This window comes from Protopterus annectens, chromosome 1.part1, assembly GCF_019279795.1.
Source record: "Protopterus annectens isolate FY-2018-M chromosome 1.part1, PAN1.0, whole genome shotgun sequence".
NCBI lineage: Eukaryota > Metazoa > Chordata > Ceratodontiformes > Protopteridae > Protopterus > Protopterus annectens.
In genome coordinates this window covers 1,238,318,570-1,238,462,748 of record NC_056726.1, presented here as the reverse complement: position 1 = coordinate 1,238,462,748, position 144,179 = coordinate 1,238,318,570, and the positions used below count along the sequence as shown (strand labels likewise).

Below are 144,179 nucleotides of genomic sequence, written 5' to 3'. Positions count from 1 at the left end.
GTTGTTCATAGGAACAGGGAATGCTATGGCAATAAAGACCTGCAAACAGTCTAACAGCAACAAATATTGTGCATCTGACAATTAAACATATGGGTGTAGAGGTCAATACTAGGCTGTATGCCCTAGGGAATGACAGCTTAGCCAGAGTGTGCTTGGCATCTGCATCCCCAGTACAGTAGGCTACTGTGCCACTGTAAAGTAGGTCACATAAGGCAACGTGTGAGGCTAGTGTGCTGTGCCTCTGTCAAGCAGGGACACAGTGGAGATCCCAAGGGTTTGAATGTGCTAAGCCACATCCATGTTGTTGGTGTGTGCTGGAAGAGGGTTGCTGAGGACCTCCAACAGTAAGTGGGCGTCAATAACAGACTGAGGGGAGCCCTATCTGCATTGTCTGGACAATTTCACTGTCAACACTGTGTTGTGATGATTATGTGGGATTGAAGTGTCGTGCCGGTACTGTTTAGAGATGTCCTCCCTCTGTGGGCTACAGCTCTGCAATGTATTAGCTCACTCTGTCTGTTGGACAGCTCATATATGGCTTGTGTACACCTGACAGGTGTCCTGTTGTGGAGCAGTCATGGGTATATGTGGGATAGCATGATCAATGCAAACCTTACACATGCTCATAGAATGCAATTGTCAAGGATTATGCAGAGTGGCCAGTATAGTCCCCCAGCATGGGTCCTTTGAAGTCTTCCAACCCAGTCTTCACAAGTGTAGAGTCTGCTTGTGCTAAATACAGTTTGTTTGCAGTGACAACCTTGCCTGGGGTGGGGATGGGATATGGATGTCCAGGGAAAGGTGGGTATGGTCAGATATCAACAATGGTGGTCTACCTCTGGTGTGGAACAGTGAGTACCCATGTTGCAGATGGACAGGTGCAATATGTATTCTCCCATGTGGCTGTGGTGAGTGGTTCTGCCATAGCACATGGACCCACAAATTGGAGTGGCTGTAGGGTAATGTTGTAGAGGCCTGAGTAGTTCCCACACACAATATGCCTGTACCTGATGTTAACAACTGGAATGGTGTATGTGAACACCTGCATATCCTGGCACTGTTCCCAGGGAAGCAAAGTGTGTGTCCTGGATGTGGGAGTGGTGTTCTGGACTGGTTGTGTTGTGTGTTACAGGTCCTGTGGTCACGAAGCATGGTCTAGAACATAACCTGCCAGTGCGATGTGCATACCTGACCCTGAAGTAGGTGGCTGCAAATGCATATATATATGCTATCCCCCACCTGACAGGTAGTACTAGATGTACATACCTCTGTAGAAATAAAGATGTCAGCACCCTATAAATACTGCAGGTGCAGAACAGATGCCCAGTAATTCGGATAGCGCGCTCTGCTAATGCGTCTCCCTCAAGTGTCATAATATAGGTAGGTAGTAATTTGAACCATGCAAATGCTCAGTGAGTGTGTGTGTGTGTGTGTGTGTGTGTGTGTGTGTGTGTGTGTGTGGGTGAGCGGGGTTGTTGTGTGTGCAAGTCTGTGTGAGGGAAATGTGCCTTTTGGCAACTGGGAAAACACTCTACAGGATGCACATTCCCCTTTCTAAGCACTGATGATGTCAGCACCCTATAAGTACAGCAGGAGAAGGGAAACCTCCAAGTAATGTGAATAGCGCACTCCGCTAATGCGTCCTTCTCGAGTGTCATAACATAGTTAAGTAGGGGTTTGAATCCTGCAAATGCCCAGTGTGTGTGGAGGGGGGGGTTAGTGTGTGTGCAAGTCTGTGTGAGGGAAATGTGCTTTTTGGCAACTGGGAAAACACTCTACAGGATGCACATTCCCCTTTCTAAGCACTGATGATGTTAGCACCCTATAAGTACAGCAGGAGAAGGGAAACCTCCCAGTAATGCGAATAGCGCACTCTGCTAATGCAAACATAGTTAGGTAGGGGTTTGAATCCTGCAAATGGCAAGTGTGTGGATAAGGGGAGTGTGTGTGCTGGCAAGTCTGTATGAAAGATATGTGCATTTTGGCAATTAGGAGAACACACTACATGATGAACGTTACCCTTTCCAAACACTGATGATGTCAGCACCCTATAAGTACAGCTGGAGAAGGGAAACCCCCCAGTAATCCGAATAGCACACTCTGCTAATGCGTCTCTCTCAAGTGTCATAACATAGTTAGGTAGGGGTTTGAAACCTGCAAGTGTGTGTGTTTGGATGAGGGGAGTTTGTGTGTGTGCAATTCTGTATGAAAGACATGTGCTTTTTAGCAATCAGGAGAACACACTACATGATGCACATTACCCTTTCCAAACACTGATGATGTCAGCACCCTATAAGTACAGCCGGAGAAGAGGAACCTCCTAGTAATCCGAATAGTGCGCTTCGCTAATGCATCTCTCTCACGTGTCGTGACATAGTTAGGTAGGGGTATGAATCCTGCAAATGGCAAGTGTGTGTGTGTGGGGGTAGTAGGGTGTGTGTAATTGCGAGGGAACAGTTCCTTTTGGCAACTACTACAATATACCAGATGCTTCATATTCCTCCAGAAACACAGGTGATGTCACCACACTATCAGTACAGCCAAACAGGGCTAATTACCAGTAATGCCAATAGTGCGCTCCACTAGTGGGTCTATTACCACTGTCAGAGCACAGATAGGTATGTTTTGGAAACCCACAACTGCCACTTGTGGTTGTGTCACACAATATGACCATGTGTGGGTTGTTGTTCATAACAATGCATGACATTGCTTAAACCAGCAATGGCAATGCACACATGATGTATGTGTGTGACACATACACATATATACCTGTGACCTTCAGTAGTTACCATGTCTGACACATGCCTCAAGTGGATAAATGGTATTCGCAATGCATAACATTATGACTGTGTCTTACTGTGCAGGGGCCGCATGCGGTATGTGTATATACAGTGTGAGTTGTATATGGTATAATCCCAACAGCAGGGGATACACATCTGGTCTGGGCCATATAGTCTACATGTAGTCGATGAACAGGTGCTGCATGTTCCCACCTGTTGTGGGAGTGGTAACATGTTGTTCCACTGCAATTCAGTGACTACATGCTGGGAACCTTTCAGCTAGTGTGTTGTAGCTACAGTAATGCTCACACACAATGTTTGGCTGGATGCAGTCCAGCCATATGAAGACATTTCTAGAGACTGTCATATTGCCAGTGTTGTTAGGGAGGACAGGTGGGTTTCCTGTGTATGGGAGGGTTGTGTGTGCCAGGCTATGAACCAGAAGGCAGTCCAACACACTGTTACCTGCTCATGGATAGGCCCTGATGCTTTGTGCTGTGCCAACAACCTGGAGGTGTGTGTATCTGTGGTGCCTTGAGATACCACCCCACTGTCCATGTGTGTTACATGTGTAGGGGACAACAGGCATGGTATGAGGTATAACCTGGCAGTGATGAGTTGCACCTGTGAGCCATGAGTCAGGAATCTGGTACTGCACAGATATTGCAGTTTACCGTGCTGAGGACAGTGTCCAGTGCATTCATCTTGCAGTGTACACTGCTGGTGTTGTATAGCATTACTGTTAGTGTCCTATCCCGTGTGATACCCGCGGAGGTGGCTATGTAATCCATGTCCTGCAGCAAAAGGCACTATGTGTGTATCAAGGGGCTTCGCCAATATACAATAGCCCATGGGTGTCACGTGCAAGCTGCCCCTTGCAAATCATTGTGGCTTCCCTAGCATGTAAGCACACATTGACAGCCATTAGATACCCTATGAATGACATTGGAGATTGAGCAGAATGTAGACATAGAAGACCCTTCCTGCATATTGTGGTAGCATACCTGGTGAGGGTATGATGGCAACCAAGGTCAGGCTCATACTGGCCCGTGCCACATGCTGAGAGGGCCCTTCTATGTTCCCTATCATGTAGTCCTGGGAGGTATGTCTCAGGTCATCCATAGTGGCATGGACAATGACTGAGTCATATGTGTCCATGCCTCTGACTGACCTGTATACATGTGTTTTGTGGTGGACCATAGTGCCCCACGGGCATATCACTGTGACCTTCACCATGTACAGCCTGTTGAGTGGGACCCCACTGCAGCAGCCAAGAGAGGTACCTGACACATCTGTAGCAGGTGTGTTGTGTAGTCCTACAGGCTGTGAGTGTGTGGCACACGGGATGTGTGCCATGTGTGGCATGTGCTCTGTTCTGACTTGACATATGCCTGTGTGCCAGCTGCGGAGGTGTGTGATGCTCAGGCAGGATGCTATTCTGAGTCTCCAAGTATGCCCCAGTGTGTTCGGATTGCTGTCAGTGCGGGTCTATGTCAGACTGGTATTGTAGTCACTGTAGTATGTCATGCCACCTGACAGGGTATGGCAGTACTGGGTTCAGAGTGCTCAGTCCCCAGATTGGCTATGTGGTGGCATCTCACACATGTGTTGTACGTTCCTGGCCAGGGGAGAGGGTTGACCGCATACATGTGGCAGCTGTGACACTGCCACATGACTCATATAAACCACAACTGGACCATAGAGGTGATTCACAGGTTACCTTTGCACATGCTACCATAGTAGTGTGATTGCCATGGTGATTACCAACACATAGGGCCAATGGGGAACAACATACTGGAGGTGAGTATGTGTGGGTGTACTGCTACTGATTTCATAGCACTGGCATATATGACTGCACACGTGGGTAAATGCCAGGTAAGTCATATGCAATGTGTCACAGGCAATGTACATGCGAACAGGACAGACAGTGACGTTCTGTCAGGTGGAAAGTTGACATACGTATAGTACGCTATGCAGATGTCACTAGGAATCCACAGAAGCTCTGTAACTCTGCATTGCAGGTGGAATCAGTGTTCCAGGGCACCACAAGCAAACATGCATGCAAACAAAGCTACAGTAAGCAGGGCTGGAAGTAGTCCATTGTACAACAAAGAAGGGGTAACACTTCCAGTGGGTAACAGTGCAAATATGCAGGCACTATCAACATGTACCCAGGAATGCACAGCTCAGATGTCCATGGTAGAACTGATATTATGTCATATTTAATTGTAATTTTTATTAAATTGGTACTGCACACATATCAACATGTGCAAACATCCACATTGCATAGTCATTGTGGGCAACATGCCACCATTACTGTACATGTCCATCATTGCGTATCACTACTTGCATTAGCTTCTCCCCTGTGCTACCTATGTATGTGGCTATCTGTTGACATCCTTACCACCGGTATGCAATAATGTGCAGCTGTTACACTATGGTACTTACTATGGGTGTAGATAACAATTCAGGACAGTCATACAGTTACTGCATCAGGCATGCTGGGATATACACACAGTCATATCAGCACACTGTACTGTTACCAACATGATACTAGTAATACACTTCTATGTAGTCACCCTGTGCATCAGCAACGTGTTTACCTGTTCCTGCACTGATGTTGGAGATTGCAGGAGGTGGCACAGTTTCATCATATGCACAGGGTGTGAATTAGGTATGCCTGAGTCTGCCACTGATACCACCAATTGACATGTATGTGTATGTGTGTTGGTGAGGGACAACAGTACAGGGTGGGGCACTGTTGGTGCAGTATGTGCATGTATGTGGTAGCCCTAGGTGTTGACATTTCGCATATGTGTATGCACGCACACAGTTCCACCTCATGGCTGCCATATACTGGAGTTTGTGGACAGCCACAGACTGCACCTGGCAGGTCATACAGATCAGTGTCTGTGGGCATGGACACGGTAGCTGTGCCTGGCAGGGGTGCTACGGACCGTATCCGGTACTAAGCCAGACTGGGTACTGTCATCAAAAGTGGGAGTGTGTTGACTGGACACAGGTCCCTGTTGGGACTGTCCAGAGCCATGTGCACGTGGTCTCTTGGGGCGGTCTGATGACAGCACAGACCCAGCATTGCTGGGGCTGCTGCTGGCACTATGGGGGCATCTGTGGGCCTGTTGTCATCCGCACCGACTGCCAGCTGCTGCTGTTGCTGGCATACGGCCACATCGATGCCGCAACCGTCCACCATTGCCCTGGCTCATGGACATGTGGTTGTGGAACTGCTGTAATATGTCCCCACAATGTCTGTCTATGACATCGGTGAAATTATGGATAGCATCCGCGATGTCACGCATACTGTCAGTCATGGATGTGCGACATGCTCTCAGCTCCCTCAGACCCTGTCTGGTGTACCTTTCCATACGTGACTGTGCCTGCATGACAGCCCGAAACATAGCTGAGGTTGACAGACCTCTTTGGGCATGTCTGCCAGAGGCAGTACGCCCACGGATGCTCCCACGAGAACCTATGGGCAACTGTCTGTGTGGTACCATCTCAGGACCCTGCCCATGGCTGCTGTGTGGGGAAGCATGTGCCACAGATACCACATTACCCTGGTCAATGCCCACTGTATCCTGCCCATCACCTAGGGACAATGGTGACATAGGATGTACTGGCAGGATGACTGTGCGCGATGATGGGGTTGACAGCTGTGTACTGTCAATTGGCTGACCAATGACGGACCCTGACACACCTTCCTGTGCCATTACACAGATATCATCATTATCAGTACCTGTGGCACCAGATTCAGGTTCCCTGCTGCAGGACACCAGAGCAGCACCAGAACTTGTGGGAAGAAGACAGGAAACACAGTTTACAATGTCTACACAATGTTACCAGTGATGCACTAATGCACACATGCACACGTGGACACATGCACACATGCACACATGGACACAGGCACACATGCACACGTGGACACAGGCAGACATGCACACGTGCATACATGGACACATGCACACATGGACACAGGCACACGTGGACACAGGCACACATGCACACATGGACACATGCACACATGCACACCCCACAGTAAACACACAGAGCACTACTGAGTTACACTATTATTACTAGCACTATCAGGACTATTATAGGTATTGTTAAAACACACTCACCAGCATGGATGGGCTGCCTTGCTGTAACACCGGAGGGACCTGCAGAGATGAGAGGATTAATGTCAGTGGGCACAACTGTGCCATTGATACTGCATATGATACAGTGCAGTAGTACACCAGTTGCCTTTCACATGTCAGCTGCTGATATTGGCAATATCACACCTGCACAATTACATACTATGTTGACAGCTACATACCAAGGACACACCATACACATGCATAAACTAACAGTGTACAGAACAGTCAAGTGTACATATGGCATATTACCTGCACGCTCCATGTCGTATTGCTGTGTCGATCCAGCCTCCATCATAATGCAGGTGTGTTGCTATTGATGTTCCTGGGCTGGAGCCACAACACTTAGGAGTAGCCCCTCCAGTCTGGTGAGGGGGGATGTGTGGCCACCCCACCTCCTGTGGCGACCTGTTGCCTGTGGATATCCGACGCACGCTGATGGACATTTCTGATTAAATCACTGCAGTGATGTCGTACCTGCTCATATGTCCTATTATGTGTGCCAATGTCATTTACCCTACGGACAAGGTCTTGCCACAGTGCAGCCCTCTCCTGCTTATTCTGGCTGGTGCGGGAAAACAGTATGTCATAATCCCGCACCAGGCTCTGGTGTATCTCTTCATCTTCTGCAGCAGAGTAGGCAGGGTTTCGCTGATGCGCCATGTCCCTGAAAGAGAACACAAACAGGATATTAGCAAACTATGTCAGCAATATATGGCACACATACTATACATGATACTCAACTGTACTGATATACTACTACTCCCATATGTAGCACGTGTGTGCCACTTGGTGGATACATATGTACATGGCCAGATATCAGTGCTCAGCCAACACCTGTGCAACAATACCTGCCACATTCCATACAACATAGTACCAAGCCCCATCGGTCAGCACACTGAGACAGGTCCAATGCACAACCTCACTCTGGGGGTTCATACCAAGGTACTGTATGTGGAACGCCATCCACTAGTGTGATCTGGACACAAATTAATCGGCCTGGATATACATATCCCACCACCACCACCAGCACAGTAGACTACTCTGATATATATGTGTATACACAGATTTTCACTTGTTAGGACTGCCATGGTATCCATGCAGCCCACTGGGCCAGTGGAAGCCACAACCCACAATGCTGACCCCTTTGCGAATGCTTCCCACGGACATCCCAAAGAATGCATGGAACATGCACACACATTTCTAACCCAGACCCTATGCACAAAGGTTAAGCATCCTGTCTGGTGGACCCCAGCCAAAGGCAAATTGTATAACGATAGAAGGAGGCTACTGCAGGACAGAGCAGATTCACATAAAGGGAAGGCATCTGTGGTCAGCACTGGTAATAAGCTACGGTCTCTCATAACAACATCCACGGCCAACTCTGAGAGGGAAATGGCCACGGACACTATAGATAACCACAAGGCCTTCTTCAGTTATGTTAGACATATGGACCAAAAGCATCAGATATGCTCTAAGTTACTACACACCTACTTAACATTCACTGAACCCACAGATATTGGCAACATTCTGGCAGACAGGCTCAGTGCAAATATCCCCCTTCCCTCTCCCCCACACTTAGAAATACTTATCACAGCTGAATGTAACCTCCCTATCATCTCAGATGTCCAGGTGAGGGCCGCCCTCAGCAAAGCAGAACACACAGCATCAATGTGACCTGCTGGTATCCCTGGATGTGTGCTATGTGAACTCCAAGAGGAGATACAACCGCATATAAGACTGATATTTAACTTTGGCCGTACTACGGGATATGTACCTGGACACTGGCATACAGCAACAGTGGTCCCACTCTACTAAGGAGGCACCTCTACTGACCCTGGGAACTACCGCCCCATAAGCTTAACCAGCCTGGTCTGCAAAGCTATGGAATGATTCATTATGGGATGCATATACAGCGATATTGGGTACCTGCAGACAATTGATCCCACCCAGTTTGCCTTTGTGATGGGCTGATCCTGCCTTTTGAACCTGGTTTACCTTTTCAAAACAGTCACTACAGCCATTGATGAGGGCAAAGCAGTCCATACAGCCTACCTGGACTTGCCTAAGGCCTTCAACACAGGCATCATAGACAAGCTCATCAGCGTACATGTTACTACATATGTCACATGATGGGCTGCACACTGGTTGAACTACAGAATCCATAATATCAATATTGTGGGAGCCATGTCAGACTCAAAGCCAGTCACATGTGGTATCCCACAGGGCTCTGTCCTAGGACCCCTCTTGTTTGGCATTTACTTCTCAGATGTGAAAGCAAACATGTGCGGGTTGTGGATGACAAAGTTCCCAGATGACTGCGAACTAAGCGCCATAGTCTTTATACCAGCTGACACACACATCCTACAGACAGGCCTCACTGAAACGGACAACTGGTGCCAGAATCATGGCCTAACACTGAATGACATGTAATGTATAGTCATCCCCTTTGGGTGAAACTACGTGCACACAACTTATCACATAGACATACCTATAGATACGGACCAATGACACATATGGAGGGTTCACAGTATGGAGACTATTAACTTGTTACTTTACATTACCTGTGTTTGTCGCAGCTGGTTGCGTTACTGTTACTATAGCTTCCTGCTGCTGCTAGCCCAGCTTGATACTGACACTGATGACAGCTTCAACTTAGTGTGTCTTACGTGTGTTTTTGTTTGTGTTCTTATTTTCTTTTTTTTTTTTTTTCTTTCTCTCTCTCTCTCTGCCTCCAGATGGTGCAATAAAGTATTGCATGTGTGGAGTGGGAGTACAGGGTGCTTTTAGGTATCTGCATAGGTCCATGTGATGGCCTCTGCACCTATTGTAAGCCAGCATTTGCTAATTGCATGCAGCCAGTTGTGTACTGATTGCAGTTCTCACTGTGATTTCAGGACAGTGCTATAAAAGGGTATGTGAGATAGGCATTGCCCTTTCAGATTGTAAGGGCGGGACCTTGCTGGTATGCTGTGGACACTGTTCTGTGAGTGTAAAGGTTAGTATCTCTCTCATGATTCAGGCTGTGTTGTAGATTCACATTTCTCCATTCATCTCTCCTGTTTCCTGTACTAAGTGTGTATGTACACTGACACCTATATATATATATATATATATATATATATATATATATATATAAATATATATATATATATATATATATATATATATATATATATATATATATACATTTATATATGTATAATAACTGACATTATTACCTACTAGCTACCAACTAGCATGGCTGTTTCTGTTCACACACTACTATTATAGAAATCCACTAGATTTGACAGTAAATATACATGACATGCTTTGTGTACTACACATCCTATATTCCCTTTACATTCATTCCTACTATTACATGATATATTTATTGTAGCACAATGTTCTTGTATAACAGTCATGGCTTAGTGGTAAGTCATGCAGACTACTGTTTCCAAGGTCCTGGGTTCTGGACTGACAGTGGGATTTTATTTTGCTTTTGAACTGACTACAGGACCTGTCAATCAGAGTGACTAAGGCACTTTTAAGCAGTTGTAACCAGGTTAGCGCTGGTTTGCGCAGAGCTCCCGCATGCGCACTGGCATTCAGCTCCGACACACCGCTACAACCGCTTAACAGTGCTTACTCTGGCGCACCCGCTATTTTCTTTGAAAGAAATGAAAATGGGGAGACAGGAAAGTGGTGAAAAAGGGGTCACAAAGAGGGTAAGACAGTAGGGAAACAAGCTTGAGTTTTGCAGGAGGAATGTAGGTAAGGCCCATAGCTGCCCATTTCTTCATCAGCAGCAGCTGTGCATATGTTTGTAATTTGGTGTGGCATTTGAAACCTTCCATCCCTGAGAGAGGTGTCAGGACAACAATAATACTTGTTGTACAGCCAATTGTAATTGATAGTTTCCATGTCCAGCAGACATGTGTGCGGAATGGGCTGCTATGTATGGGGCATAATTTTTTTGTGGGTACAGAGTGCCCTTTTTTTATTTATTTATTTTTTCAGGTGAGAGTGGTATGTCAGGTAAAGGAAGTCGGTATAGCTGGGGAGGTAGGTTGGGTAGGTCAACAGACAAGACAAACAAGACGCATACAGTGGCGGTGTATGACACATATAGGGGGGGGTTACACAATTGACAGGGACGGATGTTTGGATATCCAGAGCCCATGAGCCCACAGACAGCAACAGTGGAACTGATATCCCCACCCATGGGCAGTTGCCACTGTTCCTTCACTGCCCAGGATGGGGCTGTGCTGGGGTCTGTGTAGGCCAGGCAACAGGCATGCCCGTAAGTTGTGCCACCTGTGCCTCAAGCTGGCGTAGGGGCCCAAGAACAGAGCCCCGGATCTCCCTACGCACCACAGTCCGGACGCTATGGAGGGTGAGTGGTGGTTCTCCTCCAGCCACACTTGCAGAGGGGGGACAGGCCCCATCCCCTGCAGCGCTTCCACCCACAGGTGGCACAGGGCCACTGGAGGGTCCAGACTGGGCACTAGCGCCAGGTGCACTCGCCAGCTGAGGTGGGAGAGGTGGGTCCGCTGGAACCCGCCTTCCCTGTCGTCCTATGTTTTGCATTATGTCATGACAGTTTGGGTTAGTAACATACAATACCATTCGCAATTAGTTGTAACAGCATGCATTAGTATTCCCATTAACTAAACACCCAGATATTCACACCATTGAACAGCGAGCATAACACATGCATAATTTGAACAGCAATACACAGTCCAACAACATGCAGGGTTGATTGATGGCAACAGGCCATCAGGTTTGGATGTATGAACAGGGCAGATGCATCAACGTACATGCAAATATGTATGACCCAACGGGACAAATGTCCAGGGGTGTTAATTGTGATTGCACATACCAATTTCACGTGGAATGGATTATATGTGGTTATAGGGTAGGGTGAAGAAAATATAATTAACACCTTCAAATACCAATACATATGCTGTACATTTCTAATAGCTGCAGATATATACACACTACTGTTCTACCTACAGTTTCCTATGTGATAACTACTTCAAGTTGGTGATAGGACTGTTACTGCTACATCAATATACATTTTATTGTTATTCATACACGTTCATATCTGGTTTTGTTCAGCTACATCATCCTGCTACATTTGCTTTATATAGCTATAGACAACTGTGGATGTTTGGTATTTCAGACAATAATACTATCTGCATATTGCAGAGTGAGAGCAACATATCCAGATTTTGGGATACACATTCCAGTTGCAGCAACATTCTGAACACATTTCGCACTTTGGTTCTGCTTGTCACATTCATTTCATTCTGTACTGACTGCAGTATACTTTATTCAGGGGTTATTACTACTTTATTGGTGGATTCATAACTCTTTCTCACACTCTCTCACTTGTTTTAATTTTACTATTCAGGATGGTACTTACTTCTAGGCTTTATTGACATGTTTTACCTGTAGTTATTACAATCCTTTCCAGCAGTCTCACTTCTGTCATGTTTCAGTATTTCAACAGGGATATATTTCACACATGTGCTTTGCTCATCTTCTGCAGCTGTACTTTACAGCCTGCTGCAGGTTGTGTACTATTATATTACAGGTGGGGCATCTTTATTTCAGACTTTATTTCAGACATTTTCATTTTTCTGTTTGGATTACAGACTGCAACACACTTTTGTAATCAAGCAATACTTGTAAACACTCTTACACTGTTACTTGCACATTTTATTACTTAGTGACTACACTGCACTCTTTTGCTAACTGTCATACTTTTATATTTCTTTACAGTTACTGGGAGAGGATTACTGACCTGCCTGGTGGTGCAACCGCACCAGCCTATCGCCATAGGCTCTGCGGTTCGCAGAATGGACACCTGCAGCTGTAATATAAATGAAGTAATATTGGAATACACATCTCCATAATATCAGCTAGTTTAATTTCTTACATACATAATTAAATGTAACTTACTCAGTAGTGGGGCGTTGGGCATTTGCCGGGCCTCCTGGATCCAAAGGTTCAATTGGTCCTGCTTACGTCTCTTCTGGTCTGCATGGTGGTGATGGACCTGCTCACCAGTCCTTGGAATCCCTGTGGCACTGGTGAGATCATGAGCCAACCGGTCCCACGCCTCAGCCCTATATGCTCCCCACAGGACCTGGCCCTGCATGAGTTGGGCCTCATGACTGTGGACTAGGAGCCAGACCATATATCTGGACTCCTCAACACCCCACCTCTGTGCTCGAAAGCAACTACCCTCACCTACTTCTGACATTCTGGCTGCAAGTTAGTTCTACAATCGTTTATGCTGTGTATTCCCGCCTATGGGGCTTATATTTGCCGTTTTTCCTGCACTTATCTGTGATTGGCCATTTTGGAATTGTATCAGCTTCACAAAACCTGCTTTGTCATCCTCCACTTTCTATTCATTCCTATATATTTGCTATTACTGCATTTCTAAGTACAGCTGTCATGGCTTAGTGGTTCAGTACCTTGACTATGATGCATGGTACCCTGGGTTCGAACCTGGCCACTGCTTTTTATATTTTATGACTGTCTAGAGAGGCTAGGGGGTGTGTCTGTGTAAAGGCAGTTTTGTTACAGCTTGTTCAACGTTGCCCGTCAGTTAGCTTGTTGGCGCGGTTCACAGCTCTGCGCAAACGGGTTACGCTGGTTTACGCTTCATTTGGCTGTCAGCACGCATATTACGCTCAGCTCAGCTAGGGTCACACAGTTTCAGAATGTTAAACCACTACTCACCTTCGGGCACTCATTTTACATCTGTTGAACCACTGCTCACCTACGGGCAGATGCACTCACCTTGTTAAACTGTAGCTCAGCTATAGGCACATCTGGCATTTTTTATTCTTTTGTTATCACATATTTTTTCAAAATAAATGGCCTATTTCATTACATTTTACATAAAATATAATTTTATATGTGTACATATGTGTACATACATGCGAGAGATGCAACTATACGGCCAAACTGGAGGCTGAGCTCTCTCAACATAGGACTGGCAAGACCAGACAGGAGGAGAAGGTAACCACACACAATACATACCCAGTCACACATGGTACTATCACAACTTCAAATCATACACATACTCACACAAAGACATACTCGGAGGCTCTGATCAAAAATTTACCAAAACAGCAGAGGCCACCAAAGCAGACACCCAAACAACTACCACCTCACGACCCAACACATGCAACACATAGACCACACAGTCAGAGTGTCAAACAGTCACAGCCCTTAAGGCCAAACAAAATGCCAGACACACTTGTCATTGGTGATTCCATAGTCAGACACACTGACGTCCCGCCACCAGACTGAGTAAGGAGAAGGTCACAGTAAGCTGCCTGTCGGCGCTAGAATCCGCCATATAACGCAAGCACTCAGGTCTCTCAACAGCAGGTACAACGACTCAGTCATTGTCCACACTGGTGTCAACGACCTGAGATGTACCTCCTGACTACATGAAAGGGACATCGAGGAGCTCTCTGATTATGTAGCCCAGGCAGGTATGACCCTGACCTTGAGCAGTATCCTACCTTCACCTAGAATGATGCCACAATACAGTGATAAGATGATCAGCTTTAATAATTGGCTTAAATTCTGGTGTCATTCAAAGGATCCAATGTCTGTCTGCCTGGAATGACATGCTGGACAAGCCACGCTGTCGCAAGGGACGGCTTGCACCTGTCACCCTGGGCTCGGATATTGGCAAAGGCTCTTGCCACCCTCATAGTGCCTTTTTAGGCAAGGCTCAAATTCTAAACCTACCACCCTAGAACACCAAAAGGAAAAACTAAGGGTAATGCTACTCAATGCCAGAAGTCTCAATCTCAAGATGCACGACTCGAGGCCCTTCTCAATATGGAGAACATCGATGTCTGTGCTGTGACAGAAACCTGGTTCAAGGCTCCTGAGAGCACCCCAGCACTAACAGGTTTCACCTCATGTCATGCCCGCCCCAAAATCGGACAACACCAAGAAAGGAGGGGGGGTGTCCATATTCATAAAGGACACCCACACCTCAAGGTTGGTGGCAACGCACGATGCATCGGAGACCATCCAGGTGCAATTAACCATAGGCAAGACTGCTCTGCAATTTGTAGCATGTTACAGGCCACCCTCTCAAACTCAGGAACCTCACATGGCCTTCCTGAAAACATTGGAGGATAAATGTATCTCCAAACACCATCATACTAGGTGACTTCAACTACCCTAATATAGACTGGGAACACTACTCAAGCCTGAACACTCTAACCCAAAGATTCCTGGCGTTCATAAACTCAAATGCCATGGAACAACTAGTCACCATCCCCACAAGAGGAGAAAACATACTTGATCTCATCATCACGAACATGGGATCAAAATGCTCAACACCGAAGTATACCCCTCACTGGTGAGATCAGATCATAAACTAATCTCGCTGGAGGTCCTCATCCCGCCCCCCCCTTAAACAAAAAAGACCACAGTGAAAAACTTCTCAAAAGCTGATTTCACACTTCTAAAAACTAGTGTGGTCTCCTTTAAGGCCCCTGAGCCAGTGGTAAACATTACTCAAACCGCTGAATCACTTACAAATGCCTTCTACCAGCACCTACAGGACTGCATGGATCAGGCAATCCCAAACAAAACTAAGACTCTCTGTACCAAAGGCAAGCATCCAGTCTGGTGGACCCCAGCCATAAACAAGCTCTACAACAAAAGGAGGAAGCTACTACAAGATAGAGCAAAATCCTTGAAAGGTAAGACACCTTTGATCATTATAAGTAAAAAACTAAGAGCTCTCATAAAATCATCCAAGGCAAATTTTGAGAGAAAAATCGCCAAGGACTCTAAAGACAATCATAAGGCCTTCTTTAGCTATGTTAGAAACCTAGGAGGAAACTCCCAGATATGCTCAGAATTAGTTCAAAATGATGTGAAAATTACTGAACCTACACACATTGCCAACATACTGGCTGACAGGTTCAGTGCAAACTTCCCCCCCCTCCCCCCCAAAAGGAGAGATATCTATTCCAGAGGATTGTAGGCCCCCAAACACCTCCGACGCCCATGTGCGCACTGCCCTCACTAAGGCAAAAACACAGCATCCATGGGACGGATGGTGTCCCGGCTGTGTGCTTCATGAACTCAATGAGGAATTAAACCCACAGTTAGGACAGCTGTTTAATCTTAGCCTCACCTCAGGATACGTACCCAAGGAGTGGCGCACGGCGACTGTGGTCCCACTTCATAAGGGTGGTGCCTCCACAGACCCTGGAAATTACCGCCCCATTAGCTTGACAAGCCTTATCTGCAAAGCCATGGAGAGGATCATAATGGAACTCATAAATAAATACATAGGGAACTTGCAGACTTTGGATCCAACCCAGTTTGGCTTTGTCAAAGGCAGATCCTGCCTCTTAAACTTCGTTGACTTTTTCGAGACAGTCACCAAGGCCATTGATGAGGGAAAGGCAGTCCATACAGCCTACCTCGACCTGGCAAAGGCCTTGACACAATACCCCACTCAGGTATCATCGAAAAACTCATCAGCTTGAATGTAAACCCATACATCACAAGATGGGTTGCAAACTGGCTAAGTGACAGAACCCACAGGGTCAGAGTTGCTGGAGCCATGTCAGACTCAAAGCCTGTCACAAGTGGTGTCCCACAGGGCTCAGTCCTGGGTCCACTCTTGTTCGGCATCTACTTTTCTGAAGTACAAGCAAACACAGGAGGTTATGGCTGACAAAGTTTGCAGATGACTGCAAACTGCGCCATAGTGAAAACACATCTGACACAGATATCCTCCAGAAGGGCCTCACAGAAATGGATAACTGGTGCCAGAGCCATGGCCTGAAGTTAAACGCCAAAAATGCATAGTCATACCTTCGGGAAAAACAAGGTTACCCCTAGCTACCATATAGGTGGCAATCCACTGAGCACAGAAAAGTCATCAGGGATCTGGGGACCCAAGTTGACAGTAGCCTTTCGTTTGACACTCATGTTGCTAAAGTAGTTAGGAAAACCTTCTATATCACCCACCTGATCATGAAGGGATTCACATCTAGATCAAGGGAGGTCATCGTCCCCCTGTACTCATCACTCATTAGACCTATGATTGAGTACAATGCCCCATTCGGAATGTATCTGACCAGACACCTGCTGCAGCTTGAAAGGCCCCAAAAGTTCCTCACCAAAAGGATAAAGGGTCTCAAAAATATGTCTTATGCTGCCCGACTGAAAGAACTCCAGCTCTATTCAGTCTCATACTGCTTGCTCAGAGGTGACCTGTGCCTGACATATAAGGCCATGTCAAACCCAGATTTGATGCTTCACCTCAAAAAATCTAGATCCCTCAGAACCACAAGGGCGGGAGACTTAAACCTTGACACGGTTATAAATAGAACGTGCTGGAGGACAGATTCATCACCCAGAGACTCCCTATGCTGTGGAACAAAATCCCGGTACATGTGAGGCAGAGCACCTCGCTGGCCTTGTTCAAGAGGAATCTTGACCAATGGATGGGAGATCGCAGATATACCCCAGGGATTACTTCAGTGTCACTGCTTTACAGAGGCACAGAAAAATGATAGGCATAGTTTTTATTCAAACTAAAGGGGTGGCGAAAGCCACATAACTATGGGCTAGGCTTATAAATGCCCTTGGGCAGATAGCCTAGTATGAACCTATGAACATATATGTCCGGGACTTGTTTCGTGCTTATTTCACTAAAAATAAAAATTGATGTTGTGGGGGCTCGAACCATGACTGCCTACTCTTCAGCCGACATCTTTACCGCTACACTATTGCTTTTTGGCTTACTTTGCCTAGTTAGTTCTTATATGCTTTTCCACTTACTGCTAACTGTGGCTGAGCTTCGGGCACACCCGAGCAAACGAGCGCACTCACGGGCAAACATCTTTACAGTTAAAAAAATATAACATGTTCATTTATATAATTTTATGTTCATAGTCTGTGGGGGCATGTGTTGTGTTGTGTTTATTCACATTTCCATGTACTCTGTCGTGGGTGTTTACCTTGGGCACTTTTACTCTTCTGGGGGCGTGTCCGCTTGCAGGGCTCGGCCTACAGACACACCCCCTGCTGTCTTCCATGGACCGTGTTAGCCTTAGGTGTGATTCAGCATGCCCTCATGCATATGCATGACATGCTGACGTCACACCGTTTAACTGCAGCCTCCGTGTAAGCCTTGTATCTCTTACACGGAGGCTTCGTGAATCCTGCCCAATATGTCAAACATAGATTATGTTGCCAAAATGATGGACATTTTGGATGACACCACCACCTATCTTAGAGTTGAATGAGGTGAATATTTCTTATCACAGAATTGATTTGTTTTTACTAGATGCACTATACCAGGGAGCAATTGATGTGGATGAGTACAACTATTTGAAAGTTGATCATCCTGTTACCCCGGTTGTGTTTGGAATTCCAAAGACACATAAAGATTTGAACAATCTACCGTTTAGAGCTATAGTTTCATCAAAGGGTTCAAAAACTGAACCATTGGCTGCTTATGTTGATAGGAAAATACAGCAGGTTGTAAAAAGGGCTCATCATATATTAAAAGATTCCTGGCATCACTTGTAAAGGTTAAACATTTTCCAGAATATGGACACTGATTGGTCCTTTTTAACTATTGATGTTATAAATCTGTTCACAGTAATACCCCACGACGAAGGTATAGATTATTTTATTGAAAGTTTGGTTAGAAGGAAATGTTTGAGTTATGACAATGTGAATTTTGTTGTGTCTTGTATGGAAATTGTACTCAAGAATATTTATTTGACTTTTGAAGGTGAGATTTTCCATCAGATTTCAGGTGTGGCTATGGGGGCAAATTGTGCCCCCAGTTTTGCAAATTTATTTTTACTTGAATGGGAGGAACAGTTTCTCTTGAATTCTATATATAAGGACAAAATATTATTATACAATCGGTTCCTTGATTATGTACTGATTTTGTGAAGGGGAATGAACACGAAGCAAAGAATTTTGTTGATTATTTGAATACAACAACTACGTTTTTTAGATTTACCAGTAAGTGGAGTGATAAGCAAATTGATTTTTTGGATATAACTCTTGTAAAGGGTGTAGATGGTATAACAAGTAAAATATATCGGAAAGAAACACACAGTAATTCACTATTGCATTATAGTAGTTGTCACCCTTTGCAACAACGTAGGGGTATTGTAAAGGGGCAAATGGTAAGGTTGTCTAGAATTATAAATGACAACAAAATCTTGGAAGAAGAATTATATATTCTGATTGGGATGTTTTTGGAAAGAGGCTATCCCCTGAAATTGTTGATTAAAACACGCAAAGAAGTTCTAAATAAAAGAAATACTAAATTTCTTCCTATTTTAAGGGTTAAGAATACCAATATTGTTATAACATCCAAACAACAAGATGAGGTTAATTCTAGGGCTTTAGTATTAACTTACAACAGTCAAATAAAAGAAATAGAGGAAGTTGTTCGTACAGCATGGAATTTTTGTTTCAGTGGGGAACTTATAAATCTATTGGGGGCTTGCCCTAGATTAGTTTATTCAAGGGGAAGGAATATAAAATAATTTTTGGACCAGCATAACATCATAAATAGTGTCTCCAAGATGAGTAGATGTGGCACTTGCAAGATGTGCAGGTATATCAATGAGGACCCTTATGTTACTATACATGGGTATAATAGAACTATTTCCTGTCCTGGAAGAGTTAACTGTAACACAACAAAGGTGGTCTATTTGGCAAAGTGTACCAACTGTAGTGCCTACTATGTAGGGAAGACCATTAGGAGACTAAAAGACAGGATAGCTGAACATCTTAGGGCTATTAAGGGTCATGACATACACAATGCCTTATATGTACACAATATGAAGTGTATTAACTTTAGGAGATTTGTATTTTTTGTTATAGATAGGGTGTTGTTCAGTGAAAGAGGGGGTTGATGAAAAAACTGCAGGTGGAACGTTTGGAATACAAATGGCAGATTTTGTTAAAAGTCTTTATATCACCTGGTTTAAATGAACACATCTCCCTAAAACCTATATTAAAACAAAGGGCAAATGTTATATAGAAGGGGAAAAAACTGTTTACTGTTGGCATACAACTTTTTGTAAAAAGCAATGTTTTGAAAAATGCAATGTTTTAAAGTGTTGTTTTAAGAATGTTGTTATATGTTATGCATACACATATATATATTTCATTAGGAAAAATGTTATAGAAATGTATATGTTTTACAAGACAGTTTTTATAAGTGCATAAGCTGTATTGAATAGCCTGATGTATGTTTCTTTAAGAACAAGGCAATTATGGCGTTGGCCAATTAGAGCATTGTTTTAACATTATGTATAAAAGTAAGGGAACAATTTGATTCCATTCACTCTGATGATGCCATGTGTTGATGGTGAAAGCGTGTGTGGATTAAAACATTTCGGAATACTTGGGTGGTCATTGTGTTTTTACTTTCACTACTCCAGGTGTAAATTGGTTATTTCCCATCCATTGATCCAAATTACATTTGAAGAAGTTGAGGAAAAGGATCTGCTTCATATGAATAGGAAGCCTGTTCCAAAGAAGGGACAATCTTTGAGACACATATCTGTCTCTCCAGCATTTTTTTTGAGTCATTGACTAAGTTTAGATCCCTAGATCAGGTGACCCTTGTGCTGTTTGATTTGCAGATATGTAGCAGCTCCATCAGGGCTAGATATGTGACTCCTTTTAGGTTAGGCACAGGTCACCCTTTAATAGTCTGTAGGAGACAGAATTCATTGAAAAGTTCATGTAGGTAGTATTTTCAAGGCCACGCTTAATTGTATCTGCAGGAATTTTTACCCTACATATCCCATATGCCTGCAAATGAGGATGATGCATTTCAACAAGCTCCTGAATGTTGACTCAGTCCACACGGTAATGGTCCACAGTTTCAGTGTTACAAAAGGGATGAAATGCTATGCATGGATTATGATGATGTCAGTATCCGCTATGAAAGAGAGAGTAGGGCAGTGCATGTGTAACATATGCCAGCATAGCTAGCTGGAGTTTTGTAAAGAATTGTGTCATTTGAATATCAAACTGATTTTTACAGATGCTTGTATTAAAAATGTATTTGTAAAGCTGCTTGTGTTAAACATTTATCAACAGTAGGTCCTGCTGGACAGAAAATAAATATATACATGTCAGACTGTACTGTTGTAACTGCTGAAATGTATATATTTTAATAGATACTGGAAGGGAAGGGATTAAGCTCAGCCCAGCTAACCTTAAGAAAAATAATGTGGAATTAAATGAAGTGGTGTAGGCTATAAAGATTCTATCTTACAGGTCCTAATGCAGCCAGAGATGCAATGTCTGTGAAAAGCCTTTCTTCAGGAAGGGTTTAAATGGTGGAATTGTTTTATAGCTTTCAGATGTTCTATTAAGTCTTAGCAAAGTTCTGTGTGTATATTGTGACTCATCTGTGCCAGATCCTGCCTCAAGTTTCTAGTTAGAGGGTAGTGTGGGAACCACAGATTAAGGTGACCAGATGTGATGCCATCCTGTAGCCAGCACTGAAATTGTATTTAGATACTAGTGAGAAATGTGATAGCAGCACTCAGCACTTTATTAGACCTGACAAGAGACATTCATCTAACTTCATCTTGCCTTGCTCTAGTAAGTAAGTAGGGGAAAGTAATTCTTCAGTCAGTTAGGAAACCATAGTGAGATGAGTTCATTTTTGTTTTTCTGTGTCTGTCTGAGTCTTCCCATTGGTGGTGTTTTTTTATATTTCCTGTTGCTGAAACTCTGGCATTTATTGTAAATAGATATTCAGTATTTTCATGTTTTCTATTTTATTATTAAATATATCTATACCTATCATTGTAGCCAGTCTTTTAGAAAATATTTAACTTTTAGAGTACTTGCATTTATTTAGTGACACTGTGACTGCACACTCCTGAAAATCTTGCTGCTTGGTTGAACATTAATATTTGTATAAGTATTAATTTTACTGAGAGTAACTTGAAACCCTGGTAAGAGCCTTAAAGTAGATGGCTGGTGGTAGTGAATCTACCTTATAGCCTGGGTGCAGGTGGCAAAGTGAGTAAGCTGTGCCAGCCTTTCCCAGGAGTGTGTGTGAAAATCAAATCTCAAAGAGAGTATGTGTGTCAGCTACTTTGAACAGGGACATAGAGCACTAATTTCACAGAGAGGGTGGTGGAGGACGTGGCTTGGAACACCTAGCTAAGAACTTAACAATATAGATGTATCAGTAGGGAGTCTTATTTAGGGCCTAGTGAGAAAGTCCAGCCCCAAGACTGCAGTGTGCGTTCCCTGTGTGCTCTTATGGTAAACTGTACTTGGTGCACAGAGCTGCATTTGAAAATACTGTGTGTGTCTTTATTTTTCTCCATGAACGTTCCATTCAGGGGTCAGTGGTGAGGACTGAGGCTCCTTGATCACTGGCCTAGAGGAGGGACATCACATATTGGTTTGCAGAGGTGTGGATATTAATTTAAGTTCTGTAGCTTGTAAGCAGTTGTCACTAAAGGTATGTGTACTCTCAGCAGCCTCAAGATAAACATAAAAAGTTTCATTTTTCACAACAGTTTTATTTATTTTTTTAGATTAATTTAGTCAGGGAAAGTAGGCAAATATGTCAGCAGAGGATTATGGCAAGCTGACATTGAACAAGTTTGCTAAGGTGTGCAAATCCAAAGGACTGAGGCATGCCAACCTGAGTAAAGAGAGGAAATGATTTCAGCCTTAGTTGCAGCTGTAGCACAGACTAGCAACCAGGAAGATGGCCACTCTGGGGATGGGTATATGCACCCCTCAGAAAAAAGACAGTTTACCTTTTCCTCAGGGCTTAAACACCCATCTGGAGTTAAAGAGACTTGAAGTGGAGGCAAAACACATGGAATTAGAATTAGTAGACTGTGGTATTTGGAGGCCAAAGAAAATGAGAAGCTGCATCAACATGAGAGGGACATGCTGACTCTTCAATAGGAACACAGAGGAAATGGGGAAGGGAATAACCAAACCCCAGAAGCAACAAAGGTCAGTAAATTTCTTCCACAGTATAAATAAGGTGATAATTTTGATAGTTTTGTTCATATATTTGAAAGAGTACGTAGACGATATGATGCTGACCAAGGACTCTGGGTATGGTTCCTGACCACCCTTACACCATGGCAAAGTTGTAACTGCCGTTTCTAAATTCTCTTATAATGATTGTTTAAATTATGACAAGGTTAAACAATTATTTATTGGAATATTATAAGTTAACACCTGAAGCTTACAGAAAAAAAGTTTTGTGAGCATAGACTTAAGGCAGATGAAGTGTATGCAATTATATTGCTGAGCTAAGCACTTATTTTCATAGGTGGGTGAGTGGGTGTCAGGTCACCACTTTTGAAAGGCTGGCAGACCTTTTGGTGTGGAAACAAGCCCTTAACACTTTGCCTGAGGACATGAGAATCTGGATGGCAGACCAAGAGTGTAACTCTGCAGATGAGCTGGGGAGAAAAATGGATCTCTACTCATCAAGCAGGGCACCACTGCACAAGAAGGGGATACCTAGTGTTGCACATGGATATAAGGTAACCCATGGGGGGCAGCATAAACCACTCAAAGAGTCCACCAGTAACAGGGCAAGCCATTAGTTCAGGTACATAGCCAGGATCAAGGTTTAGATGTTTTAAATGTAACCAGCGGGGCCATGTAGCATACAAATGTCCACTGAAACAAGGTGGAGAACAAAAGTTGGGGGAGCCAGCAAGGTGGGATAACTGTATGCCAGTGGTAAGTTGTTTGGAGACAACGGGGGTACCAGACTATCACCGGAGTTTGTTTCCTATCTTATTGGATGGAAAAGAGGCCACTACTAAGAGAGACACGGCCTCTGACATAATCATTGTGAAGCCTGCTGTGGTTAAAGAGAAGCAGTACTTGCTTGGGCAGTCCACTCCCATCAGACCTTTAAGAGGGACCCCATTCAAAATACCTTTGGCAGGGTTCAACTTGACTGGGAGAGTGGAAAAGGAAGCAAGCAATTAGGTGTGTTTGATGCTATCCATGCAGATGTCTTGATAGGGAATGATTTTGATAATGCAGTACCTTGTGTGCATGCAGTTACATGAAGTCAGGCTTGGAGATAGGCATGTGGGTCTGGTAGCCTGGGGAGACCCGGACAGACTCCATACCAGAACCCAGGGCTAGTGATTTGGCTATTTGGGGGGGGGTGCTACCCTGTAGCAGTGTGCCTGAAGGTCAGCCACAGTGGCTGACAGGTACTGATGTTCCCTTGGATAGGGTGACTGCAAGGCAGAGGTGATGGTAGTACCCAGGCTAACAGTGAGGCGTTGTCAGAAGATACCAGATGTTCTATGGAAGGGGAGCTGTGAAGGGTCACAAAGGTAGAGTTGAGACAGGCACAGCTCTCAAACCCTACATTATGAGTCTTGAGGGAGGTAGCTAAGGAGGCATTGGATTCTCAAGGAAAAGAGGACTCTATATACTGGAACAAAGGTTTACTGTATAGATAGTGGACCCCTGAGTGAGGACTAGAGGGTGAGGTAATACAGCAATTGGTAGTGCCCAGAGCTTACCATTGAGCACTTTTACCCATAGTTCATGACACTCCTTTTGCAGGTCATATGGGCATAAAGCATACAACAAACGTATTATGCAGAACTTTAATTAGCCTGGGATTGCAAGGGATGTAACAGGGTACTGCGGAACCTGTAAGCAATGTCAAAAAGTAGGCAAGGCAGGGAACAAGGTCAAAGCTCCTCTAATGTCTTTGTCTGTGATTCAGGAGCTATGGATATTGTGGGGCATCTGAGTATCCCAAGTTCCATATGGAAGAAGTAAATCATAGTGGTAGTAAATTATGCTACTAGACACCCTGAGGCGATGGCTCTGTCCTTCATCAAGGCAGAGAACGTGGCAAATGCTTTGTTAGATATTTTCAGCAGGGTAGGTTTCCTGAGAAAAATATGGACTAACAGAGGTGCCAATTTTATGTCAGACCAGTTGGCTTGTCTGTGGGAGCGTTGTGGGGTGAAGAAGCTAAAGACTACCCCTTACCACCCCCAGACTAATGGTCTTATGTAGAGGTTAAGCTCTACACTGAAGACCATGCTAAGGGCATTTGCAGATCAGTACAAGAGTGAGTAGGACAAATATTTGCACCATCTGCTATTTGCATACAGAGAGGTACCCCAGGAATCCACAGATTTTTCAACATTTGAGTTGATATATGGGCATAGGGTGAGAGGGCCCCTTGGATTTGACTCATGATGAGTGGGAGTCCCACAAGGAGTCTGTTGTGGCATGTTCTAAACCTCAGGACAAGGTATAGGGAGCTCATGGGCTTGGCCTAGGAGCACCGGGCAGGAGCCCAACAGCAGAAAAAGGTCTCATATGATAGCAATGATTGAGCCTGAGATTATGGCGTGGGACACCAGGTTACAGTGCTCATTCCTGTCAGACACAAGCTGCAGGCAGTTTGGAAAGGACCATTCAAAGTGGTAAAAAAGGTCAGTGAAGTTAACTACATGGTACATCTGCTAAGCCGGAGGCAGGGGCACAGACTGCACTATGTTAACATGATGAAGCCTTACCATGATAAGGAGGCCCTTGTGCTGAGTATTTGCAGTGGCTGGCAGGAGTCGGAGCGGGATCTGGTGACTGATCTTCTCAGTGAGGCTCAAACTGACACCTCAGTTGAAGGGGTCAGCAATGACAATTCATCTGCATTAGCATTACTGACACCTCAGTTGAAGGGGTCAGCAATGACAATGCAGATGGGCTCTCATGTCAGGGTATGGGTTAATGTGTTCCCAGACATGCTCATTCCTCTCAAGCAAAGTTTCTCCAGGATCACTTGAGAAACTATTTTGAGTCTTCAAAGGGAGAAGAGATGTGATGATGTGAGATAGTGTCAGCTGTGCCAGACAGAGTAGGGCAGTGCATGTGTAACATATGCCAGCATAGCTTAGCTGGAGTTTTGTAAAGAATTATATTTCATTTGAATATCAAACTGATTTGTATGGATGCTTGTGTTAAAAATGTATTCATAAAGCTGCTTGTGTTAAAAATGTATCAACAGTGGGTCATGAAGGACAGAAAAGAAATATGCATGTATGTCAGGCTGTAATACTGTAACTGCTGAAATGTATATATTTTAACAGAGAATACTATAAGGGAAGGGATTATGCTCTGCCCAGCTAACCTTAAGGAAAATAGCCTGAAATTAAACAACTTGGTTTAGGCCATACAGATTCTATCTTACAGGCTCTAATGCAGCCAGAGATGCAATGTCTATGAAAAGCCTTTCTACAGGAAGGGTGGAAGTGGTGGAATTGTTTTATAGCTTCCAGCTGTAGTATTAAGCCTTAGCAAAGTTCTATTTGTGTATGTGACACATCTGTGCCAGACCCTGGCTGAATTTCTAGTAAGTTGTTAGTGTGGGAATCAAAGATTCAGGTGACCAGATGTGATGTCATCCTGTCACCAGCACTGAAATTGTATTTATATACTAGTGAGATATGTGATAGTAGCACTCAGCACTTTATTAGACCTGACAAGAGACACTCATGTATCTTCATCTTGCCTTACTCTAGCAAGTAGGGAACGGCAATTCTTCAGTCAGTTAGGAAAACAGTGAGATTACTTACATTTTGCATTTCTGTATCTGTCTGAGTCTTTCCATCAGTGTTGTTTCTTTATATTTCCTGTGGCTGAAACTCTGGTGTTTATTGTAAATAGATAGTCTATATTTTCATGTTTTCTATTTTATTATTTATTATTAAATATATCTATACCTATCATTGCAGCTGGTCTTTTAGAAAATATTTAACCTTTGAGAGTACATGCATTTATTGAGTGGCACTGTGACTGCACACTCCTGAAAGTCTTGCTGTTTGGTTGAACATTACCATCTGTAGAAGTATTAATTTTACTGAGAGTAACTGGATACCCTGGTAGGTGCCTTAAAGTAGCTGGCTAGTTGTAGTGAATCTACCTTATAGTCTGGGTGGAGGTGGCAAAGTGAGTAAACCTTTCCCAGGTGTGTGTGTGTGTGTCTCAGCTACTTTGAACAGGGACATACAGCACTGATTTCACAGAAACAGTGGTGGAGGACTTGGCTTGGAACACCTGGCTAAGGACTTAGCTCTATAACTGTGTCAGTGAGGAGTCTTATTTGGGGCCTGGAAAGAAAGTCCAACCCTAGGACTGGAGTGTGCATGCCCTGTGTGCTCTTAAGGGCAACTGTACTTGGTGTAAAGAGATGCATCTGAAAATACTGTGCACGTCTATTATTTTTCTCGGTGAACATTCCCCACTGGTGTCAGTGGTAAGGAGTGATGCTCCTTGATCACTGGCTCTAAAGAGGGACATCACATGGAGATATGACGCAGTGTCTTCAATGTTGATGACATGCAACACTGTTACTACCAGTTGCACATACAGGTTTGTTAGTGCTGTGGTTACCCCATACATCATTCCATGTTTCACCTCCTGTAACAATAGGACATTACTGCAGTCAATAGCTCTACTGCTAGCATGACTAATAGCAAAATATATATTTCTCTGAATCATTCCACCATATTGTTTACATTCAATTGCATCCATGGAGTCATTTATTTTAACAATGTTTCTAGTCACCATGTCATTATACCACCATTAGCATACTATGTGGGGCATGGGATTTATCAGCCTTCCCTTCTCATTCTCAGTGTGCCTCGGAATCACACACAACTACATGTGGCCACTCAGAATGCAAATTGTGTACCTCGACATAGAAAGTGTTTCTAAATCCCAAGGGATTTCCCAGTCGTATGCCAAAGTTATCTGGCTCTCGGTACACTTCCTCCATCTGGTGCCCTCAATATTGATGAGCATAAAAAATAAAGTACTTTCAAGCAGGAGGACCAAGATAAAAAACACACTCCTTCTGTTATGAAATGGTAGCAAGCTGCTTGCTACACATTAACAATTAAGCTTGTTATACTTACTACACACAAGTACTTCTGTTCAGTGTTCTAGCTGAGACTACAAATACAGTATTGGCATTAATTTCAGAAAGCCAGTACTGCATTACCACACCTTTTGTATCCTCCATTCATGCCAACTAACCTGTCTGCCTAAGCCAGCTGCCAACTTCGTCCTGCCTAATGCACCCTTAATGTTCATTGGGGATAGACTGTTCCCACTCATACACCACTGCAATTTTTCTCTCCTCTGGTGTTTGTTAGCAATAGGTAGAAAAGTAATTACAGGAAAGGATTCTGAATTCAGTAAAATTAATGAGACCAGACACAATAAACTTTAAATACAAGTGAGAAAATGTGCTCATTGAAACAGACACATTACAACAGTGTCTATTAGTTTTAAGTTAAAGTTATAGGGATATACAGCTTAGTTAACCAGTATGCAAAAATGGTTGAGATATATTTATAAAGATAATTATATTTTTCATTAAATATATCTGTGACTGGAAGTTGATTATACAACAATGGAAAATACTTACCCTGGGATTCAGAAACTTGCTACACATATAAATGTCTACTCCAGGTAGGTCAAGTTACACAATGGTGAGAAAATGCAATTCATAGACAGCTATGGCTGCAATGAGAAAGACTTAATTACTGGCTCATTAGTCTGTCTCTGAATCACCAATGTTTAACACTGGGCTTTGGCTTGGTTCCTGTGCTATTCCATATCCTATTTGGATAAAGGGAAGCTTCTTTGTTCACCAGTGGGAGTGGGGAGCACTGAGCAGCCTATTTGTCCCTAGAGCAGTGGTTCCAGCCAGAAACTTGTAGTCTATTGGCCATTTTGGGTCAATTCCTAGCTCTTTTCAACCCCCTGCTATAAAGCCCGCTTTAGCGCGCTTTTGCGTGACTTCGCGCATAGTTGCCCATAGAGCACCATCGGGCAGCGCCGGTTAAACAAGTTTAAACTATTTCTGGCTCCGTAAAGTCTGCTCTTCAATTTTTCCCTTAGAACTTCTCTACTTGCTATCTAAACAGTCTATTCTCTATCTCAAAAGCTCAGCACTTGCTCCTAAAGCATTTTTATATAGGTAAAGTACTTATATACTAAACAAAGTACTACATTAGCCTAGAATCCCCTCGAGTACCCATTTCCCTATAGGTCCCTTCTGACTCAGTTACACAGCAAACTTTTTTACTTTTTCTAGCATGTCGAAGGGTCAGTTGCTAGCGTCCTCTCCTGTTCAGCTGGTGAATCTGGGCATCTTGAGGCAATGTTACAATTGCCTCATGTACACAGACAACCCACTCCTTACCCCACAAAACACAAATACATGTGAGATGCAACTATATAGCCAAATTGGAGGCTGAGCTCTCTCAACTCAGGACTGGCAAGACCAGACAGGAGGAGAAGGAAACCACGCACACCACAAACCCAATTTCACATAGAACTATCACAACTGCAAAACAAACACATAAACACACAAAGACATACTCGGAGGCACTGATCAAAAATCTACCAAAACTACAGAGGCCTCCAAAGCAGACACCCAAGCAACTGCCACCTCAAGACATAAGACATGCAACACATAGTTCTCAAAGTCAGTGTGCTAAACAGTCACAGCCCTTAAGGCCAAACACAATGCCAGACACACTTGTTATAGGTGACTCCATAGTCAGACACACTGACGTCCCACTCACCAGACTGAACAAGGAAAAGATCACAGTAAGCTGCTGTCAGGCGCTAGAATCCGCCACATAACACAAGCACTCAGGTCACTCCACAGCAAGTACAAGTATGACTCAGTCATTGTCCATGCCGGTGTGAACGACCTGAGGCGTACCTCCCTGGACTACATGAAAACAGACATAGAGGAGCTCTCAGATTATGTAGCCCAGGCTGGTATGACCCTGAGCAGTATCCTACCCTCACCAAGAATGATGCCACAATACAGAGACAAAATGATCAGCTTTAATAATTGGCTTAATTACTGGTGTCATTCTAAGGGGATCCAATGTCTGTCTGCCTGGGATGACATGCTTGACAAGCCACGCTGCTTCGCAAGGGACGGCTTGCACCTGTCACCCCTGGGCTTCCGGATATTGGCAAAGGCTCTTGCCACCCCCATAGTGCCTTTTTAGGCAAGGCTCAAATGATAAACCTACCGCCCTAGAAAACAAAAATGGAGAAAAACTAAGGGTAATACTGCTCAATGCCAGAAGTCTAAACCTCAAGATGCATGCCCTCCTCAGTATGGAGAACATCGATGTCTGTGCTGTGACTGAAACCTGGTTCAAGGCTCCTGAGAGCACCCCAGCACTATCAGGTTATACCTCATATCATGCGTTCCGCCCCAAAATCCTGACCGAACCACAAAAGGAGGGAGTATCCATATTCATAAAGGATACCCACACCTCCAGGTTAGTGGCAACGCACGAAGCATCGGAGACCATCCAGGTGCAATTAACCATAGGTAAAACTGCCCTACAGTTTGTAGCATGCTACAGACCACCTTCTCAAACTCAGGAAACCCACACAGCCTTCCTGAAGACACTGGAGAGTATGAATGTCTCTCCAAACACCATCATATTGGGTGACTTCAACTACCCAAACATAGACTGGGAACATTACTCAAGCCCCAACACCCTAGCCCAAAGGTTCCTGGAGTTCATAAACTCAAATGCTATGGAACAACTAGTCACCATTCCCACAAGAGGAGAAAATATACTAGACCTGATCATCACAAACATGGGGTCAAAATGCTCCACACCACAAGTATATCCCTCATTGGTGAGATCAGACCATAAATTAATCTCATTGGAGATCCACATCCCGCCCCACCCCCAGCAAAAAAGACCACAGTGAAGAACTTCTCAAAAGAAAACTTCACACTTCTTAAGACTGGAGTGGTATCCTTCAAGGCCCCCGAGCCAATGGAAACCACAACCCACGCTGCTGAAACCCTTACAAATGCCTTCTACGAGCACCTCCAGGAATGTATGGATCAAGCAATCCCTAATAAAATCAAGACCCTTTCCACCAAAGGCAGGCGCCGGTCTGGTGGACCCCAGCCATAAACAAACTCTACAACAAGAGGAGAAAGCTACTACATGACAGAGCAAAATCCCTAAAAGGGAAGGCATCTCTGATCAATACTAGCAAAAAAACTACGATCACTCATAAAATCATCCAAGGCCAACTTTGAGAGAAAAATCGCTAATGACACAAAAGACAATCATAAGGCCTTCTTTAGCTATGTTAGAAACCTGGGTGGAAACTCCCAGATATGCTCAGAATTAGTCCAAAATGATAAAAAATCACTGAATCCACAGACATTGCCAACATACTGGCAGACAGGTTCAGTGCAAATTTCTCCCCTCCCCCCCCCAAAAGGAGAAAAATCTATCCCCCCAGAGTCTAGCCTCCCCAACATCTCAGATGCCCAGGTGGGAGCTGCTCTCTCTAAAGCAAAAACACAGCATCAATGGGACCGGACGGTGTCCCCGGCTGTGTGCTACACGAACTCAATGAGGAACTAAACCCACACATAAGGCTGCTGTTTAATCTTAGCCTTACTACAGGATACGTACCCAAAGAATGGCGTACGGCAACTGTGGTCCCACTCCACAAAGGCGGTGCTTCTACGGACCCTGGAAATTACCACCCCATAAGCTTGACGAGCCTTGTCTGCAAAGCTATGGAGAGGATCATAATGGAACTCAAAGTCATTGGGGACCTACAGACACTGGATCCTACCCAATTTGGCTTTGTCAAGGGCAGATCCTGCCTCTTGAACTTGGTCGACTTTTTAGAAACAGTCACTAAGGCCATTGATGAGGGTAAGGCAGTTCACACAGCCTACCTTGACCTAGCAAAAGCGTTCGACACAATACCCCACTCGGGCATCATAGAAAAGCTCACCAGCTTAGATGTAAACCCATATGTCACAAGATGGGTTGCAAACTGGCTCAAGGACAGAACACACAGGGTTAGAGTTGCTGGTGCCATGTCAGACTCTAAGCCGGTCACAAGTGGTGTCCCACAGGGCTCAGTCCTGGGCCCCCTCTTGTTCGGCATTTATTTTTCTGAAGTGCAGGCAAACATAGGGGGATTGTGGCTGACAAAATTTGCAGATGACTGCAAACTGGGCACCATAATTGACACTCCATCAGACACAGACATCCTCCAGAGAGGTCTCATAGAAATGGATAACTGGTGCCAGAGCCATGGCCTTAAGCTAAATGCCAAAAATGTATAGTCATACCCTTTGGGAAAAACAAGGTAACCCCTAATTACCACATAGGTGGTAATCCATTAAACACAGAAGAAGTTATCAGGGACCTGGGGACCCAAGTTGACAGTAACCTCTCTTTGACACTCACACTGCCAAAGTGGTTAGGAAGACCTTCTACATTGCCCACCAGATCATGAAGGGATTCACATCCAGATCAGGAGAGGTCATTGTACCCCTGTACTCTTCACTTATCAGACCAATGATTGAGTACAACGCCCCATTCGAATGTACCTTACCCGACACCTGCAGCAGTTGGAAAGACCCCAAAAGTTCCTCACCAAAAGGATAAAGGGGCTCAAACATATGTCATACGATGCCCGACTGAAGAAACTCCAGCTCTATTCAGTCGCATACCGTCTGCTCAGAGGTGATCTGTGCCTGACATACAAGGCCATGTCCAACCCGAATTAATGGACATGCTCCACCTCAAAAATCCAAATCCACCAGAGCCACGAGCAAGAGACTTAAACCTCAACACGGATATAAATAGGACGTGCTGGAGGGACAGATTCATCACCCAGAGACTCCCTACACTATGGAACAGAATCCCAGTCCATGTGAGGCAGAGCCCTCACTGACTCAGTTCAAGAGAAATCTTGACGAGTGGATGGGAGATCGAGGTTTACCCCGGGAATCATCTCTGTGTCACTGCTGGACAGAGGCACAGCAAACTAATGGGTATAGTATTCTCATCCTAAGGGGTGGTGAAAGCCACACACACTCTGGCTAGGCTTATAAATGCCCTAGGGCAGATAGCCTAGTATGAACCTATGAGTGATGTCAGATCTGACAGTGGTAGAGTTTTCCCTGGTAGCCCATGCACTGCATTGGCAAAAGTACCTCCTACACACACACGCACACACACACACGCACCAATCAACCACCCTGCCACAATCGATCACACTCATGGAAACACTCACCCATTTACCCACACGCACTCAATTCATCTGGATATATTCATGCCCCTACAGACATGCATACACATGTCCACACACATACACACACTAACTCACCTCCTCACCCCCATATCTTTGCTGAACTTAGCAGTACCTTACCTGCACTGTCACTGCTTCCATGGGAATGAATGTATGTCCATCATCTTTTGACAGCATTCACTTTTTCCTTCAGCAGTGGAAAATAATGCAGCCAAATCATTTAGCAGCATAAATTGGGAGCTGCATGTATTTCCAGGGAGAAGCACATGGCTAATTAGTTTTAGTCATTTCCCCGAATTGCTGTATTAGCATATGGCTTGACCAGCAGGACTGCACTCTGTCGGACACTTCAATAGTATTAATTCAAAAGGCTTACTGTTATGAGGGGAACCACTCATGTTAAGGCTCATCACTCCCAGTAAGCCTTTCTGAACCTCAAACATAATTTTAATAAAAAAATAGCACAATGGCTACCTGTTTTTTGTAAATAAATAACTGTGTAAAGCAAAACTGTTTCATGCAACTATATGGGCTATTTTTTTATTTCTCTCTTGTATAATACAATCTGTTCTTACCAGGTGGAATATTTTGTATGCTAAGTCTCACATGTATTCTTTCAGGCTCTAACATATACTTGCCTACTGCACACAAATAGTTAACAATTGCTAACTAGTTCTAGGAAGCCAATGCCAGGACTCTTGGAAGAGTGCACAAGTTTCCAGAATGTACTCCTCCTGACTCCATTAATTGTAACAACCCCTCCCTACCCCACAGGTGTGGGTAGGTTTTAAAAAATGTAGTCAAGCAAGCTGAAAAAAATTAATTTAACAAAATGTATAACCACCATATGATACACCATTTTAAATTTAAATACTAACCTATTTCAAAGCACAAAATAAACCATTTTTAAGACGTCTGCATCCTAGTGTATATGCCTGGCTATGCCAATGACCAGCAACATAGACATTTAACAATACACCAAGCTGTTCTCTTTTTTGAGGGGGGGGGGTTGGGACGCAAGCCTCAAGGCAGGGATACAGGGATGTGGATCCATGGAGTATACCATTTAGATATTTTGAAATAGTATGGCAAATGCATTTATAAACAAATAAAATGACCAGAAGACCAAAGTGGTTACCATTTGCATATTTAATATATATTTAAAATTTTTTTTAACATCAGACATTTTTCTCATGATGCAGTACAGTATCACCACAGACTAACACCACGTCTTTCATCCATATCATTAAGTCACAGATATGAAACACCTTGCAATATTCAAGACTGCAGAAGCTCAAGGCAAAAGACATTTAGAGGCAAAGCATAGCATAACATACATTCCATTTTGCATTGTAAGCTCTATATAAAATATTTTCAACTTTGAAAACACAAACATTACTGCCTGAAAAAAAAAAAAAGTCTCCAACTTTAATGGCTGATTTGTATCAGTACAACTGACTGACGCTGCATTTATTAAGACATTTAATGACAAATACATTGCAATTTTAATATTCTTGTTACATACATTTATTAACAGTATCTTACTTCTTTAAATTCCTGAATATCCTAAAATGATTCAACTGTTCTGCAGATCTGACAATTATTAAATGGCATTTAGCTAAGCAGCAAATGAAGGTAAAGCTACATTTAAATATGTTACGGAAATGTATACAAATGCAGATATTCAGATTACGATATATTTTTTTGCTCCTTAGGCTGTAAAACTGTACTTTGAATCATCAGCTGCATTACAAAGTTATATTTGCAAATTTCCTCTTCCAAAAGCATCATACATCATGGGATACCATCAATATTTTAGAAATATTAATATCAGACCTATTGTCAACAAAACACATAATTTGCATTAAAATGTTTGAACACTGCACCAACAGAATTCTTTAAACAATTACTTCCTTAAAACTGTATTTATTTCTTAGGTTTAAACATTGCTGGTTAATGTTTATTTACTCACAGATTCCATTGCTGGTAACTGAACAAATCCCACATGCCCATGGCCAGTTTTTAGGGGAGACCTGAAGTGGTATTATTCTGACAGGAAGAAATCTGGCTGAACTTTACCTGGATTTTTTTTTTTTATAAGTGCTGCAGGATCTTAGATATGAAACGTAGATGGGATCACACTTTGGAGTAATATCCAAAGGGCAGCACTGCCTTTGCTAAACTGTAGGGTGAATACTGGAAAATGAATTCAAACACCTAGTGAGGGAATAAAATCATAGGTTCATCCACAGCCTTCCAATCAAGCATCAAATCTGGGAGTGGCATCTGTTGAGTCACTGACTCTGACTACAGTGATGCATGAACAATGTTCTAACACTGCACCTAGAAAGGAATGTGAGTAAACATTGTGCAAAAAAAGAGAGGCACAATTTAATACTTAAAATTGCAGGTGTAATACCAAGACGAGATGCAGGAAGTGTGCAAGCTTAAAATAAGTGTTTAGTTTATCAAAAAAAAGCATTAAATTCAAGCTAAAAAACACTGCAAAATACTTGAAAATGACAAAACATACAAAATTCATTCACAATGCAATTCGTTCCACGAACTATTACCTATAATTAATCTTTAACTACCAAAAACATAATTTGCTATAAAACCTAGACACTAATTACAAGCACGCATAAACAAGTAATGTGAGGCTAATACAATCCAAGGGGGGGGGAACCAGTTGTAAGACAGACTAGAAGCGGCACAGATCCTGCTATTAAAAGGGTAAGGACATATAATAGAAATTAAGATATATCCATGCAAAACAATAAAAGTAATTCAACAACTGCTAAAAAACACATTTTTGTTCTTATAAACTATGGAAATCTAAACAAAAGTCATTTCAAAGTACTGTTTTGAATAACATGAAATTTACATGGCTTGTTAGGGTTATACAATACAGCTTTGAAACTCGACTATTTCCCAGTGTGTGTTACTCACAGCCATACACATACACATTGCGTATGGACTCTTATACCACAAATGAAATGGGGAAGGTAGTTCTTATGAAATTAATACTCTCAAAGCATTTGGCAAACTGTTTAGCAACTCATCTACATTATACATTTCAATAGAAAAGTTCAAAACTGCATCTACTTTTGAAAAACAATTAACTGCAGTAATCCCACATCCTTTCTAACTGTTCAGTGCAAATGCACAGTGTATTTTAAGTAGAGTTTCCTCGTAAACATACCATCAATGATACAGATTATTGAAACTACCATACCTTCATATGGTGTTTGACAAGTCAGCAAAAAAGAGTTCCTCCCACTGACTCCTTATACAACTGCGTACACACACACACACACACACACACACACACACACACACACACACACACACACACACACACAGACACACACAAAGTATTGCTCATCTAATCTATTTCATTTAACTGTGCAATTTCCCATACTATACTAATGACAACTCTGAAGTTGCAACCTCATAGTAAGTTAGGAGGTGCTAATAGGAACCAGTTTTCATAAAAGATGTTTTGTGGATCAATGCTCGCTGAAAGATGAATCACCTAGACAAAAGAATAAAGCTCTCCATTATCTTCACAAAGGGGTAAAATGCTCACAATATGCAGGTAGAAAGTTATTTTGATACCAAATGCAGTAGTTTCAGGATTATGTAAGCAATAATGTCCCAAATAGTGGAATTACAGGGAAATTATGGATTGACCAGGGATACTGTAAGACCTAGTCTTACTGAATTATTTGGCAATTCAAGTAAAAAAGCTGAAGAGATGGCAACAAACTCACTTCATACACAGTGCTGGCCTTTGGTCATCTTGTGCTCTAGACAAAAGGGCTCCACAGCACCCTCCCACACCACCTGTTGCCCCCACCCTGGTCTACCTACACCATCCAGATTACTTTTTCTAGGTTTTTCTCACAGCTGGCCCTACGTTATAATTTTTTTCCCTGTATTTACTCAACACATAAAAAAACAAAACAAAACAAAAAAAACACTTCTTTACTGCAAAAATGTAAATAAATGTTGGAAAAGTTCCCTTGCTACAGCGGCACCCTACGCAGTAACCTGGTTGGCCTATGCCTATGACCAGCTCCAGTTATGTTCATACCATTCTCATTCAGCAGTTAAAACAACCTAGATGTAATGCAAGTGAGGCAGCAGTCACAGAAAGGTAAAAAAGTAAGGCCCCAGGAAAACTAAATCAGCAAGCACAGAAGCGCCAAAGAAGGCCCGATTCCTGGAATCATGGCATAAACAATAATACTTGGTAAAGATGTGAAACAAATTACCAAAAAGCAGAGGCACAAATGTGTACACTTGAAACAGGCACTGTAAGCCTCCACACAACTAGTGCAGTAGCCTTTGACAGCAATATAGTGGATTATGACTGGGTTGCCTATCATAACTTGCCTATTATGTGTCTGACACAAAGATGCCAAGAAATTTGTTCTCGAGGTGAATCTTGGCATCCATGTCAAGAACATGTAATCTAACGTTATGATCGGTGACACAATCATAATTCTTTAATGTGTATGGAGCCTTATCTGCTCCATATCCTACTAATTACAATGAGCACTGTCAAGAAGTACTGTGACACAGTCCGTTATGTTTACACTAACCTTTCATACCTCTCAAAATTTGTAGATTTTTGCAGGAAATCCAGGCTATTGCTTCATATTTTTGGTCTGATCCTCATAAAATCGGTAGTTTTCAGACAAACCATTGAAGAGTGGAGTCACTAAATAATGGCATACATTTGAGTTTTAGAGTTTGCATCCTTCAGAAAATGGATGCTAACACACACTTTATTCTAGCAACTAAGTTTGCCTGAGGAGGTTGTGGACACGTTATCAGTATGGATAGCAGGCAGAAACAAATCTTTTGTTTGGTCACTTATCTGTTGGACAGTACTGGCAGATTTTACTTCATGGCACTCGACCTGAACTTAACTTTAGCAGGGGATGCTTAATAGTCGTTAAGGATGGGTCACCACCACCACTCTCTGGTAGTTAACTGCTTTGTCTTTTTCCAAATACCGGATCATAATCACCACGCTCCATGCACTACAGCCTAGTTAGGCACCTAATGGTTAAAAAAAAAAATCCAGTTCATAATCTAACTGGAATGGATTTGCTCAGCCACAGAAGAATCTCCCTATCTGAATACAGGGGGAACTTCATCTGCCTTCTCGTTCTTATATACCCTCTCTAGCAGAAACAAAGCTAACTGTGTTTTTCTATCTACAAAGTAGATGGGAAATATAAATGGGCTAGCTTAAGGACAAGTTCAGTACCACTTTCATGGCAAAATTAGGAACACAATTCTACAAACCAGACATTTTGAAAGGTGGACAGGGGGCACTGGAAAATTACCAGCGTAGCATTTGTACTATTTCCATGATCTCCACAATTGCCCCACAAATTTCGTGTGTGTGTGTGTGTGTGTGTGTGTATGTATATACAAGCACCGTCTCTTCTCCAACAGTGCCACTGTAAATCACAAATAAATAAATATAAATAAACTACAGGTATAAACTGACTTTGAACATGCTCACTGTAGCAGCTATAACAGTTTTCTTATGTACTGGAAACTGCAGCTTCCTCAAAGTGCAACTAAAGTACAAAAATAACCCCTTTCTTAATGGCTTATGAGCTGATGGTGGTCATCCTAACTGCAACCTCAGAGACTGTTTTATTGCAAACAGTACCTCCCTCCTCTGTTTTCCCATGGTGGCAAGAAAAAAGTACAGAACACAGTTATTTATTTAATGTTTGTTGACCAGGAAAGACCGACTGGGCACATGCCCTTTTTCAGTGGAGGCCTGGGGGGAAAGCCCCAAACAGAATGATGACTGGTAAAGATAAATTATACAATACATAAGCTCATATAGTAGTGAAACATACAAGGATTTTAAAAGTCATGCTCTGATGACTGGGATCCTAATTGCCATAGCAAACACAGATGTAAAAGTTACAGGCAGCGCACAGTAGCGACTCTTTCAACACTAATGCAATGGGCATGTACTTAGGCTGGCACACAGAAGTTTTCTGCACCAAGTAAACTTTTGTTGCAGACTGTCTTGTTCATAGTGCAACATACAATATTCATACTGGCTTTTTTGTTTGCTTCTCAAGTGAGTGGATCATACATGACAGCAGCACTCAACTTTTTAATATGATCTGCAGAGTATAGAAACATGTTTGGGCTACTCCTACAAGAACACAATGAGCATATAAATAGTCAGGTTTAGCAATCTTTTGACAGCATTCATCAGGCCACTAAAAAGGACATTTGGTGTTATGTATTATATGCCTACTTGATATTTTGTTCTCTTGTAAGGAAAACCTACACGTGACAACATTGCTTTTCTATTTATTTAATTTCATATATATAGTGCTGCATCATGTTGTGGTCTCTCCTACATGAGTTCCACACCACTTAAAACAGGCCACTGGAATAGACTCTGCTAGTTGATGGCTCTGAAGAATCCTGCAGATGATCAATACAAATCCACTCAAGCTTTAGCTTTGGTACAAGAGAGAGGTTCTATTAATTTAGAAGAAAAAATAAATCAAATGTACACAGAGGTAATTAAAGTAAATGAAACATCAAAGGAGTATATCAACTCAAATAAAAAAGTCTTGAAAAATAGAAGAAGCTTTAATTAGTTATTAAGATGAACTGATAAAACTGCAAAAAACAGACACTGAAATGAAAAAAATAGGCTGGATGAGTATGAGACTTCTCATGAAGAGCTATTTCAAAAAATGGGAGCATTAAAAGAGCATGGAGACAAAACGTTAAATGTTATTCTGTACCAGAGAAACTGAAAGGAGCAGACTATATTAACTTTATGAAAGTACAAATAAGCAACTGGACTGGTATTCCACAGCAGAATATGTTAACTGAAAGGGCACAGAGTGCATGCTCCAAACCTGGTCAAGAGAAAGCAGCCAAAACGTGCATTAGTAAAGATGCAATCATACCAGCAGAAAGAGGTGATCTTGACAAAACTGTGGTAGAATGGAAAATGATTAAAAATTGGAGACACGGGATTACTCACTGCACACCAGACAGAAGAGAAGCACATTTATCCCAGTAATCAGGGAATGTCAAGAGGGAAGTATGCAATTTAAGTATTCAGCTGTCTTCAGAATGATTTTCCTGGAGGATCACAGACATTTTTGGGTGTAGAAAAGGCTAAGAAGGAATTAAAGTTTATCAAACAAAAAAGTGAGCCATCAAACAGATAGGGAATCTGCTTCTCATTCTTCTGACAATAAAGTTCATAGACAGATTTTGCCAGTGAAGCCTTTTCCAAAGCTCCAAAGGAAAATGCTTGGCAGACAGAATACAGCACTGGAATTGACCAGAAGAATCATTAGTACCTTGGCACCAGAGACTGGTGTTGGGAGATGGAGGTGAACAAGAAAAATTAGTGAATAAATGTGAGATTATAAAGTATCAATCACATTTATAAAATACGTCTTTGCAAGAAAAATTGTCTGAGAAAGACTGGACTTGTGTTGACTTTGTTAAACATACACCCCAAGTTAAGTCACTAATTTTTGCAAGGACCATAACATAGAAAAAATAGCTGTAAGTAAAACAATTTACTGCACTTTTTCTTAGGGTTAAAAGTTAAATGTTTTCTGAAAGCATACACATTATTTTTTTACATCAGGAATGGTAACAGAGATAAGAAAAGAAAAGACAGCAATCAGTGTAAGTGCATGCACATTAACAGTGGTAACCTTAACTTTATCTTAGGTAATGCCTGTGGGTGCAGCTGTTGATTTGAGGCAATGATTTCTATCTGGACGGCTACAATTCAGTTTCTGAAGCTGTACATATTCTTGTCCGTTTGTTCTAAGTTAATACAGGCTGAAAAAGTTTTGAAAATGTATTTAATTTTTTGTTTGAGGGTTTTCATAATGGCTATGCTACCCATATTATCTTGGAAAGCAACTGACCATACAGGTACAAACAAAAAGGAAAAAGTATTGCATTATAATAAACAATGTAGACTGCAAATAGCAATGCTGCAGGAATTACATATGGGAAGAAAATACTGAATTTGACAAAAAAATGGATTTCAAGATAGGTATTCAGCAGACTATCAGAGACAAAGGAAAAGGGGGAGTTATTATACTAATCACTAAAGGGGCTCCAACAGTAATAGAAAAAAATAACAATGGTAGATTTGTAGTAGCAGGGGGACTACTGGCAGGAGAGGATGATTATACTGGCATGTATTTATATTACACCACAAAATGTTATTAAGGAGATTAAGAAAATTTTGAGAGAAATAATCAGCTTTCAGCAGGGAACATTACTAATAGGTGGGGACTGGAAATGAATTTGCAATAGTAAGGATGTATCAGGGGAACCTCAAAGAGAAAATATGTCAAAAGAAGGTCGATTTCTGAAGAAATGTATGAAAATATTTGGTAAGGAAGATGTGAATTCAGTAGTAGGAACTTGGATAGAATTTACATATTACTCCCCAAGGTGCAATAAGTTGGCTAGACTAGATAGAAATGATATTTCACAAGAACATGTACATTTAAATGAAAGCTTCGACATACAAATATTTCAGACCATGCACTGATAAAACTAAGATAGAAATGCAGGGTAAATAAGTAAAATGAAACATTGGCTTTCCACCTACCTGTTAAAAAGACACAGGTAGTGGCAAGTACTTGAGAGTTATTAGGGAAGACAGAAACATTTTCAGAAGCTATAATTTGTGTGAGGGATACAATGAAAATGGAGTTTTAAAAATAGGGTAGAAATAAAACAGAAAGAGATGTGGTTAAAAAGTAATAGGAATTACTTAGAGGGGTTGACAAAGGTTAAAGTACTGCAAACTAAAAGGAATCTTCCAGAACAAGAACAGACTCAAATGTGGACCACTAAAGAGACAATAAGGAACTATCTGTATAACATGCATGACTTTAGAAAAAGATTGCTGTTGAGCAATTACTTTGATAACTTCAGCGCACAAAAACTTTTAGCACAATGAATTAGGCAACAGAAAGTAGAAAGGGCCGTCTCTAAAAGAAGAAAACAATCATAGCTCCTGTACAGGTATTTGATATATTTTGAATATTTTATGAAAATTAGTATAAAGCATACAAATGTGGAAATCAAGAAAGAGCACAAATGGAAATGTTTATAGAAAACTTAATTCTGTCAGGGCTAAAGGTAGATGAGGCCCAACACCTTACAGTTAAGAGAGGAGAAGACAAGATAAAAACAGTGATGTATAATCAATCTTCAGGAAAGTCTTCAGGAACAGATGGTATTCCTGTAGAAGTATGGAAGTGATAAAGATCTGGAATTTCAAGCTATAACAATGAAGATAAAATAAAGGCTTTAGTTGTAAATGATGTACCTACACACAAATTGGTTCAGCAATACCCATATTTATGGGGACATGATAAGATGACATATTTTGGAGTAAGGATTAAAAATACTTCTGTTACTACAGCAAAGGATGCATGGGAAAAGACAAAAACAAAAGCGGATACAAAAACTGATAAACTGGAAGCTCTTGTTTATGGATGTGGACAGAATGATTCAAGCAGTAAAATGTTTTTTAGCCCCTTTAGTTTTATATATGGGTCAGGCATATTTTTATCAACCAGATGAAGAATTGTGGATAATAATGAATAAAGAGAGTTGAAGGAAATTATCTGGGAGGGGAAGAGAGCAAGCGTTAAGTGGGATAGGTTGATCTTTTTCAGTACAACATGGAGATTTAGGATTATCTGATTTGAAGGGATGTTTTAAAGCTACATAGTTAAGGCTCTTATAAATAACACAAGCAGAAGGCTATACTTGGAAATGGAAAGGGCTGATGGTGAGACAGGGTGGAAGTTCAAGAAATAAAGAAAGTCAGATTTTGGATGCAGATCCTTAAGGAGAATAATAGCAAACATACAGAATATTACACTCCTGAAGTAGCAGAAAGTATTCTAAGAACAAAGCCAACACAAGAATGGAGAAAGATTTCACCAATATGAATAAATGTAAGTAGGGGGTAGAAAAAATAGAGAAGAGGAGGCTGGAATTTACTGAAGAAAACTGGCAAAGGAACCAATATATTGGGAACAAATAACTAGTGAAGGGAAGGTAATAGAGTGGGATGAGGCCAAGAAAATGTTTGCACAGCAGGCTAGAGACTGTCTTCTCTAACAGGGATTTGACATCAGAGTTTGGGCAGAGAGAAAGGGACATGGAAATCCTAAGTAAAAGACCTGCTCTGGTAAAGTTTTTAGTTGAATCCAGAACAGAAGCTGCTGTTAAAAAAGGATAATTAGTACAACATATAAAATACTGCAGGATGACTATAAGAATCAAATACAGGAAGTTGCAAAAGATTTGGAAGACAGAATGAAAAAACATTTTACACAGGAACAATGGGAAGACATATGTATAGCTCCCAAGTATGCAACAAAGTCCAGAAGGTTTAGGATCTTTGCTTGGAAATGTTTGCATAGACATTTTTATAAACCATACTTCAAAGATTTTTCCTCATGTAGATTGCAAATGTTGAGGTGTGATGGGGAACAAAGAGGTAACTGGGAACACATGTTTTGGGAGTATTTTAAAAAAAATTCCTATGGGGTATTTTGTCAAAAATATTGGGTGAGCAAATTACTTTAACTAAGGATATTATTCTTTTGAGGGGCACAGGATCTGAATTGCCTAAACACACTACGGCCTTATTATATTTAAATTCTCCTGGCTGCCAAAAAAGCCATTACTAGAAAATGGAAATCAAAGTCTTAGCCAACTGTACAAACATATAAAAGAAATGGAAGCAGGAGCTTATAAAAATGGCAGGTAAATACTATGCATCAATAAATGGAAGTTGCGGAAACAATACATGCAGTATAATACTCAGTAGAAGGAGTGAGGATTAAGGGAAGGCAGGCATTCAGTGACTTATGTAATGCTGAACTAATGAAAGTTAAAAAAAAGAAAGAAAAAAGTTATGTGATATACAACGTATGTAAATGGAAAAATATTAATATGGTTTGTTTTCTTTTCCTGTCAGTGTCTGTCCATTTAGGTCTTAAATGATTACTTAATAAAGTTGTTTAAAAATGGAAATAGGATGAATGTTAATATTTTTGAAACAAGGAATAAATAACTAACAGCTGCTATAAGAAGAACAGTACACGTAGCCTGTGGATTTTGTATGGTATGTAAAAACAACGTGGCAAAAAATTCTTACAATTCTGGAAGGCAAAGGGAAAACCTGCAGAAGAAGATTACATGTACAACAGTAAGAATATAATATATGTGGTAAACATACAAAATGCACTACGTTTTATGTAGGAAAAGGTTTTAATTTTTTTATTTAGAAAAGTTACCACTTGGTGGGATAAACGGAGATATAGACATGATTTTAGAATGTAAGGAAATTCAATTTTGATTAAGATTAAAGGCTTACTGGTTTGACAGCGCATGCACACCCTAATGTATAGCTGACAGATTACACTTGTTAATTTACCAAAATGATTAAATGATTATTACTGACAAAGAAAAAAATATACTGTGCTACTTCATTGGTCCACTCAAGGAAGCAAATTAAGACAATGATCATGAAAACACAAAGGAAAGGGTTAAACTTGCAGAACAACGCAAGGCTGTAAAAGGTATCCACCACCATAAGGCAAGTCACTGGATGGGATTTATTTTCAAAATATGCACAGTGAGGACAGAAGCATGATTTAGGTTTTAGCACAGTTGCTGTTTCACTTATGTCTCACTGTTGTATAGGATATATATATATTTGGATTAACAGACTCCTAAGGCCTGTAGTACATGACTTACTGTGATCTTTACAGATTTAAAAAAAAAAAAAACTTCTCATTTTTTAATAGAGTTAAATAAATTTCATAGAATATAAATTTTGCTGTCTTTAAATTTTTACATATGAATTATGCTGATTTGCCACAATGCTCTAGTTGAGCCAGAAGTTTCTCTTACATTCAGACATGAAGTCCTGCCTTCCCCACGGCATGCGGTCATCAGCTTCTGGGGGTAGGAGTGCAATGGGATTTTATTATGCATGTCCAAGCCTCCACGTGACATGTTTAAATGTGTATGTATATGTGTGTGATTCCTAGTCTACAATGGGGATTCTGTTATAGACAGTGTGACCCAAAACACAGGCCCCCACCCACTCTAGAGGGAAGGCTGAGCCACTTCAGTCCTTTCCATTCCTCTCTTTCCCAACACCAGTGTCTGTTTGAGTTGATAACTGAACACCTGCCACCTGACTTATAGATAGGGCTTTATCCCTCTATTTACACATGGAACCGACTACTATTGATCTATTTATAAACCAGCTAATTCCAACATACAGTCATCCTAGTGCTCTTTATAAATAAAAATTAAGCCTTTTCAATCCACCAAAAATATGGATTTTACTGGCTGCGTTTCTTCTTGCTGCTGATGTAATATATTTATCTGAAATAATTTCCATAAAACTGGACAAAATATCACCACAAATTTCAAATTAAAAAACTTTTACAGTACTAAAATATTAAATAAGTAATTACAGAACAGGAAAACTACTCCCGCATATCCCACTAATCTGATCCTTTATCCTACCCCAGGTTAAGGGCTAGCTCTGATTACATGACAAATCACTGTTTGTCCCTTCTCTGAGGTGCAGTGACCACAGAGTAATAATAATTTCATACAGGGAGTATAGCATCACTATAATTTCTTATCACTTACCACAATAAGCCTTTCAGGGGGTCCAGCTATGTTTAAGAATGTATTTGATACAATATATTAATCAAGTGTGGCTCCATGGAATATGCTTCACGATGAAAGTGAACCCAGGGTACATACATAAATATACAGTACAATAAATATTATTTCTTAAAGATCTTGGTATTTCTTTATAGTGTACTGCATGCACTCCATTTTTGTTCTTTTCTAATTCTTTCTAATTTCATCTGCCCTGAATGCCTCCCACTTCGTTTTATGTAAGGTGTGACTCTATGTAGTATGCAGGACCAGCAAAGATGAAAAAATGGTAAGCGGGGGTAATTAGTCTTGAAAAATGCTAATTTTATGTTCAATAATTGTTTTACTATATTGTTAATGAAAAAAGTACAAGCTAAGACCGGTGAATATATTACCCATTTTGCTTCTTTAAAAAGATATAAGGCATGGTATACTCTGATTTTGCTTGTTTACCATAAACACTGATGCTTAAACTACCTAATCACTGATGACTCAATGGCACAAAAATCTTAATTTAAAAAAAGTTTTCATTAGGATCAATGAATTAAAATTACAGCTGCCAAACATACTCATCTTGGCTCCATAATCACAAGTGGTAAAAGCCTTTTTCTTTTTATGCAAACTCTTACCAAGACATATCATGCTTTTGCCAGCTACATTTAATTTGCAATAAAAAGTAAACATCCAAATTTCAATGCAATGCTGTTTTAAAACAATCACTATTAATTAACATACACTTTACAGTAAGACCATAATATAAATACCTACAATTTGTTCCTTACAATGTGTGCTTTTGCAGATGTATATATTTTTACAGATTTTTCTGTCATGGGCAAAAGTCAAAATTTAGGAAAAAATGCTAACATCTCAAATTCTTAAAGTAGAAAGTAGTCACAAAGTAATTGTCCTGAGAAGAAATTACTACAAATGACACTGGCCGTGCTGCCCATTGTTTACGAACAGCCAACATCACAGATCCTGTAACACAAAGCACTACACTACATACATGTGGACTAATACAAAGTAATTCATACCCACTTACCTTTAAACAGACTTAAAGGGTACTGCAGCCTATCCTGGTGCAGTCAGAGGTCAAAGCAACAGACATATCCAAAAAGAAGACTAAAGACTATATATGTATAATCCATGTGCCAAACCTGAAACTTGACCAAAGAAGAGACAGTCAAACTCCATGGTACACTATTTCAAAAATACTGACTAATAACAAAGTTCAAAATATCAGAAAATGATTGCCAAAAAATATCGACCAATCCAATGGCTGATCATTTTTGCACATCCCCTAATACTTAAATATACTATATCAGAGAATGCACAACAGTGGGAAAGGGCAACTTCGGACATGAACACAGGAAAGCTAGTAACACAATGTTTGATCAAACGTAATTTGATATAAAAAGACTAATTGCTTTTCTATCAATGGAACAGATGACAAAAACTGTACCCACTACATCTGTTGCCTCATAGAGAAGACATAAGAGGTAAGAAATGGATCCATTATAAAGATGGGATGTCCCATTCAGGAAAAGGTTTCACTGCAGCAAAATGATGACTCGGAAACTAGATTGAAAAAATGTGATGATTTCTTGGCTTTTGTGGAATGCTCTAACGGCCCTTTTCATACAGTGTGTTTCTGTTTAATGTTGAATCCATCTTAATTATTTCATGGGATTAAATGTCCCACTAATGGTTTGCATTGTGGGTTACACAAAGGTCTCTCATCCTTGAAAGAAGCACTCAATGTGCAAGGTTTGGCCTTAATTTAATAACATTGCTGTATGAACTATTGAAATACATTTCAAATTTAGAGGATTGTGTGAAGATGGAGACACAGTAATCCTATAAATCTATCTACACTACTAATACCTGTTGCCTCAGCCACTTACTATCTTTTTCAGAACACTGTAACAAGTACATTTTCTAGCATTCACAATCACCATGCTAACCAGGGACTTACTGAGTAATCATGCAGGAAATGATTATGAATGAAAAATAAAACCATCAGGAAAAGGGTCTCTGTGTGGCATGCACTGGTGTGACACATCTAGATGGCATCTCCATTAAACAAATGTGCATTTAAATCTACAGCCATGGGTAAGTTTCTTTTCAGCCTGCTGCAGGCAAAGAGAAATGTTATGGAGACTCCCCACCCTGAAACAAACTAATAAAAATAATAAGGCTTCTACAATGACAGGAGGACATCCAATGGCTTGCAAGGCAATCCTGCCGTAAGAATCTATGTTGACACTGAGCACATTTAAATTTCACCTTTGAAAAGCTCTTAATGGCAGACAAGATCAGATTTTCCTTAAAATGCTTGATAGGCTGAATTGAACTGAAAAACTCAATTTCTTTGTCAACCTGGCATTCTCAAAATTAAACTATATTTCAGAATCTCGGAACCAGTGCATTAGATTTTTCTGGCTCAGTATTTTAATAATTTAATGGCAAAATGTTCCTGTATTCTTTGAATTTTCTTGTGTATCACATTTTTGTGTATCACATTTTAGGTGCAAAGATGGTACCTTTCTTTATAGAAACTCTTCCACTGGCATAATTGCAACTTTAGTTATATAGGTACTAGCACAGTATTTGAACATTACACATTTCCTAAAAGCTTCTTCAAAACAGACCGTTCTCAGGAGAATTTTTCTACCTAAATGACAACAAATATGGGTCTTTTGAAGAACAGAGTAACTGTGCATTACATACTTGATTTTTGTAATTCAGAAATGTCAGCTGCATGAAAGTACGGAAAGTTATGAAACTCTAACTTCAAATAATCCGCAAGCTTAACACAAGAGGTCTTGATGAAGGATACTCCAGTACATGGAGTGTAGATGTTAGCCTAACTTACATTTTATGTTGAGTGATCCACTTTGAATTCCTTCAATCATGATATATTTAAAGAGCAGTCTTACTATATGCATCATCTTAGAACTTAAATGATGTCTATTTCATGCAAACGTCCTGCAGTTAATACACACACACACACATACACAATCCCCTCAATGAAGTTCATGTCAAGAAAATAAGTTATGCTTCCTTATAAAATGTGACATAAGCTCATCACATCTGAATTATTTCTCCTCTTATGAAGGATATAATGTTTTTTAAGACAATGCTTTGATTTAAAACTCTTTCCACACATGGAACATTTATATGACTTTACTTCAGAATGAATCTTTTGATGGCTGATGAGGTCTAATTGAGTGACAAAACAGTTTCCGCACACTGTGCATTTAAATGACATGTCTTGTACGTGTACTTTTTGGTGATGGAGGAGTTCATCTTGTGTTATAAAACTTTCTTCACATTCAATGCACTTAAAAGCTTTTTTCAGTCTGTGAATACTCTGATGACAGAATAGATGTTCTTCTAACACAAAACTTTCTCCACAGTCACTGCATTTATAAGGCTTCTCAAATGTATGTTTGCTTTCTATTATCGGAGTGCCTGGCTGGAAGGGAAACTGATCTGGCTGCAAAAACATTGCACCAGTTTCAAGAAATATAAAAGGGTTCTCAAATGTGTGACCATTTTCCGTGTACATACTAGGATGACAGGACAGCTGACCTTCACCCAAGAAACTTTCTCCATTCACAGAAGGCATGAAAGGGTTTCCAAATGTGTGACTGTTTTCTGCCAGGGTACTCTGATATGACAGTTGATCCTGTAACATAAAGTTTTCACCACTTGCAGAAGATCGAAAAGATTTCTCAAACATTTGACTCATTCCTGCATGGCTGCCCTGATGATATGGTCGTGTAAAAGCCTTCTTTTGTTTAGGACCACCTAATTGCTTTGTATGACTCATCTGATGTCTACTAAGATAAGCCAGAGCTTTGAAAATTCTACCACAGTCAGGACATTTATATGCATTTGCTCCAGAATGAAGACGTTTGTGCTTCAAAAGTTCAGCTTTAGAGAAAAAACAGTTTGTGCAGTCAGTGCACTTGTATGGCAAGTGTCGTGTATGTATTTTCTGATGAGCTGACAGTTTATCCTTCCTTCCAAATCTTTTACCACACTGGCATGCAAAAGGTTTTTCCCCTGTGTGAAGCATCTGATGGCGAGAAAGCTTATCCTTTCTTCCAAAACGTTTCCCACACTCCAAACACAGAAAAGGTTTCTCCCCTGTGTGAATTCTTTGGTGGATGAAAAGTCTGTCTTTCCTTCTGAAATTCTTTCCACAGTCAGGACATTTGAATGGCCTCCCCAATGAACGTTTTTTCTGATTCTGTGGAGGAGGAGTTTCCTTTTTTTCAGGAATTGCATTACACTCAGCACATTTAAATGGATTGCTTCCTTTATGAGCCATTAAAAGGCTTGAGATATTTTCCTGCCTTGAAATGCTTTTCCCACAATCACTACACGTAAAAAATATTTCATTGGTATGAATCCGCTGATGTAATACAAGCTTATGCTTGTTTCCAAACCCTTCTCCACAGTCAGAACATTTAAAAGACTGTGCCTTTTTGTGGTGAATCTTCCGATGTAATGCAAGCTGATGATTCCATGTAAAAATCATCCCACATTCTGAGCATTTAAAAGCGTTATACTTCCTCTGAGCGGTTACAGAGTGTTTAACCTTCATTGTAAATGCTTAACGCAGCAGTAGACTAAAACACAAACAATTTTGGGTAGGATTGTGTGATCAGGAGCTCTTCTACCTGGAATTTTCAATTTTTTTTTTCATGAACTGATTCCCAATTAACATGTGCCGAACTGAGAATTTTTTGCAAATGCAAAGCCTTTAGTTTGGTCAAGTTCTGCTGGTAGGAACCGGGTTGCTACTGATGAATCGCATTCAGTTTGAAAGCTACAAGAACAAGAAAAAAAAATATTATGCCTCTGATTTCCAATGAAAAGACAAGCAGAAATCTAAAATAAATTACAACCACAAATTTTTTATCATTCAATAAAATTACTCTTAGAATAGTAAATATTGAAGAATGTTCCAACATAACAAGGTTGCATTAAATCTAGCTGGAAATATAGCCAAATACTGCAGAACATCATACAAATATCTTTCACAATGTAAGTAATAAACTTACTGTCTTGAGCTTTGCCTGCTGCATTATGGCATTGGCTGTTACAATGTAACTCTTCTTTAAGCTAAGTGTATGCATTATTTGTGTATTTTCTTTGGTAATATGGGGTACTTCATGCAAATCTACATTTACTTCCACTTACGAAACGTCTGCACCAGGGGATAAGTGTATTTCACTGCTTTATTGGTCAGCGAGGGTGAAGAAGCAGTGTGGGCACACGTGAAGTCTGACCAGAGTTCGATCTACCTCCATATGGAGGCTTGCAGGTGGCATGGCTACAGTAGCATAGACAATGCACAACTGCCAACAAACACATAGGTGGCAGATTATAGATTACAGATGTGTGCCTTAGAGAAACCCAAAAAGCATCACTATGCGTCTAGCATCAGCTGGAATTAGGTTAGTCAGTATAATGTCTGTGTGCACATCTTTAGCCATAATTCAGATTCTTGTACATAATTCATACAATTTGGATTTCTGTTTATTACTGCAGTCTGAAAATAAAGTTCACGGAAGTTGCAGCACTATACTTTAAGTCATGATGTTTTATTTTATATATACCCATCTATATAGATATAAATAAAATAAAATGCGTGTGTGTGTGTATGTTGGCATAATGGTTAAGGTCTTCACCTCACATGTACAAGGTACAAGGTTTGATCTTGTCCTCCAGCCAACGCCTCTATGGACCATAGGAGATTACTAGGCTATTGACCTAGAGGTCACTGTAAGCCTAGCCGTTTCAACCCAATGTAATATGGTAAAAGTGCTAGTAAATACCCAAGATTGCATTTAGTGATAACTGCCCATGTCCATGAGGGCTGTAGGTGCTATCCCCGTTAACAATTTACAGTACCCCATCCACTCCTCCAGGTTCCTCTTCAACAGTGTGATAGAGGTGCTCTGTTTCACATGAATTGGTAGCCTGTTCCAAAGATGTGGCAGTCGATGGGAGATAAATAGCACTTACTGGAGGGACGGGTTTAAGTCACAGGCCATTATTTAAGTCCTTGGAACGGGTTCTGGATCTTGGGTTGCTCTGTAAGCCAGATATAAGTCTCCTCAATGAAATCTATATGATATGGACTATAGTGGCAGGGACTTTAGTTGGCTTGTGTAAGACACATGCTGGAGGCCCTTGCTCTTCTTTGTTAGAAACCTTGGAGGTCTCTCTAATTGCTGTAGATGCGTATTACTGTACATACTGAATGGAGTGTTATACTCAACTATGGACCAGATAAGTGCCGAGTATAGGGGGGTTATAACCTCTTTTGCTCTCAAGGTGATGCCTTTACTAAGCAAGTGAGCTATGTGGAAAGTTTTTCTTATAACAACAGACACATGGTGGTCGAACTTACTGTTGTGGTCAGCCTGTGATCCCAGGTCACTTACCACTTCATGGGTACTTAGGGTACTGTTGTTGATAGTCTGAAGGGACAGTTTGTGCCGAGGGGAATGATTATACATTTCTTTGCATTCAGTTTGAGACTGACTAATACACCAGTCATTGGTCTGTGTGAGAACCTCCTGGAGTATATTGACATCATTTGGATATTCTCTTGCTCCTAGTTTGCGGTCATCTACCAACTTGGAGATCCACAACCCTTTAGTTTTGACCTGAGCATCTGAGAAGTATACACCAAACAGTAGGGGCCCAGCACTGGCCCCTGTGGCCCCCCACTGGTAACAGGTCAGCTGGTTGATGTGGAATCACCCACTTTGATAGTGTATGTCTGGTTTGTGAGCCAGTTGGCAACCCATCTTACAATGAAGGAGTTTATATTCAGTTTGCTAAGTTTATCGGTAATGCCTGAATATGTGATTGTGTCAAAGGCCTTTGCCAAGTCGAGGTAGGCTATGTGCACAGATTTTCCCTCATCAATGGCCTTGGTCACACTTTCAAAAAAAATCCACCACATTTAACAGGCAGGATCTGCCCTTCGTGAAGCCAAAAGTACAGTTGTGTACACTTACCATAAATGTAGATGTTAGAGTGTATTCACTGTTGCAGTCATTACATTTGGGTAATCTGCTGGCAGGTTGCCCTCAGTCGGCCTGAATTCCAAAGGCTTGGGTCCTGCGTCGGTTGCTGTCTCCTCTTCCATGATGTCAGGTCGTCAGGGGTATAAAACATGTAGCCGACGCCATTTTCTTTTGTTTTTCTTGCCCCAGTAAATATTACATATATATATATATATATATATATATATATATAAATACACACACACACACACACACACACACACACACACACACACACACGCATCAATATAAACTTTACCTTCATCTACAAGCAAATACACCACATAGGTTGTAGAAGATAGAGAAGGAAAGATAAATTCCAGAATGAAAAGGGGATGGCGGGAGGGTAACCTGGACTGCAACAGTGAATATACTCGAACATCTACATTTATGGTAAGTGTACACAACTGTACTATGATCTTCGTGTTTCACTGTTGCAGTCATTACATTTGGGTAGAATCCCAAAGCTATGGTTGAGAGGCTGGAGCTAAACAGCATTAGGTGCGGCTATAAGGCCCTGCAGAAGTGCAGTGGCAAAGCCTGCCCTGGACTTAGAGTAGAGAGACAAATGATAATGCTTTGTAAAGGTGTGAACAGAACTCCAAGTAGCAACCTCTAGAATGTCTTTGGTTGGTACTCCTCTGAGAAAGGCTGCTGAAGTAGCTGCAGCTCTGGTGGAATGAGACCTAATGCCCTTGGACACAGGTTTACCATGGTGTAAGTAGCAGAAACGGATGCAGTGGCTTATCCACTTTGAAGTTGTCTGCTTTGAAATAGCCTTGCCTTCTGATCCTGCAGCATATATCACTAGTAATTGCTCAGTTTTTCTTAGAGCTTTAGTCCTGCTCAAGTAGAATCTTAGCTGTCTGTGTATGTCCAAGGAATGCAGAATTCTCTCCCCCTTGTCCTGCGGATTTGGATAAAGGGTTGGCAGATGAACTGTTTGGTTAAGAGCCACACTGGAAACCACCTTAGGCATAAATGTAGGATTTGTCCACAGAGACACCCTGTCTGGGTAAAATATGATAAAAGGCTCTACAGCCACGAGGGCCTGTAGCTCTGAAACTCTTCTTGCTGAAGTAATTACTAGTAGCAGAGCTGTTTTCCATGATAAGAACTTTATATCAGCGGTAGCAGCTGGTTCAAATGGAGGCAAGGTCAGCTTTTCCAATACATAATTGAGGTCCCATGCAGGTAATGGTGATCTTCTAGGAGGCCTTAAATTTTTGGCTCCTCTAAGATACTGCTTTAGTAAAGGACGAGAAAAGATTGGTGGCTCTGTATTGTAATGAGCCGAAATGGCAGAGGCATGGATTTTAATTGAGAAAAAAGATAGGCCTTTGTCAAGCATCTCAGTTAAGTATTGTAATATCTGAGGAATATTTAGTTCTGCTGTATCACTTCCTTGTGCTTGATTCCAAGCACAGACTCCCTTCCATTTATCAGCATAAGATTTTCTAGTACTAGGCCTTCTGGCTTCCAAAATGACATCCATCACAGCTTTACTGAGAGGAGTTGTTTGTATAACTACATGATCAGCCATGCCGCCAGGTTCACTGTCTGGAGTTGATTGTGCAGGATCCGATTGTTTTGCTGGGACAGTAGTTGAGGTCTCTGAGGTAAGGTCCAAGCTGGGTATTGAGACAAGTTCCTTAGGACTGGGTACCAGTATTGGTGGGGCCAGTCCGGGGCAATTAGTATCATCTTTTGTTTCTATTGTCTGACTTTTAGGAGGGCCCTGGGAAGAAGATGCAGAGGAGGAAAGGCGTAAACTGATAGGTTTTTCCAACTGAAGGATAGGGCGCCCACTTTCCATGCTTGTCTGTGATAAGTCCTTGTACAGAATCTTTTCAATTGATAATTTTTGAAGAGAGGCAAATAGATCTATGTCTGGGCTCCCCCATTTCTCTGTTATCATGCTGAAGACTTGTGGATTTAGTTTCCACTCGTGAGGGTCTGTAAGGTTTCTGCTTAAATCATCTGTCAGAGTATTTTGCTTTCCTGGCAGAAATTGAGCTTGAAGATGTATTTGGTAGGTCAAAGCCATGTCCCACAGTGCCATGGCTAATCTGCAAAGGGGGTATGAGTGTGTGACCCCTTGCTTGTTTGTATACCACATGACCGTGGTGTTGTCCGTTTTTATCGGTAGTTGTCCTGGATTAAGCAAGTCCTTGAAGGCTGTTAGGGCATTTTGAACAGCTACCATCTCTTTGTAGATGCATTTGTTTTGGGGTCCATATGCCCTGAATGCATCTTCGTGCCATGTGGGCCTCCCAGGCATAATCTGATGCGTCTGTTAAGTTTGGCTGGCAGGGGGTAGAGTGAAGGCTTGCCCCATGTTTTGGTGACATGCCTTTGCCCACCATAGAAATTCTTGATGTAGGCAGGGTTTGAGAGGAATCAGTTTCCAGACTGTGAGAATGTTGACTCCATAAACTTTTTAGGTACCATTGAAGTTTCCTCATATGCAGTCTTGCATATGGAATCAGTAGGATGCAGGATGCCATGAAGCCCAAAGCCTGCAGAATTTGTCTTGCAGATAACTGGGTTTTTGTTGCCATCAGTTTGAAGTAAGTAGTCAGTTGCCTTTGCTTGTCTGACATGAGGTAAGCCATCTGGGCAGTTGTATTCAAGCTTGCACCCATGAATGTTATCTTTTGAGAGGGTACCAGTTGTGATTTCTTTTTATTTATTGTGTACCCTAGGCATTGTTAGAAGCCTTTTCACAAACACCAGGTGTTGAAGAAGAATGTCCTTGCTCTCTGCTTGAATGAGACAGTCATCCAAGTAAGGGTATATTTGTATACTTTTTTGTCTGCAAAATGCAATTACTGGTGCCAGGCACTTTGTGAAGACCCTGGGCACAGTAGATAAGCCAAAGGGCAGTGCAGAGAATTGGTAATGCATTAAGCCAGCCTTGAATCTGAGGTATCATCTGCATGATTGTCTTGGACATGCAGGTATGCCTCTTTTAGGTCTAACGTCACCAGCCAAGCATTCTTGCCCAGCATGGGCAAAAGCTGCTGCAAAGTCAGCATTTTGAATTTTGGAAAGTCCAGGTATGTGTTCAAAATTGATAAATCCAGTATTGACCGCCAGGTCTTGTCCTTTCTGGGTACCAAGAACAGTCTTGAGTAAAAACCCTGTCCTTTTTCCTGTTCTGGTACTGGTTGAATGGCCCCCATATCCATGAGGGACGTAACCTGTTTGTGCCTCTGCCCATTGGTTTTTGGGCAGATCTGGCCAACCGTTTGCCATTGGCAGAATGTGGAAATGGAATCTGTATCCCTGTGATACTATGTTTAGTACCCACTTGTCCTGGGTTATTTAACTGCTAATTTTGAGCAAAAAGTGCTAATTTTCTCCCAAGGGTGCTGCCAAAAGATAGTCATTGGGACTGTTTTCTGTAGGTTTGCGCTTTATCTACTCCTGATTTGGAGGTAGATGCGCCCCGTTGATTTGACCTGTATGAATCTTGCGCCTAGTATCTGGATTTGCCCCTTTGAGCTCTATCTGATACAGGAAAGGACCGATTTTTTGTAGGCCAGTGTCTACTGAATCTTGGTGGCTGTAAAGGGGCATCTAGCAATTTAGCTTTAACATGATCAGGCAAATTTTGTTCCTTCAGCCAGGCATGCCTCCTAATCACAGATCCAGTAACTGCGGCCCTGCAGGAGGCCTCTGAGGAGTCAAAACCACATTGCAAAGTATGCTTTCCAACCTGATCAGCTGCATGCAATAATTCCTGCAATTCTTTATTTTCTGCACATTCAGAAATCAACATCATTTTCTGTTTCAGCAATCCCATAACATGTTGTTGATACTTAAGCATATGAAACTGACAGTTTAAAGCTCTAATTGCCAAGGTTGCAGAATATAAACCTTTTTTCCCCCAATCTGTCCAGTGCCCTTGAATCTCTGTCAGAGGGGGTAGGATTTTTTGCTGTTGAGGCCTTAACACCCTTTGGACCCTGTGAAATAGTTTCAGGATCAGCAGCAGGGTTTCTAAATAAAAATTTATGTGAGTCAGGGACCCTGTAATATCGGTCAGGCTTACTGGGAGCCGGAGGTAAGGAATCAGGGGCCAAGCTGGACTCTGAAAACACATCATCCACAATGTCTAAAACAGGGGGAATGACCAAAGGCCTGTGCTGAGGGAGAAGGAAATCCCTGAGCCTCCTTTTGTGATTCTGAGAAGTCTTTACTCTCCCAGTGAAAATGCTCCCTCAAAGTATGCAAGGTTTCCCCAAATTAATAACCCTCAGGAGAAGAAGCAGATGGTATAGACTCTCTGCATCAGAATCCTCATAGAGAGGTATAGATAATTCCTGATCAGAAGAGGAATCAGAAGAAATAGAAACCTGAACTGAACGATTCATAATCAGTGTCTTGCCTAGGCCTCTTATCTGGAGGGGGATAGGTACCCCTGATCAAGGTAATAAGGTCTTCAGCCATTTTGATCATCTGTTTTTTAGGCATAGAGGCCTGTGCATGTGGCTCATGCATCGTTTTTTTAGTTTTAGAAGTTGCTTTTGTCTTTGGTTTTGCAGCTGTTGTTGGTTTGATATACAAATGTTGATGTCTGAATACACCCTCAGAAGCCAGTGCCTGCTCAGCGGCTCCGGACTCACCCGAGGGAGATACATTCGTCAGTCCAATACCTTGAGCATCTTGTGGCATGCCGGACTCCACATGGGTGTCGGTAGAGGCCTGCGACTGGCTTAGGAGAAGCTTCGTCGTCGGTTTTGGAACTTGACTACCTTTCTCTGTCTTTTCTTTGCGTTTTTTATGTACTCCAGTACTCGGATTGCTATCCGACGACATTTCTGGGTAGTTAAATCTGTTTCGAAAATACTTTGAGGCAAAAATATACAGACGCTTAATAGTGCGTTGGTTAAATCTAGCACAAAACCGACAGCCAGGCACGTTGTGATCAGGGCCTACGCAAGGAATACAGTATAAATGGAAATCCTTATGAGGTATTTGCTTCCCACAAGTAATACAATTATTAACGTTTTCTGACATCAGTATGGAGCAAGAAAAAATTTTCCCCAACAGGGTACTTAGCTTTAGTGAAGACTTTGGTTCTGAAACTCAAACATTTCAGTAGTCGGCCAACCGGCACTTGCGAAATGCTTCTGCTTCGGGCACCGCGCTGCAAGAAAGACTGAAGAAAATGGCGTCAGCTGCATGTTTTGTATCCCTGACATCATGGAAGAGGAGACAGCAACCGACGCAGGACCCAAGACTTTGGAATTCAGGCCGACTGAGGGCAACCTGCCAGCAGATTACTCAAATATATTGACTGCAACAGTGAAACACGAAGAACATCTGGGTAGGATCCAGGGTTTGGAGGTCACCCATATAATTTTTTATAAGGTCCACAATGATAGGTTCCATGGCCTGAAAGATGAGGCTGGTCAGACTTATGGGTCTGTAATCCCTGGGTCTGTTGCTAGGCCATGTTTGTGGAGGGGAATAACTGTAGCTGTTCTCCATTCTGCAGGAACAAAGCCTGTGGTTAGGCTATGATTGACAAGGGTACTTAGTGGTGATGCTAGTTCATGTTTTAGCCTATTTAGAAGACATACTGGGATGTCATCTGGTCCTCTACAGGTCGTGTTCTTTGCCTTGGATGGGGCTTTGAGGACCTACTCTTCAGATAAACAAGGTAAGGAGAAATTTGGGGGGAGCGCTTGTTGTAAATTAGGAGAGGATAAAGGAGTGAAATTTTCACCAACCCTATCCACTAGCAGGTTCGCTATCTCTGTCAGGTCAGTGTGTGTGATACCATTGGCCACCAGTCCTGCACATGCTTGGGCCCTACCCTTTAGGTTGTGTTTGTAGCTGTAAAAGGCCTTATTGTTATCCTTGGCAGTACTTGCTAGGTTTCTCTCAAAGGAGCTCTTGGAGGATTTAACAAGTTGTCTTATTTGCCTGTTAAGGCTGAGGAGGGTAAATTTCCATTGTCGGGTCCTTCTCTTTGTTTTCTTGAACAGCAACTTTTTGCATTTGTTGCAGAGTTTGTTAATGCTGGAATTCCACTATGGCAGCTTGATTTTACTTGGGGCTCTGGCTTTGATTCTACCTGGTACAGCTGAGTTTATACACTTAAGCTTTAGTGTAAGCTTCAGCGTAGTTACCACTTTCAGCTTGGGGTGGGACTTGGAATGCATTTATACCTTCACCTTGGAGGGTATAGTTTGCCTTGGTGAAGCTTTTTATAGTCTGATTTTACCCTTTGAGAGTTCTGGATTAGGTTTAGTGTTAGTTCAAAGGTGAATGATATGTGGTCAGTTTTAACTAATAAGGGTCCAACAGTTGCAGCAGAGTACGTGTTTGGCATGTTGGTGTGGACCAGATCTAGAATGTTTGTTCCTCTTGACGGGGTATAGAGAGTTTGCTCCAGGGCATATGAATTCACAAAGTCAAGGAACTTTTGTGCTAGAGAGTTTGGGCTACAGTAGTTTTCCAATTTGATGGTGGTATAGTTGAAATCCCCCATAACCAGTGTGTTCAGTAAAATTTGGATCGTCATCAGTTTGGTTAAGTAGGCTTCATGGGTGTTGTGACCCATGGAAGGTAATCTAACTGGCTAGGACTTGAATGGGGGTCTTACCCACAATAACCTGGACCTGGAGTAACCCCATGGAGTTGTCCAGTCTAACTAGATGTGAGTGGGAATTTCTCTCTAATACAAACTGAAATACCGCCTCCTTTAGTTTTCAAGTGTTCATTTTGTGGTCTAAAGGTGTGGAAGGCATTGTAGCCTTGCAGTGCTGAGGTACTCTCTGAGGCCTTAAACCAGATTTCTGTGACTGCACAGATATCTACATCTTCTAGTGAGAGAAGTGCTTCCAGGGAGTGCAGTTTTTGGTTTATGCTCCTAGCATTTAGCAGCATGACCTTTACTTGGTTCTGATTGGTTACTTTAATGTCAGTATTGTTGTTTTTGAGACATTGCCTAAAAAAGGCACTATGGGGGAGGCAAAAGCCTTTGCCAGCAAATGAAAGCCTAGGGGTGCCAAGTGCAAACAGTCTCTGGCAAAGCAGCGAGGTTTGTCGACCATGGCTTCCCAGGCAGACAGGAACTCAATCCCCTTGGAATGACACCAAAAACTAAGCCAATTATTGAAATTAGTCATTTTTTGTTTATACTGTGGCATCACTCTAGGTGAGGGTAGTATGCTCATCAAGGCTAGGGACATAGCTGCCCGGGACACATACTCAGAGAACTCGATCATGTCTCTCTTCATATAGTCCAGTGAGGTATGTCTCAGGTCATTCACACCAACATGAACTATGACAGAGTCATAACGGTACTTGATGCTGAGAGACCTGAGTGCATGTGTGATTTGGTAAATCCTGGCACCAGACAGGCAGCTGGCCATGACTTTCTCCTTGCCAAACATGGCATTTGCCTGTTCTCCCTGTGTCTCTGTGGGGTTCCTCCCGCCTCCCAAAAACATGCTATGTTTCCATTGCAAATTTACCCAATAATGGAGTTAATGGGCAGCAGAAGCGCAGACTCTGCATTGTGGCAGGGCCAGCTAGTCAATATGGTTCAAGGTAATTGGGTTGTGTTGACTAATGTTGCCAAGTGGGCAAAGGTATTTCCTGGTGATAAGTGGGTTGAGGCCCTAGATTACTTTGACCTATAAAACAAAGAATGTGGCAAGAAAGGAGGATCCATAGCAATCCAGTACTGTAAAACTTTTAGCATTTAATAAGTATAAAAAAAGACAAAATATCGAAAAAAAAAAAACTTCACTTCTCCAGTCTCCACAGTCAGTAAAAACAGTAAGCGCTTTTGTCTTGGTAATGTACAATAGAAGTCTTGTACATTACCAAGATGAAACAGCTTACCGTTTTTACTGACTGTGGACACTGTAGACTGGAGAAGTGAAGTTTGTTTTTTCAACATTTTGTGATTTTTTTTTTATGTCAGACAAGTGAACTGTATACAGTGGGTGACACTGAGGTTTTTGTCAAAACTTTTATACTGCCACGGTGGTGCAGCGGTAGCGTTTTTGCCTCACAGCAAGACTTTCTCCCCTTCAATTCTCGGTTAGCGTGCAGAAAGTGCCTTCTGTGTAGAGTCTGCATGGCCTCCCTGTGGTTGGGTGGGCCTTCAAAAGACATGCGTAAATGGGCGTGCCTCCGTTGAAGGTTGAACGTGGAGCTGGCAACTCGGCGTTCGTAAAAATCTACTGCCAATCATTAGCAGACCGGAGTTCCGCTGTGGCGACCCCTAACCGGGAAAAAGCCAAAAGACAAACAACATTAAATGTCAAAACTTTTACTGTAATGGAATGCTGTGGATCCTCCTTTCTTCCCACCTTCTTTGTTTCAGAAGTCAGTGAACTGGGATTTTTCTGTGTTACTTACTTTGACCTAGGTTAGTGACCCCATGCTAACAGTGGGATGGATGTATGTGCTCCTATTCGTCAATGTAGGTCTGCCATAAAGCTCAGCAGCCCACGGTCAATAAGTTACTGGCCAGTGGGTGTCCAGCTGTCCAGCTTGAGTAACCTGGGATGGCTCTGTTGAGCAAAAGCTAGAAGTAGAACCAATCAGCTTGCCAAACATGAAAGAATTGCTATACTAAATGTAGGTTCACTAACAGGATGGAGCTTGGAAGTGGATGACATGATGGTAAAGAGGAGGTCGGACAACCTTTGTACCTAGGAGATAAGATGGAAGGGCAGTGCAGCAAAGCCACTTGGCTTGGGATCTACAGTCTACTACTCAGGAGGAGGACGGACTAGAAATGGTAAGTGAATTGTGGTGAGGGAGAGGCTTTGGAAGACAGTGAAGGATATCATCAGAATTAGTGACAGACCACGGCAAACAGACTCTGGTGTAATGACTAGGCAGTATTCATAATCTCAGCCTAAGCCCCACAGTAGGATTGTAATAGTGAGGAAAAGTTTGTATTCAGACAGCAGCTGCAGGATCTGGTGTTGATAATGGCCGATATGAATGCACTTATTGGGACAGACACGACACGATATGAGGACTGCCTGGGTCCACGTGGATGGGCAACAAGAATAAATGAGGAGATGCCATTCTATACTTACTTCTGACAAATGGCTTGATGGTGACCAACACAAGGTTTACCAAGAGAGACCATCACAAGTTCACATACAACATGCCAACATGCAACACGGGTAGAGTTCTTCCTAGTAAGGAAAGGCCACTGGGGTAGAATCAGCAAATGCAAAGCCATCTCCAGTGAGACAGTCCACCCACAACATAAACCACTATCATGATCTTCTTCTTCTTCTTTCGGCTTTATCCCGGTTAGGGGTCGCCACAGCGGATCACCTGTCCGCACATTGAATGGCAGTGGAGTTTTACGGTGTCGAGTTGCCAGCCCGGCGCCCAACCTTCCACAGAAGGCACACTCACACGCACACCTAGGGCCAATTTAGAGTGTCCAATCCACCTGCAGCATGTCTTTGGGATGTGGGAGGAAACCGGAGCACCCGGAGGAAACCCACGCGACCACAGGGAGGACATGCAGACTCCGCACAGAAGGCACCCCAGCCGAGGATCGAACCGGAGAACCTCTTGCTGTGAGGCGGCAATGCTAACCACTGCACCACCGTGGCCGCCCAAACCACTATCATGATATACATGTATATATTACGATGGCACAAAAAGCTGCAAGCAGTGGTTACAGAATGCTCTAAAGTCAACAAAAACCAGGATAAAGACCTGGACGTTAACTGGATAGAAAGTGCAACAGTTCAAGGAATTACATAGAGCTCAAGCACCAGAAGAAGAAAGGGAAATAGGTGGAGTTGAAGAAGAATACCAGCGCCTCAAAACATAATGTTTGAGGACTACAGAACAGATATGTGGCTGAGGCAGCTATGGAAATAAGGTATATAAAGAAAGCTGGTTGTGGAAGGCAGAAGTCCAAGAAGTCATCAAAAGAAAGGAGGAGTGCTAGAAAAAGTGCTAGAGGCTAAGAGAACAGTTGCAATAGCACAAAACAAGAATCAGAGGCATTCTACCAGCTTCTGGAAAGTGACTCAACAGATGGCACAAAGAAACTAAATCAGGGTGCAAAGCAAAGACAAAGTTAAAGAAGACAGATGGTTAGACACCCTCATAAGGGATGCCAGCAAAATCTGCTCACCAATCCACAGAACATCAAAGATGGGATTCATAGCATTTATAGCAGCTTCTGAATGAAGAAAACCCTACTGAAGCTGTACTGCCCTGGACACAGCCTACAATGAAAGAAGAGGGGGAGCCCACCACAGAAGTAAGAACATCACTAAGGAAAATGAAGTGAGGGAAAGCAGCAGGCTCAGAAGAGGTCACAGTAGATATGATAGAGATGTTTTGTCAGATAGGAGAGAAACGACTCCTGAGGGTACTCATAGCAGTGTGGAGAGAAAGGTGTATCCTAGACGACTGGAGAACAATCATACTAATGCCAGTGATAAAGAACAAAGGGGACATTCACAACTGTGGACTGTACAGAGGTACCAAACTCCTGTTACACTGCATGAAAGTTCTGCAGAGGGCAACTGATAAGTGAATACGCAGAGCAGTAGAAAGCAAGATGGGAGATGAGCAGTTTTGATTCAGATCAGGATGCAGCACAAATGACCCAATGTTTGTAGTAAGACAGTTGACAAGAAGTTACAGATAAGGAAATATTTCAACTAGGATTCCTAGACTTGGAGAAATTATATGACAATGTCCCAAGAAAGCTGATTTAGGCAATCCAGTACTAGTTCAAAGTCCTAGAAACATTGGCAGAATTAGTGCAGGGAGTGGGTATGCATCTGAGCCCAATGCTGTACATGCTGGTGATGGACTACATTAGCAAACAGGTAGAAGGGGAGAGATCAACAAAGTTGCAGTATGCAGACAATGTAGCATAACAGGCAGACTCTGGACAAGAACTTCAACAAAGATATAAGAAAGGAATGGAAAACAGAGACACATCGGATGAAAATAACTACAGATAGGACAGTTGTAATGGCAGCAAATGGGGGAAATCAGAAGAAGTTCAGAATTGAGACAGAAGGGAAAACAGTGGAACAGTTTAACAGCTTCAGGCACCTGGGAGGGGTGGTTGGGGAGAAGGGAAATCTGAATGAGTAGGTTAAAGATGGACTCAGAGGAGCTGCAGGCAACTGACACAGAGTGCCAGGGGCAGTGCAAGAGAAAAGAATGCCAAATAAATTGAAAAATAAGGATGTACAAAACGGTGCAACTAGTACTACTGCATGGTACAGAAACCTCAACAGTAAAAGCAGAGCAACTGAGGAAACTAGAGGTGATGGAAATTAAGTGCCTGAGATGGGTGGTAAGATACACACTGTGAGACAGGCAAAGACATAAAGGACAAAAGAAAATAAGTCAAAGTAGCTCCAATTGTAGAAAAGGTCAAAGAGCACATATTACAGTGGTTCAGGCACATGTGCAGAAAAGATTAAGACAATCTGGTGAAGAAGATATGGGGTATACAGGAAAAAGGCATGGGACATACAGGAAGAAGGCAAGAGGAAACAAGGGTGTCCAAATAAGAGGTGGATCAATCATGTGAGAGAAAACCTGTGATAACCAGGCATAAGTGTCGAAGAAGATTGGAAAGTGGCACTGGATAGAGAGATAGTGACAGTTTACACGGCACCTTGACCCCATGTAGAAAATGGGGGGAAAAAAGGGGGATTGAAAATGATGATCATAAAAAGCTAATTTGGGCAGTAGTTGGTCAAAATGCATTCTTTTTTAATGAATTTTGTTCAAATTTAAAGTGACTGAATGAAATGCAGATCAAAGAGAGTGAATGGAACTGCGAAGTACTTCTGCTAGATTGCTGAATACTGGTGATAAGAGGCATTTTCCCTTTTTTTCTAGTATTGTGCAGTTGTTGGTAGATTCAATCTGGTGTTGGTGTGGTGGGACAGTTCCTCATGTGGGGGTGCATAGGGGAAAACATTTATGATCTTCAAAGTGCCTTACATCGATAATTCCATTCTTCAATATGTTTTACAAGGCAGAATAGAATTTAAAGTAAATGCACTTTAATCAATTACCATAAAGTCATATCCATATTATTCACACCCCACTGACCATGCAAAGGCTGTGTGTGTACTCCTAATCCCCACACTCTTAGGTTCATAGGCATTTTCTATGCTATTCATCCATGAGGAACTTTAAGAGCAAAAAGACAAAAACAACCACAAGGTCAAAATAAAAAAAAAACTAATCCACACAGAAAAGAAAAATCACCCTTGGAGAGAACTACATATTTAATAAAACAGTTTAGCACTTTAATCCCACTCAAATGGAGACTTCTTCAGAACACATACAGACTGACCTGATGTACATTTAAAAAAATCCAGTAATCATATGACCACATGGTCCAATGATATAAAAATGTTAGTTGATCAGTCATACAAACTTTCAAATGAATTTCAAAACATTGAAATTCTGATCATCGGGACCAGAACATCGAATTTTGAAACAAACTGGACCCCAGCCATAAACAAACTATACAACAGAAGGAGGAAGCTACTACATGATAGAGCAAAATCCCAAAAAGGGAAGGCATCTCTGATCAGTATTAGCAAAAAACTACGGGCACTCATAAAATCGTCTAAGGCCAGCTTCGAGAGAAAAATTGCACAGGACACTAAGGATAATCACAAGGCTTTCTTTAGTTATGTTAGGAACCTGGGTGGGAATTCCCAGATATGCTCAGAATTAGTCCAAAATGACAAAAAATACACTGAGCCCACAGACATTGCCAACATCCTAGCTGACAGGTTCAGTGCAAACTTCTCCCCCCCCCACCAAAAGGGCAAATATCTATCCCAACCGGGTGCTGCCCCTGACATCTTAGATGCTCAGGTAAGAGCCGCCTCTCCAAAGCAAAAACACAGCATCAATGGGACCAGACGGTGTCCCGGCTGCCCTACATGAACTCCAAGAAGAGCTAAACCCAAACATAAAACTACTGTTCAATCTTAGCCTTACTACAGGATATATACCCAAAGAGTGGCGTACAGCAACAGTGATCCCTCTCCACAAAGGTGGTGCCTCAACAGATCCTGGAAACTATCGCCCCATAAGCCTGACTAGCTTGGTCTGCAAAGCTATGGAAAGGATCATCATGGACCTCATAAATAAAGATATTGGGGACCTACAGACACTGGATCCTACCCAGTTTGGCTTTGTTAAGGGCAGATCCTGCCTCTTAAACCTGGTTGATTTCTTTGAAACAGTCACCAAGGCCATTGACGAGAGGAAGGTGGTCCACACAGCCTACCTGGACCTCGCAAAAGCCTTCGATACAATACCCCACTCGGCATTATAGATAAGCTCACCAGCTTAAATATAAACCCCTATGTCACTAGATGGGTTGCAAACTGGCTCAAGGACAGAACCCACATGGTTAGAATTGCTGGAGCCATGTCAGACTCCAAACCAGTTACAAGTGGCGTCCCACAAGGCTCAGTCCTGGGACCTCTCTTGTTTGGTATATATTTCTCGGCGGTACAGGCCAACACGGAAGGACTGTGGCTGACCAAGTTCGCAGATGACTGCAAACTGGGTGCCATAATCAACTCTCCAGCTGACACAAGCATCCTCCAAACAGGCCTCATAGAAACAGACAACTGGTGCCAGAGCCATGGCCTCAAGCTAAACTCCAAAAAGTGTATAGTCATCCCCTTTGGCAAAAACAAAGTGCCCACAAATTACCACATAGGTGGTAATCCATTACGTACAGAAGAAGTCATTAGGGGACCTGGGAACCCAAGTTGATGGCAATCTCTCATTTGACAACCACGTGACCAAAGTGGTTAGGAAAAACATTTTATATAGCCCACCTAATCATGAAGGGATTCACATCTAGATCAGGGGAGGTCATTGTGCCTCTTTACTCATCCCTCATCAGGCCCATAATTGAGTACAATGCCCCTTTTGGGATGTACCTTACCAGACACCTGCAGCAACTGGAAAGACCCCAAAAGTACCTCACCAAGAGGATCAAAGGGCTCAAACAGATGCCATATGCTGCCCGGTTAAAGAAACTCCAGCTCTACTCAGTGGCATACTGCCTGCTCAGAGGCGATCTGTGCCTGACGTATAAAGCCATGTCCAACCCGGAATTAATGGACATGCTGCACCTGAGAAAATCCAAATCCCATCGAGCCACGCTCGAGACTTGAACCTCAGCACTGAAATAAATAGGACATGCTGGAGGGACAGATTCATAACCCAGAGGCTCCCTTCACTCTGGAATAAAATCCCAGTCCAGGTTAGGCAGAGTCCCAAATTGACTCTCTTCAAGAGGAATCTTGATGAGTGGATGGGAGATCGTAGGTTTACCCCGCTATCACTTCTGTGTCACTGTTAGACAGAGGCACAGTATACTAACCTCAAAATAAGGCATAGCAAAATTAATTTAAAATGGGTGGTGAAAGCCAAACATACTCTGGCTAGGCTTATAAATGCCCTAGGGCAGATAGCCTAGTACGAACCTATGAACCTATGAAATGTTACAAGTGTAACCAAAAAGAAAAAAAAAAAAAAAAGAAAAAAAGAAAAATACATTTTAACAATTGTATGCAGGGGGGCTTCACCCACCTGCACCCCCCACACCTCCCTACTTTAATATTCCAACTCCAAGACTGCACTACAGTGGAGTAAAGGGAACTCTCCCATTTAGCGCTATATGAAGAAGCGCTAAACGGGAGATTTTCCATACCCTATCTGTAGTGCCATCACACAGATGGCACACAGACACACACAGTATGCAGGGCCCTGCAAAAACACACACATTCTCCCACCTACGCTTACCTTTTTCTTCCCCTTCAAACCTTCAATGTTTTAAAACTCGATGTTCTGGTCTCGATGATCTGAACTTCGATGTTTTAAACATTTGATGGTTTGAAGGGGAACTACATATATAATATATTATATGTGGGAACCAATGGTTTAGTTCCCTTTGTTGTCCCAAAACAATGCATGTAGGCTGTTTCATTTAGACATAGATAAAAGTTTACACCCAGTGATAATTGCCACCAAAGTTCTTTTTCTCTAGTAACTCTCCCCAGGGTCTACCTCTGGGTTTTTTGTCTATCCCTTTGATAATAAAAAACAAAAATGTGGGAAACTTTTGTAGATGTTTGTAAAGAGCATTTGTGTTCTTAAACCTCTCAATCTCATACAAATTCATTCTTTGGCCTTCCTCTTGGCTTTACCTACATAAACTGACAGGCACACTTGAAATTTGTGTAGATATACAACTCCTCTTTACAACTGAAACAATCTCTAGCTTCAGCAATACAGTGTTCATAGGTTAATACTAGGCTATCTGCCCTAGGGCATTTATAAGCCTAGCCAGAGTGTGTTTGACTTTCGCCACCCTTTTAGATTGACTGTGCCTCTGCATAGTAGGTCAAAGAAGGTAGCCCTTTTAAGGTTAGTTTACTGTACCTCTGTCAAGCAGGGACACAGAAGAGATCCCAGGGGTAAACTTACGATCTCCCATCCACTTGTCAAGATTTCTCTTGAAGAGGGTCAGTGAGGGGCTCTGCCTAACATGGATTGGGATTTTGTTCCAGAGTGAGGGGAGCCTATGGGATATAAATCTGTCCCTCCAGCATGTCCTATTTATTTCTGTGCTGAGGTTCAAGTCCCTGGAGCATGTAGCTCTAAAGGATTTGGATTTCCTGAGGTGAAGCATGTCCATTAATTCTGGGTTGGACATGGCTTTATACGTCATACACAGATCACCTCTGAGTAGGCAGTACGCAACTGAGTAGAGCTGGAGTTTCTTTAGCCGAACTGCATAGGGCATCTGTTTGAGCCCTTTGATCCTCTTGGTGAGGTACTTTTGGGGTCTTTCCAGTTGCTGCAGGTGTCGGGTAAGGTACATCCCAAATGGGGCACTGTATTCAATTATGGGCCTGATAAGTGATGAGTAGAGGGGCACAATGACCTCTCTTGATCTAGATGTGAACCCTTTCGTGATAAGGTGGGCTATATAGAAGGTCTTTCTAACCACTTTGGCAACGTGATTGTCAAAGGAGAGATTGCTATCTACTTGGGTCCCCAAGTCCCTAATTACTTCTTCTGTACTTAATGGATTACCACCTATGTGGTAGTTTGTGGGCACTTTGTTTTTCCCCAAAGGGGATGACTATGCACTTTTTGGCATTTAGCTTTAGGCCATGGCTCTGGCACCAGTTATCCGTCTCTGTGAGACCCTTTTGGAGGATGCTTGTGTCAGCCGGAGAGTTGATTATGGCACCCAGTTTGCAGTCATCTGCAAACTTGGTCAGCCATAGTCCACCCGTGTTAGCTGTACCTTGGAGAAATATATACCGAACAAGAGAGGTCCCAGGACTGTGCCTTGTGGGACGCCACTTGTAACTGGTTTAGAGTCTGACATGGCACCTGCTATTCTGACCATGTGGGTTCTATCCCTGAGCCAGTTTGCAACCCATCTTGTGACATAGGGGTTGATATTTAAGCTGGTGAGCTTATTTATGATGCCCGAGTAGGGTATTGTGTCAAAGGCTTTTGCGAGGTCCAGGTAGGTTGTGTGGACTACCTTCCCTTCATCTATGGCTTTGGTAACTGTTTCAAAGAAGTTGACCAGGTTCAAGAGGCAAGATCTGCCCTTAACAAAGCCGAATTTTGAATAATTATTTTTAATGCAATCAGCATATATGGATACTGACTGCAATTATCACACTTAGAGGTGTTCTTCTTGACAGCTGAAACTTTATATTTGCTTTTGCTAGCATCCATATTATTTTTTTAAGGCTTTTGCCTCTTTTGTAAACTGTGGAGAGTCTGGTCCTCAGCATTAACTTAATTTGAAAATTGAGAAAAATAGCCCAATTTTTCTCAATTTATCTAATGAACACACTGTCCAAGCAGTGAATAGTAATCATAGCATTTCTAAAGTCCCTATCTTTTGTCATATTATTTTCTACCTTATTGTGACAGTGTTAATTAAGGGGATAGATTCCAGCCCTCCTCTTACCAATGATTTCATCAAGAATAGGTTGGACAAATGTTGATGGGTAACCTCTGTTGGCAAAGATCACCATCAGCCTGTTACATTTATTACTATTATATTACATTATAAAGGTATGAAAGTCAGGCACCATTCTAGCAAGTGGATCCAACTGGCCTCGATTTTTTTCATCTGCTGTGGCAACCTTTAAAATAAAAGGAAATTAAAAATACCTCAGCTTCCTAAAAATATTGGTTACAAATTTCATCTGAATAAGATCATTCTTCATTTCCATGTCAAGATAAGTGATAGATTCACTCATGTAATGGAGAATTGATCTAAGAAAAATTAGTTGTCGAACTGATATATTTCAAAAATTCATCTATCCTCCCAGCTGACTGAATCTAATAAAAATGAGTTGTTGAACTAATATTATTTCAAAACTTCATCAATCCTCCCAGCTGAATCGCTTCATAAAATAAATACATCACCCAAATATCTAGTGTATAGTGATCAGGAGGCCATAAAGGAGCTGTAAAACAAAAACTTGTTTTCCCATTGTGCCTTGATCACACTGGCAAACATGGGCGCATGAGCAGCCCCTATGGCAACACAGGCCCTTTGCCAAAAACACTTGCCTTCAATTTAAATAAAATTATTTGATAGCATCATTCCCATTACGTCTGGCATAGTACTGACTTCATAACTACTGTAGTTACCAGAAACACTTAAGAATTCATGGAACCACTCCAATTCTAACTATGGGGAATAACAGTAAATAAATCTCTGATATCAACTGCAGTAAAAATTAAGAAATTATTATATTCTACATCATGCCATTTGGTCAGGAAATCCAACAAATCCTTACTCAAGTAGTCAGGTAATTGACTTGACAAAATATTTAAGTCTAGGTGTCTGAAAATCTGGTTAATGGATGGGTTTTAGATTTGCCAGTGTTTACTACTTTGCTATATCCAGGACTGCTTGTAAGCTTCTGAGCCCTCCCCCAAGCCTTTCTGTGTCGGAGGGAAGTCTAGCTTATCAGTGGGAGTGATAAGCACAAGGTAGCCTATCTTCCACAAGATCCAGGTGCAGATTCTTAGTTTTAGCACTTGATTTTGCTTATTTGTGATCAGCACTTGTTCAGAACTTATTGTTAAATAAGCTACAAATTACTACAGCACTCAGTCTTCCTCTTTACCTAGAGGAAAACAGTTTTTGTACTTACTTTCCTCACTTGCTTAGAGGAAAAACAGCTCTTATACTCACTTTCCTTACTTATCTAGAGGAAAGCAGTTTTTTATTTAGGCATGTCCAAGGGTCAGCTCCCAGTGTTCTCTCCTGTCTATCTGATGAATCTGGGAATCTTGGGGCAATGTAGCAATTGCCTCATGTACACAGACAACCCTCTCCTCCTACCACCCAACACCACAACCTGTGAGAGATGCACTTATCTAGTCAAACTGGAGGTAAAGCTCTCTCCAACCAAGACTGAACTTGACAGTCAAGAGGAGAAGGTAAACACTTGCACTGCACCACACCACACTCATCACATAGTCCCACTAAACCTACACCACCAAAATCCACACATAGAAACACAAAAACATTCGCAGAGGCTCTCAGTAATAATATGCTCAAGCAACAGAGACCTCCAAAGCAGAAATGCAAGCAACCTCCACCCCCAACACAACCCATATGACACATAGTCCACAGATGTGCCACTCAACCACAGCCCATAAGGCAAAACAACGTACCCAACACACTAGTCATAGGTGACTCTACAGTCAGGCACACTGATGTCCCACTCACCAGGCTAATCAAGAAGAAGGTTACTGTCAGCTTTCTGTCGGGTGCCAGGATCCACCACATAACCCACACATTCAGGTCACTCCACAACAAGTACAAATATGACTCTGTCATTGTCAATGTTGGTGTGAATGACCTGAGATGCACCTTCCTGGACTACATGAAAAGAGACATGGAAGAACTCTCCAATCTTGTAGCCCAGGCAGGTATGACCCTAGCCCTGAGTAGCATCCTGACATCGCCCAGAATGATACCACAGTACAAGGACAAAATGATTGACTTCAACAATTGGCTAAGCTTCTGGTGTCATTCTAAGGGGATCCAGTATCTGTCTGCCTGGGGTGACATGGTCGTCAGACCACGATGCTTTGCCAGAGATGGCCTGCACCTGTCACCCCTGGGATTCCGAATACTGGCCAAGGCTCTTGCTGCCCCTATAGTGTCTTTTCTAAGCAAGATTCAAATGACAAATTCACCACCGTAACAGGAACAGGCAAGCAAAAACTGAGGGTAATGTTACTCAATGCTAAACGTCTAAATCTCAAAATGCACTCCCTCGAGGCACTCCTTAAAATGGAGAACATTGATATCTGTGCAGTGACTGAGACCTGGTTCAAAGCTCCAGAGAGCACCCTTTATTACCAGGCTATAACTCATACCACACTTTTCGGCCACCTAACCTGGACCGGAACACCAAAGGTGGAGGTGTGTCCATATTCATTAAGGATATCCACACCTCCAGGCTAGTTGCTCAGCATAATGCATGCGAGGTTATTCAAGTGCAACTAACTCTGGGCAAAACTGCAATCCAAATTGTAGCCTGCTACAGATCCCCCACCATGCCTCAGGATCCCCACTCCCCTTTTCTTGATATACTGGAAAATATTAGGGTTCGACCAAACACCCTAATAATGGGCAATTTCAACTACCCCACTATTAACTGAGAAAACTATTCATGTACCAAATCCTTCTCTCTAGACCATCTGGAATTCATAAATTCCAATGCTCTGGATCAACTTATCCACACCCCCGACCACGGGCAACAATATCCTAGCTCTAGTCATTACCAGCATGAGTGACCCGGTGTTCCACACCTGAAGTTAACTCTTCGTTGGTCAGCTCTGACCATAAGCTAATCACCCTAGATATCCACATCCCGCCCCCACCCCCCATTACGAAAATCACGGTAAAAAATTTCTCCAAAGCCAACTTCATGCTTCTTAAGACAGAAGTGCTGAACTTCACGACATCCATGCAGATGGGCAATACAGTTACGACTGCTAAATCCTACACAGATGCACTCTATAAGCACTTAGACGAGTGCATGGATCGTGCTATCCCAAACAGAATCAAGATGCGATCCTCCATAAAAAGGAAGTCAATCTGGTGGTCCCCTGCCATAAACAAACTCTACAACAGAAGGAAGAAACTGTTGCAAAAAAGAGAGTAAAATCCCATGAGTGGAGGAGTTCCCTGGTCAGCCTCAGTAAGAAGCTGAGATCCCTTATAAGATCTTCTAAAGCTAGCTACGAAAACAAAATTGCCACTGATTCTAGGGACGACCACAAAGCATTCTATAGCTATGTCAATAATTTCAATGGCAACACTCAGATCTGCTTACAACACAATGGCATGAAAATTACAGAACCAACTGAAATTGCCAACGTCCTGGCAGATAGGTTCAGTGCTAACTTTACCCCCCTCTCAACCCCTAAAGGGCCCATAACTATACAGGAAGAATGTCCCTGTAATCACAACTAAGCAGGTAAAAGCTGCACTCTCTAAAGGCAAAAACACAGCATCCATAGAACCGGACAACATCCCAGGCTGCGTTTTACAGGAACTTCAGAATGAATGGCTCCCCACCTAAGCACCACGTTTAATCACAGTCTCACATCAGGCTTTGTGCCTACTGAATGGCGTACAGCAACAATTATCCCACTCCACAAAGGGGGAGCCACCACTGATCCTGGGAACTATTGCCCTATTAGCCTGACGAGCCTGGTCTGTAAGGCCATGGAACATATCATCATGGAACTCAAAACAAAAACATTGGTAAAATCCAAACTCTGGACCCCGCCCAATTCGGGTTTGTGAAAGGCAGATCATGCCTCCTGAACCTGATCGACTTCTTTGAGGCAGTCACCAAAGCTGTACAGGAGTGTATAAATCCTTACATCACAAGTTGGGTTGCCAATTGGCTCACTGACAGAACCCACAATGTAAAAGTTGCAGACTCCAAATCTGACTTCAAACCAGTGACAAGTAGAGTACCACAGGGTTCAGTCCTGGGACCTCTCCTGTTTGGTATCTAATTCTCTGAAGTACAGGCCAACACATAAGGCCTTTGGCTAATGAAGTTCGCAGATGACTGCAAACTAGGAGCCATAGTTGAGTCCCCAAATGATGTGGACATCCTACAGAAGGGCCTCACTGAGACAGATGCCTGGTATCAGAGCCATGGCCTCAAGCTCAATGCTAAAAAGTGCATCATCATCCCCTTTGGTAAAAACTCTGTACCCATGAACTACCACATAGGCGGCAGTCTACTTAACGCCGAATGTGTGATAAGAGACCTGGGGACCCAGGTGGACAGTAGTCTCTCCTTTGATAATCACATCGCCACAGTAGTCAGGAAATCCTTCTACATGGCACACCTCATCACAAAAGGGTTCTCTTCCCCTCTACTCGACACTCATTAGACCCATTATAGAGTACAGTGCCCCTTTTGGAATGTACCTCACAAAACATCTGCAGTAGCTGGAAAGGCCACAGAAGTACCTCAACAAAGAGGATTATGGGCCTCAAACAGATGCCCTACACTGATGGTCTCAAAAAACTCCAGCTTTACTCCATAGCATATCGCCTACTCTGAGGTGATCTCTGCCTAACATATAAAGCTATGTCAAACCCAGAGCTGTTGGACATGCTACACCTAAAGAAATCCCAATCCCTCTGAGCTACATGCTCTAGGGACCTAAACCTTGTCACCACAATAAACAGGACATGCTGGAGGGATAGATTCCTGGCCCAGAGACTTCCCCATACTCTGGAACAAGCTACCAATCTATGTCAAGCAAAGTTCCTCATTATAACTCTTCAAGAAAAACCTTGATATGTGGATGGGAAATAGGAAATACACCCCGGGATCACTTCTGTGGCTCTGCTCGACAGGGGCACAGGAAAAAACTTTCTTGGGTGGCGTAAGCCAGGGAACCTTGATGGCTAGGCTTACTTAGGCCCATGGGTCGATAGCCTAGTACCTACCTATGAACCTACAATCAGTCGTAATGGAGGACTGAACAAATTCTTATGTATTTTTGAGACGCCGAAGATGGTGGAGACCAAAGCTTTGTTCACCTTTAAAAATCTGTACACTTATTCAGATATTTGTCCCTGCATAAGCATGTCCTGTAAATAAACATGTATTCTATAATAAGCTACATCAATCTAATTTTTTAAAACTTTCCCACAAGAGTATTCATAAAGCAAACAAAACATTTTGTTGACATAACAGTTTTGTTCAGAGAAACAATACCTCCAGCTTATCAGGTTTCACAAGTAACAAACCATATTTCTGACAAATGCCTTTCAACAAATCCCTTTCACTATCAGTCATACCATAAGTTAGTAAATGCTTGACTTAACAAATTTTTGATATCCAGTTCACACATGCAGACAACTGTATGGTAGGGCTTAGTGTATGAGTGCAGTTGAATAGACTACTACTTCTTTAAGTAGAATCAAAGTCTGAGGTTGAGACTTTGGAATTGATCATTTTATAATTCAGTTTCCTAGAAAATAAGTCAATGATGATCTCCTTGCAGGTGTGAAGGTGAAACCTTTAACATTGTGGACACACGTGTTCAACAGAGCTAAATCTCATTTGCAACTCAAGTACAACATGTTGGAGGGATAGATATGTATCACAGAGAATACCACTTCTTTGGAAACATCTTTCTCACTACATAAAGTAAAAGTATTGTAGTGGGTCCCCCCTCCCCTTGGCTGGGGCATTTTAAGAATAGTACCGCAAATTGGCATATTCTTGCCTAATAGAAGAATTTTAGTTTTTCTTGCCTAATGGAAAAGTTACTATAATTGTACATTTTGAAATCATCATGTACATTAATCATAACAAAAGAAAAGCCACATTCTTCATCAACGGTGAAAGAAAGACAGTTAATCAACAATTGTAGTGCCCCCCCCCAGCTGGGGCATTTTAAGAATAGTACTGGAAATTCATCAGACCTCCATACTGCTCTGGGTTGTTGTTCCTCCTGTTTTTTTATCTGCTCCGAGTGTCTTAAGTAAGGGGGGGGGTCCAAAGGGGCCACATAGTTTCTACTATCCATATTATCCTCTGAAACCACCGATTTTTTGCCACATTCACCAATTTCAGGATCACAGCTAGGATAAACTGATGATTGGGTTACTATTGAAAGATTTTACAGGGTTAGGATAAGCTTTCCTATGACAGTATTCTAAACATTCTCTCTCAAACCTTTTCTCTTTATGGGTTTTAATCTTATCACATGACAATATTGTGATAGTTAGTCACATAACTATTAAACAATACATCATTACTGAAATTTCCATGACTAACCTGTCCATGGTGCATTGTTTGTACTTCATAAGCAGCTCCAGAAGCTTGCATTTTGAGTGGGACAAAAGCACACTATACTGTTTTATTAACAACGATTTTTGCTCAGTATTTGTATCTCCAAGGGTGTTTTTCTTTGAGGATCTTTAGAAGTCGAGCCATACATTCTCATGAAGTTTTTAGCCCTTATAATTTTAAGCATGAATAATGCAGATACTAGCAGGACATTTACATACTGCATACACCCATGAGGGGCAAGGGTGCTAAACCACTGGTGAATTTGCAGCTACCCATTCATTCATCCACACCAAGTTTAAATAGTGTAAAAGAAATACTTTTACTTTATGTAGTGAGAAAGAGGCTTCCAAAGAAGCGGTATTCTCTGCGATACATATCTAGCCCTCCAACATGTTGTACTTTAGTTGCAAAAGAGATTTAGCTCCATTGAACACATATTTATGCCCCCCAATGGATTTCTGAATGTGCAGCAGGTCTGACAGGACAAGATCTGTTGAGGCTCTTTATACAAGGCAGAGATTTACCCTCGATAGCCTATACGACACCAAGAAGAGGGACAAGGCTTTAAGTCGGTCTGCACAGTTTTATGATTTATGCCCTTGATTTTCTGATGCATTGTGGGCATTCAAGTTGCGTCAGATATCTGGACAGGTACATACTGGAAAAGGCATTATACTCGAGGATCAACATGATGAGTGTGGAATACAGTGGAATGATATCATAATAACTAAAAACCACCACAAAAAAACTGGAGCAAGGTACCAAACCAACTTTTTTTAAGCTTATCGCAACTTTTAAATATACACACTTTTTGTCAGGAGACTTCAGAAAACTGCAGCATAAAATCACCTCAAAATTTATACAAGAATTTTCCAATCAAGAACACAATCAATTATGTAATAAATTAATTAATAAACACAGTTAAAGATTTAAAAGCTTAAGTATCAAAACACAATTTTCAATAGACAATATAAATTAATAAAAAACATATACAAAAACAATATGTACAGAAAACTTTGAAAAAGTTTTAACAGTAGATAATTATATTACTTAACAACTTTTAACCTTCTGATCTGCGGTGGTGGTGCTACGGTAGCGTTGTCGCGTCACAGTAAGACGTTGTCCTGTTCGATTCTCAGCTAGAGTGTCTTCTGTGTGGAGACATGCATGGATGGGCGCACCTTCGTTGAAGGTTGTGCGTCAGGGCTGGCAACTCGGCATGTAAAAATCTACTGCCAATCATTAGCGGACCGGAGTTCCGCTGTGGCGACCCCTAACCAGGAAAAGCCGAAAGACACAACAGCAACTTTTAACCTTCTGTCCTTGAGAAAGCATTTTATAATGACAGTTTCATTAAGGCCAGGATATTCATTTGCCTTCAAAGCTATTTTCCACAGTTTCCCTTTTTTCTACATTGTTCTTGTAATCACCGTCTGTCCTATCTTCAGTGACATATTCTAAAACAATGAACATGAACTTTTTATAGTTTATACAAATGAGAATATGCTTGTATAGTGCATTATTCAAGTCTTTGGACTTGACTGCATATTGATGTTCTTTAATTATTTTATTAAACGTTATGGAGGTCATTCCTGTATAGAATGCCTCACACCCTGTACAAAGACTAATATAAACAACTCCCTTAGTAACACAAGTATATTTGTCTGTGGCAACAACATCATCCCTGGACCAAGATGCCACAGACTTGGTAATATGCTGTGTAATGAAAAAGCACTTACTTAAAATAATGGCTACATGGCGATCAAAGGAAAGCTCATTGTCTATATAGGTTCCTAGGTGCCTGACTCCTACAACAATTTTCAAGTTTGTTGTCAATGTGATGCTTACAAGGGACATCATGCTTGCTGATTATACTATTTTACATTTCTGGACATTCAGCTTTATCATGTTTTGGCATTAGTTATTGGTTTGAGAAAGGCTCTCTTGTTGGACCTTGATGTCCTCTGTGGAGTTCATAATGGCACCAAGTTTACAGTCATAAAGTTGGTTAGTCACAAACCCTTAACAGTAGTATATTCCAAAAAGGAGTGGCCTAAGGACTGAAACATGGGGTATGTCGCCAGTGACAGATCTTTTGGGGGAGGAAGAGCTACCCACCATAATTGCCTGAATTCATTTGTGAGCCAGTTTCTATCTAACAAGTTACACAGGGATTAACATTTAGCTGGGAAAAGTTTATGTATGATACATCAGAGTGTGATGGTGTTGAATGCCTTTGCATGGTCTAGATATGCAGTGGGTAATGATTTGCCCTCATTCATTGCTTCAGTAACCTTTCAAAGATGTCAGCCAGATCAAGAAGGCAGGATTTGTCCTTAACAAATCCAAATTGGCTTGGATCAAAAGTCTGTATGTTATTCTGTCCAGATTTATTCATTCCATAATGATCCTTTCCACATCCTTACATATATGGCTGGTCAGACTTATGGGTCTATAATTTCCCAGGTCCAGTGTCATTCCACCTTTGTGCAAAGAGATGATAGTTGCTGTCCTCCATTCATCTGGTACAAAGCCTGTTTGGAGGCTGACACTGAGTAGACTGTGGAGCAGATCTGTCAGGTTTTGTATCAGGCTTGCCATGAAGCAGACTGGTAAGTTATCTGCTCCACAGCAGCATTGTTTTTGACTGTGGATAGTGCCTTGAGGAATTTCTGTAAGAGATACGAGGGAGGGAATAGATGCAAGTACGAGATAAGGGAAGGTAGAGTGGGACGGGGGTGTAGTTAGCGTAAACTTTATGTACTAGAACACTGGCTATGCCCTCTGGGTTCAGGTATGTGAATTTATTTATTCTTACTCTCGTCTAACCGTCTAACCCCAGACTCTATCACTGCTGCCTAATGGGTATCCTGGAAATGACCCCATACTGGGAGGTTCCTTCAACTCCTTGAGAAGAGGATCTCTCTGTGATTTACGGTCAGGCCTGCCAAGTTAGGGATCCCAAGGGAAGTTACAAGTGTTGAACTGGGTGCCATCAGTCTCACAGATATGGTCACATTCCCTAACCGGGGGGACTGCTAGTACATTGACATGAAGCCATCATAACTACCCACTCAGTCTGAACTACCTCACTGGGATTGGCGGCAACAGTTCTATAGTAATAATATACCAGACGACACAAGTTGTTTTTATTCAAAATTAGACACCTTAATAGTTTCAAATAAAGAAAGAATATTTGGAAGACAATATTAAAAGGTCTCTTTGGTGGAATAGACAGCTATTGAGATCACTGAAAATTAAAATAATCTTGCTGTATGGAGTTGAGGAATTGTCCATGAGAAAGTAAAAAGTTAAGATATAATAATTCTATGAAGTTTAGGAAGGAGGTGAGGACAGCTAATATGATGTATGAGTTTGCATTGCTTACCATTATAATTTCGTATTATCCTTTACAAGCAAGCAAGGGTGTATAAAATGTCGCCCTTTACAGGAAGTGAACACATAACATACACAAAGGATATCTTAGACCTATGTGCGAGTTTTCTTGTCGTTTCTGAATCCTTTATAGTAAGCTCATTATCAGCACCCAATTTAGATTTAAAGATGGATGGGACACCACTAAATCAATCATTAATGTATTTTACAGGGTCGTAAAATTAACGATCATTCTGCACCTAGACCAGATATGTTAAATGGGTATTTTATTTAAAAAAGTGAAGGACCTTATTTATCCTGTAGTAGTTTTTCTATAACAGACATTGCAAGAGGTCCTTGTCCCAGACATCAGGCACCTTACAGCCATTACTGCTATGCACAAGGGAGGGGATGCAAAAGTGGAATAAAAGTATCACTGGGAAATGCTTTGAGCAGGTGCTGGTTAAATGTATGCAAACATCTCAAATGTCACTTAAATGAAGATATTAGTCATAAGTAGTTACTAGGGTTGTAGTCCAGGGCACCTTTGAGAAGCCTAGCCCAAATTCCCAGTTGCCGCCCACGTACTGTATGGTTAAGTGACTTGCTCGAGGCCACACAGTAGGCAAATGATGAGTGAGGGAATCAAAGCTGTACCCCAGGAAACAGCGCTCACGCCTTAACCCTCTGCTGCAACTGCCAGACTATCAGTGTGGTTTTATACAGGCATGGCCTTGTGTTAACACTGTAGTAACCTTAAACTCAAATCTGGTGCAGCACTGCATGGAAAAATCCCAGTGCACACTGCATTTCTGGATCTTGTGAAAGAATCTGATTCAGTCCCAAATAGGCAGTTAATAGATGCCTAGGAAACATATGGTGGAAAACAGATTGATTATGTGTTAGACAGTCTGCAGTTTTTATTAAAGCTTTGACTCGTAGCTCTTTGAGGGGACAAGGCAGTCCCTTAGTAATGAGTGCTGGGCATTTTCTTTTTCCATGTTCTCACACTAATGATGCCTATGAACCTTCTGTGATGCATGTCAAAATTTTCAGATGATACAAAGGTTGCTATTATGGTAACATTTCAGGATGACCAGAAAATCATCTAAGGATATTTGCATGATTTATTTTACTGGGCATCTCAAAATCAAGTCATCTTCAGTAGTAAGAAATAGAGTTATTCAAATAACCATTAACAATAAAGCAATCTATATGCCTTAAATAAATAATGAGATTTGCGTTGCTGTACAGTTGTATTAACAATAAAGCAATCTATATGCCTTAAATAAATAATGAGATTTGCGTGTGCTCTTCCTTCAAGGACCTAGGAATAATTATTTCTAATCAGTGAACTGTGTATTAGCATTAACTTGTTTGAACTCTCTCTTCTAGGAATAAAGACATTTTCCTTCCTTTATATAAATACTCGATAAGACCGATGACTGTATATGGACCTGGATTTTGCATTTACAGAAATAAAGACAAAAAGATTGAAATGAGTCCAGAGGTATTTTACAAAACAGATCTGCCCTTTATGTAGACTTACTTATGAGGTTTAAATAAAACAATTAGATTTGCAAAGTGTTAGTTACAGTTTCTTGAGGGGAGACTTGATTTGGGCCATCAATTGCTTAAACAATGTAGCAATTCAGGCAACGTTAGTGTTAACTGTTTGACCAATTTTTATTTAATTTGTAACAGCAACTTGTTGATAGACAGTGACTATAGGGCTGATCTACTAGATTCTAGAATTAACTGCTCTTGTGTATTAGGCAGTCAGACAGTTTGAATAGTTTCCAACACAAGATAGATTCATGGCTTGGTACTAAAGACTTTAGTATATTGAATATGTGAAGCAGGGTTTCAAATCACCTCTCAGGAGCAGTAATGTAGCTAGAGTGGGCGAAGGGGGCAGCTCCCCCAGGCACAAAGTCTTGGGGGCATGACTGGTAGAAGCCAAATCATTCCTCGATGCATTACTGACATTTGAATGCCAATATTTGCATTCAGAACTGAAGTGCTTTAGCGTTCTGCATGTACCAGGCACTGAAGCAGAAACTGAAGCAGCTGCTTGCTATAAATGTACCAAGCAATTTGTCACATTTCAACAAGAGCTAAGAATTTTATTTATTTAATTTTTCTTGCCACTCAAATCTTCAGAAGAGCTTCTTATTTCTTGTTCATCAAGTCAAAGGAAGAGCTTTTTTTCTTCTTCAACTTTTCAACTTGGGGGTGTTTCACATCAGAGCCCAGAATAAATAGTTACACCTCTGTTCAGGAGATTCTTATCCTCAGTCTAACATTCTAACAACATAAACTGAGATGTTCTGCAAGGCTCCTAGTCTTCACCAGAGGTTTCCCAGGAAATGTTTCCCTAAACCCTCACAGCTAAGACAGGAGAGATAGCCATCAGACACCTCATTCTATTCCCTTAGTGGCTTAAGTCCATTCCCAGACTGCTGATGCTGGCAGTATAGACAGATGCTCTCCTTCTGTGCCAGTGAGCTCCTTACTTTACATTTCTGAATACCAAATGTTACACTATATGAAAAGTAAAAGAAATATAGTTAAAAAAGAAGGAGGCCAAGTAGTTTCATATTTTAAGAATTATGTAGCTACACTTTCAAGGAAATATATCTTTTTTGTAATGTAATTTGCCTGAGAACTGGAAATTGGAGATCAGAAATGAGATATATCGATGACTGTACATGAATATCTAAGAAGCCTAAAAATGAACAGTTTCCTAAGTTTCTGCATGCTGCAGCAGAAGAAATTCAGGAAGTTCATTAAACATCTGAGCTTCAACAAGGTGAAAAGATATACCCCTAGCAGGATGAGAACATATACCCCTAGCAGGCCTCTCTGCTCTAAAGACAAATTCTAGGCTCAGCAATCTAAATTCTAGAACTCATCAGGGGATGTACTCTACTCGAATTATAGCTCCAAAATGGAATATCATACCCCACCCACTTAGGGGAACAGACAATAAGTTTACGTTTTAAGAGAAACTTCTATGTTCATCTGCTAAATGCTATACTATGTCAATATTCTAACTAAACTGGCTGCCAAACTACTCTCATAGTTACCCTTTCTGCTTATATATTCCTCTCCCTGTCTTACTACAACTCTTGACTACTCTACTGATTATGCCTTCCACTCTTATGTAACTTTCAAATTCATTTCCTCCACAAATGCATCTACCTTCATCTCATCTACCTTCCTAATGACCAAAGCATTACTACTTTGAAACTTAGGAGATTGCTACCATTTTGGAAACTTAAACATTAAACTGCTTTTGACATTTAGTGACTTAATTGCACTGTAGTGTTTTTAACTCATTGTAAGATGTTTACTATGTAAGATTTGTTTATTTTGTATGTCTGCATGTAAATGCAAAATATTTTACCAGATACATCTTTTGCTTAAGTATCACACTAGTTCAGCCATGTTGTACTGCATAAATGTTTTAAGTTTATGGAGATTTTCTTCTGGCCTCTGCTGAAAAGGGGTCTTGTATGGCCCAGTCGAACAATCCCAGCAAACAAATGCAATAAATAAAATATTGCAGTGAAGAAACAAAAGTATTGGTTACTATTAGCAGTGAAAAAAAAATGTGTCTAATATTAATCATCCATCCATCATGAGGGCACGAGGTCTAGTGAAAATATAAAGGCTAAGTTTGGTGAGCAACCCAATTAATTCCTTGGATGCTAAATTGTGAATGGTGTTAAAATACTTAGACGATGGGAAGACTGCTGCAGAAAGCAGATTTTATATTGTCTGGCATTACAGTGCAGAAGATTAAAATTTATGAATCACATGCAGTCTTCATCCTGTATGCCTGGGTTCGATTTCTTCAGTCTCCATTTGCCTACTGTTGCAAGTCACGTAACTAATCAGTGCTCCTTTGTTGTACCTGGAAAGAGACAGATGTTCCTGTGGTTTTAACAACTTAACATATATATAAAATATGATTTAAGAAAACAGTAAATAAAGTCACTGATGTATTCAGAATGAATACAATTATTTTTGTCTTCTTTGAAAAAGCTCAAAGAAGAATCAGAACTGTGTATAGTGGCAGATGAAACTGAAAATAAGAAAATGAATAAAAACATATCAAAAATGCCACACGTTTAATCAGATATGGCATGAAAAATTAAGTTTGAAAATGTGAAATGAATATGTGACCAAAAAGAATTTATGTATTGTAAGAAACCTATGAAATTGATTTGTTTCTGGACTCACAAAATCGGAAAGATTAATATTGTGTAAGAATATGACAGAGAAAATTTAAAACAAGATTAGTCACAACTCCGGACAGAGAAGCTCAAGACTAATTATCAAAATATCAAGCTTACATAAAAAAAATGGTGACTTGTAAATATAAACCTCACATCTTCAAAAAATAAAATCTGAGGGCATGTAAGTATAGTGAATGTTGAAACTTGCCAGTGTCAAAACATTTTGTAATGGAACTTGCGTCACTTGCACCTCGACATGGGTGGCTGCTCCCCTCACCTCAACTTCTTATATTACCATAACTTCAAGATCTCTGGACTTTAGAAGTAGGGGGGAGTACTCAGAGGCACCACAAAATTTGTCTTGTTTATATTCCTCCTGCCACATTTACAGTCCCGCTATTCCAAGGATCACAATTAGGTCCTTAAAATTTCAACAACACCAGGCTTCATCATAATCTGACAGATCCTGCAGTGTCACTGGAAGAGTATGCTCCAAGGAAAGTTCCAGCAGAACAGAGGAGAAGAAATGAAAGGCAGTTGTGCAGAATGGAGAAAAAAGAGCAATTAAGAATACAGCCTACTGAATGGGTGAACAGTACAGTTACTGTCATGAAGCCTATCAAAATTTGAATGTGTCTACCTCCACATGATGTTAATAAAGATATAAAGGCAAAATTATCCACTTCATACAACTGAAAGTGGATCTGCTATGACAAAGCAAAGCACTCATCTATTCATTATGTTGACTAGAGATTTTGGCAAATTAAGTCTGAAGATTTGCACTCTGTGTGCATTTATGCAGATTTCTTCAAACTTCCATTTGGTATTTCATTCAGAAATGAAGTGCTTCACAGAACTGCTAAGTGGGTGACCAAGGAATCTGAACGTGCTGTTACTGACATGGGGTGTAATCAAAGAAAAGAATTGCAGAAAACTGATTCAGTTACTGAACAGGCTGAGACAGTTCATTATTCAACCTAAACAACATTGGGTGCAAAATCAAAGCTAATGTATGCAAATCGTGTTTTGACTTCAGTGGGCTTAAAATCACATAAGAGAATGAGATGCGATGGAGATACCTCCGCCTTCTTATGGGGTTCACAACAGAAATATTCAGGACAAACGTTTATGATTAAAATTAAGGAATTCATCAAAAGATGAAGGAAATAAGGGAAGAATTCAACTGAATTCAGTAAGAAATGGCCAGAAGCAGTTATGCAGAAATACGCTTCCAAAAGGATCAACTATGTATGCTCACTATCTAAAAGCTTGCATCATACTCACTCACTCACAAAGCTCATAAATTACAGTTCGATTGCACACATTTTTATCTGCCCAATTGATCATTATCAGACACACACACACACACACACACACACACACACACACACACACACACACACACACACACACACACACAAACATACACGCACACACACAAACATACACGCCACATAAACATGTTTTGTAACAGGAAAAATGGGTCAGCTGTTCTCCTTGGTTTCTTGCTTTTTCAGTTATTTTGCATTTTTTGTTTACTTGGCTTGGTCTTACCTGCTGGCGCTACCTATCTACATACATTTTTTTTGTAAGAGGGCAAACCCCCAGAATTGCCCAAACACCCACTAAACTTTGTTATTCTCAAACCCTTAATCAGTTAGAAATCAGTAACAAGCAACTTAACACTGCTCTCTGTCCCAAGATGTACTAACCTCGTACCACCCAGTCAAAACCACAGCTAGATGGAGTGAAGGAAGTAACTACCTTTGGGGCAAGCTATTGGGGGTGTGAACAGCACTGTAGAGAAGTGTTGATTGATCCCTACAAATCAGTGGTGCAATCGCGATTGTTCAGAATGCAAACTGACTGCTCCTCAAGCAGTAGCAGTAATCACTCGAGAAGTAATAATATTAATGGCATCAGCTTGAATGATATTAGTCTGCCTGCATGTGTGCTTGGAACTTTGCTGTGGTACAACCGCTGTACTAAAGCCCAATATGGAAGGAGAGGCCATGTGAAACATCCAATATCCACGTTTATTTAGAGTACAAAGAGCTATGGGCACTGAATGTAAACTTCCAATGGAAAGGGAATGTGCTCCTCTATAATAGATTTGTGGATGACATTATGATTCTATGGGCTGGAAGTGAGGAAGAAGTCCAAAATGTTGTGGATTTTTTTAACACAGACTACTTCATTTCTAAAATTCAATGTTAAGATGTCCAGAAAAGATATTGAATTTCTGGATGTCAAGATCCTATATGCTTGTGGCGGCTGGAGGGAGATTATGGCACCCAGTTGCAGCAGTCATCTGAAATCAGCCACAGTCAGTCTCCCCGTGTTGGCCTGTACCTCGAGAAATATATACCGAACAAGAGAGGTCCCATTGGATCCTATTGAAGGGATAAATACTATGCTGTATCAGAAACCTATGTGGAGGAACCATATGGTGCATTTTTCCAGTATGCACCCGAGGCATATTTTCCACAATGTGATTGACAACCAAGTCACTCGAGTGTCCAGGCTTTGTACTCAGGATGATACCTTTCTCATGGAAAGCAATAAACTGTTACAAGGTTTCAAGGATCATGGTTATAGACCAGCCAGAGAAGGAATAACAATAGATCGTGCAAGAGATCTGAGAATGAATATGGGTAGACCCTACTATTCTCAACAGTATATTAATGGATTGACAAGTGAAGTGATGAAAGACGATAGAATACGTCCTAATGTAGGGGAGGGGACCATGAGGGTCAGCCTTACTTACAGTAGTGATAATTCTACAATATGTGGAATAATCAAAAAATACTGGCCTGTGTTAACATTAGACAATAGACTGAAATAAATAGCAGGGACTACACCTCATTTTAGTTTTAAGAACAAGAAAAATCTAAAGAGGTTGCTTTGCAATAAAAGCTGCAAAGCCAAAAGGAATGAACATACATGTTCTGGCACACAGAAATGTGGCAGTTGTAAAGCCTGTACTGTTATCAATACCAGTAATGTTTTACACATGCAGTTACAGGAAGGACATACCAGATTTTTGGAAATGCCAACTGTAATAGTAGGAATGTGGTATATGTTGCTACCTGTACTTTTTTCTCATGGTTCTATGTGGGCAAAACGAATAGGATGCTAAAAGAAAGAATCTTTAAAGCACCAATCTGATATACGCATTAAGGTTGTTATGTATGCGCTGTATGCTCATATTCGAGATAATGCCACCCATACATTTAGACTTATGGTCCTTGAAATGGTTCGTCCAACTACAAGAGAAGGGGATGCAACAAATCAAATGGAAATGGAAGAATCAAAATGGATAATGGACTTGAGGGCTGATCGTTTCCCAGGGCTTAATGGTGTTGTTCCACTTAAACCGTTCCTGAAGGAACAAAGATTGACTTTTTGCCATTAAGGAAGCTCATTATATATATTTTTTATTTTTTTACTTCCTATCCGTCTTTTTGTTACAGATGTCAAGCTTTGTAATATTCCTTCTGTACACTTTCTATAGAATAGGTGTTTATGCATGCTTTCATTTCTTTCAGAGATGTGAACATGACATCTTTTAAGTTTGGATTCATAATGTATTCTGCTATTAATGTGTGTGTTTTGTGTCTATTTTGTTCATAGTATGAATTCTGAGTGTTCATCAGACTTTTATGCAATGACAATAGTTATTTGTTTGTTGTATATCAGGCTGTGACTGTTGCTTCTTCAATATTATGGTTGTGAACCTGATATGTTAACATTACGAGTTCTGAGTTTTAACAGATTTACACGCTGTGTAATAGCTATGACAGCAGTGTTTTATTTATTTACTATAAGTTTTAGCATGCTATGCTGACTGTCTAACAAAATGCAGTTTTGTTCTAAGCTTGGATCCAAGTTATTTTAAAACATGTTTTTGTTACAAGTACACTATGCAAATGGGGAGTAAGTGTTGCTATGTTTCATTGCCTCATTTTTTAATCAGGCTGTGACTGTTGCTTCTTTAATATTATGGTTCTGAACCTGCCATGCTAACAGTATGAGCTCTGAGTTTTTAACAGATTCAAAAGCTGTGTAATGGTTATTACAGCAGTGTTTTATTTACTTATTATAAGTTTTAATATGCTATGCTGATTGTATTTAAGCTTGGATCCAAGTTATTTTAAAACATGTTTTTCTTACAAGTACACTATGCAAATGGGGACTAAGTGTTGCTACGTTTCATTGCCTCATTTTTTAATTGCTTAATTGCCTTTTAACTATATTGGTTAGCTGGTTCTTAGACAGTTGTGTGTAGGAATTGTTTTCAGGATCTGACGAAGGCACATGCCGAAAGCACTAATCCTGTTAGTGTTTTAGTTGTATTAAAGTTCCAGTTTTATGTCTATGGTGTTACGCTCCTTTTTTGTTTTCTTCTAATTTGTGTACTGGAGCGTTCCCTGGTGGTGCTACTGGATTTTGGTACTGTACACTTTTTTTTTCTTGGTCACCAGCTCTAAAGGACATTTTTTGCTGCTCAGATCTGGCTGAGGGAGATGCCAACTGTGGGTCTGCCCAAGGTGCCAAATGCAAAGAGGTGAGCAACAAAATTCAAATGCTGACTTGAGCCACAATACTCAAGCAAATGAAGCCTGAGTAAACGAGAGTATCTCACAGACAAGGTAATTTGCTGTTCACACTGCAGATAATTGTTGGGAAAAAACTGAGACATATTTTCAAAATGAGTATGGCTCAAAGTAACCATACAACAGACACTGCCAAATATTCTTCTAGAAATGCTGTCATAGTTAAAGAATCATCTACACAAACATCTAAAGACATGCCCCATGAATTTCTGGAAATGGTTTGCAAGATTGTCAAGAACTGTCTGGATAGTCACCAGAAGACATATTCCTGAGTGCAACAGCTACTGAGATTTCAAATGTTTGTCTCCAAGATTATTATGAACTGTAAGACAGAAACACAGACAATCCATAAACTGAAATAAAATATATGAAACACTGTACTGACATCTGGACTGAAATGCATAGTATGTATTTCATTACGTTTCGGTAAGTAATAATAAATACTAATAGAAATAATGCTACAGAAATTTAAAGAAATAACTTTTATGCTAGAAAAACAGAAGGGGAGGGAGGGTATGACCAATAATGAACTATACACAGGAAAGCCAGGAAGTTGTTGGAGGCTATAGTACTGGTTTTAGAAAAACTAAAAGGGGAGCCGAAGGATCTTACAAATTCTAGACCAATATCAGTATTCAGTACAAATATGAAGGCATTTGTTGGGATACTAATGACTAGACTGGAGAGGTGGCCAGTGGAGGGGATATTGGCAACACAGCCTGAAATTGTGAAGGGGAAAGTTGCTGGTGGTTTTGTAGGGAGGTTGAAGGCAGGGTGGCAAGAACAGCGCAGCATGACACACAAGTTTTAATACAGTGAGCTTGGGATTGTGGGATTGTTGAGCAGGGTGAATTTGTACAAGAATCATGCACTCTGTGAAGCTCTGAAAATAAGGATCATAGTCAATAGAAGAACCTAAAGAATAATTAAACTGGAATAGGGGAAAGTTCAAGGATATGTACTATCACCTAGTGCATTTTTGTCATGGACATTTTGGGCCAGATAGTTGGGGAAGTGGTGGGGAGACCAGTTTAATGTTTTTGCAGATGACTGTATGCTAATAATGGTATGTGTAGCACAAGTTGCTGATTGCTCGACTAAAGTTTGACACATAATTGGCTGCACTCAGTAAAGTGATTACCAACTATCAAAAAGAGTGAAACAGTTGGGGATGCAACTTTAAATACACAAACTCTGACATCGCTGATTCCCAGGAAAAGGAGTGATGCCTAAATACCCCATGTCCTGATACTCCAATCTAGATATTTCAATAAGAAAACAGAGGAACCTCACATTAGGATGAGATTCCAAATATAGAAGTCAATGGTAACAAACAAGAAGTAAAACAGGCTGCCAAGTTGTGCTGTGGCCAAGTAATTAGGGGTGAAGAGACTTCTATCTGTGAAGAAATTTAAGGAAAAGAACTGGAATGAGTTACAACACATGTTTGTGGATTGTTGGACAGGTTAAACTGTAAGTCCTGGAAGCTGCTGGGACAGACAGAGGTGGTGAGGATTATATTACTGTTGATTCTGCTTGCCAAAGCATGTGGCTATACTCCTATGGAAAGGAGGGCTAACGTAAGGGCAGAAACATGCAATTGATATGGAGGAAGATGGGTTAGAATAGCAAAACAAATTAAAATCAAGTAAGAAGAATGCATATCTTTGGGAGGTCAAAAGGGCAACAGAAATGGAGACGAGGAGAAGAGTAGATGGTGTCTTATTGGTGCCAGTGAAGGATTTTATTTGGGGAATTTGATTAAGAGTTTGCATAGTGGGGGAACACTCAGTAAGAAGACTTAATAAGGGTCATTCAGGTGTGAAGACCTTTGTCAGAAGAATCGAGGGGGGTAGAAAGTACAAACAATCTGGTTTAGGGAGAGGTGCATGGCTGGAGGAGAAGGAACTTAAGAAGCAGATTCTAAAGACAAGAAAACAGGCTGGGATAGAGGTGAAAAGTTGCTAATGAGGGGGAAGTAATTTTTGAAGACAGGGAAGCAGTATCTTATTCCACATTCCAATAATGCATTCTAAAGTCTGTGAAATGGTTCTTAGCCGCCTTCGTCTTTGAAATAGAACATCTTTCTTAAATTGCCACCAGCTGAGTCTGGCCTACCCAGATTTAAATACCTTTTTAAATGGTATTTCCTTTAGGAAACTGCATCGGTTGTCCTAAAAACCTCAAAGTAAGTGAAGGATTTAGAATTTTAAACTTATTATATATCTACTAAATTCTACTTGCTACAGACTAGGTATTTGTTCTCCCTTTTACAAAACTATACGGTACTATTTTTTGTTTTATATTCTTGGCCATTTTATATTCATCTTGTATTATACTGTAATTCTCACAATTTGTTTCCAGAATTCTGTTTTTGTTGGTAATTTGCTATCTCTATTCCTTTGTGTTTCTCACTGTTATACTTAAGTCAGTCAAAACACTGAATGTGTAAACTGAAAAAACTTATAGGTTCATAGGTGTTTATTAGGCTAATGACCACAAGGACCTTTTTAAGCCTAGGCATGCATCCCAAATCTCTGACAAGATCTGATATCCTTGATAACAGTAAGCATGGCCTGGGAGATAAACCATTTATAGGTTACCAAACAAGGGGCGAATTTCCGGTTTCCCATCCAATTGTCCAGGTTGCACTTTTTTGTACACATACAACTACAACCTACACCACTAGATTCTCAAGTTATTGTAATTGGGATATATACTTACACAACAATCAAAATTCACTTTTTTTCCCCCAAATCCCCTCCATTTACCTACTGCCCAATCTAAACCACCCAGTTACATCTCTCCAGTCTACAAGTTGCTTGCACCTGTACAACTCTGGAAGGGCATATCATAATCCATCTTAGAATTTTCTCATCAATCGTCATTGAACTAAAACCTAAAATGTCACTGCTTATATCATCTGATCTGACATGTCAAAGGACACAACAGTTTCATGGATTACCATATCCACCTCAAGCCTTACTTTTATCTTGTCTTTTCTGTTTACTACATTTGTGTCTAAAACCATGTCAAATCATCAAAATGACTTTATATTTCCTACCACGTACTTCTCTTACTTCTTATATTATTTCTGCTCTTATTTTATTTCTCTCTCTGGGTCCCCTCTGCAAATGGAGTCTACCTAGCTAACACAGTACTTAAAAAAGAAAAAAAATATGTGTTGGAGGGATGCGGACTGAAGCAAGTGGATGGGAAGATTTGGATAGAGAATGCAACTTGGGATATACATGTATGGGTACGAGAAAGGTGGAACCAAAATGGCTGATTTACAGAAAAAGTTACTATATTGATGGTATCAAACAGTAGGCCCACTTGTTATGGTAAATGAGAAACACTTTTGAAAATGATCCAGAGGTTCATGGGACAAGTTGGTTTAAGTGGGCAAGCAAATTAGTGATACAGTGAAATGAGATATGTATGGATAATATTAGAAAAGAATTGAGGGAAATAGGAAAGACATGGAGAAAGGGAACAACTACAAGATGTGCAGCTGGGAGAAAATGAGGCAGCAGAAGGTTATACCGATGTGAAGAGGATGAAAGTGAGACAGGGATAAAGTAGTGACAGAGTAAAGGACAGCTGTATATGATGCAGCAGTACAGGGGTGAGGATAGTTCATTGGTGGGAGAGAGAATCACAATGTCAAATGTCAATGAAGCTGCATAATAACTTTCTGAATTCTTTGCAACGGTGACATAATATATTCTGTTTCAGAGCACGGAATTCTTTATGTACATGATTATTCTCATAACAAATTATGTATACAAAAATAATTATTTATTCATAAGTTTGCAGTTACCTGCTTAATCCAATAAAGAGTCATAAAGGAATCTGGAATCCGTCCTGACAGACACAGGTACAAGGCACTGAAACTGATCTTGGCATGTCATATAGTACACACACACACACACACACACACACACACACACACACACACACACACACACACACACAACATACACACACTCAAAAGTGCACACACATTTACAGAATGCATACCTATGGGCAATTTGGAGGACTGCCAATTCATCCACAACACATTTCGGGAAATTAAAAGCTTTAGTAAAAAACAGTGTATCTGAAAGCATAGTATTAAAATATTTCCTTTTCTACACATTATTAGCCATGTTTAAATTAAAATGCAAAAACTATCTACCTCTACAGAAGGGTGTGAAGACCCCCTCTTTACCCCTAACCAGTAATCAAGGAGCCTCAAACCTCACCTCTGACAAGAATGAGAGGCAGTCACTAAAAACAGGAATGGATTTCCACAGCATTTCAAATGGGACTGGACTCTCTCTCTCCAGATCCAAAGCAAGACCTACCTTGGAGCACTGTGTCCCAGTTCCAAGTATCTGACACACACACTTGAATATCTGATTTCACACACACACACGCACACACACGAGCGCACACACGCAAACACGCACACACACATCGCACACAAATGCACACACGTGCACACACGTACACACACACACACACACACACACACACACACACACACACACACACACACACACACACACGAGTGCACACACGCAAACACAAGAAAGGCTGACACACATTTCTCCAGCTGTGTCCACTCTCTCCAGACGCCAGATAGTCTAAGGCTCTTATAAAGGGTAACCAATTAGACTGTGTCAAATTAATACTGATATAAATGGTAGAGTGTGACTACAGCAGTAAGGCTTATTGGAGTGGCCACAGTGTCACTAAATAAGTACTACTCTCAAGATATTAAAAGTATTCTCTAAAAGACCAGCCACAACAAAAAGGTATAAAAATATTTAATAATGGATAACAAAAGAAAAAAAAACAGGAGAATACTTAACATTTAGTTACAATAAACAGAGTTTTCAGTTACAGGAAATATAAAAATAACAGTTAGACAGAATCTCTAAGATGCAGAAAAATAAATAATACTAAAACTAATCTCACTGTACTTTTCTTAACCGAACTAAAGAGAAACTGTCCCTAATTAATTCACTTAATATTGCAAGACAAGATAACTTGAGGGGACCCATGCATGGGATAAAGCATTTAGGAACTGCCTCTGAATAAAGTTACTGATTTTATGTAGATGGGAATTTGTTTCCATAGCAGCAGTACCCTCTACGAGATACACCTGTCTCTCCAAACCATTCTGTTCCAGTTGGAGAAGATGTTTAGATTCCTAGACTGAGTATTTCTGATGTCATCTGACTTGCTGTTGTGCAGTAAATCCATCACTACTGTATTTGAGGATTCCTTGCATGCCAAACACAGGTGACCTCTAAGCAGTCTGCAGAATACAAAGTACAGTGACATGGCTTTGACCTGGTCCATGTAAGATATGTTGCTTAGGCCTTACAGCCATTATCTCTGTGGGTGTTCCAGTTGTTGTATATGTCTGGACAGATGCATGCAAAGGGGGCACTACATTCAATAACTGACCTGAGGGCTTAGTAAAGGGAAATAATGACATCCCTAGACCTAGACACAATATTTTTGTTTATAAGCTGTGCAATATAGAAGGGCTTTCCTCCAACAATAGACACATGTTGGTGAAAAGTTATGCCACTGCCCAAGAACTTGATCAACTCTTTGGGGTGTATTGTCCACGTGGTAGTTCTCTGGGGCAGATGACTTCCCAAATAATACAGTAATGCATTTTTTGGCATTTAGTTTCAGTTCATTTTAACACCAGCTGTTTATTTGGGACAAACCTTCCTTCAGGATGGCAAAGTTATTTGGGGATTCAATGACTTGGTCCTAGCCTGCAGTCATCTGCACACTTATCCAGCCAGAGCCCTTTGGTTTTGGCTTTTACTTCATTATCATTTTGCATTTAGCTGGTGCTATAGCCTGGAATCAACATCAGGAATGCATTCGGTTGTAAGAAAGTTTGTTTAATGGCTTGGTTGGTTAGTTAGTTAGGATATTAAAATGTTTATTAACTAAGCAGTTGGGCTGGGTCTTGTGTCTGGAGGTTCCTATATCATAACTGATTTTTTTCATGATAATTCTTTGCATGCGAGACTAGACTTATGGATCTCTAATTTCCAGAGAAGGCGGCCTGCCTTTGTGTAAAGAGATGACAGGTTCTGTTCTACATTCATGAAGTACAACACCAGTTTGAAGGCTACAATTAAATAGTGACACCAGATGGCCTGATATATGTTTCATGCTATTTAGAAAGCAGCCTGGGATACTGTCTGGGATCATCAATACAGTGTTCTCTACAGAGAACTTTGCAGACATGTTTTTCTAGCAATAGGTGGGGAAGTTATACTTGATGGTACTTCTTGAGGGAAGGGTGGGGAGAGAGAGAAAGAGGTAAAGGTAGACCTGAATTTGTCAGCTAGTAGAATTGCTATATCTTCTGGATCACTAAGTGTGGTCCATTAACAATGAGCTCAGTAGACAACTGTGTATTGCCTTTTAGGTTGTGGACATAGATAAAGAATTGGGGAGTCCACCTCTACAAACAGGCCAGTCACAAATGGGAGTCCCTCATGGATCAGTCCTTGGACTGCTCCTTTTTGGCACTTACTTCTCTGAAGTCAAGGCCAATGTCAGTGGTTTCTGGTTGATTAAATTTGAAGAAGACTGCAAATTAGGAGCTGTCACCGAATCCCACATTGACTCAGATGTTCTCCAGGAGGGCCTGACATGGACAAACAACTAGTGTCAGAACAATGGAATAAAACTAAATGCCAAGAAATGCATAACAGTATCCTTCAGGAAGTCATCCACCTAGGGTAATTATATTGACAATACACACCCTTAGAGCTGACCCAGTAGTCAGGAACTTAGAGACAAACATAGATAAGAATCTAACCTTTGACCATCATGTGTCTACAGTAGTGAGGAAATCATTCTATATTGCACAACTTATAAACAAAGGTATGGCATCTTAAGTCCAAGGAAGTCACTGCTCCATTGTATTCAGCATTCATCAGACTATCACTGAATACAATGCCCCCTTCAGTATGTCCCTAACCAGACATATCCAACAACTGGAACATCCACAGAGGTTCCTCACTAAGAATACAGGGCTTAAGTAAAATGTCGTATGCAGACCCCCTCAAGGCTCTATCCCTATATGCTGTCTCCTACAGGCTTTTGAGGTGAGATCTATGCCTGACATACAGGGCATTCTCAGACCCCATTGTGATGGACCTCCTGCATATCTGCAAAACAAACAGCACCAGAATTACCCATTCTAAAGAATTAAACCTGGTCTGTGATATAAATAGGACCTGATGGAGAGACACCTATGCATCCCAGAGATTATCCCATCTCTGGAAGAGACTCCCAATCCATGTGAAGGAGAGTTCCTCCCTAACTCAATTCAACTGCAACCTTGACAAGTGGATGGGGAACAGGAAATTCATCCCTGGTTTGGTATCAATGACTAATGGACAAAGGCAGCCTGTAAATGGCTCATTCCTAGGCCCTAGCTTGTAAATGCTTCATCTCCCAAGAACCTGCTTACACTTACCAAGGGTATCAGAACTTGTCAGAGATTTGGGATGCATGGTTAGGCTTAAAAAGACCCCTGTGGCTGTTAGCCTAGTAAACACCTATGAACCTATAATCAAGTTCCAAAAAGAGATTAAGTAGGGCAAGGATATAATATAAATACTGAACTCTTGTCATCAGGACATCACTGACCGCTGAAATGAGTGTAGTTGAGCCTATACCTAAAACTAGACTAATAAGAGTTAAAAGATCATGAAGGCTAAGAATTGAAACTATCAGTGTATACAACCTTGAAAGTTACTTTCCCAATAAAGCGAAGGTTAGAGAAAGACTGATAATCTTCCAGACAGTTAGGACCGTATGATAGACTTTATGATTCAGAAATGTGTCCTTAAAGAGGTAAGGTATCTCAAGATACCACAATCTGAAAAATAAGTAGACCCAGCAGAGCAGCACAAGGCAGGATTGAACCGGCCTTGTGGGAAAGGGTCTGATCTACAATAAGAAGGACGTACAGATGAAACAACCCTCAAGATCTCATCTTCGTGTAAATTTACTTAAAACTCCACATAGAAGAAATTCAGAATCTTACTTCAAAAAGCACTGGACAACCCAATGGAGGAACCCATAGCCAAGGACTGCCTTATTTTGTAAACCTTATCCTCAAAGAGTTGTGCATATTCCTCACAGTGGACCAATGAAAAAAAAACTTCCAAAAGAGAAAACAGGCCGAAATGTAGTGCTCCTAATCAATTGGTAGAGTGCGTCTAGGAACTTCAGAGCAGCAGAGATCTCAGAGGACACAAAAGCCACTGTCTTACATGAGATCTCCATCTAGTAAAGCTCGAGATGCTCACATGCATATCCTATAGACGGCTAGTCCTGTCATTTACGTTCCAACATCCATCCAAGCCTGCACAAAAAAAAAGCAGCTCATACACAAATTAAGGCTCCTTCTGTGTGACTTGTCAGTGATGTATAACTTCATCATTTCAGCCTCAAACTGTTTCCTAGGACAAATGATACAAGATATGGTGCCAAAAGTGGTGCCAAAATCCAGGTACACTGTCACTGTCATGGTCACATTAAGAGAAATTGGACTGACAAGACATCCGTTACATGGACTCATTTCTACTGCACATCTACAAGAAAATTAGCATTCAAAGTCACTGCCAGCCTATTTCATGGGAATTTCCCAATAATGACAAAATAAAGAAAGCAGTCCTCCTTGCACTCAGATTTTTTAATTAAAAAGCTTGTCTGCCTTGACTTACTTTTCAGTCACAATTAGGGCACCACACACACACAAACAATATTATATTACACATATGTGTGTGTGTGTGTATATGACACAGACACACACACATATATTAGACACAGAAATTATACACACACACACACACACATATATATATATATATATATATATATATCTATATCTATACATCTATATCTATACATCTATATCTATATATCTATATATCTATATATCTATATCTATATATATATATATATATATATATATATATATATATATATATATATATAGATATACGGGTTCCGTCAATTTGTTCGAAGTTTTACCACTTCGAACTCCACTTCACCGAACCCACTTGTTTGAAGTAGTGAAACTTCTAACATTGACTTTGGCAGGCACACTATAACACGGAATGGGAATATTCCCTTTTCCATGCTGTAGTGCGATCTCAGAGTCGGAATATTTAAGTACAGGGTGTGCAGCCCCCCCTGCAAAAACATGTTTTAGTGTTTTTTTGGGGGTAGTGGACTTCAGCGAAAGTGCACTTTCATTTAAGTGGACTTTCGCTGAAGTGTAGGGTCTACTGCATAATTTCGGAGAAGTGTATTTTCGATGTTAAGCAGTAAACCCATATATATACACATATATATACACACACACACACGCATTAGACATACACACAAATTATGTGCACACACACACACACACACACACACAAACACACTGTATGTATATATATATATATATATATATATATATATATATATATATATATATACACACACACATTATACACACACACACATAGAAACACACACAATTTTTTTTTTTTTTTGTATTTGATAACCAGGATAGAGCACTGATCTCCACGGACCTTTATCAGACTCAGCTCAAAAGCACTATCTGGTTAGGTGGCTTGCACAGTTTCACACGTAGGCAGATGAAGGCTAGAAATCAAACCCAGGACCAGTGGAAGCAGCTTGTTAAAAGCTCATAGCCTGAATCTTCTGTGCCAACTAGCAGACATTATGTGACATGGTCACTTCTACAAATATAGAACATTTTCAACAGTTGTGATACTGCAACATCCTGGCACTAGAATATTGGTATTACAACTTTAAAATATACATTGCAGTCTGTGGAAATACTCTCATGCCTAGGCAGCTGGACAACACTGTAATAGTCAATAAAAGTTAATGGTCAATCAAGGGTTGCCTGAGGTCCAGCCAGAATGATCACTAGGAGTATCTCTTCAAAGTCTAAGGAAGTCATCATCTACCTTTCGACTCCTCCATCATCAGACCAATGAGACAGTATATAGTGCCTATTTTGGTATATACGTGTCTAACTGTATGGCACAGCTTTTGAGACTCTAGCATTTGTTTAATGAGACAATCAAAGGCATATTTGCCTTAAGCTACACTGAATGCCTTAAAGTACTCTCTCTTTTCTTTCTCCTACAGACTGTTGACAGAGGACCTCTGTCTAGCTTAAACAGCCTTGAAGGTCCAAGTGATCTTCTACACATCCGCAAAACAAACAACCTAAAATACTTGCTCAAGACAACCCTCTCCTCCTCCCAACAAATTCCAACACATGTTAGAGATGCAACCATATAGCCAAACTGGAGGCTAAGCTCTATCAACTCAGTACTGGCGTAACCAGTCAGGAGGAGAAGGAAACCACACTCACTACAATTCCAGTCTCACACAGACCTACCACGACAGCAAACCAAACACAAACACACAAAACATACTGAGGCTCTAAATAAAAATCTGCCTAAGCAGCAGAGACCTCCAAAGCAGACACCCAAGCAACCGCTACCCCAAAACAAAACACGAGCAATACATAGCTCACAAAGCCAGTGTGCCGAACAGTCACAGCCCTTAAGGCTAAACAACACACCTGATACACTTGTAATAGGTGACTATCGTCAGGCACACTGACGTCCCGCTCATCAGGCTGAACAAGGAGAAGGTCACGGTGAGCTGCCTGTCGGGCGCTAGGATCCGCCACATAACACAAGCACTCAGGTCACTCCAAGGCAAGTACAAATATGACTCAGTCATTGTCCATGCTGGTGTGAATGACCTGAGATGTACCTCCCTGGACTACACGAAAAGAGACAGAGGAGCTCCCTGAGCATGTAGCCCAGGCCGGTATGACCCTGACCTTGAGTAGCATCTTACCCTCACCACGAATGATGCCACAATATGATCAATTTCAACAATTGGCTTAAGTATTGGTGTCATTCAAAGGGGATCCAATGCCTGTCAGCCTGGGATGACATGCTCGACAAGCCATGATGCTTCACTAGGGACGTCTTGCACCTGTCAACCCTGGGCTTTCGGATATTGGCAAAGGCTCTTGCTACCCCCATAGTGCCTTTTTTAGGCAAGGCTCAAAAGACAAACCCACCTCCATAGGTATCACAAGGGATAAGAAACTAAGAGTAATGCTACTCAATGCCAGAAGTCTAAACCTCAAGATGCACGCACTTGAAACTCAACTTAGCATGGAGAACATCGATATCTGTGCAGTAACAGAAACCTGGTTCAAGGCTCCCAAGAGCACCCCAGCACTACCAGGTTATACCTCATACCATGCTTTTCGGCCCCAAAACTTGGACCGAACCACAAAAGGATGGGGGAGTATCAATATTCGTCAAAGATACCCATACCTCCAGGTTGGTGGCACAGCATGAAGCATCAGAGACTATCCATGTGCAACTAACAGTGGGTAAAACTGCCTTCCAGTTTATAGCCTGCTACAGACCACCCTCCCAAACCCAGGAACCCCACTCGGCCTTCCTGAGAACACTGGAAAATATGAAGGTCTCTCCAAACACCATTATATTGGGCGACTTCAGCTACCCAAACATAGACTGGGAGCATTACTCTAGCTCCAACACCCTAGCCCAAAGGTTCCTAGAATTTATAAACTCAAATGCTATGGAACAACTTGTTACCACTCCCACAAGAGGGGAAAACATACTGGACCTGATCACCAACATGGGGACTTTATGCTCCAGACCAGAAGTGTATCCCTCACTGGTAAGATGAGACCATAAACTAATCTCACTGGATATTCACATCCCGACCCCACCCCCTGCCCAGAAAACCACAGTGAAAATCTTCTCTAAAACAAATTTCACACTCCTCAAAACCGAGGTGGAATCCTTCAAAGCTCCTGGGCCTGTGGAAAATACAGCCCAGACCGCAGAATCCTTTATAAACGCATTCTATGAACACCTTCAGGAATGCATGGATCATGCAATCCCAAATAAAACCAAGACCCAATCCTCCAAAGGCAGACGTCCTGTCTGGTGGACCCCAGCCATAAACAAACTATACAACAGAAGGAGGAAGTTACTACATGATAGAGCAAAGGCATCTCTGATCAGAATTAGCAAAAAACTATGGGCACTCATAAAATCGTCTAAGGCCAGCTTTGAGAGAAAAATTGCACAGGCCACTAAGGATAATCACAAGGCTTTCTTTAGTTATGTTAGTAACCTGGGTGGGAATTCCCAGATATGCTCAGAATTAGTCCAAAATGACAAAAATACACGAACCCACAGACAATGTAATGCTAGCTAACAGGTTCAGCGTAAACCCCCCCTCCCACCAAAAGGGCAAATATCTATCCCAGCAGAGTTCTGCTCCCCTGACATCTCAGATGCTCAAGTAAGAGCCGCCCTCTCCAAAGCAAAACAAAGCATCAATGGGACCAGACGGTGTCCCGGGCTGCATCCTACATGAACTCCAAGAAGAGCTAAACCCAAACATAAAACTACTGTTCAATCTCAGCCTTACTACATGATATGTACCCAAAGAGTGGCGTACAGCAACAGTGGTCCCTCTCCACAAAGGTGGTGCCTCAACGGATCCTGGAAACTATCGCCCCATAAGCCTGACTAGCTTGGTCTGCAAAGCTATGGAAAGGATCATCATGGACCTCATAAATAAAGATATTGGGGACCTACAGACACTGGATACTACCCAGTTCGGCTTTGTTAAGGGCAGATCCTGCCTCTTAAACCTGGTTGATTTCTTTGAAACAGTCACCAAGGCCACTGACGAGAGGAAGGTGGTCCACACAGCCTACCTGGACCTCGCAAAAGCCTTCGATACAATACCCCACTCGGGCATTATAGATAAGCTCACCAGCTTAAATATAAACCCCTATGTCACTAGATGGGTTGCAAACTGTCTAAAGGACAGAACCCACATGGTTAGAATTGCTGGAGCCATGTCAGACTCCAAACCAGTTACAAGTGGCGTCCCACAAGGCTCAGTCCTGGGACCTCTCTTGTTCGGTATATATTTCTCGGAGGTACAGGCCAACACGGAAGGACTGTGGCTGACCAAGTTTGCAGATGACTGCAAACTGGGTGCCATAATAGACTCTCCAGCTGACACAAGCATCCTCCAAAAGGGCCTCATAGAAACAGACAACTGGTGCCAGAGCCATGGCCTCAAGCTAAATGCCAAAAAGTGTATAGTCATCCCTTTGGCAAAACAAAGTGCCCACAAATTACCACATAGGTGGTAATTCATTAAGTACAGAAGAAGTAATTAGGGACCTGGGGACCCAAGTTGATAGCAATCTCTCATTTGACAACCACGTGGCCAAAGTGGTTAGAAAAACATTTTATATAGCCCACCTAATCAAGAAGGGATTCACATCTATATCAGGGGAGGTCATCGTGCCTCTTTACTCATCCCTCATCAGGCTCATAATTGAGTACAATGCCCCTTTTGGGATGTACCTTACCAGACACCTGCAGCAACTGGAAAGACCCCAAAAGTACCTCACCAAGAGGATCAAAGGGCTCAAACAGATGCGATATGCTGCCCGGTTAAAGAAACTCCAGCTCTACTCAGTGGCATACCGCCTGCTCAGAGGCGATCTGTGCCTGATGTATAAAGCTATGTCCAACTCGGAATTAATGGACATGCGGCACCTCAGAAAATCCAAATCCCATCGAGCCACGCACTCGAGAGACTTGAACCGCAGCACTGAAATAAATAGGACATGCTGGAGGGACAGATTCATAACCCAGAGGCTCCCTTCACTCTGGAATAAAATCCCAGTCCAGGTTAGGCAGAGTCCTTCATTGACTCTCTTCAAGAGGAATCTTGATGAGTGGATGGGAGATCGTAGGTTTACCCCGGGTATCACTTCTGTGTCACTGTTAAGACAGAGGCACAGTATACTAACCTCGAAAAAGGGCATAACAAAATTAATTTAAAATGGGTGGCGAAAGCCAAACACACTCTGGCTAGGCTTATAGGGCAGATAGCCAAGTATGAACCTATGAACTTATGAACCTAAGAGATCTAAACTTCTACCAGAAATAAATAGGACCTGCTGGCGAAATACATCTCTCTCTCTCTCTCTCAAAGACTCCCTCTTCTATGCAATAAACTCCCCTTGGATTAAAGCAAAGTAGCTTTCTGATCCTCCTTAAGCATAACCTATATAAATGGATGGAAAATCATAAATATACACAAGGCTTGGCCCCTCAAGTTCTCATTTAAAAAGGTCATAACTGGGTATAAAACTATTCATGTCAATGGGTACTCATGGTTTGGGATCTCTTGGCTACACAAATGGTTCACTGGTTCAATAGCCTGGTATTAACTTATTAATACATAAAGAAAATCAAGCAAGTGTAATCTGAGGGCTATCTGTAGACTGCACCTGTGGATGTACATATTTTCTAAACATGATAGATGGACGTGGGAGTGGCCTATACTCATGCAGCTGGGAGGTCTGAGAGAAGCTTGCAGTCTTGAACATCTCTTAGATTCATAGGTTCATAGGAGTGTACTAGGCTAATGCCCCTGGAGCCTTTACAAGCCTAGCCCAAAAAAATTGCCCAGGAACCATGCCACCTCATGTTAGTTCACAGTGCCCATATCCAGTAGTGCAACTGGAATGATCCCTGGAGTGAGCGTTCTGTTACCCATCCACTCGTCAAGATTTCTCTTGAAGAGGGCCAGTGAGGTGCTCTGCTTGTCATGAATGGCAAGCTTATTCCAGAGTATGGACAGTCTTTGGGAGATGAACCTGTCCCTCCAGCATATTCTGTTAATTGTGGTAATGAGGTTGTGATCTCTGGAGCGTGTGGCACGGGGGGGATTGGGATTTCTTCAGGTGTAGCATTTCAAGTATGGCAGGGTAGGCCATGGCTTTGTAAGTCAAGCAAAGATCACCTCTAGTAGATGATAAGAGACTGAGAACAGCTGAAGTTTCTTGAGTCTGTTCATGTAGGACGTGTGTTCATTGTCTAGGATCCTTTTTGTGAGGTACTTTTGTGGCCTCTCTAGCTGTTGTAGGCGTCTGGTCAGGTACACGCCAAATGCAGCATTATAGTCAATGGGTGGTCTAATGAGGGATGAGTAGAGAGGGATGATGACCTTTTTCTTTCTGGATGCGAAACCTTTGGTTATAAGATGTGCCACATAGAAGAACTTTCTGACCACAGTGGCAATGTGGTGGTCAAAGGTGAGGTGGCTGTCAACCTGGGTGCCCAGATCTCTTATGGCCCCTTAGTGTTCAGTGGGCTCCCATCAATGTAATAATTTGTGGGAACTGAGTTTTACCAAAGGGGATAATAACGCATTTTTGTCATTAAGCTTCAGGCCATGGTTCTGTCACCAGTCATTGAGCTCAGAGAGGCCCTTTTGTTGGATGTCTGCATCACTGGGGAGTTGATAATGACTCCTAGCTTGCAGTCATCAGCAAACGTGGTCAGCCAGAGTCCTTCTGTGTTGACCTGTACTTCTGAGATGTAGATGCCAAACAGGACAGGGCCCAGGACAGAGCCCTGTTGGGACTCCACTCGTGACTGATCGACAGTCTGACTTGGAATCCACAACTTTCACTCTGTGGGTCCTGTCTGTGAGCCAATTTGCAACCTATCTAGTGATGTAAGGATCGATGCCTAGTTTGGCGAGTTTATCAATGATACCCGAGTGGGGAATGGTATGAAAGGTCTTGGCCAGGTCAAGGTAGGCTGTACGCACTGCCTTACCCTCATCCACAGCTTTGGTGACTGCCTCAAAGAAGTCAACCAGGTTCAGTAGGCACGATCTCCCCTTGACAAAGCCAAACTGTTTGGGGTCAAGAGTTTGGAGATATATCTTTGTTAAACAAGTCCATGATGATGCGCTCCACAGCTCTGCATACCAGGCTTGTCAGGCTAATGGGACAATAGTTCCCAGGGTCTGTAGTTGCTCCCCCTATATGGAGCGGGATGACTGTAGCAGTGCACCATTTGTTAGGGACATAGCCTGAGGTAAAGCTGAGACTGAACATGGCACACGGATGTGGCACCAGTTCGTTTTGTAGCTCATGTAGGACGCAGTCAAGGATGTTATCAGGTCCCACGGATGCTGTATTCTTGGCTTTGGACAATGCAGCTTTTACCTGTGCCGAGGAAATGGTGGGTACCAGGCTTTCAGCTGGTATTGTGATAGGGCCCTGGGGGGGGGTAAAGCTGGCAGTGAATCTGTCAGCCAGTATATTGGCTATATCTGCTGGCTCATTATAGGAGGTGCCATTGTACAATAACTCAGAGAAAATCTGGGTATCGCCTTTCAGGTTTTTTGATATAGCTATAGAAGGCTTTGTGGTTGTTTTTGGTGTCAGCCAAAATTCTGACTTAATATCTGGCTTTAGAGGATTTGATAAGGGATCTCAGCTTTTTGTTGAGACTGATAAGAGAGGTTTTCTAGTCTTGTGACTCATTTTTTCTGCAACAGTTTCTTCCTTCTGTTGTAGAGTTTATTGATGGCCGGGGACCACCAGATTGGCTTCCTTTTTTTTTTTTTTTTTTTTTTGAAGGAGAGTGTCTTAGTTCTGTTTGGTATGGCAAGGTCCATGCATTGGTGTACATGCTCGTACAGTGCATCAGTATATGACTTGGCAATCATGCAGCTATTTTCCATTGGCATGGGTGCTGAGAAGTTAGCCACCTCTGTTTTTAGGAGCCCAAAGTCGGCGTTAGAGAAGTTTTAAAGGGTGGTCACCTTAGCAGGGCTGTAGATGAGATGGAGATTTCCAGATCAGTTTGTGGTCAGAGAGATGGAGATTTCCAGATCAGTTTGTGGTCAGATTTAACCAGGTAGGAACTGACTATAGGTGTGGAGCAATGGTCTTCCATGTTGGTGATAACCAGGTCGAGGATGTTGCTTCCTCTAGTGGGGGTCAGAATGAGCTGGTCCAGGGCATTGGAAATGATAAATTCCAGAAAGCGTTGGGCCTGTACATTGGTACTTTAATAGTTTTCCCAGTTAATGGAAGGGTAGTTGAAGTCACCCAGTATGAGAGTATTGGGTTGGACCTTGATAGATTCCAGGGTGCTTAAGAAGTTGGCGTGCGAGTCTAAGGATATGTTTGGGGTTCTGTAGCAGGCTATGACTTGTACCACCATTTTACCCAGTGTTCGTTATACCTGAAGTATTTCGGATGCATTATGCTGGGCTACCAGTCTACAGGTGTGCGTAACCTTTAAGAATATGGGGACACCACCACCTTTGGAGCTTCTGGCCGCATTCTGGGGCTAAAAGGTATGGAATGAGTTGTAGCATGGGAGCGCAGGGGTGCTTTCTGCCTCTTTAAACCAGGTCTCTGTTACAGCACAAATGTGTACATTCTCCATGTTGCAGAGAGGCTTTGAGTGAGTGCATCTTGAGATTTAGACTTCTAGCATTGAGCAGCATGTTACGGTGGAATTTTGGTCTTTGGAACACTGCCTAAAAAAGGCACTATAGGGGTGGCAAGAGCCTTAGCCACTACCTGGAATCATGGGGTGACAAATGCAGGCCATCTCTGGCAAAGCATCAAGGTCTGTTGATCATGTCGTCCAAGTCAGACAGCTACTGGATCCCTTTAGAATGACACCGAAACTTAGCCAATTGTTGAAGTCAATCATTTGTCTTAAAAGGCAGCCAATTAGTTGAAGAGGCCGCAGGGACTAAACATTGTGATTAATGTACTGTTTGTTTTTAATTCTGGACTTACAAAGTCATGGGCTGCTAGCATCTTGTTTGTGGGTCAGTAAATAAACTTGAGTTTTGCATAGGTCCTGTCTCCAGTACCTTCCTTGCTGGAGTATGCAGTGGGCATTTTAGGCATAAACTTAAGTCTAGGGAGTCCCATAATCAAAATGTTACCACCCAAGTGTTGTCTTTTCCCCTGTTCATTCACACAATGCTGAAGGCTTTTGCTTTATCTGACTGCATTCCAGTTCGGTGTTAAGTTTTATTTTTCATTTTGAGGAGTACAACCATGTATGAAACTAAGTCGTCTGCTGCCTTTGCTTTGTACCTGCAGCTGGACAGAATTTCATTCTGCAGTTAACTATTTATGTGCTCAGGACTGCAAAGCCTACAAAAGACTGAGGACAAGTTTCTGTTTTATACTGGACTAATAATGTGTTCAGCATTGATGTTAAAATATTTTTTGTTCTGGTATGACTCTACCAGTGAGCTTTGCAACTCTTTCTAGAGATAGAGCAAAACACACCATAACAATTTATTGTGCCAAACTGCTTTCCGTCTAACAAGAGAGGGTGTATGACAAGAACTTGGTCAATGTGCTGTATTCTAAAGCTGAGTTCATGATGACACAGCCTGTACTAAATCTGTTCAACAGCTTGTACTAAATTTATTAAACAGAATGTAGAAATGAAAATGCATGTAATGGTGAATGCAAATATAGAATGGTGGGTATTAGATCCAATAGAAAAAGGAAAAAGAAAAGGAACATTCTAGACTTAAAGGTATGTACCCTCATAACCAAGCGCAGGGGAGATATCACAATGCTTTATCAGATGTACACCTATTAATAATGGAATGGAGGAGGAGGAGGGGATGTTCAGGACAGATTCCCAAACAGCAAACAGTAAAAACTCTCAGGTGGATTAGGACCTTTGGATGGTCAGAAGACCTAGAGGTCTAGACTCCAAAACAGTATGTTACCTCCGAAGAAGAAGTATTTAGAAAGGAAGAAGGTAACTCTTGATAAGACCACTCAACCAGAGTGGGGAGCATACCTTTCAATCTCTTGGCACAAGAAATTTGGACAAAGCCTGACATAATAGGGGCAAAGGCCCAAAAATAGGGGCAAATTTTAAATATTGTTCTAATGAACTTAGAAATTCATTTTCTGAAGGATATAAAGCCTGAAACTCTAATGTATGTCGTTATTCAGTGACTTCAGTCATTGGATTATCTCAGTAATTTGCCAGAAAACCACAAGTTTTAGGAGGAAAAAACAAAAATAGGAGGCAAAAATCTGGACAGTTGACAGCTATGGTGGGGAGGGGAGCAAGCCAGCAAGGGACTAAACCTACTGATAAGCCTCTGGCAAATTTAGAAAAAGGGATGAGGGGAGCAAATACCAGATCCATACACTTAACTGTATGAACCCAACAAAGATTTAATTGTACTTTTTTGAAATAAAACAAAGATACCAAGACTGAGTTGAAGACAGAGATGGGGAAAAACAAACACCACTTAAAAATGTCCGTTAGCATGCATCTAGAACAGGGTAATAAGAAATAGCAAAATGAAGGAATTTGCAACTGGCTGTGATACAGCGGTCTGCAAGAGCAAAATCTGCAGAGTGAAAGAATTTGTACACCAAATATTACAAGCCTGCTGAGACAGAGGACTTTGCAAAAGCAGAACCTATAGACATGAGACACTTGCACACTAAAATATTGAAGCCTGCGAGGACAAAGCAGTATGCAAGAGGAAAGCCAGTGGAATGCAAAGATTCACACATTAAAACAGTGTGACTTGAAAGTTTTACTTAATTAGGTTAGAAAGGTCTTTGTAGCCTGGAAAAAGTTGCAAAGCAGAAAGTAGAAGTGACTAGCAGTATTAAAGAGATGGAACCACTCACTTTAAGGGAGTAAACAAGAAGAAAGGGAGATACATGACAAGGATAGTATTCTGAACTTTCTGCAAGCTAAAACAAAAAGCCTCAGATGAGTAGAATTTCAAGTAACAGGCGAATGCTGTGGAAGAATAGTTTACCAGTAAGGCAAGAGTACTAATGTAGGGAAAGTGGTAAAAATAATAGCCAATAAGAGTTTCAGGCACATTTCTGTCAGCACAAGATAGAAAATTCAGACTGTAGGCAACAGGTATGTAGATGAAATATTTTCCAAGAACAACTTTTCAGAAGAATATAAAAACAGAAAGAATAAGGAGGTGGGGAAGAAAAGTTCAGTTAAAGAATGATGTTGATTCACCCTGTAACGATGAAGAGCAACTTAAAGAGAACAAGAAAAGAGAAGGTAGTACAACCTTGAACACAGCCTCAGTAAAACTCATGTTGAGCCAAACCACAGGGTTTGATCTATCAGGACTGTAAAGAAACATAACTGGAGTTTAAAAAAAAAGAACTCTAAGCATCAGGAAGAATGTTATATATCAGGTTCATAAAGGAAGAGAACTACAGAGATTTAAACAAAAACTAAAATCAGCATGTTGGTTAGAAGGTGAAAATGATTCTATTTGCTACTAGGAGCATGTCCCAATGATAGAGCCATAGAAACCTAAAACTGTAAGATATATCATTACAGGAACTGAAGATGAACGGATAAGGAATGCTGAAGTTAAAAAGACATATACATAGAAACCTAGATGGAATGCTAGCATGGTAGGAAAAGAAAATTGTGTGTGTAGAAGATTAGAACAGTTAGGGGACACAGTAAGACAGACTTGAGTACTGATCCAACTTTTGAAGTATAAGGAGGTGAATGCAATTGAAGATGTGTTCCTTTTAGTTAGTGCATCAGAAAAACTTAAAACTGATGATCCAGTCCATTCTGAGATACCGTTTGCAGTAAAAGGGCAACACAAGGAAAGAAAAGGATGTGAAAGGGTGGAATCTAGTATGGGAACATATCTATATAGAACACAGAACATTCAAGAGGCCTGTGCTGATATCAGAAAGAGAAAACAGTAGGTGGTGTGTGTGGAACTACCTTCTGCAGAGGAAGGAGAAGATGATGTAGTGCTAATATTTTTATGGAAAGAAAATGCATCTTCAATGCAGGTTACTACAGAAGGAATTGTTAGTGGACCTACTAGTAAGACGCATAAACTTTGTAGTTGTAGATGTCCTGTACAATCACATAAACATGTTTCTCACAGTAGAAGTCAAAATTAGAGTGATAAAATGGAGGAACAGAACACTGAAGGATTTAGAGTGCAAAGCAGTCTAGTGTTATGTAAGTGAATCAAACTTGAAACTGCTTCCTAACTACCGAATTAACGTGAAAGTTAAAGAAGGTTTAGACAGTGGGAATACACTGGTTGTACAGAGTGGCACTTGTGAGGTCAAAGAAGACAGTGCCAAGGGTTAATGTAGTGATACCTGTATCACATGGGCACAGGCAGCAAAAGTACTTTAAGTATGCAACTTAAAGAAAACAAAAATGAGATTTTCTGTGCAATACAAAATAATTTCAGGGAGAGAGGTAAAAGAATTATTTGTTTTATGAACAGAAATGCCGTATCAATAACGCACTGAATCTGCTGTCAACAGTGAGCAATAAAAGTAAGGCATAACTATTTAACTAGCCAGTTAACCAGAATGTTTTGGGAGTAGGTAGTAAACCAGCGGGCCTGAACAAATCCCTGGCACCCAGGCTGTCACACAGGCAACATGCAAACAGCCAGGAAGTACGCAATACATCTGTGCAGCACAGATTTTATCAAAAAGCTCCCATGCCTCTGTCATTTTAAAGAAGAGGTGCAATATTCCAATACTACCTAAACTGTGCATGCATGTATGTGTAAAAGATGCTAATTTGGAAAATTTTAGGTTATCCTCTCGGTATACAATTCCTTTTGGCATCATTTTACCAAGACTGAGATACGGTATTTTTTTCTCACATTTGTGTTACGATTCATTACTGTAGAACTTGACTGACCTTCGCAGGCAGTTTTTTTTTTTTTTTTTGGTTATGAACAAAAAAATACAAACAAATTTAAAACCTTTATTCCTGTTGTTTTGGGGAAAAAAAAAAAGTCTACTAGGTCCATGGTGTGTAACAGGATCATTTCAGAAAAAATTACCACAAATCAAAGAAGACTTTTGCTGGGACCATTAAGTTTGTGGGTACTTCCTGACTACAGCACCACTGAAATGGTATTGTAGGAGGGACAATGACTTCAAACAAAAATAAGATGCCAGAGAAACATGCATCCAAGGTATTTTTGCATGGATGTTAGTGATTTTCATATTTCTAGGACAGCACAATGAGATGCGTTATGTGTTTTACCCAAGGACTAGAGATCAGCTGCATTACTAGATTGTAAAATAGGCAATAATAGAAAGGCAATATTCAACTACGGTTTAGTTTCATTCTAATCTCTGAATGAGACTGACAGTTTCATAAGTATCTTCGAAGCCAATTGATAATTTTACAATGGAGCAACTCAAAACAACAGATAAAAAAACCACTGAAGGGTCCAAATCTCCCGCTTAAGAGGGATAGTATAAAAAATTATCAGGGAACTGAAAAATACTACTAGGACTAGAAAAGAAGCCCGTGAACTCAGGCTAGCTTCTAACACTAAGGATTGCTACAATTCCATGTTTAGCTTCATTAGGAAACTAAGTAACAGTATCCAATATAAAAGGAGTCACCCATTCCAAAGCCAAAGACATCACTAATATACTAGCAAACAAGTGTAGTGCAAACTTCACCCTGAAACATCTATCCAAACTCCACATATCTCATAATCCCAAAGTTAATAAATATTACCTGTGGCAAGCACCATTATTAAAACTACAACCACCCTTTGTCACGATCATATGTTCATTTATCAGTTTACTCTGTTATCGGATAGTTTCCAGCCCCCTCATAAGAGCAACTAACAGGGTCTCTACCCGCTTCGCTCACCACCCTGCCCCCTATTCCCTCCCGTCCCCAGTGCTCCTACCTTTATTACACTCACAAACCCCTCCCATCTTTCCAATAGCCAACCACAGTGCTAACCCAACACTACCTCCTCCATTTTCCCACTACTATCACACCTCCTCAACTAACATGTACAAGCATACCTTACCTAAGCTCATTGCATGCACTCTCCTTGCATATCTTACATCCTACCAAAGCTCCATCATTCCCCCACTCAACCACTACCACTGTACTACTACTCACACCACCACTCATGTCTCACCCTCACTCAGCTCCCCTTCCACCAACTCAAGAACCATCCCTATGCTGCCCCCTGCATATTCTACCAACTATATTACTCAAACATAAAGAATCCCTACAACTTAATATAGTAACCCTCCCACCATGCCTATTACCCACAGAGTACAATCACAAAGTTTCCCTAATAAACAAACACATTCCAAAACTGAGAAAACTAATAACCTCATGCATATCAAAACTAGCCCTAAGTGGAGACATCCACCCCAACCCTGGCCCTACCATCTCCAACCCCAATCCTCATAATCAGACTAGAAACCACAACTTCTCCCATATCACAGCCAATAGAAAGCCAAGTGACTTACTTCTACTGAGCCTAAATATTAGAAGTATATCCAACAAAGTCCATGAACTCCATGCCACCATAGACTTGTACTCCCCAGATATAGTCATCCTGACAGAAACCTGGCTAAAACCTCACATTACCAGTGAGCAAATATTCCCCATTGGTTATGGCATACTAAGAGTATACCGGCTAAACAAAAAAGGAGGCGGTGTAGCTATAATATTTAAACAGCATCTAAACATCCAGATCTTAAAATCATCAGCTCCACAAATAGGCAATGAAGAAATAATATATACCAACCTCAAAATAAACCAAAACAAAACCATCAACATAATTGGATGCTACTTCCCACCTGGCCAAAACATCCCTCCACTAGAAAACCTCCTCAGCTGGTCTACCCACCATCTTCCCCAAGAAACTATCATTTTAGGTGATTTCAGTATTGACTGGCAATCCTGTTCTGGCAACAATCCAACCCATCATATAAACCTTCATGGCTTCACCCAACTAGTCCAGTCGCCAACCAGGATAAATAAAAACTCCAGCAAGCACACTACCCTGGATTGGATACTAGTCAGCAAGAGCCCCCGTCATATAACAGGCTGCTTATCAGATAGCCTCAGTGATCACTCCCCAACATTCCTACTCAAAAAATACCAATACCAAGCTAAACCTGTCATCTACCGTCAAATACATAAAAAACTAAACTTTAACCCACTCACATTCATCTCATCCCTCAAAGAATGTAACTGGCATCCCCTAAAGTACCTCAGTCTTGATGATGCAGTTGAATTTTTTAATACTACGTTCCTGAGCATCCTTAATTACCATGCCCCCATAAGACTTTCCAGAACGAAAGCACAACCCTCCCCATGGCTACAGAAAACCACTAAGTCAGAAATGAAAAACAGGGATAAAGCCTGGGAGCCCTGGCGCAAAACCAAAACCCCCTCAACTAGACAGAAATTCCTAGAACTACGCAACAGAGTTAATAAGCTAATAAAACAGGACAAATTCCAATACTACCAGTCTGCCCTAGACTCCTCCCAGCACAGCCCCAAACAATTCTGGTCCTCCATAAACTCCATCCTCCACCCAGGTAAAGTCAGTACCCATCCTCCTAACATCCCCCACTCCTCTGAAAATATTGCTACCTCATTCAACACACACTTTACACAAACCATACTATCACTAGCTAAACACAACCCCCCTCCCCTCCAACCCTCACCTTCAAATGGTAATCTCCCCACTGCCTTCACTTTTTCTCCTGCACCTACCTCCAACATAAAAAAAACTCTTAACTAAACTTAAGCCCACCAAATTAGCAGCAGACAACCTCCCAAGTGAATACCTACAAATCGCAGCTGATGCTCTGGCCTACCCAGTATCCATCTTGATTAACCAATCTCTGTCAGAAAGTTACGTTCCCACACTTTGGAAAGTGTCATATAATTCCCCTCCACAAAGACGGCCCCTCCACAGGACTAACCAATTACCGCCCCATAGCTATTCTCTCTCCACTCTCCAAAATACTAGAGAGATGCATACATTCTCAGGTCTCAGCCTACTTCCTTACTCCAATACCCAGCATGGTTTCCGACCAGACCATAGCACCACCACTGTCTTACTCTCCTTTACTAACACTATCCTTCAGCATGAAAACAATGGCTGTCTCTCCTCTGCTACTTTCCTAGACCTCTCTAAAGCATTTGACATGGTCCCACACAAACAACTCATCTCTGTCCTCAATAACCTATCCTTCTCTCAATCAGTCACCAACTGGTTTCAGAGTTACCTGTCTGACCACCAACAATCCGTTGCATGGCAGAATGACATCTCCTCAACTACCTGTCTCCTTAGGGGTTCCTCAAGGATCCATCCTTGGACCCCTACTCTTCTCTGTTTTCAGCAACATGGCACACTCATACAATAAGCAGATGACGCGACCATCATCTGCTCAGCCCAATCCCTACCCAAACTGCAAAAATCACACAGGAAGCCTTTTCCTCTGTTGAAACTTGGTTATTCGATGCCCAATTAATACTTAGCCCAAACAAAACTAAACTACTCATCTTCCAACCCACCAAACATAATCAAAACAACTCTCACTTTAACATCACAGCAAAAGACAACACCACTATATACCCAACTGAACACACCAAATTGCTAGGAGTGGAAATAGACAATAAACTAAAATTTGACATTCACATATCCATGACCATAAAAAAAGTCCACAAAAAACTAGGAGTGTTATACAGAAATAAGCAACTTCTCACCAAAACAGCAAAGATTTCAATAGCAAATTCCCACCTTATCTCCACCCTACGTTATGACTCTCCAATATATACCAACCTAAGGCAATGCGATCTAAACAAGCTAGAGACCTGCCACAACAAAATCGCCAAATTCGCCACAGGGGTATCCTATCGTAGTCACCACCATCTCTCACTTGCTGAACTGGGCTGGCTTGAACTCCCTCACCTCCTTCAATGGTATCAACTATCACTCACCATCCACTAAATGTCCCATCCCTCCAGAATCTACAACCCTATCGCACCACCAGACCACTAAGATCCAGCAACAAAAATCACTTGCAGATCACTAAAGCCAATAACTCTGCTGGTGAAGCACTATTCTCTTGTGCCATAGCCAAACTATGGAACTCCCTCCCACCCACAATTACCACCGTACCATCATGCACCCACTTCAAAACTTTACTAAAAGCGCACCTAAAAACATGCTGGCTATGCCCGTGCAACTCTCACTCTAATATCACCCACCCCATCCAACCACTACCTTGATTACAGCAAGCTCAGATGCTCATAAGCCTAATACTTATTATACAGCAGGAACTTCTTATTGTAACATTTGTTAATGTCTGTTATGTACTTCGCAGATAAAGATTCTAGTTGTCTACTGATGTACTATGTTCTTCATCTGTAAATATGTTTGTAATTAATTGCTATGTTAAATTGTTAATTGCTATGTAATCCAATGTAAATACTGTCTGTTTATTTTAACTGTGGAGCTTTTCTCCCTGGGCCTCCGCTGAAAATGGACCTACGTCCAGTCGGACACTCTCGGTCAACAAATGTAAATAAATAAAATAATCATTTACACCCTATTATTACCAAGGAATATGCTCAAAGTGTACTATTAATGACCAAAACTACTTCCTCCACGAAGGCTGACGACATACCTGGATCTTTAATAAACCACTCTAAACATGCCCCTACCAAACCACTCCTCCAACTGTTTAACCTAAGCTTAGCCACAACATTTGTTCCTGAATTATGGTGCACCAAAGAGATGAAACTAATCCACACGGGTGGTCCTAACACAGACTCTGGTAATTATGGACCTATCAGCCTTACAATATGGAGTGAATTAGAGATTACCTCATCAAGTCTATCAAAAATATCATATTAGGCTATGCTACACCCTCAACAGTTTGGCTTCATCAAATGAACATCTTGTTTATTATTCTAGTTAACTCCTCTGAGAAGGTCGCACAGGCTGTTGATAATGGTTATGCTGTCCACGCAACATATTCTGACCTAGCCAAAGAGTTTAACACCTTGCCCCATGCTGGTATTCTAAGTAAGCTAAACATTCTTTAAATAAACATCTTTCTGTGATAAGATGGATAAGAAACTGGCTAAAAGACAAAACCTACACAGTCTGTGTGGCACATTCCCTATCTGAAAGTATGGAGGTAACCAGAAGAGACACTCAGGGTTCAACATTGGGACACCTCCTTTTATCTCAAAATTGAGAACCAGGGCCTCTGGTTAACTATGGTTGCATATAACTGTAAACTGAATATTTGCGCAACTTACATGCATAAAAGTGTAGTATATGTTCCTTTGGCAAACAACTCCTACCCTCAACATATAGTACTGACAACACTCCACTGAACAGAAATGCAATCAGGGACCTGAGTACCTGGGCTAACAGTTTCCTCTCCTTTGAGATGGATACCTGTCCCGCCAAACTGCTTTGTTAATGTTATAGAAGAGATTTAGATCCCTGGATCTAGTATTTCTGATAGATTTACTTCACCTCTGTAAGTCAAATGGTATCAGTAATGGATCTGAGGATGCCTTATATCTGTAGTCAGAAAATCCTTCTTAACACAACTAGTAGCCCAAGGTATATTATCCAGATCTAAACATGTTATTGTTCCCTTACATTCAGCACTGATTATAGACCAATTACAGAGTACAATCTCCCATTTGGGATGTACCTCACTTGACATATCAGACTATACAAGCCCCAGCAGTTCCAAACTAAGAAAATATCAGGATTAAAAAAAAAAAAGTGGTGCTTTGTTTGTTCTGAGCATGTTTTCCAGGCCATGTTGGATTGGAGGGGGCCTATATGCACTTTTGTGAGAGAACTGTGCTGATTGGGACCCACTTGGTAAAGGGAGACTGGTCTAGGACTTGGAATAAGCATCCGCATTGGTCCTGTTGAACTTTTTAAAAGTTTTTTTTTTCAAGTTTTTAAATTCTGGCATTTAGGCCTTGCATTTGAGCAGGTTTCTGCTTGTTTGTACAGAGCTGAACTGAGGTGGGCTACCAGCCACAACTCTGAGCTCAGATATCAGATGACTAGAGGCTTCTGAGCTTCCAAAAAACGTACTAAACTACACCACTGTACTGCAATTGCATGCTTTACTGTGCCCGTTAAATCAAATTTTACTGCTGTTTTCACCGTTTACAAAGCTTTTTTGTTAGCTTAAAAACAGTGAAAAATACCGGTAAATACTTAAACAGTGAAAACTAGCAGTGTTTAAATAACTGATATGTTAACTGTTGAAAACATTCTTTAGAGCCCCCTTGTGATTTTCTGATGTTTTAAAATTTTAGCATCTCACTACTATTTTTCTGTGGTGTTAAACATTCCTGCTGAAACTAGGGAAGCTAGTAGATGTAGCATAGTCCAGACACAGGCTTGTTGCTTCTGGAACTGTTTTCAGTGGTTTGTTTGTTCTGAGCATGCTTTCCAGGCCATCTTGGATTGGAAGGGACCTATCTGCACTTTTGTGAGAGAATTGCGCTGGGACCTGTCTGGTAAAGGAAGGCTGGTCTAGGGCTTGGAATAAGCATCCTGACTGTTTTTTTGAACCTTTTTAAAGTTTTTAACTTCTGGTATTTAGACCCTGCAAGTGTGTTGTGCAGCATCATGCACTGCTGCACTGTTGTACACCAAAGCCAGATAAGTTAAATTCAACAAATTTTCCATAAAACCCAGGTAGAAATATCTAGCCACTGAGCTCTTCCGTGATCAATTCTGAAAAGCCACCCCTAGTGACAACAGTCTTTCAACCTATCATTATGGACAGTTGGACTATCCTTGTTTCTCTTGCCAACCTTGTTGACTTGGGTGTCTTGAAGCAGTGTAGCAATTGCTTCATGTGCACAGACAACCCTCTACTAAAACACACTAGTACAGAGTGCGAGAGGTGCATTTACACCAAAAATCTAGACTCCATGCTCTCTCTCACTCAAAACAGTCAACTCACCACCCACTACTACAAATGCCTATAGTACCACTACTCATACACATAGTATTCAAAGACGTAAATCCACATACATGGAGGTTCTCTCTAAAAACTTAAATACCAGAGACCTCCAAAACACAAGACTGCTACAACTAACACAATCCCCACAGCACCTATGACACAAGTTTCTCCCACCAAGCAGGTAAGGTGTACACTCAAAAAACAAATTTTCTTGTCATTTGAGACTCAATAGTTAAACACACGGATGTCCCACTCACCAGGTTGCACAAGGAGAAAGTCACAGTCAGCTGCCTTGCCGGTGCCAGGATTAGTCAGATCACGCATGCACTCGGGTCTCTCAGCAATAAGTACCGTTATGACTGTCATAGTTCACGGTGTAAATGACCCGAGAGATACCTCACTGGGCTATATGAATAGACATGGTTGCGCTCTCTGATTCATAGGTTCATACTAGGCTATCTGCCCTAGGGCATTTATAAGCCTAGCCAGAGTATGTTTGGCTTTCGCCACCCATTTTAAATTAATTTTGCTATGCCCTTTTCCGAGGTTAGTATACTGTGCCTCTGTCTAACAGTGACACAGAAGTGATACCCGGGGTAAACGTACGATCTCCCATCCACTCATCAAGATTCTTCTTGAAGAGAGTCAATGAGGAACTCTGCCTAACCTGGACTGGGATTTTATTCCAGAGTGAAGGGAGCCTCTGGGTTATGAATCTGTCCCTCCAGCATGTCCTATTTATTTCAGTGCTGAGGTTCAAGTCTCTCGAGCGTGTAGCTTGATGGGATTTGGATTTTTTGAGGTACAGCATGTCCCTTAATTCCGGGTTGGACATGGCTTTATACGTCAGGCACAGGTCGCCTCTGAGCAGGCGGTATGCCACTGAGTAGAGCTGGAGTTTCTTTAACCGGGCAGCATATGGCATCTGTTTGAGCCCTGTGATCCTCTTGGTGAGGTACTTTTGGGGTCTTTCCAGTTGCTGCAGGTGTTTGGTAAGGTACATCCCAAAAGGGGCATTGTACCCGATTATGGGCCTGATGAGGGATGAGTAAAGAGGCACGATGACCTCCCCTAATCTAGATGTGAATCCCTTCATGATTAGGTGGGCTATATAAAATGTTTTTCTAACCACTTTGGCCACGTGGTTGTCAAATGAGAGATTGCTATCAACTTGGGTCCCCAGGTCCCTAATTACTTCTTCTGTACTTAATGGATTACCACCTATGTGGTAATTTGTGGGCACTTTGTTTTGCCAAAGGGGATGACTATACACTTTTTTGGCGTTTAGCTTGAGGCCATGGCTCTGGCACCAGTTGTCTGTTTCTATGAGGCCCTTTTGGAGGATGCTTGTGTCGGCTGGAGAGTCGATTATGGCGCCCAGTTTGCAGTCATCTGCGAACTTGGTCAGCCACAGTCCTTCTGTGTTGGCCTGTACCTCTGAGAAATATATACCGAACAAGAGAGGTCCCAGGACTGAGCCTTGTGGGACGCCACTTGTAACTGGTTTGGAGTCTGACATGGCTCCAGCAATTCTAACCATGTGGGTTCTGTCCTTGAGCCAGTTTGCAACCCATCTAGTGATATAGGGGTTTATATTTAAGCTGGTGAGCTTATCTATAATGCCCAAGTGTGGTATTGTATCGAAGGCTTTTGTGAGGTCCAGGTAGGCTGTGTGGACCATCTTCCCTTCGTCAATGGCCTTGGTGACTGTTTCAAAGAAGTTGTCCAGGTTTAAGAGGCAGGATCTGCCCTTAACAAAGCCGAACTGGGTAGGATCCAGTGTCTGTAGGTCCCCAGTATCTTTATTTATGAGGTCCATGATGATCCTTTCCATAGCTTTGCAGACCAAGCTAGTCAGGCTTATGGGGCGATAGTTTCCAGGGTCCACTGAGGCACCACCTTTGTGGAGCGGGACCACTGTTGCTGTACGCCACTCTTTGGGTACATATCCTGTAGTAAAGCTGAGATTGAACAGTAGTTTTATGTTTGGGTTTAGCTCTTCTTGGAGTTCATGCAGGACGCAGCCTGGGACACCGTCTGGTCCCATTGATGCTGTGTTTTTTGCTTTGGAGAGGGTGGCTCTTACCTGAGCATCTGAGATGTCGGGGGCAGCACTCTGCTGGGATAGATATTTGCCCTTTTGGTGGGGTGGGGGGGAGTATGCGCTGAACCTATCAGCTAGGATGTTGGCAATGTCTGTGGGTTCGGTGTATTTTTTGTCATTTTGGACTAATTCTGAGCATATCTGGGAATTCCCACCCAGGTTCCTAACATAACTAAAGAAAGCCTTGTGATTATCCTTAGTGTCCTGTGCAATTTTTCTCTCGAAGCTGGCGTTAGATGATTTTATGAGTGCCCTTAGTTTTTTGCTAATACTGATCAGAGATGCCTTCCCTTTTTGGGATTTTGCTCTATAATTTAGTAGCTTCCTCCTTCTGTTGTATAGTTTGTTTATGGTTGGGGTCCACCAGACAGGACGTCTGCCTTTGGAGGACTGGGTCTTGGTTTTATTTGGGATTGCGTGATCCATGCATTCCTGAAGGTGTTCACAGAATGCATTTATAAAGGATTCTGCGGTATGGGCCGTATTTTCCACAGGCCCGGGGGCTTTGAAGGATTCCACCTCGGTTTTGAGGAGTGTGAAATTTGCTTTAGAGAAGTTTTTCACTGTGGTTTTCTGGGCAGGGGGTGGGGTCGGGATGTGAATATCCAGTGAGATCATTTTATGGTCTGATCTTACTAGTGAGGGATACACTTCTGGTCTGGAGCATAGAGTCCCCATGTTGGTGATGATCAGGTCCAGTATGTTTTCCCCTCTTGTGGGAGTGGTAACAAGTTGTTCCATAGCATTTGAGTTTATGAATTCTAGGAACCTTTGGGCTAGGGTGTTGGAGCTAGAGTAATGCTCCCAGTCTATGTTTGGGTAGTTGAAGTCGCCCAATATAATGGTGTTTGGAGAGACCTTCATATTTTCCAGTGTTCTCAGGAAGGCCGAGTGGGGTTCCTGGGTTTGGGAGAGTGGTCTGTAGCAGGCTATAAACTGGAAGGCAGTTTTCCCACTGTTAGTTGCACATGGATAGTCTCTGATGCTTCGTGCTTTGCCACCAACCTGGAGGTGTGGGTATCTTTGATGAATATCGATACTCCCCTCCTTTTGTGGTTCGGTCCAAGTTTTGGGGCCGAAAAGCATGGTATGAGGTATAACCTGGTAGTACTGGGGTGCTCTCGGGAGCCCTGAACCAGGTTTCTGTTACTGCACAGATATCGATGTTCTCCATGCTAAGGAGAGTTTCAAGTGCGTGCATCTTGAGGTTTAGACTTCTGGCGTTGAGTAGCATTACTCTTAGTTTCTTATCCCTTGTGATACCTATGGAGGTGGGTTTGTCTTTTGAGCCTTGCCTAAAAAAAGCACTATGGGGATAGCAAGAGCCTTTGCCAATATCCGAAAGCCCAGGGGTGACAGGTGCAAGCCGTCCCTAGAAGCATCGTGGCTTGTCGAGCATATCATCCCAGGCTGACAGGCATTGGATCCCCTTTGAATGACACCAGTACTTAAGCCAATTGTTGAAATTGATCATCTTGTCTTCATATTATGGCATCATTCTTGGTGAGGGTAAGATGCTACTCAAGGTCAGGGTCATACCGGCCTGGGCTACATGCTCAGAGAGCTCCTCTATGTCTCTTTTCATGTAGTCCAGGGAGGTACGTCTCAGGTCATTCACACCAGCATGGACAATGACTGAGTCATATTTGTACTTGCCTTGGAGTGACCTGAGTGCTTGTGTTATGTGGCGGATCCTAGTGCCCGAAAGGCTGCTCACTGTGACCTTCTCCTTGTTCAGCCTGGTGAACGGGACGTCAGTGTGCCTGACGATAGAGTCAACTATTACAAGTGTATCAGGTGTGTTGTTTAGCCTTAAGGGCTGTGACTGTTCAGCACACTGGCTTTGTGAGATATGTGTTGCACGTGTTTTGTTTTGGGGTAGCGGTTGCTTGGGTGTCTGCTTTGGAGGTCTCTGCTGCTTAGGCAGATCTTTATTTAGAGCCTCCGAGTATGTTTTTGTGTGATTATGTGTTTGGTTTGCTGTCATGGTAGGTCTATGCGAGACTGGAATTGTAGTGAGTGTGGTTTCCTTCTCCTTCTTACTGGTTATGCCAGTACCGAGTTGAGAGAGCTTAGCCTCCAGTTTGGCTATATGGTTGCATCTCTCACATGTGTTGGAATTTGTTGGGAGGTGGAGAGGGTTGTCTGTGTACATGAGGCAGTTGTAACATTGCCTCAAGATTCCCAGGTTCACCAGCTGGACCGGAGAGGAGATTGACAACTGACCTTTGGACATGCTAGAGTAATATTGGGAATTCCTTTATAATTGAAAACAAGGGCCAATGGGGAGTGAGGGTGTAGTGCTTTTAATTTTTAGTGCTGACTTATATAATTGCTTTAGTGAGCAAGTGCTAGGTAACTTAAGTGCAATGTGTTACAGGTAACTTAAATGCAAAAAACGACAAAACAGTAACTTTCTTTCAAGTGAAACAAGGAAATAAGTACAGTGAGCAATGCAGATATCACTAGGGATTCACAGAAGTGCTGAGAAGCCACGTTTTAGGTGGAATTAGCTTTCCAGGGAAATAACAAGCAAACAAACAACAAGCATACAAACAAAGCTAGATTCAGCAGGCCTGGATCTAGTCTATGCTACAGCAAACAAGGTGTACCAGTTTCAGTAAGAAACAGTTGAAATATGCAGGCACTATATACCTTTAACCAGAAATTCCCAGCTCAGAAGGGCAGAGTCCAGCATCTCCTCCCACAAGAGTGCAGACCACGAACCTTCTTAATGTAAAATAACTGGCCTGAAGCCCAAGTGCATAAACCAGAACTAATACAATTTAGGAATAACAGACACTGAGCTCTCAATCAGCAGTTCCCAACTTAGAAGGATGAAAGCTACCTGTCCTGCCACCACAGTGCATGCCACAAACCTTCCTAATGTAAAACAACTGGTCTGAAGCCCAAGTGCCTAGGCAGGTATTCCCCTAGCCCTGAGCAACATACTACCCTCACCTAGAATGATGCCACAGTGTAAACAAAAAATGATTAAAGATCGATAATTGGCTTAGTTTTTGTTGTCATTCAAAAGGGATCCACTTCCTGTCAGCCTGGGAAGCCATGGTCGACAAAACCTTGCTGCTTTGCCAGAGACTGTTTATATTGGACACCTCTAGGCTTTCATCTGCTGGCAAAGGCTCTTTGCCTTCCTCACAGTGCCTTTTCAGGCAAGGTCTTGAAAACAACACTACTGACGTGAAAACAACACTACTGACGTGAAATTAACCAATCAGAACAAAATAACGGTCATGCTGCTAAATGCTAGGAGCTTAAACCTAAAACTGCACTCCCTGGAAGCACTTCTCTCACTAGATGTTGTAGATGTCTGTGCACTCACAGAACCCTGGCCTTGCAAGGTTACAATGCCTTCCACACCTTTAGACCACAAAATGAAAGTGTGAAAACCAAATGAGGCTGTGCTTTAATCTATATTACAAATAAATTCACCTCCCATCTAGTTAGACTGGATAACTCTACAGAGTTGCTCCAGGTCCAGGTTACGGTGGGGAAGACCATATTCAAGTCATAGCCAGTTATAGATCCCCTCCATGAGTCACGACACCCACAAAGCTTACTTGACCAAACTGGAGACAATACAAATTTTTCAGAACACACTAGTTATGAGGGATTTCGATTATCCCGCCATGAACTGGGAAACCTACTCTAGCCCTAATTCACTAGCGCAAAAGTTCCTTGACTTTGTTAATTCAAATGCCCTGGAACAAATTGTCCATCCCCCCAACAAGGGGAACAAACAGTGTGAATATGGTCCTCACCAACATGTCAAACAGATGCACTGCCACAACTGACAGGCCCTCACTAGTTAAAACTGACCACAATCAGTCACCTTCGAGCTGGCACTAACACCAGAACTCACAAAGGGTGAAATCAGACTAAAAAACTTCACCAAGGCAAACTATACCCTTCTAGTTGAAGATATAAATGCATTCCAAGCCCCACCCCAAGCTGAAAGTGGTAACTATGCAGAAGTTTACACTAAAGTCCTGTACAATCACTTGTATAAGTGAATAAACTTGGCTGTATCAGAGCCTCAAGTAAAAACAAACTGCCATGGTGGACATCCAGCATCAACAATCTTTACAATAAATGCAAAAGGCTACTGTCCAGGAAAACAAAGGCAAGGCCCCGACAATGGACATCCTCCTGAAACACAGCAAACAAATAAGACAACTTGTCAAATCCCCCAAGGGCTCCTTTGACAGAAATGTACCAAGTACAGCCAAGGATAACTATAAGGCCTTTGACAATTATGTACGTAACCTAAAGGGTAGGACCCAAGCATATGCAGAACTAGTGGGCAACGATATCACACACACACTGATCCCACAGAAACAGCAACCCTGCTAGTGGACAGAGCTGGTGAAAGTTTCACTCCCTTAGCCCCTCCTAACTTACAACAAACCTTCCCCCAAACAGCCTCTATGGGACCAGACATCAAAGGCTGTCTTCTAAACAGGCTAAAACATGAACTAGCATCACCACTAAGTACCCTTTTCAATCATAGCCTAACCACAGGGTTTGTTCCTGTAGAATGGATAACAGCAACAGTTATTCCCCTCCACAAAGGTGGCCCAGCAACAGATCCAGGGAATTACAGACCCATAAGCCTGACCAGCCTCATCTATAAGGCCATGGAAGGTATCATTATGGACCTCATAAATAAAGACGCAGGTGACCTCCAAACCCTGGATCCTATCCAATTTGGCTTTGTGAAGGGCAGATCCTGCCTGTTAAATCTGGTGGATTTCTTTGAAAATGCGACCAAGGCCACTGACGAGGGCAAAGCTGTGCACACAGCATACCCCGACCAGGTAAAGGCTTTTGACACAATCCCACATTCAGGCATTACCGATAAACTTGGCAAACTGAATATAAACCCCTTCATTGTAAGATGGGTTGCCAACTGGCTCACAAACTGTATACACTATCAAAGTGGGTGACTCCACATCAACCAGCAGACCTGTTACCAGTGGGGTTGCCACAGGGTCAGTGCTGGGCCCCCTACTGTTTGGTATATACTTTTCAGAAGCTCAGGTCAAAACTAAGGGGCTGCAGCTGACCAAGTTTGCAGACAACTGCAAACTAGGTGCAACTGTTGAATCCCCAAATTACATCAGTATACTCCAGGAGGGTCTCGAGGGCGGCTACGGTAGTGCAGCAATGAGCATTGCCACCTCACAGCAAGAGGTTCTCTGGTTCGATTCTCAGTTGAGTTGCCTTCTGTGCAGAGTCTGTCCTCCCTGTGGTCTCATGGGTTTCCTTCAGGTGCTCCGATTACCTCCCATATCCCAAATACATACGGCAAGTGGACTGGACACTCTAAATTGGCCCTAGGTGTGAGTCTGTGCATGTGTGTGCCTTCTGTGGAAGGTTAGGCACTGGGCTGGCAACTCAACACCATAAACCTTCACTGCCAATTGTTCTGTGAATACTGTTGTGCTGTGTCTACTCCCAACAGGAAAAGCAGAAAGAAGAAGATTCCAGGAGGGTCTCAAGCAGACCAACGACTGGTGTATTAGCCATGGTCACAAACTGAATGCAAAGAAATGCATTATTCCCTTTGTCACAAACAATGTCCCTTCACACTATCAAATCAACAACAATACTCCAAGTATCCATGAAGTAGTAAGGGATCCGGGATCAAAAGTTGATGGCGACCTTAATTTCGACCACCATGTGTCTACTGTAGTAGGGAAAGCTTTCTACGCAGCCCACTTGATTACTAAAGACATCGCCTCAAGAGAAACAGAAGTAATAACCCCCCTCCCACACTGTATATTCGTCACTTATTCAGACCATAATTGAGTACAATGCTCCGTTCGGTATATATTGTACTAAGCACCTGCAGCAGTTGGAGATATCTTAGAGGTGTCTAACAAAAAAGATGAAGGGGCTCCAGCATGTGCCTTACACACACCAACTAAAGTCCTTGTCACTACACTCCATATCGTATAGACTTCTTAGGGAAGACTTGTGCCTAGACTACAGAGCAATCTCAGACACAAACCTAATGAACTTGCTGCATATCTATAAATCAAATGGGACTTGGGCTACCCGTTCCAGGGACCTAAATATAGCCTATGACATGCTGGAGGGAAAGATTTATCTCCCAGCGACAACCACATCTTTGGAACAGGCTACCCATTCATGTGAAACAGAGCACCTCTGGATGAGTGGATGGGGCACCTAAGTTCTTACCGGGGATAGCCCCACAATCCTCCTGGACATGTGCAGTCATTACTAAATGCAATCTTGGGTACAGACTAGCATTTCTATGGTATTATGTTGGGATGAAATGACTAGACTTAAAATTACCTCTGGATTGATAGCCTAGTAATCTCCTATGATCCTATGAAAAACATGAGGTACCAAGAGAGGCTAGAAGCTCAGTCCCTTCAGTTAGCATATTACAGACTTGAGGGGCAATCTGTGCCTTGTCTACCATATTACAGACCATGCTGTCCTTGACTTCCTACAGCTCTGCAATTCTAAAAGCAAGCATCGGACCTGGGGGCCTAAATCTTCACCAGCAGATAAACAGATTGAGATGCATTATGCAGTGCCTCTCCCAACTCTGGAATAAGCTGCCCTTAAACAGTGCAATACATTAACTTTCTTCATACAGAACATGGACAACTGGAAGCATCTAACTAGCCTAGCCCTCCTTGAAAAAGATCCTATGACAACTTTCAAATTGTACATCTCATTCATAAATGAGCCTGTACTAATGACAGCAACTCGTGTGTGCATGTTTATGCACAAATTGTAAGCTAACTTTGTATGTACAAAGTGTACATATGTAAAATATGTTAAGTGAACACTTTTTAAATCAAATTTTTTTAGATTTCTTTTTCTATTTCTACTTTGTAGCTTGCTCAACTTTTCTACATTTTACTACCATAACAATGACCGCCGCCAGTACTGTTGGCCAACAGGGTGCTGGTGGAAATTGGGCTACTGTTGGCTGAAGGAGGAGAAGAGGCGGAAGGCATGGCCGAAGGCAGGTAAAGGCTAGGACTGTGATAGTGAGGGTTGGAACTTTGAATGTTGGCAGTATGACTGGTACAGGGAGAGAGCTAGCTGATATGACGGACCGAAAGAAGGTTGGTATATTGTGTGTGCAAGAGACCAGATGGAAGGGGAGCAAGGTTAGGTGTATCGGAGGCGGGTTCAAATTGTTTTATCATGGTGTGGATGGGAGGAGAAATGGCGTAGGCATTATCCTGAAGGAACAGTATGCTAAGAGTGTTTTGGAGGTGAAAAAAAGTGTCGGACAGAGTGATGTTTATGAAGCTGGAAATTGATGGTGTAATGATGAATGTTGTTTGTGCATATGCTCCACAAGTTGGGTGTGCGATGGATGAGAAAGAAAAATTTTGGGGTGAGTTGGATGAAGTGGTGATGACTGTACCCAAGGGTGAAAGACTGGTGATTGGTGCAGATTTCAATGGGCATGTTGGTGAAGGGAACACAGGGGATGAGGAAGTGATGGGTAGGTATGGTGTTAAGCAAAGGAATGCAGAAGGTTAGATGGTAGCGGATTTTGAGAAAAGGATGGACATGGCTGTGCTGAATACGTATTTTAACAAGAGGGAGGAGCATAGGGTGACATACAGTGGAGGAAGATGCACACAGGTTGATTATATCTTATGTAGAAGGGCCAGTCTGAAGGAGACTGGAGACTGTAAAGTGGTGGCAGGGGAAAGTGTAGTTAGGCAGCATATGATGGTGGTTTGGAGGATGACATTGGTGATCAAGAAGAGGAGGATGAGTGTGAGGGCAGCACCAAGGATCAAATGGTGGAAACTGAAAAATGGTAATTGTGAGGTGATGTTCAGGGAAGAGTTAAGACAGGCACTGGGTGGCAGTGAAGAGTTACCGAACAGCTGGGTAACTACAGCAGAGCCAGTAAGAGAGATGGCTAGAAAGGTGCTTGGTGTGACATCTGGAAGGAGGACAAGGAGACCTGGTGGTGGAATGAAGAAGTACAGGAGAGTATATAGAGAAAGAGGTTGGTGAATAAGAAGTGGGATCATCAGAGAGATGAAGAAAGTAGACAAGAGTATAAGGAGATGAGGTGCATGGCAAAGAGAGAACTGGCTAAGGATAAGGTGTATGACGAGTTGTATAAAAGGTTGGACACTAAGGAGGGAGAAAAGAACCTGTACCGATTGGCTAGACAGAGGGACCGAGCTAGTAAAGATGTGCAGCAGGTAAGGGTGATAAAGGATAATGAAGGAAATGTACTCACAAGCGAGGGGATTGTGTTGAGCAGATGGAAAGAGTACTTTGAGGGGCTGATGAATGAAGACAATGAGAGGGAGAGAAGGTTGGATGATGTGCGGATAGTGAATCATGAAGTGCAGTGGATTAGCAAGGAGGAAGTAAGGATAGCTATGAAGAGGATGAAGAACAGAAAGGCTGTTGGTCCAGATCACATACCTGTGAAAGCATGGAGGTGTTTAGGTGAAATGGCAGTGGAGTTTTTAACTAGATTGTTTAATGAAATCTTGGAAAGTGAGACTATGCCTGAGGAATGGAGACAAAGTGTTTTGGTACCGATTTGTAAGAATAAGAGTGATGTGCAGAGCTGTAGTAACTACAGAGGGATTAAACTGATCAGTCACAGCATGAAGTTATGGGAAGAGTAGTGGAAGCTAGGTTAAGAAGGGAGGTGAGGATTAGTGATCAGCAGTTTGGTTTCATGCCATGAAAGAGCATTACAGATGGAATGTTTGCTTTGAGAGTGTTGATGGAGAAGCACAGAGAATGTCAGAAGGAGTTGAATTGTGTCTTTGTGGATTTAGAGAAAGCATATGACAGGGTGCCTAGAGAGGATTTGTGGTATTGTATGAGGAAGTCTGGAGTGTCAGAGAAGTATATAAGAGTGTTACAGGATATGTACGAGGGTAGTGTGACAGCGGTGAGGTCTGCGGTGAGAGTGACGGATGCGTTTAAGGTGGAGGTGGGAGTATATCAAGGTTCAGCTCTGAGCCCTTTCTTATTTGTAATGGTAATGGACAGGTTGACAGACGAGATCAGACAGGAGTCCCCGTGGACTATGATGTTTGCAGATGACATTGTGATCTATAGTGAGAGTAGGGAACAGGTGGAGGAGACCCTGGAGAGGTGGAGATATGCTCTATTGAGAAGAGGAATGAAGGTCAGAAGGACTAAGATAGAATATATGTGTGTGAATGAGAGGGAGGATAGAGGAATGGTGAGGATGCAGGGAGTAGAGGCAGGGAGTAGAGGTGGCGAAGGTGGATGAGTTTAAATACTTGGGATCAACAGTTCAGAGTAATGGTGAGTGTGGAAGAGAGGTGAAGAAGAGAGTACAGGCAGGGTGGAGTGGGTGAAGAAGAGTGTCAGGAGTGATTTGTGACAGACTAGTACCAGTAAGAGTGAAAGGGAAGGTCTACAAGAGGGTAGTGAGACCAGCTATGTTATATGGGTTGGAAACATTGGCAGTGACAAAAAGACAGGAGTCGGAGCTTGAAGTGGCAGAGTTGAAGATGTTAAGATTTGCACTGGGTGTGACGAGGATGGACAGGATTAGGAACAAGTATATTAGAGGGTCAGCCCAGGTTGGAAGGTTTGGAGACAAAGCCAGACAGGCAAGATTATGTTGGTTTGGACATGTGCTGAGGAGGGATGCAGAGTATAGTGGGAAAAAGATGCTAAGGATGAAGCTGCCAGGTAACAGGAAAAGAGGAAGGCCTAAGATACCGTTTATGGATGTGGTGAGAGAGGACATGCAAGTGGTTGGTGTGACAGAGTAAGATGCAGAGGACAGGAAAAAATGGAAACAGGTGATCTGCGTGGCGACCCTTGATGGGAGCAGCCAAAAGAAGAAGAAGAAGACGACTGCGATAGCATCTGATAAGTAACATTGTCTCTATTGCTTTTATTTTGGTTTATCGCAGCCTAGGTCATGGCTGAAAAGGGTCAACTGACACAGTCCATACACCCACTTAACTAACAAGTAAACAAAACAAATAATTTATATATGTTAACTGGGTATGTGACCTGGTTTGAGAATCCTTTTCAATCATGACATGACATGAGCAACAACAATGCATATAAACTAATTAATGCAAACTACTCAGACAATACGCAATCCAAGTTTAACCTGGGGCTGAAAAATATGTCATATTTTTTCTTCCAATTTAATTTAAAGTAAACTTAATGAATAGTTTACAGATACATGGGGCCACAACCCACAACTCCCCAAAACTGTGTTAGACATTTTGAATTGCTTAATAGTCTAATGCAAAAAGGATAATATTATAAGAACACCAGCACCAATGTTTTTACCATGTTTTCTTACTGAAGTACAGGGGGCTCTGTAAAAGAGAGCACACTAAACAGTTTGTATTAAGGGGTGGAGGAGTCACAGCCACCCTTAACCACCTGCCACTGTTAATTTCCAAGGGCTTGGTAGAAGAATATGGTAGCTACAGAATAGAAGAAAAGCTCATACAAAATTTTGTTATGTTCTAGGTTTATTAAGTGCATTTTTACTATTTCAAAGAGTAATAGCTATTTAATTCTCAGTAGCAATGTACACAGTAATGCTTAGTATCACTCGTACATTTTAACAGCACATATTTGTTGTGGCATAAATAAAGCGAGTTTACAGTGGGACCCTCTGAGAATAGGTTTAGATACTGCCTATCTGGGTAAGCAAAAATCTATACAATCATCATGTTGCAGAAAGAGAGAGAGAGAGAGATCCATGCTGATCACGCATGGCAACATTGCAGCTCATTAAAGCAAGAAATGAAGGCAACCTTCACCCCATTAAGAATAATGATCTTTAGGAACCCATATGGAGGTCTAAGGGTTGGGGTATGGTATGGTGTTTACAAAAACAAGAGGAAAATGCTGGCAACATGTTTGCAACATCCTGCCTACTCCATTAAAAAAGATGCAAGACAATTAGTTTTAATGTAAAGAAAGACACAGTTATGGATGGAAGGAAAATGAATGTCTGAACCTCAAGTTTAAGGTTTAAAAGGATTGTAGAATGTTTTAGGAAATGTGAACATGTCACAACACAGGTATGTACAGCCTAACAGGACAGAGTGCTGCCATGTGTTGGCTAGAGTATTTCAAGTAAAGCTGTCATGCCGTGGAAGTGACATTTAGATTCATAGGTTAGTACCAGGCTAACTTACCTTGAGGGCCATTTTAAGTCTAGCCAATTATCCTTTTTTGTGCTTAAAATTAACCTATCCTGTTGGGAGCTTAGATTAATGTAAGACTTTGCAAGACCTATATTTCTATATTATTTTAGTGATATTTACTGGATCAAAACAAATATTTGAATGGACCCAATGCACTGGGATAAAGTTTTACATGAATGGGTAGTCTATCCCAGTGCAGCGATATCCTCTGTGAGACATACCTTTCCCTCCAAACTGTTCTGTTAATGTTACAGAAGTGGTTTAGATAACTGGAATGAGTATTTCTGATACCATCTGACTTACGGATGTGAAGTAAATCTATCAGTAATGGGTCGAAGGATGCCTTACATGCTAGATACAGACTACTAAGAGGTGAGCTGTAAGAGACAAAATGTAGTGACAGGGCTTTGAGGCAGTCCATATAGGAAATATTGTTTAGTCTTTGTATTCTTTTTGTATGGTATCGCAGTCTGCATTCCAGCTGTAGCATGTGCTTGGACAGATACATGCCAATGGAGGCATTATACTCAAGGACTGGCCTAATGAGGGCTGGCGCTTGGACAGATACATGCCAATGGAGGCATTATACTCAAGGACTGGCCTAATGAGGGCTGAGTAAAGGAGGACAATGACATCTCTTGGTCTAGAAGCAATCCCCTTGCTTAGGAGCTGCACAGTATAGGACTCCTTAGCACAGTGGACACATGCTAGTCAAAAGGTAGGTTACTGTCTATAAAAGGTCTGAAATGCTGAAGTACTGAGTCAACTCTTAGGGATGTGTTGTCAGTGTGTTAGTACCCTGGGGGAGTAGACTTTCCAAATGAGATGGTAATGCTTTTTTGGCACTAAGCTTTAGTCCATTAGTCTGTCAAAAGTTATTTGTTTGGGACAAGCTTTCCTACAGGATGGTGCAGTCTTTTGGGGATTTGATCACTCTCCTAGCTTGTAAACATCTGCAAGCTTAGCTGGCCACAGCCCTTTGATATTGAATTTTACATCTGAGAATCAGATAATGAACAAAAGAGGTCCCAGCAATGACCCCTGGAGGACTCCACTGCTACATGGAGGTAACTTCCCATTTTGATTTCATGTGTCTTATCTGCAAGCTAGTTGATAATCCAGTTGCTGATGAAGGGGATTATTCCTAATCTATTGTTTTCTACTATTCCTGACTGAGGAATTCTGTCAAAAGCCTTGGTCAGGTCGAGGTAGGTGGAGTGTACCATTTTACCTTTGTCCATTACTTTGGTGATCTTTTCAAAAAAGTCCACCAGGTTAAGTAAGCATGACCTGCATTAGACAAATCCAAAATGAGATGGTCCAGTGTTTGGTGCTCCCTTTATGTCCTTATTTATAAATTCTTTGATAATTCTTTCTATTGCATTACATATAAGACTTTGAAATCTCACCTGGTTGTATGGTTTGGAATGCTGTGATTTTTCTTTCGATTTCAACAGATATATTGACCAGGTCAAGCCAGCTCAAAGACACAACATCACCATTAGCTGAACAGAGTTTACAAAAAGAGACTTCCTGGACTCAACAGTTGTTCCCTACAAATAAAGGAAAGATAAAGCAGCCATCGCTTATACAGAAATGCAAAAAAATGCTGATTTCTTTTTGTTATATTATTAATAAATCTAACAGAACAGCTATTGCTACAAACTCAGGTAATGTACCAAATAAAGCAAAATGCACATACTGTACCGAGATAGTGAAAACTGGTAATGCCTCTCCAATCAAACTCCCCCCTCAAACATCAGACTGCAGTGGGAGTTAAAGGAAGAATGGAAATGGAGTAATGTGAAGGGGCAGAAAAACTGGGAAGATTACAAGACAGAGAGTGAGAGAGGGGCACACAGACAGACTGAAAACAAGAGAGACAGCAGGGCCCACTTAACTACACAGCTAGTGCATCTAATAAAACAACACCGTTTTCCTTTCTGCTTAGCTGCTGTCTTCGTTTGCAAAACACAGACTAGCAGCTCACTATACTACAGAAAATATTACTTTAGCCGATGCATAAGAAGGTGGAACAGCACATTTTTCTTATCTTACAAGTAAAATGCCAAACAGATATAACAGAATGCCAAATTACTTCAAATTGTGAGATCAGAAAAAAAAACCTTACAGCAAACTATGCATTACACTCATCCTGGGGTTCTGGTGTGTTCTATTATTTGATTAAACATCAATTTTAATACAAAATACACAATAAGTCATACAGCAGAAAGAAACAGCATAATGTAACTATTTTTAACTACTGGTAAATACAAACTATTGTTAATACTCCCCCTTCTCTTTGTTTTTCTTCTCTGTCTTTTGTTTCCTGATACTGCAACTGAGACACTTACCTCCAGCTCCATAGTCTGCTGTTTCTTGCATCTCGAGCAAAATTGCCTCACAAATTTCAAAACTGTGTTGTTACAGAGCAAAATCTGTTCATTTAAATCTGTAACAAAAAAAATAAAATAACACTAATTTCCAGATCCCTCCACAGAGCTCTATTTCCCCTTTGTATTTTTTCCAAACACTCATGGCGAAGGATTTACTTCCTGTGCATCACTAAAATGTGTTGTTTGAGATTTGTAATTATCCGATTAATATTCATGAACTCTACTGAAGAAGGTGGGACATCAGAAATGCTAATCCCTTAAAGACACAGCACACGGCATTAGTTCTGGCAAACAAAAAGGAGATGGGATGTTTACATAAAAGACGCAAAGTGGCTTTTCTTTGGCCTAGAATTTAATTTTTTAACAAATATTTAAAGGGCTTTAAAGTTCTAACATTTCTATAAACAATAAATCAGTTTTAGCCTCCCTCCATTCTCAAAGACAATATTCCTGAATATTTACTGATTTATTTAGTGCTTCCTTCATTAAAGTACTAATATGTAAAGAAAGGGAGCGCATTAATTGTTATACCAAACTACAATGATTATTATAGCACAGTTCAGCATTCCTAAACAGTGTTATATGTACAGAAATATGTCCTGTGCTGGACAATAATTTCAAATTTGTAGCAGAGTAAGATTAATTTAAACACAAATAGTGACATGCTTCAAGCCAATCACTCTCAGTCTTTGAAAATAATTGTGCCCTGTGGTTCTTGCTTATCAACTCCAATGAAGTTTATATGATTTAGTTTTCTATTTAGCCTTTCAAAGCTGATATTTATCTCTGATTGTTTTATCTTCACAACCTAATTGCTCATAAGACAAGATACAGATAATTTCTCAGCACACATTAATACTGTTGATATTTTAACTCGATGTGGACCTTTCTTTCAGTTTTAAAACATGAATGCAATACAATTATATAGTTATTATTGATAAAATAAATACTTAAATTCAGAGCGATAATAAATCATTCTTGGAAACTGGAAAAAAGGGTCTAACCTTACTAGCAGTGACTCATACCTCTCAACTGTCCAGATTCTTTGCTGCATGTCCAGATTTTAGCCTCATAGTTTGGTCTGTTTCTCCTAAAATTATGCTTTTCTGGCAAATCATTTACAAATCATTGAGGTCTGACATTAGAGAATGGCGATATGCATTGGGTTTCAGAATTCATATCCTTCGTACAATCCCTGGTAATGCAAAATCTGCTATCGTAGTAATGTTCTAAGTTTGTAAGAGCAATATTTAAAAACTGTCCCTATTTTTGGGCCTTTGTCTTGGCATTATTTATGGCCTTGTCCAGAAGTTTTGCTCTAAGAGGCTGAGAGGTAGGGGTTACAATGGTTCAAATAATGATGAACTTTTGCAAAGGGAAGAAATGCAAGCGTTAAAATTTGATTAACAAAGACTATTGTAAGCAAGAAACAATACATTTTAACCATACAATAAACTCAGTGGTGAAAGCAGCAAACAATTTTTCCACATTTGCCTCTTTCTTATTCTGGGAAGTACTGCCCCTCATTTGGGAAACTAAAAGCTGTGCAGCATAGTATCTACACCTGAGGTCCCCTTCATAGCCACCCACTACTTCAGAAAGCTATGCAGTAAAAAGTAAAATAAGTAATTTTGTGGTGTCAAGGTAGGGGAATGGATTCTAGAAATTCTGAAATCCCCCCTCATGTTGTACACAGCATTTTTAAGACTATCTGAGAACAATTTTGCTCACTTCTGGCACTCATACAGAAGAAGGGTCAGTAGGATGGAAAGAAATGAGCAAAAAAAAAGCAATGTCTTTCAGCTTTTCCCAGTTAGAGGTCACCACAGTGGATCACCGGTCCGTAAATTGAATGGCAGTGGTTTTTATGGTGTCGAGTTGCCAGCCCAGCGCCCAACCTTCAAAGAAGGCACATGCCCACACACACACACACACACACACACACACACACACAGCTGCAGGGAGAACGTGCAGACTCTGCACAGAAGGTGCTCCAGCTGAGAACTGAACAGGAGAACCTCTTGCTGTGAGGCAACAATGCTAACCACTGCACCACCGTGGCTTTTCAACAGAAAGTTATCAAAATACTAAAGGGGATCTGGGAAGCTGTAGTAAAAGAAACTTAGACAGCTTGGCAGGCAAGTGTTGGAGAAAAGAAGTACAAGGAAGATCTCAATCATCTGTAATGCATGGTTACACCTAAACAGACTTGATTTCACTGCTATAACTGACACATAGCTGAAGCCATTCATAAATAATACAGAATTCCTACCCTCCAACTATTCATGCATAGAAACGACAGACCACACAAAAAAGGCGAGGGCGTTGCCTTAATATATCCAAGTAGCTATACCGTAGTTCCCTACTCAAAACCCATTCCACAGTTCTCCTCTGCTGAACTTTTAGTAACAATATTAAAACTAAATAACCATAAAACTCTCTGCATCATAGTTTTATACATTCCCCAGGTGATAACATTCCCATTCTAGAAGAGATTCTAGCCTGGTCATCCAAACATATTCAATATGAAACTATCATACTAGGGGGTGTAAACATAAACTGGACAAATATCACCAATCAAAACCTCCAGGCTAATATCAACCTACTCAACTACACCCAACTAATTTGTGATATAACCAGGCCCAACAATAAAATGAAACAAGGCTTAACCTTAGATTGAATCCTTGTGTCTGACCCAAATAAAATCTCCACTTCTGGAACTTTACTGAACAGTATCTGCGACCACCTACCAGCCTTCGCCATCCGCAAAACTACTACAACGGCCAGTAATCACCGCTTAAAACTAATAAAAGACCTGTCCAATTTCTCTCCAGAACCTCTAAACGAAATCTTACATCATATTAACTGGGCTCCATTAGATACCATTCCCCTAGATGATGCAGTTGAATTATTCAGTTCAACATTTCTCAGAATCCTGGATGAGGTAGCACCACCCAGAATAAAAAGAGTCAAGACTAACCGTGCAACTTGGCTCACTAAACCCACAAAACAAATAATGTCCTCTAGAGATAAAGCTTGGAGAACATGGCAAAAACACAATAACTCAGTTGACCTGGTACAATACAAATAACTACGTAATCAAGCCAAAAGACAGGTTATTAAAGGTCAAAAAGACTATCACCATAAGCTACAAACCCAGCATAGAATAAACCTTCAAATTCTGGGGAACAATAAATTCCCTTATTCACTCAGGGTCTAAATCCAATCCCTGCCCATACCCTGATAAAGCCCCTTCAGGCATAGCCTCTTGCTTTAACTCGTATTTTATCGATACCATTGCCAAGCCTTCCATTACTTTCCCCTCTTAAACTTAAACTCACCAGACCAACATACTACTCATTCTAAACCATCCTCACTATCATCTTTTTCTTTCAGTCCCATACCCACAAACGCCATAAAGAAACTGCTTCATAAATTCAAACCCTGCTCCTGTGCTCCTGACAACCTACCTGCTGAGTTCCTAAAAATAACTGCTGATTCCATAGCTTACCCCATTAGTATACTAATCAATAGATCAATCCAAGACTCATATGTCCCCATTATCTGGAAAAAACCTTACATATTTCCCCTGCTCAAAGGTGGCAAAAAGTCTGACATCTCAAACTTCCGGCCAATAGCCATTCTCTCCCCATCTCTAAAATACTTGAAATATGTGTCCACACCCAACTAATCAACCACTTAATCAACACCCAACTACACACCCTACCCAACATGGCTTTAGACCAGACCATAGCACAAATACAGCCCACATCTCCTTTATGGATACAGTAAATCGAGCGCACGATTCAGGTCTGATCGTCTCTTCACTCTTCCTCGACATTTCAAAGGCATTTGATACAATTTCTCACCCCATTTTACTCTCTAAACGTAATAACCTTGGTGTCTCACCCCCAACCCTAAATTGGTTCTCAAGCTACCTTTCTGACAGATACTAATCAACCAAATGGCAACAATCCTCTTCCACCTTCTTAAAAATCTCTACAGGTGTCCCCCAAGGCTCAATATTGGCCCCCCTACTATTCAACTTGTTCATCAACAATTTCCATGAGTCACTAATACATGCTGACATAATACAATATGCAGATGACTTAATTATCAGCACTGCAAAAAACCCTTCCGAGCTTCAACTATTAACTCAAAAGGCCTTCACATTCACTGAAAAATGGATGTCAAATAATCACCTCGCTCTCAACCCAAACAAGACCAAGCTGATTCTATTCACTACCAAAAAGAACAACAGCCCTAAACTGGGCTGAATTCTCTATCTGCTCCCAAAATAATACCTCCATAGAAGTTGTCCCCAGTACTAAACTGTTAGGAGTCACTATTGATGGAACCCTAACATTTGAACCCCACATACTCAATAACATCAAAAAGACACACCAGTAACTAGGTACCCTCTACAGACATAGCTATTACCTAAATAACGATGCCAAAAAAAACACTAGCCTCTGCCTTCCTACTTCCATCCCTCCTATATGGTGCCCCCATCCTCACGAACATACACTCTTCTCTAAAAAACAAACTTGATATATGCAACAATAAAGTTGCTAGATTTGCAACAAATGCTAGGTCCTCAACACGTCACTGTTTCCTCACTGAAACAACTAAACTGGCTAAAACTACCACTCTATCCCGACTACCTCCACTTAATTACTGCACATAAAATAATATATAAACCAACAGCTTGTCCATCTTTCTCCTCTATATTAATGTTGTACCATCCAAACAGACACCTTAGATCTGAAAACAAAATTCTCCTTAAAGTTAACAAACCTCAACTCCCAGCTGGACAAAGGCTCTACTCCTTCACTACCTCCAAACTTTGGAATACCCTCCCAACCTCAATAACCTCCATCTCATACCCTGCGCTCTTTAAAAAATCCCTAAGACAACACCTCTCAACCTACTGGGTATGCCCATGCCAAAAATAACTCTTCTTCACTTCATACTACCCCCGCTCACTGGTGCCATAGGTATGCACTCTTAGCAGGTCTGCAGCCATACCTATGACTGTTACTACACTGCCTACACAGCTTTAAACGCATGTAAATAATTGTATACAATGTAACTGTTTTTTCTGCCTCCCAACCAGTAAATGGCTATAGCATCTTCTTCTTTCGGCTTTTCCCGGTTAGGGGTCACCACAGCAGATCATCTGTCCACTCATGATTGGCAGTGGAGTTTTACAGTGTTGAGTTGCCAGCCCAGCGCTCAACCTTACACAGAAGGCACACACATGCACACACTCACACCTAGGGCCAATGTAGAGTGTCTAATCCACCTACAGCATGTCTTTGGGATGTGGGAGGAAACCGGAGGACATGCAGACTCCACACAGAAGGCACCCCAGCCGAGGATCGAACCAGAGAACCTCTTGCTGTGTATGGCATCTATATGACCAAAATCACATGTTTATTTCATTACTGGACTACCATAAAACTGCAATGGAAATGCTAAAAAAACTGTACAAAATGCTATATTTGATATTTGTGTTCTGTAATATGAATTTTATGTGGAGCTTTTCTCCCCGGACCTCCACTGAAAATGGGCTCACCTAGGCCCAGTGGACTTTATAGGTAAACAAATGCAATAAATAAATAAAAATAATAAATAATCTTGGTGTTAGATGAACAAGTGTGTGAAGAGAAGCTGACAAGTAGAGTGAGAAGAAGAAGAAGAAATAAGTGGACATGGGTGGTAGCTGGATGGGGGTGACTGATAGCAGCACAGTGGCTCAGTGGTATGATCTCTCCCATACAACTTAATGGACCAAGGTTCAAGCCTGTTCTTCAGTAACTGCCTTTGTGGAGTTTCATGTTCTTCCCATATCTGTGAGAGTTTTCTCCAGGTACTCCACTTTCTTCCCACACCACACACATACTTCTTACATGGCCACATTAAACAATAGAGTGAGTCTACTTCAAATCATTGAATGCTTACTTTACTGAATTCCATTTCAGCAAACCTCACTTCATCGACTCGCATTATATTGAACTCCTGGAGCTACAAAAAGGAACTTTGCCTTTATTCCACTGTAGTGCAATCTCGGAGCTGGTATATTTAGTTAGGGGGGTGTGGGGGGTGAAGTCCCCCACTTGGATGGTTTTTGTTTTTCTGTTTGTTGTTTTGTCCTGGTGGTCAAGTGGTTCCTTTCCCATGGTTCCTTTTCGTAGTTCTGGGAGTTCGATATAATGAGAGTCGATGAAGTGAGGTTCACCGAAATGGGATTCGATAAAGTAAGTATTTGATCATAAGAAGTAAATCCATTTATATATACCAACACAAATTCCAGCACTGCACCAATTGTAGAAAATACACACTTTAAGGAGCGAAAATCTTTATTCATCTCATGGCTTGCAGACAGTAAAACAGTATAATCCAAACTGGTTTCACCCTTTAGGCGTCATCAGAGGATTTGAATTTGTGTTGGCGCTATATACATATATATATATATATATATATACATATATACATATATATCTAGAGGGAGAGAGAGAGATCTAGAGTTTATTTTTTGGATTTGTGGCCTGGTTGTAGAAGAACATGGCTAAAAAAAAATAAATAAATAATCTGCTTTTACTGTATTTGTGTTTCTTCCTACTTTATTTTGCTTTTGTGTCATCTTAAAAGTACTCAGTTGTATTTATTACTGCTTGGTGTAACTCATTCTAAGCCTTTTAGTTTTAGCACTTGGGCTTCAGACCAGTTACATTAAGAAGGTTTGTGGTCCGCACTGTAGTGGCAGAACAGGTAGCTTACATCCTTCTAAGTTGGGAACTGCTGATTGAGGGCTTAGTGTCTGTTATTCTAAAAGTGTATAATTTCTTAAAGGCTTATAGTGCTGCATATTATTTGAACTGCTTCTACTGAAATTGGGTACACTTGTTTGCTGGAGCATAGACTAGATCCAGGCCTGATTGAGGGCTCAGTGTCTGTTATTCTAAAAATGTATTAATTCTGGTTTAAGCACTTGGGCTTCAGGCCAGTTATTTTACATTAAAAGGGTTTGTGGTCTGCACTCTTGTGGGAGGAGAGGCTGGACTCTGCCCTTCTGAGCTGGGAATTTCTGGTTAAAGGCTTATAGTGCCTGCATATTTGAACTGTTTCTTACTGAAATTGGTACACCTTGTTTGCTGCAGCATAGACTAGATCCAGGCCTGCTGAATCTAGCTTTGTTTGTATGCTTGTTGTTTGTTTGCTTGTTATTTCCCTGAAATGCTAATTCCACCTAAAACGCGGCTTTTCAGTGCTTCTGTGGATCCCTAGTGATATCTGCATTGCTTACTGTACTTATTTCCTTGTTTCACTTGAAAGAAAGTTACTGTTTGTCGTTTGCATTTAAGTTACCTGTAACACATTGCATTTAAGTTACCTGTAACACATTGCATTTAAGTTACCTGGCACTTGCTCACTAAAGCAATTATATAAGTCAGCACTAAAAATTAAAAGCACTACACCCTCACAAACTCCCCTTGAGTACCTTGTTCCCCATTGGCCCTTTTTTTCAATTATAAAGGAATTCCCAATACTATTCTAGCATGTCCAAAGGTCAGTTGTCAATCTCCTCTCTGGTCCAGCTGGTGAATCTGGGAATCTTGAGGCAATGTTACAACTGCCTCATGTACACAGACAACCCTCTCCTCCTCCCAACAAATTCCAACACATGTGTGAGATGCAACCATATAAGCTTCTCTCTCACTCTCTAAACTCAGCAGTTCTGAACAGGAAACCACACTCACTACAATTCCTCACTCACATTCCAGTCTCACATAGAAACACACCAACAAAATAAAAACAACACAAAACAAACAACATACTCTAGGCTCTAATAAAAAAGCAGGAAGCAGACCTCCAAAGCAGACACCCAGCAAGCAACACACCCCAAAACACAAAACACAACATACAGTTAGTTCACAAACAGTGTGTGCAATAGTCACAGCATAAAGGCTAAACAACACACCTGATACACTTGTAATAGGTGACTATCATCAGGCACACTGACGTCCCGCTCACCAGGCTGAACAAGGAGAAGGTCACAGTGAGCTGTCTGTCAGGCGCTAGGATCCGCCACATAACACAAGCACTCAGGTCACTCCAAGGAAAGTACAAATATGACTCAGTCATTGTCCATGCTGGTGTGAATGACCTGAGACGTACCTCCATGGACTACATGAAAAGAGACATAGAGGAGCACTCTGAGCATGTAGCCCAGGCCGGTATGACCCTGACCTTGAGTAGCATCTTACCCTCACCAAGAATGATGCCACAATATGAAGACAAGATGATCAATTTCAACAACTGGCTTAAGTATTGGTGTCATTCAAAGGGGATCCAATGCCTGTCAGCCTGGGATGACATGCTCGAAAAGCCACAATGCTTCGCTAGGGACGGCTTGCACCTGTCACCCCTGGGCTTTCGGATATTGGCAAAGGCTCTTGCTACCCCCATAGTGCCTTTTTAGGCATGGCTCAAAAGACAAACCCACCTCCATAGGTATCACAAGGGATAAGAAACTAAGAGTAATGCTACTCAACGCCAGAAGTCTAAACCTCAAGATGCACTCACGAAACTCCCCTTAGCATGGAGAACATCCATATCTGTGCCGTAACAGAAACCTGGTTCAAGGCTCGAGAGCACCCCAGCACTACCAGGTTATACCTCATACCATGCTTTTCGCCCCAAAACTTGGACCGAACCACAAAAGGAGTGTGAGTATCAATATTCATCAAAGATACCCACACCTCCAGGTTGGTGGCACAGCACGAAGCATCAGAGACTATCCATGTGCAACTAACAGTGGGTAAAACTGCCTTCCAGTTTATAGCCTGCTACAGACCACCCTCCCAAACCCAGGAACCCCACTCGGCCTTCCTGAGAACACTAGAAAATATGAAGGTCTCTCCAAACACCATTATATTGGGCGACTTCAGCTACCAAAACATAGACTGGGAGCATTACTCTAGCTCCAACACCTAGCCCAAAGGTTCCTAGAATTTATAAACTCAAATGCTATGGAACAACTTGTTACCACTCCCACAAGAGGGGAAAACATACTGGACCTGATCATCACCAACATGGGGACTCTATGCTCCAGACCAGAAGTGTATCCTCACTGGTAAGATCAGACCATAAACTAATCTCACTGGATATTCACATCCCGACCCACCCCTGCCCTGAAAACCACAGTGAAAACTTCTCTAAAGCAGATTTCACACTCCTCAAATCTGTGGTGGTATCCTTCAAAGCCCCGGGCCTGTGGAAAATACGGCCCAGACCACAGAATCCTTTATAAACACATTCTATGAACACCTTCAGGAATGCATGGATCATGCAATCCCAAATAAAACCAAGACCCAATCCTCCAAAGGCAGAAATCCTGTCTGGTGGACCCCAGCCATAAACAAACTATACAATAGAAGGAGGAAGCTACTACATGATAGAGCAAAATCCCAAAAAGGGAAGGCATCTCTGATCCAGTATTAGCAAAAACTACGGGCACTCATAAAATCGTCTAAGGCCAGCTTCAAGAGAAAAATTGCACAGGACACTAAGGATAATCACAAGGCTTTCTTTAGTTATGTTAGGAACCTGGGTGGGAATTCCCAGATATGCTCAGAATTAGTCCAAAATGACAAAAAATACACCAAACCCACAGACATTGCCAACATCCTAGCTGACAGGTTCAGTGCAAACTCCCCCCACCAAAAGGGCAAATATCTATCCCAGTAGAGTGCTGCCCCCGACATCTCAGATGCTCAGGTAAGAGCCACCCTCTCCAAAGCAAAAAACACAGCATCAATGGGACCAGACGGTGTCCCGGGCTGCGTCCTACATGAACTCCAAGAAGAGCTAAACCCAAACATAAAACTACTGTTCAATCTCAGCCTTACTACAGGATATGTACACAAAGAGTGGCATACAGCAACAGTGGTCCCTCTCCACAAAGGTGGTGCCTCAACGGATCCTGGAAACTATTGCCCCATAAGCCTGACTAGCTTGGTCTGCAAAACTATGGAAAGGATCATCATGGACCTCATAAATAAAGATATTGGGGACCTACAGACACTGGATCCTACCCAGTTCAGCTTTGTTAAGGGCAGATCCTGCCTCTTAAACCTGGTTGATTTCTTTGAAACAGTCACCAAGGCCATTGACGAGGGGAAGGTGGTCCACACAGCCTCCCTGGACCTTGCAAAAGCCTACGATACAATACCCCACTTGGGCATTATAGATAAGCTCACCAGCTTAAATATAAACCCCTATGTCACTAGATAGGTTGCAAACTGGCTCAAGGACAGAACCTACATGGTTAGAATTGCTGGAGCCATGTCAGACTCCAAACCAGTTACAAGTGGCGTCCCACAAGGATCAGTCCTGGGACCTCTCTTGTTCAGTATATATTTCTTTGAGGTACAGGCCAACACGGAAGGACTGTGGCTGACCAAGTTCGCAGATGACTGCAAACTGGGCATCATAATCGACTCTCCAGCCGACACAAGCATCCTCCAAAAGGGCCTCATAGAAACAGACAACTGGTGCCAGAGCCATGGCCTCAAGCTAAACGCCAAAAAGTGTATAGTCATCCCCTATGGCAAAAACAAAGTGCCCACAAATTACCACATAGGTGGTAATACATTAAGTACAGAAGAAGTAATTAGGGACCTGGGGACCCAAGTTGATATCAATCTCTCATTTGACAACCACGTGGCCAAAGTGGTTAGAAAAACATTTTATATAGCCCACCTAATCATGAAGGGATCGTGCCTCTTTACTCATCCCTCATCAGGCCCATAATTGAGTACAATGCCCCTTTTGGGATGTACCTTACCAGACACCTGCAGCAACTGGAAAGACCCCAAAAGTACCTCACCAAGAGGATCAAAGGGCTCAAACAGATGCCATATGCTGCCCGGTTAAAGAAACTCCAGCTCTACTCAGTGGCATACTGCCTGCTCAGAGGCAAT

The 144,179-nt window shown here is 41.6% G+C and overlaps 1 protein-coding gene across 1 annotated transcript; it reads right to left on the bottom strand.

Moving 5' to 3' along the window:
- Positions 1-42,508: 42,508 nt before the first annotated feature.
- On the bottom strand, positions 42,509-133,321 carry LOC122809536 (gastrula zinc finger protein XlCGF57.1-like). The gene is made up of 3 exons (XM_044081107.1): positions 133,150-133,321; positions 132,205-132,348; positions 42,509-50,741 (listed from the first exon to the last, which is right to left on the bottom strand). Exon 3 carries the CDS (start codon positions 50,514-50,516, stop codon positions 48,966-48,968), a length of 1,551 nt encoding a protein of 516 aa, XP_043937042.1. The 5' UTR covers positions 50,517-50,741; positions 132,205-132,348; positions 133,150-133,321; the 3' UTR covers positions 42,509-48,965.
- Positions 133,322-144,179: the final 10,858 nt, after the last annotated feature.

Coding starts and splice junctions, on each gene's coding strand:
- LOC122809536 (XM_044081107.1), bottom strand. CDS start 50,516: ATGAAGGTTAAACACTCTGTAACCGCTCAGAGGAAGTATAACGCTTTT.